Genomic DNA, 144179 nt, shown 5'->3' on the forward strand with positions numbered 1-144179 from the left:
GAGGTTAGGTCGATAGCAATATTGGATAGTGGGGTTGGAATAGACATAGATACCAAACAAATGTGAGAAAAATGGGGAAAACCTACTCTCCCCGCCAAGAATGGTGCCAATGTTAGTGGGTCTCCACGCTGGACGTCTGTAGCATAGCTTTTTGGTACTAACATAATGTCAATACTCAGGGAAGTGACTTGGATGGATCACGCAGACTCTATGAGATTGTCATTCTCACGAAGTGAACCTTAACAAGCAAACACAACAACTCTACAAGCAAACCAACACTCAATGATCAGGGAAATTTGCCTATGTCCTTTTTCACAGCTCTAGGTGATCACAGCATTTTGTCACTCGAACGGACTTGAAATGCAATGAAACTTAAGGAGGAGGTCTAGAACATCTAGGGGCACTATCCTTCCAAGTCTGGTCGCAATCTGACAAGGTACCAAAATCACAATCCATCATGAAAACGGTCCTAAAAATTGCAACAAAACATACCAGAAATGTCCCCCTATGGTCTAGTAACACTCTCCTATGGTCAAAATGACTAAAAATAGTGATTTAAGCACTCAAATCTGCAATTAAGGCACACTAACATGTAGTTGCAAACCACAGCAAAACTGACAATGCTTGCACTAGAATGAAAGAGCAAAGAGAGAGAAACACAATGCAAGTTTTTAAAATGAAATCTCATTACCAAATCGTTAGAAAAACTGATTACAAGTTGGAGCAGCTTCGTAGCTTGATTGTAAGTTTTTAGAGCTCCCTTATTCTTCTAAAGATAAGCCTCCTTTCACATTAAGGTTATCGAACTTTACACCTAGGGCATTCTAAATGGTCAGCGGCTCACATGTACCTTTACAATTGTCATTGACAAAATTACAACTCAGGGAATTGACTGCTACTCTAGAATTAGGATTTACACAGAGTATCACTACACTAGTTCGGCAAAATAATAAACTAGAAATGTGGTGTCCGGCTACGTGTCTGACCAGTTGGGCGCCCGTTCGATCTGTCCTCAAACACATGGTAGCCGTGGTGTCATCAAGAGAGAGACGAGCTAGACTTGAAAAGGTAAAGCTATCACTTGTGGGCTCTAATTGTACAGAGACCCCTAGAGCCCGGGGGATTCACTATGGAAAACTTACCACACCACGTAAGTGCAGGGGAGGGGGTTTTGCTACAAGTTACATAAGCGTATAAGTTGGGGGTAGGCCCCCAATAATTTATCTCCCAAGCTTAAAAATAAGGGAGGGGGTATCATATTTATGGGGGGTGGGGGACCTGACCCTGTTGATTACTTGTAACGATTGTTCACCAATATGCACTAGAGCTCGAATGAATTTAGGGGAATTTTTTTTAAAAGGTCACACATCAAATTTTGCATCAAGTCGGTCATAGAGATAAGGGTTGATTTGGAGAAGTTCAAGGGTCAAAATTGGACAAATAACCAGAGTACAAACTAATCGGGCACATAGTTTGAAAGTCAAACTTAAACACATTGAGGATACATCTAATTATCATCAGAAGTGGTTCCGTAGTATGTTGTTAGTCACTATGCTAATTTGACTAGTTTTAATTAGTTAGATCATGCCAAACCTAATTTTATATGTAAGATAGGGGTATGACAGTTTTCTTCATTGATTGTCATATAAGCGTAGAAAGGGGGGTCATATTCCCTAATATTAGTCATATATAGGGGTTTTTTCAAAGTTGTCTACTCGCACGTGGCGTCCCGTTTTGTATATAGAGTGAATCCCCCGGGCCCTAGAGAAACAACATATGGAGGATCCATCGGACCTACCGAGGGAGTCTCCATTTGCGATGATAAGGTTGGTTGCTTAGACTTCCATGTATCCAAAAATCTCATGAGACCCATTGAAGGTATGTAGATCCCTTTGTTCTTCCTCTCCAGCTCAATAACCCTATGGATGACATCAAAAACTCTTTGTTGTTGATCCTCTATGCTAGTGGAACCCGTAGTGGATTGTAGGACATCTAACCAACCCAAGTGATAGGAGAATGCTCCCAAATGTACAACTTTTTGACATAATTTTATAGCTATTTATTTCAGATTTCATAATAAAATAGTATGTTGTGTGCAAAGTTATATTTAACAAGAGTAATTTTTATAGTCTTTAAGCTAATACATAACACATATCAAAAACTTATATTATGTATACCAATTCTACCCCACAAAAACAATTGTTTACGTACTTGTTCTACATAGATGCATTTATTTTCTCTTGTTTATTATTGGTTAAATTTAAGGTTACTAGACACAGTGTACCCTCTCCTCACAAAGAAGGTGAGAGCTAATTTCTCAACTAATCTAGATGAAGCCAATTTTTAGTCTCAAAGGGGTATTTGAATGTGCACCAATGCTAGATGTAATGCACTAGATATTGCAAAATGTTTCTCAAAAATTACAGTTTATCGGTATCTTGCATAGAAAACTGACCTACTATCAATCCAATGGTTCTACTTTTCTCATAGATCAAGTTGGAGCTACTGAAGTGGAGGAGAGGTAGATCATGGAGTGATGGTTATGAACCACATAAGGAGAATAATCTAGTATGCTAGTATGGATTACATGCTCTAAGAACAATGACAAATATGACTATATTTGGGAAGATTCTTTTTAATATTTTCACCTGACTAAAAATAGATTCCAAATCTTTCTTTGGAAACCCTTGTCGGCGTATCTTCTATCATCCAGTCCCATACTAGACTTGGCATCCATGTTAACCCCAACATTACCAAGGATAATACTTATTTCAATAGTTCCAAGTCTCTCGTCATGATTTTTTTTGCCAACATGGATAGTTTACACAATGCCATGCCTTCATATGCAAGCATGGATATTGGGAAAGAAGCACTTGTTCTAATTTTGTGGACAAAAATCAAAGCTTATAAGTGCTCTAGCCCCTTCCACATTCGTAATTCCTTGCATGCCCATATATTATTAAGGATCACACAAGAAACAATCAACTTCTCAATATGCATTATGTACAAGTGCATACAAGTTGATCTTAACCTTTCATTTGTCTATACATATATAGTGGGAAGATGGTCTTGTAGGAGGATCGAGAAAGGTGGCATGCAGTGCAGTTTTTGGATGGTAGAAAATATAATATTATAATCGTGCATTGCTGTAATTTTTTCTCACCCTCGTGCTCCCTCCCACTCTCTCTCTCTCTCTCTCTCTCTCTCTCTCACACACACACACACACACACACACACACACACACACACACACACACACACAAGTGGTGAAAGAGGGGATTGGAATAAACTATCTACCACATTCGTTCTCCCTCCCACACACACACACACACACACACAGAAGTGGTGAAAGAGGGGATTGGAATAAACTATCTACCACACTATTGGGTAAAATATAGAAACATTATTACATTTTTTTCATCTTTATTCCCACCCACACAACTTTGTAATGCGATCAAAACAATCCAAAACATGCTTCGTTGATGAATCTTAGACTGGATATCTAGTATCCCAAGAGGGGGCATCTCTCTCTCTCTCTCTCTCTCTCTCTCTCTCTCTCTCTCTCTCTCTCATATACTAATTAGATGTAGGCTTCACAGAGGCCCGGATGGATGACAGTAGTGGTGCAATTATTGTAGGCATCAAGATCAAGGGATAGAAACATGTATTAGGGGAAGTGGGGTTCTAGAAGTGCCCACATAGAATACAAAATGTTTTGTGTTCGTTTGGACGAGCATAAAAAGAAAGTTTTTGTTTGACATGATGGCTAATGGATAGCTAGCTGGGAAAAGGTAGCTACAACGTGATTTTGGGGGTCCCCTCCAACACTTCTAGTCCTGGTTGCAGGGCATTAATGCCTTGTTGACATTCGAGCACATTGATGCCTCTGCTAGCAAGACACACTTCAGTGGCATACTGGTACTATTATCACATGGATACTTCCTCGAGTGCGTGATGCGCATTTTGAGAAAGAAAATAGGTGGGAAACAAAAAAATGTCCCACATTCAAAACAGATCTACACATAAAACATAAACACTTTGAAGTGAAGTCCTAAAACATGAATGCAGTGAAACTCTATCTTCCCGTGTTCGAAAATGCAATGTAAAAGCACGTTTCTTGCATTGTTACTTTGAAAGAATGAAACCTTATGTTGCTGATAAAACACCAGATTGAGCTAGCATATTGATTGATATCTAAAAAGAAGCAGAGAAAACGAGATGCAACTCTCTCTCTCTCTCTCTCTCTCTCTCTCTCTCTCTCTCTCTCTCTCTCTCTCTCTCTCTCTCTCTCTCTCTCTCTCTCTCTTTCTTTATTGTGGAGCAAGTAGGGGGTACTCATTGGCAAAAAATGAAAAAATGAAGGAATAAACGGGAGATATGATCGTGGATGAACAACGTGATGGGTACCAGTGGAAACTTCAAGTCATGCAACAAAAATAGTGGTGGCGAGCAATGGTGGCCATTGAGAGCTGCAGTGAGAGACCTGACAAGGGGGAGGGTGCACCTTTCCATGTGTGAGGAGACATGGAGATTTTTTAATTTAGACAGAGTCGCAGTGGCAGTAACTCCACATCATTGCTTGGGTGGTTACAAGAGTTCTCCTGAAAATGATGTTAGTGTGGTGTGTGAGTTCGGGTCTATGCTCCCCTTTTCTGGTGCGACAAGTAAGATTTTGCAACTCTAACAACACAAGTACATTGGTATCGTTTTACAAAGAAGAACATTGATAGAATAAGTCCATGACAAACAGCAAGAAGCTCCAAAACATCAACCTTCTTGGAGACTCGGTAAGAAGGCAAGCCTCCTCTTGGTAGAGAAAACGAGATGCAACTCTCTCTCTCTCTCTCTCTCTCAGCCTCAGCCAGCCGCTCTCTCTCCATGAAGCAACCAAAACTATGGCACGATGCATGCGCATATACTTAGGAGTCTCTCTGGTTTTTTGGTATGCATCAGAGAATTTACATCACGCAGCAGCGAGTGACTAGACATGACCAGCCAAAAAGATAAAAGTAATTTGTGCTTCAAGTCCCACATCATAACTTCATACCAAGCTTTGATGCTCTTTAACAAAAATTTTAAAACCAAAATCCTACTGAGCACCATCACCCATGAGAAGAAACGAAATGATAATAACTCTATGGGTGTTACAAATTAAAGCTAGCTTCTTTTTTACTCTTCTTTTTTTGAGGGGTGGAGTGGGAGGGGGGGTTGGGGGGGTGGTGGCGGGGGGGTTTCTTACAGAATATGTTGAACATAAGGATTTTCGGCAATTTGGAGATCTATGGACATACAGGCTTGCTGCGTGATGTAAATTCTCTGATGCGCATACAGGCTTGATGCAACCTCTGTACCGCGAGTTAAGAGACAAAGGTCACAGCGTAGAGTCGGGAGTTGGGGGCCGTAGGGTAGAGGCAGGCAAGCGCCACGGAGGTTTAGCTTGTGGGTGTGGACTATTGGCCTCTTGATACCTTTGCATTCAAAGCCTTGCCCCAACGATGCATAGCTTCACGCCAGCAACCTCAAACAGTGGCACCATGCACGGGTAGTATATGAGCACACTGTTCGTCCACGCGCGTGCGGACGGTCAGTGAGCTCATGCTATGAAAAACAATTTATATGAGCAGCTATAGGCCAAGCAGGCAAATTAGTTTAACTGCAACAGCAGGCAGTGAAGACATTTCGTCAGCAATGGCCAAGTTCTAAATCAGCGGTAGCAAATTGCTACCGAGCAAGCGTAACCATCTGCACAATGGAAGCACTCATGAAATCTTGGCATAGATTCCCATGGGCCCTCACCTAGGGCCGGTTGGAAGTTCAAGAAAGTCAATTGAGAAGGAAGAAAAAAGACAATTTCCTCTTGGATTTGGCAAGAAAATAGTTCGAATATGATGAAATGTAGTTTATTTTCAAAAAAATAGAAAACTTATGTTACATGCAAAAATAGTCACGCTTGCAAATGAGCACGCCATCCGTCCGTGTGCGACTTATGTTACATGCAAGAATAGCCACGCTGGAAAATGAGCATGCAATCCGTTTGCACGCGCGTAGACAGACTGCGTGCTCATTTTCTAGTGTGGCTATTCTTGCATGTAACATAAGTTTTCTATTTTTTTGAAAATAAACTACATTTTCATCATATTCAAACAATTTTCCTGCCAAATCCAAGATGGATTTTTATCAACGCATGCACAGACAAACTGCGTGCTCACTACCCTAATATTCTTCTAGTGATTGTACAAAATGCTTTATGGTCCTTACTAGAAGAATTGGAGGTGGCACAAAACATTGGATGCATGAGAGACAACATGAAGCTCAAGATCATCCACTAGGTGATTGCTAGGTTTGTGAGTTGGGAATGCCAAGCTTCCTGCAAAAAATAACGTAGTTGAAAATTATATATGTTAAGGTTATCCCTCCAAAAACTATGGCCCCTCCTCCACCACCCATAAATTTTGCTAGGGTGTAAAGAGAGAGAGAGAGGGGGGGGGGGGGGGGGGGGGGGGGGGGGGGGGAGAGACTCACCAAGTGAACCAAAAAAGATTACAAGCACATGATAAATGACAAGCTTTTAGCTTAATAAAAAGGGTGGTTAACAACCCTTTAATTTCTTGCTGCTGTGAGGATGAGATTGTTTCACATGTACGAGAAAAAACATTTTCTTGTTTGATAACATTAATTTCTCACAAGTTGAAAGTGCTCTTTTTTTTTACTCAATTTTCTCTTGGTACCTACCTTCATGTTTGAGGTGAAGAGATCAGTCAAGCAAGGTTCCCCGCTTAACCCGCTACTCTTTGCAATTGGTTCACATCCACTTGTGTCTTCCCTCAAGGATAATGCTACAAAAGGAAAAATTAGTGGACTCTCACTACAAGGGGCAAACAATTGTTGGTGAAATTGTTGCTAACCATTCTGTGCTCTTTATAAAATCCAACTCCTAGATGCTACGAAGAACACGCAAGATCCACCAAATGTTTGCAGCTGCATTAGCCCTTAAATGCAACATAAAAATAATCAAGATTGATTTCACTCATTGATTTGGAATCGTTTGACCTTGCCAAATGGTCGACAAGGATTATTACATTTAAGGTAAAGTGTCTAGAACGTGAATGTAGCACTAGCGGTTGACATCTTAAATAAACAAAGATTTCACTAGGTCTCGAACAAAAGTAAAAATACATAAGAAGGTGAGAGTATATACTTCTTCCCTTCCAAATCAAAGTGGAAATGATTAACTCCTTAATGATTCCATACATTGAAAATGGCCAAATGCAATTGGAAAGATTTTCTAAAGCTCATCAAATGATTCCTACAAAGAAATAACACAAAAGACATGGCTCAATGGTAGTGAATGAAATGAGAATGGATGGTGACACCAAAGGACCTAGGTGGCATTGGGATATTGACACAAACAATATTTTGCAAGATACTAAGGAAGAGCAACAAAGTGGTATCATTATTAGAATGGGAAGAGACATTAGATGCTTCAGGTACTTTGAATTACAAAGAAATCTCCAAGCTGGCACATTTCTAGATGAATATCAAAGAAATTGCTAGACTCGCGCATCTCTATAATGATGACAATTGTTGTTGGAAGGATTTGGACTAGTTGGTGATGCAACATAGTTTGAATCTAAATAGAATACTATTTACTAGTAGATTCTTTGAGGTTTTATAGAATTTATAAAGTAGATAGGTTCACTATGCTCATCAAATTATGGAGGGTGAATCAATTAGAAGAGAAGTGGCCAAAAAGTATAAACGATACTTGGAAAGTGAAATGGACAATCTTAATGAAGATAATCACTTGGAAGGTTTTGTGGGCCTCTACTTGGAATATTATTCTTGCCAACGGGATTGTCACAGTCACTTGCTTTGGGTGCAAAGCAACTTTGGAGAATCCCTTGCGTATGTACAAACTACCCCTCATCATGGGGTCTTGCCACCAAAATTCACAAATATGTAGTGAGTACATGGAAGGTCTCGGGGAGTTCATTATGTAAAAAATTCAAATAGCACGTACGAACAAGAAGTATTTAAAAATTCCCTTACCTGTATATTTCAACTATGATATGTACCCCTATATACGTATGCATTTTTGTAAAAAAGCTAGCCATTATGTATGAAAATTTTTTACTTTGTCAATTAAAAACCCTTTATGTAAGTACGTTTTTATGTAATTATACGTAATTATAAATCGCTTATTTTGTTCGCACATGCTATCTTACATATTTCCTAGTGGGTGCCCCAAGTGGAAGGTATTCAACACCAAGTAGCTATTTTATGTACTCAAATAGCCAAGATACAACTATCTAAAGAATATTTGGAGATCTCAAAATGTTTGTGTCTTTGAGAGAAACTTTATGTTAGTTTAGTTCAATGATATCATGCATCAAAGCATTGAGGTTATATATTTAATAGGGTCTAGTCCGACATTTGTACAAGCCAAAGAATGGAAACATGCACTGAGCTACATTGGCTACTTCGAGGGCTACTCAGGTGGTCCCCTGTAGGGGACAAGTAGATCACTAATCCGGCTTTGGTTGAAGCTACTATATATTGACTAAACAGGGTCTTTTGCTATGAATTGTGCATCACCTTTTTGAAAATAATGGAAAAGACATTGTATGCCACTCTAGCGGCCAATGGTTTTGATTGCCTATTATAGCTTAAAAGAAAAAAAAACAAAACATTGAATATATACACAATGAAATGGAACTCAAAGGACAAGAGGAATATGCTATAGTTTAACATCATTTCATACATATGAAAAAATATGTATATCTTGTAAGACTGTGTACTTAGGATTTTATTTCAAAAATTTTAAGATTTGGTTTGCATCCTCTTTATGTATTGTCCTACCAAATAATTCTCATATATTTTTATACTTTGCACAATGGGGTAATCTGTCCCTCCTAGCCCTCAAACAAGGAATCACAACACACCAATAAACAAGAAATGTCAAACAATGATAGAGTATTCGGAACTTACCTACTGTAATAAAGCTTTAATGGGTTAGTAGCACTCACAAGAATTAATTGATTTGGTTGTTCTTGTTTTCCTCGAGAAAAGAAGAATTTACATATTCATTGTCATTGAGTATCCCCTAAAGGTCTACCACCATAAGTCATTTTCATCTAGTCCAAGGTCCCCTCCAAAACAGAAATAAATTTCTCTAGAACTACATAGATGAAATTTTTTCTCATGCCCTTGCCTTTCAAAGTGGAGACATGTGTAGGAAGACTCATGTTGACACCCATTCCATAATGATTTTAGGTGGTAAATCTTGAAAAAAGCATGCCAATCTAACACCTTATCTATCTGTTCAAATGGCTTTTTGTGGAATTCTTTGGGAACTTCTTACCCCTTGGTTGCAACCTTCACACACTAGATCTCCACTTAAGTTGTTTTGCTTACTTATACAAATAATTTATTACTTTAGAAACCAAAATTTGGCACATTCGAAGGTGAAACTACTTTGTAACCACCTTATGTTACATATTATGGCCAAAAGATAAAACATATTAATCATGATGACTCTAACCTTGGTGATTTTTTTCTCCTTGAAACAAGGAGTGTCTAAAATATGGTTGTGTTAGTAGATGAATAGATGAAGGTCAACATCCATGGTCTCAACATATTCCTCACAATTTTACTCTTTGTAATCAAGGTTACTATCCAATCATGGATTTTTTGGACATTTGTATTCAAAGTCCCACTACCAACTTCAATGCATATGTCTACTAGATCAACACTTGAGCTCAAATCCATGGGGAGTCCACCTCAACATATGTAAGTGTAGCACATGAGTTCACCTTAAGGGGTTTTAATATATCAAATAGTTACAGTCATATTTACAAGATAGATTTAAAAATAGAAATTTGAAAGAAAGTTGTAGGTTTATGAAGAAAGAGGAGTATTTTAATTCGTGATGAATTGTCTATATAGAGGGGTTTATAAATACCTCTTGAATACACATGCTATATGTATTTTTGAAAGGTGGATCACTTGGATCAAATATTTTATGTAGATTTTAAACACATTGATTGGGTTTCCCTCGACTCTAAAATCTATCATATGAAATAAGGGGAGTAGATTGTTTGATTTTAAGAACTCAATAAGTCTCCACAATTTGTAAAAGGAAAAAAGCTTTTATTATTTTATGCTAAAACATTGAGAGGTGGAATGGGTAATTGAAAATTGGAAGCTATGGAAATTGGAATGTTGAACATGAGTAGCTTAAAGTTGATAATAACAAAATAAAAAGTTTCATGACATTAGGAAGTCAAAAGGACTATGTACAACTACAAGATTTTGGAAAATTCTACCCACAACTTGAAAAGACAAAAATTGTTTTAAAAAGCTCTAAATTAGAAGCTCCCAAAAATAAAGCACTCATGGTCTTTTCCTAGGTGGGGAGAGGGCTAGATTTAGTAAGTCCAAAGGGTGAGTGTAAAGGGGATGGTGGAGGACTTGAAGAACTTGTCCCACATGCCCTCCTTTCACTTGAGGTCCTACTCTTTATATATAAAGTAGTGTGTATAGTATATCATAAGACTAAGGGCTGAGGCCTGGGCCTGGGCCTGGGCTCGTGCTCGGGTTTTGGATTCCCGATTCTTCCTTTAAGATAATGTTTTTTTAATTTTTGTTTTGAGTTTTCTTTTTAGCCCCAAATATCTCGAGCATTTTTTTTCAATTTAAAAATAAAAACTTTTTTTTAGGATAATATGGCCGTATGGACGTCGAGCTCCCAAAAGCACACAACAGCTCTTGTGAGCTCTATCTAACCTCTTTTCAACTAACAGAGCTGTCAACCAATACAGTGTGTAACGGTTCAAGCTTAGATGATTACAAAGTAGAGGTGAAGAGCTCGAAAGCTCTAAGAAAGCTAAAGCCAAATGCAAACAATTCGAAACCCAATTGCAATGTAGTGGGTCCTATATATAGCTCTCCTGAGTTACTACAATAACTACCTGTGGTAATTATTGCCAGTCTGATTGCCTCCCGCTGGACGATATTCCAAGCGATAGTTCCTGCCTGCTAGGACTATTTTCACCTTCTAAACTGTCGTTTAGATACAAGTGTGAGGAAAGGGCTTATCAAAACCATCCCCAAACATGTCTACTTCTTTCAACTAAAGATTTGGTTCCCTATACTATGATACGAGTAGCTTACAAAATCATTGCCAAGAACCATGTGGCATTGATAAATTTCCATTCAAAACATTAACAAAAATTCACAAAAAATGATAGAGTGAGTAAGACAAAAATAAGTTATTCTATGTCATCTTGAGAAGAGAGCTTCATAGCCTTGCCTATAAAAATGAGTGGCTAGGAAGTAACATCCTTCTCCTCCAACAATAGCACGTTGTTGTGCCCTGCCACGTACATATTAGGAAATGAAAAAATTTGCCTCACACTTGACACTTCTTGATGTATACAAATAAAAGCAATCATGTACATATTGTGATATATGTTCAAGCGTCTACTGCGGTCATTATCATGTACATACCTATCCGGGGAGTCGTGGCACTGGATGTGATGCATTTGCATGCTTTTCCACTTGATAAGATGCTTAATTTTGTTTTACAATGTATATATTCCAAGTGCTTCATGGTGGCACACTCATCTCGCCTATAAAGACTGATGCGGGGGCATGCTAATAGGCGCCGTTGCACAATTGCATGGAAAGTGACCCAAAATGGTACATTGATGAAAGATGATGTATATCTATTCTTCTTATGCTTATGCGAGTGATCCCACAAATTTAGGGATTTTTCTGACTTCGTTTGGGATTTTTCGCATTAAAAATGGCATTTTTTTGGGTCAAAAATGACCTTTTTGGTCCAAAGTGACAAAATGGCCCAAAAATTGACACATCATCAAGAAATTCCGTGGGTAAGAGAGAGAGGGTGGCTTTTTATTAAAAAGAACAGTAATTTTTCTCTACTGTGCAATAGCTTCCATGGTTGCCCAATCTATGTGTGTTGCAGTCCCGCCTCTTCGCAATCTTGTATCTGAGCTTGTGAGGGAGTGAATTAGGGTTTTCCCTTATCAAAATAGTGTTTGGGATTCACTTTGGAAGCTCATAAATCTCTGCAAAATCAGAAAATGGTCGTCGTGAAGGTGGAAGCTCGAGCATTCCTTTCAATTTCTACGACTATGTAATTGGGGGCGAGGCTACATGATACCATGAAAAAGGTTTGGGTTTAGATTGAAACTTGTGCTTGTATGAGCATTGAGGTTTCATGGCTGAAACTTTAGTATCTTTAAGTGGTCTTTTAAAGTGAAATTGAATGTGATTTGGCGATCCTCTCATCATAATCTCGACTACGAAAACAAGCAGAGTCCAAGCACGATAGGAAAGAGGGTTTGTGACTTTGCTATCACGAACGCTCTTAGTTTTTCTGTCACCCTTAGAAATAGGTTTGGTGATTCTCCACAAACTCTTTTTCGCAAAGTGTTTGTGACTCTCATCACGAACTCTCACAATCAGATGTTTTGCACCTTCCTAGCTAGACCGCACACTTTCCGACATTTCTGGTGAACCCAACGCGAAGCAGCTGGGGTGGGGGTTCAAAAACCTATTTTGAAAGGTTTAATTACAAAAAATTGAAGCTATGAATCAACAAGAGCAACCAAACATGCACTTTGATCAAGGCACAATAAAAATGTTTCCAGCATTCGCCATGTTTATGCAACAACAACAGGCTGCAGAAATAAGGGAGGTGTCAGCAACCAAAGCCCTTCAAGCTATTGTGAACAAAATGGCCCTATTGGAAGGAAAAGATGTCACAGAGTTTCTTCCTGGTTAAGTAAAGGAGATGGAGCTACAACGGGTTCTAGAGGTCGACATGATTAGTAGTTTTTATCTTGTTGTGGTCCCCGAGATTAGATACCATATAAGGGGAATCAGGGAGGAGTATGGAGAAGGTTGGGAGCGATTCAAATTATTCCTAAAGGAGGAATAATTCATGGATGACTTTGAAAGGGTTACAAAAAGGACCTTCTTGGAATGGGTTGCAAAGCCAAAAGAAGGACTTTCCATCACCGAACTGTTGAGAGAGTTTGAGCGGCGCTATGCTCAACTATCAGGAATAGAGAGGGCTATTTTGGATCGTGAAAAGACCTAATTGTTACTTCAAGCTGCAGGTCATGAGCTCCAAGAAAAGCTAGAGCTAATCCTTGAAGACAAGAATACAGAACAGGTTCTAAAGGCTGAGTGGAAAGAGGTTGAAGACGCAGTCTCATTGCTTACTAAGAGGCAGCATCGTAGGGACAAGATGGTGGTGAATGGTACTACCTCTCATCTTAGCACGTCAGAGATTCCACCAAACCCTGCTATTGTGAGTCCAAAAGGTGATAATTCAATGCTTGATGATCTTGTTAAGGGCATGCGAGAAATGAAGTTAAAGCTAACAAGGCTTGAAGAGAAAGGACAACCTGCTGCTGTAGGAAAAAAATCCCAAAGCAAAGAAGGATTTGTGCACAGATGCATATGGTGTGATGGCACAGACCATGGCAGAAGGGATTAGCTTTAGTGATGCCTTAAAAAGAGATCTTGTGTTTTTTAAGGATGCCTTAAAAAGACAGGTATGCCATTAGGAACTAACTTTGAAAAAGGAGGTATGTGGAAGCTAGTGGAGGATATGGCAACTAGTGATGCTATTTCTGCAGTGGAGGCTGCTACCTATGGGGCAAAGATAGAGCTAATTACAAAGAAAGTGTTAAAGCATACTCCAGGTGATTTTGAGCAGGTTGATAGCTTGTGGATAATGCAGTAGCCTTAGCCAAAAAAGGGAAGGTAATTAAATAGGTATTACACGAAGCTGGTGATTGCATACACTATATGATAAGTTGGGATGACCCTGTGGACTCTTTATCAGTGCATGCCTATCTTGCAAAATGCTATAACAATGAAGCAATTGTGGAAGAGAAGCTTAGACGTGAGAATGGAGATGCAAATCCTTCTACTTCAAAGAGGGTTACAAGAGCTGGTGGAAGAAAGGATCCAGGACCTTCTTATGAGGCTCCACCACATGTACCTCCTCCTCTTGAGATTCCTATGAGGAGGCATCTACAGGGAAGAAGAAAGACCAAGGAAAAGCTAAAGCAAAAGGCCCTACATACAAACTACAATCTGACATTGAAGGTGAAACAAACTTAAAGCAGTTATTGGAGGAAAGGATTTTGAATAGCAAAGTTGAGCTTACCTTGGGTGAGGTTCTTGGCATTGCTAAATGCGAGTTTCATGAAGAAATTATAATATCATAAAAAGAAAGAGGCAAACTCTCACTGAGTCTATTCCTCAACAGTATAGGGGTGAATCACTTAAGGCACATGGAATACATGTCAAAGAGATTGATTGTGATGACAGTGTGGTAGGATGCTACTAGTCTTCTCGAAGAGATGCACATGCTACATTTGCAGATGATGATGATGACGATGAAGCCTCCTATAAAAGCCACTACTCCAAAATTCATTAGGCAAGAGCTATGACAGCAACCTTAGTCAAGGTGGGTGATCTTGAGGAGCCATATGTTGCATTGATAGATCATGGCTCTGAGATCAATCTTATGTCCAAGAGTCTTTACATGAAGGTAAGTGGCCGATAGACACAGACCATGGGCGGATGATTAGAGCTGCAAATAAATCATCAGGAGAGTTGTATGGGGCTTGTCCAAATGTGAAAGTGACGATTGGTAATGTGAAGGATGAGAAAAATTTATTTGTGCAAGAGATGTCTACCTATCCTCTTTTCCTTGGGCAGCCATACATCACAGTCGTTTGCATGGAAACAAAGGTCTTGGATGATGGTTCTACTTATGCTAGGGTAAAGAGCAGAGATGGAAAGCGAGCTGTCCAATTTTTGACTGTGTGTGTGAATCACGAGAGGAACCGCAATAGTCTTCATGAGTATCCTCTACCAAAAGCGAACAAAGAGTTGAAAGAGTACAAGAAGACAAGGGGTTTTGGCCATGTACCATTATGAAGCGGGATTGCAATGGTACAAGAAGAAAAAGATTCCGGCCTGAACCAAAGCAAGAAGAATCTTTTTATACAAGTTTCCAGGGATTACAGAGCATGGGTCAATATGTTTTATGAAGCTTGAGGATATGAAAAGAAGTCAGCAACAATATGTATATAGTGTACAAAAATACATGAAAGAAAATGGTTTCATAGAGGATAGTGAATACATTTCAGGCTTCTTTGAACAAGTTTCTCATTTAGAAACTATGCTTGAGCTTGAAGCTATAATGGATTCTATCATCAAGATGGAACCCACATTGTGGAATATGCTCTATGGAAATGTATGATGTGATTGAGGCTTTTGAAGATCGGAAAGATTTCAATGCTAATGAAGGACCGAAAGTGCATGTGGAGACCAAGTACAAAATGGTGGCAAAGAAAGTGAGACCAGTGGCCTTACCTTTACCATCAAATTGCAAGAAAAAGCTAAAGCAAGCTTCTTTGTAGCCGAGTCTCAGGGATCCAAAAAGAACTGGACACAAGTTCACAATGGAATCCCTAAAAGAGATAAAAGTTGGCTGTGAGGAGTTTTTAACAGAAGAAGAGAAGAAGAGTTTTAAAGAAATTCTTTCAAGACATGATAAGGCTTTTGCTTTCTAGCCACATGAGATAGGGTGTGTTGATACTAATTTTGTTGAACCTATGGTGATCTTCACTATCCCTTATGTATCTTGGAATCTACGTCCAATTTCGGTTCTGAAAGTACATTTGCTAAAGTTAATAGAACTACTCAATGAAAATATTATAGCATGGGTATCTTGGAGCCTTCTTGTGCGCCTTATTCAAACAGGTGGTTCATTGTGCCTAAAAAGAATGGAGCTTTGCAGTTTATACAAGATATGCAACCTGTAAACAAGGTTACCATCAGCAATGTGGGTACAGGACCTATAGTGGATGAATTTACAGAGGCGTTTGCAGGAAGGTCAATTTACTCAATGGGAGATCTCTATCTAGGGTACGATCAATTTCAGCTAGATGTTGACAGTAGAAATCTCACGACTATGAAAACACCTTTGGGACTGGTAAGGATGTGTACCTTACCTCAAGGAGCAACAAATTCAATTGCACATATGATGAATGGGATGAACAAGGTTCTACGTGAATTCATACCTCAAATCGCAATGCCATTTCTTCATGATGTGCCCATCAAAGGATGTGAAGACAAAGGTAAAGATGAAGCTATGTATTCAACGGGGTGCCCATCAAAGGATGTGAAGACAAAGGTAAAGATGAAGCTATGTATTCAACGGGGTGTTGTAAGTTTGTTACAGACGATATAGAAGATTGTGAGAAGATTTTGTCAAGGCTGGAAGAATTTAATCTTCCCCTATCAGGGCAAAAATCTGTATTTGGAGTTAATGAAGTGTTGATTGTGGGGCATATGTGTGGTCCTTATAGTATAAAGCCTTGTCCAAAAAAGATGGATGCAATCAAAAACATGGAATAAACATGTACAACTATAACTGAAGTTCGAATATTTCTTGGTGCTTGTGTCTTCTATCTTATTTGGATACCACATTATTCACATGTAGCAGATCCCCTTTATAGGTTATTGAGAAAGAATCAGAAGTTTCAATGGAAAGAAGAGCACACAAAATCCATGAGAAAGCTAAAGAAGCTACTTCTTTCATAGCCAACCTTGAGAAAGGTAGACTATGCATGTGAGAGACCTTTCATTGTGACAGTGGACACGAGTCCTACAAGAATAGGATGGGCAGTAGGGCAAGATGATGATGAAGGAAAAAGGTATGTGGTGATATTTGGAGCCAAGATTCTAAGTTTTTGCTAACGCGATTATGCACAAGTAAAAAGGGAACTATGGGGGGTGGTTACAACATTAAGGTGTGACAAGGAGTACTTGATAGGGGCATCAGTGGTTGTGGAAACTAATTGTTTGCCTCTTCTTGGAACGATCAAAAAATGTTCGACTCCTGATATTGCAATGCTGTGATGGATAGACTACATAAAGTCCTTGAATCCTGAGTTCAAGCATATTGCAAGGAAAGACAATCCAATGGAAGATATGCTATCTAGGGCAAGGTATGAAGATGAACACGACATGATTATTGAGGGAGATGATGTACGCACAAAGTTTTATACTATTCATCATGCAAAGAGTAGTCATGCATGTTTTGTGTCCTCACTTGAGTCCTTTTCAGAGGAAGTGTATGAAGATGAATGGCTCTTGATAGGTTGCTACTTAAGTACTCTGCACAAGCAGGATGATTGGACTGAGCAAGAATTCAAGAGGATAAAAAGAAAAGCATATGGATACTTCTTGAGGGATGGTTACTTATGGAAGCATCCTAAACAAAGAGTTGGAACACCATTGCGGGTAGTATGCGATAAGGTTACTCAACAACAAATCATCAAGGAGTTCCATGAAAGTTATGGACAGGACATCGAGGTGTATGGGCAACATTTGCCAAGGTAAAAGAAAGGTATTGGTGGAAAGGGATGTATAAGGATGTGGCTGAGTTTGTGGAGTCTTGTGTGACATGCCAAATGTATTCAAATGTACGGCATCGTGATGGACTACATCCTACTTATCCATTAGACATGCATTACAAATGGGTTGTGGACTTGGTTACAATGCCTTTGGGACTTTGGCAAATGAGGAATTTGGTGCTTGCAAGAGAAGATTTGTCTAATCAAGTTGAAGGGCGTGCATTGAGGACAAAGAGTACACAAGCTATATGTATATTCTTCTTGAAGATGTGATCTATCTCTATGGGTGTGTGGAAAAGATAACTGTAGATAAAGGAGAATTGGATGTTGATGAAGCAAGGGAATTCTTCTCTAGAATGGGCATCAAACTAGCTTTAACTTGCGCTTATAACCCAGGGGGAAATGGAAAAAGTGAAAGAGGGCATCTCCAATAATCAAAGATTTAGATAAGGCTTGTGAAGGTAAGCTTGGAGAGTGGAAAAGGTTACTTCCATTTGCATTATGGTCTGACCGTACAACACATAGTTCAGTGTCACTGGCTATATGCCTATTGAATTGATGTATGGTCAAAAACCTATGATGCCAATTGAGGATGTAGTTCTTACATGGAATGTATTGCCATGGGAAGATAGAATGACTAGAGAAGACCTTCTTGCATGCGTATACGGCAATTGGAAAGAAGGCCTGAAGACATTGAGCTTGCAAAAGCTCGGCTAAAGAATGCAAGGTTGGAAAACAAAGACAGATTTGACAAGATGCATAGGCTCAGATCAAAAGACATTGAAGAAGGTGATTGAGTGTCGGTGTATGATAGTAGCCTTGAAAATCAGCACTCTACAATAAGGAACCTTGCAAAGATATGGTTTGGTCCTTATGTTGTCAAACATGTGCATGGCAATGCAACTTTCACCTTGCGTGAACTGGATGGGATAGAACTAAACATTCCCATTGCGGGAAAAATAATTAGATTATTCAAAAGAAGAGGGTATGCTGATCCATTTGATGCACAACCAAGTGAAGAGGATGATGAAGCCAACTATATGCAAACTGAGGATGAAAGGGAGAATATGGCGCCTGACCATGAGTTTGAATGCTCTACAAATGTTGTTGTGGCACATACCGGAGGATGTGCAGGTTCAGAGGGGATGGATGTTGTGCCGTGGCACGTACATAGTGTGAAATAAAAACATTCACCCCACTCTTAACACTTCTCGATGTATACAAATAAAAGCAATCATGTACATACTGTGATATATGTTGAAGCGTCTACTGCGGTCATTATCATGTACATACCTATCCAAGGAGTCGTGGCCCTGGATGTGGCGCATTTGCATGATTTTCCACTTGATAAGATGCTTAATTTTGGTTTGAAAATGTACATAGTCCAATTGTTTCATGGTGGCACACTCATCTCGCCTATAAAGAGTGATGCGGGCAAAAAATGCTAAAAATAGCAGCTAATAGGCGTCGTTGCAAAATTGCATGCAAAGTGACCCAAAATGGTATATTGATGAAAAATGATGCTTATCTATGCTTCTTATGCGTATGTGAGTGATCCCACAAATTTAGGGATTTTTTTGACTCCGTTTGGGATTTTTCACATAAAAAATGGCACTTTTTGGGTAAAAAATGAGCTGAAAATGACCTAGTTTTGGTCCATAGTGGCAAAATAGCCCAAAAATTGACACATCCGCTGATATTGTTGTGGGGAAGAGAGAGAGGGCTGCTTTTAACAGGAAAATACCAGCAATTTTTCTCTATTGTGCAATAGCTTCCATGGTTGCCCAATCTATGTGTGGTGCAGTCCCGTCTCTTCGCAATCTTGTATCTGAGCTTGTGAGGGAATGAATTAGGGTTTCCCCTTATCGAAATGGTGTGTGGGCTTCACTTTAGAATCTCATAAATCTCTTCAAAATCATAAAATTGTCGTCATGAAGGTGGAAGCTCGAGCATTCCTTTCAACTGTTTAATGTTACGACTATGTAATTGGGGGCGAGGCTACATGATACCATGAAAGAGGTTTGGGTTTTGATTGAGATTTGTGCTTGTATGAGCATTAAGGTTTCATGGATGAAACTTTAGTGTTTTTTAAATGGTCTTTTAAGTGAGATTGAATGTGATTCGGTGATCCTCTCATCATAATCTCGACTACGGGAACAAGCAGACTACTCCAAGCACGATAGGAAATAGGGTTTGTGACTTTGTTGTCATGAACGCTCTTAGTTTTTTTGTCACCCTTAGAAATAGTTTTGGTGATTCTCCACAAATGCTTTTTCACAAAGTGTTTGTGACTCTCATCACGAACTGTCACAGCGAGAGGTTTTGCACCTTCCCAGCTAGACCACAAACATGTGTACGTGTTACCTTCACATTGGAGAAATGATAGGAGGACTCAAGAGGCAAAAGTTGCACCACTTTTTCCTTACCTTGGGTAGAAAATTTCCCCTTGAGACTATCCTTTTTTTGTTTTTTCTTCCTCAAGACGTAAACAACTATATTTTCTTCTAAGCCTTCGCAAAAACTTCACTAGCCAGAGTACCCCTAAGGCCTCTTGTATGTCTCATATGCAACTACTATAAATTTTATCTTATTATGCTTGTCATAATAATCAATATCTAATTCTCCTAAATGATTTTCTCATGTTAAACTGATCATTTAATATGAGGAAGCGCCACGGGAGAAAAAGCTAGAATATTGGTTAAGCTAGCAGACCGGCCACAGTAGGGATCCAAAGGAGGGAAAATAGGGATCCAAAGGGGGGGCCATCTGCAAAAGATCCATGTGCAACAATGGGCTAAAAAGACCCTAAGGTTCAGCCCATTAAGACTTCCAAAATGCTAAGGTTCCAAAATTCAAAGGTTGTGTCCAAAGGTCAACCATAGGGGAATTGGATGCTTTGTGTGTGTCCCAAAAAGTCTTTGCACATCTCTACATAGGAGGGGGCGCGCCTAGCATGTAGGGGATGAGAGAGAAATCCACACACACACACACACACACAAGCTCCCTTTACACAAAGGGAATGAGGAACACAGGTCAGCTCCCTAGGCCAGATGCCCACAAGGTGTACCCAATTCCTATTGGATGGCCTTGGAGGTGGACCAATGAGAATTAGGCTAGAGTAAATCTAGTTTAATTAATTTAAAAACACTTAATAAAAGAACCAATGAAAATTAAGTCTTCTGGATGACTATTGGACAATCTCCCAAGGGGTCCAATGAGCATTCAACAGCCCAATGGCTTGCCTGATTCCTATTGGCCAGAAGGCAAAGGGGTCCAATGAGAGTTTAGTTGAATTATTAAAATACCTAAAGCTCCCACAAAAGGGGAAAGGGGGACACATGTCAGAAGGCTATCACGTATGCTGCTTATTTGTCATTGGCTAGCCCTAGGGAGATCCAATTAGAGGACAGCAAGAGAAAATAGCAAGAGGGGTCGCCCAAGAGAGAGGGGGGGCTGATTTTTGCAAGGCATTATCACACACACACTCACACACAGTCTAGGTGAGAAGCACGAAGAAGACTATATCTTCCCAAGCTTTAATGGAGAGCTCATCACCTACTCCAAGATTCAGAGATAGAAGCCTACATCGACACACTCTTGGCATGTGTGAGGTCCCCACCCCACCGTTTCCAATGGCGGATCTGATGGTGAACCCGGTGGCCACTAGATCTATTGCGGAAGCAAACATAATGGTTCAGGGTTCGACTAACGGACAATCTCTCATCACAAGGTGAGTCGAGTTCGAGCCTACTAGCAGGGAGATCTAGCTCCACCTCGCAAGGGAAGCGTACTTGAACTATCTAGCGATCCTAAGACCCACCTTCCAAGAGGAGATAAGCCTCGAGTGCCTTTTTCCCCATGTTTCAGAGGCACGTACTCTCGAGAATTCCCCGCTCTAGGGGCAATGAGCATTACTAATATCGAGTAAGCACTATGGGGACAGAGAGTTCCCGACCAATCGGGACCACCCATCTCGTAGGCTTTGGCAACCCGAGCCAAGCCCCCACTTTCCACCCCCACACTCACACTTCCTCGTGTGACCTAATTACTACCACAAAGTTAGTTCAACATAGATATTCCTTGTTTAATTCCGAATCACATGGTTCGTTAAGACAGCCCTTCAACCAGTATTGCAAACAACACCAAGAAAGAATTCTAGTAAAAATTCTACTCAAACTTATTCATAAAAGTTCCAATGTTCTGGAGGTACAACATCCCCCCTCCAGCGAGAGTTCACTCCTCCCGTTATCGCCTAGCTGCCCATACAACTAGGTATGTCCACCGCATAGAAAGCACGTCATGGACACTCCCACCGCATAGAAAGCAAGACGTGGGTTTCCACCGCATAGAAAGAAAGTCGTGGGTATCCACCGCATAGAAAGCAAGTCGTGGATTCAAGAGTCCTTAACGAGGGACTCTGTTCCCCTGTGATTAGTAGGGGGGTCAGGCCTGATTCAACATTGGAAATAAAATGAACATGTCGAGCAAAATTTTCCCTAGCAGACATTCTTTCCTAATTGCAACCAGCATACCCATCAATCATTTCCTTCCTTCTTTAGAACTTAATGTACAATGAATTCAATGCCGAGGTTTCCGTCGGATTTCTCCAACATGTTTGGGGATATTTTCATTCCTAACTAAACGTGTGCAATGTTAAATTAAACAACTTGAATGAAATTATGATCTACCTCTTCCATTTCTTCGTCGATGGCCCGTGAGATGGCCGGTATTTGTTCCTCCATGGGAGCTTTTTCCTTTCCGTTCACCTTGCTCGTTCCTGCCTCGTGGTCGTGGGCTCCACCAAAGCGAGTCCTCTTAACCGGGGCCATTTTAAACTCACTACTTTAAGTAATTAACTTGGGGAAAAGAGCTAATGTCCGTAAGCGTCATAACAAGCCAAATGATAGATTAGCAACATCAAACAATGCCTGCTACATGAGAGGTTTAGATTTTTCCATATAGCAATCATTATGGATGACACATAATCCTATGGGAACCGGCTCTAAAGATAATTACTCGGCTTACATGATTAAGAATAATAGGATTTCACTAATGGAATTACCAGTGAGATGAATTAAGCACGATAAATCTCTTTCCTAGCAATTAGAGGGTGCAGAATCACCGCATGCATAGGTGTGAGAAAAACCACCTCTTAGAGACTTAATGACAGATTAGTCTTACCTTAATTATATCTTAATGCATAACAAAGATGGATCTAAATCAGCTACAATATCAATGCGTGATAGAAAGAGTGATTCTCATCAATCTACACAATTACCAGCTTATCGATTAATTTCTATGCTACCTAGAGAGAGAAAATTCTAATAATTGTGCACTAATCATTAATTAAGAGTGATGAATGGCTGATAATTCAGCTATGGGATGAGGATTACATAATAGAATATGGTTAAGGAGAATTTAGAGAGTGATTATAGAGAATTACGACTAGGAATAAGCATATTAGACGAGAAATTTAGATGGTAATGAAAAGGATTTGCAGAAAGCATTAATTAAACCGTGGTTACCGTGATTAAGGGCTGATAATCCTCTCGATTCTCTGATCTAATCGAGCTTCTTGAGGCGAGAATTCGACAGCACCTCCCTCCTTGCTTCTCCTTCAAAAGGTGTGTGTTCCGGCAGCACCTTCCCAGAGTGTGTGTAGGTGTGTGTGTGTGTGTATGCACTGTGTGTTTGTGAGCATATGTGTGTGTGTGTGTGTGTGTGTGTGTGTGTGTGTGTGTGTGTGTGTGTGTGTGTGTGTGTGTGTGTGTGTGTGTGTGTGTGTGTACAGGCCTTTAAATAGGCTCCTACAGGCTGAAAATCAACCAACCCTGCTATTAGCATCTGGAGGAGCACTCAGTTCACTGCATTGGCAAGTCTAGTTGCCTACTCACCAAGTGTCAGGTTGGCTAGTTTAACTGACTCTAAGACTTAGTTACTGGCTTGGAAACTCTCCCAGGACTCCCACAAAGCAAGAGGGCGTCCCCTAGCTGCTAAAGCTGATCTGGAGTGGGCTGGAACTTGTTCCCACACAGTCCCGGGTCCCCGGTACCTCCCCGGACAATTTTTAGGAAAATTGGTTCTAGGCTAAAACAGGTCATACGAGTCGGATTTTGATGCCGAAAATTGCTATAGCAAGCTCTAAGTAAGGCGTACTGGCCCGAGTACCTGCCATATTTAGCAGCCCTCGGGGTCCGAAAATGCGTTTTTTTGAAATTCGGGGTACGGGTGCAGTTTTTTGAGACGATTAGAACTGGACGGGTCGGGTGACCAAAAACTTACTATTTTGGGAATTTTTTCACAAAAATTATTTTAATTCACATTTCGGAGCTTTAAAACATTCTAAACATCATGGCACTGTCAGAATCTGGAAAACTGCTAAAAATAGTAACTTCTTCCATTATATTCAGTTCATGGTACAAGGGTGCTCTTTTTGATCGGGGTCAGAGACCTTACAACCTCCCCAACGTGAAAAATTGAGATGTCCTCATCTCAAGAATGTGCTTGGGTAATCCTTTATGAGCGTTGGTTCGTCCTCCCAAGTTGCATCTTCTTTAGGGTAATCCTTCCACTTTACCAGATGCTCCGTGATAGTTCTGTTGCGCAACTTCCTTTCCCTTGTTTCAAGTACATAGTCAGGTTGGAGTTCGAGAACTCCTTGTGCTGGCATGACTATCTTATCTGAGTCCAAAAATTGATCAGGGTTAGGAATATAGGGTTTGAGTAAGCTGACGTGGAATACATCATGAACCTTCACGTTTGCAGGTAACTTTAGCTTGTAGGCTTGGTCACTCACAACCTTAACGATCTCGAATGGTCCACAATACCTTGGGCTTAGCTTCTTATATCTGCCTAGAGATAAGTTGCTTTTCTTTGGTCGGAATCGCAGAAAAACCTTATCTCCTTCTTTGAAAGTTCTTTCCGAACGGTTCTTGTCTGCATAGTGCTTCTGTCTATCCTGAGCGGCCTGAATGTCCTAGCGAATAGCTCTAGTCTGTGCTTTCATATCCTCTAACATCTTTCTAGAGGCTTCTACCCTGATGGTTGGATCTGAGAAGTTCAGTGGTGCTAAACAGTCATGTCCATAAAGAGCTTTGAAAGGTGACATTCCAATGCTTCTGTGTTCGGAAGAGTTGTAAGCATACTCCACCAAAGGTAGATATTGTAGCCACTTCTTTGGCTCTTGCGAACAATAGGCTCTGAGAATGTCCTCGATGACTTGATTAACTCTCTCAGTTTTCCCATCTGTTTGTGGATGATACGTTGTACTAAAGGCTAATTGTGACCCAATAGATTGTAAAAGAGAAGTCCAAAATTTTGATGTAAACTTGGCATCTCTATCGCTGACGATACGCTTGGGTAGACCATGTAACCTAAAAATCTCCTTGATGAATACCCGACTAATATCTGAAGCAGTAAAGTTTGTCTTTACGGGTATTAGATGAGCCACTTTTGTAAGCATATCAACAACCACGAAAATAGAGTCATAACCTCCTGTAGAAGGTAATCCTGTAACAAAATCCATACTGATGCATTCCCATTTCATCTGGGGTATGTCAAGAGGTTGAAGTTGCCCTGGTAACTTGATTCTTTCGGCCTTTATCCGCTGACAAGAAAGACATTGCCTCACATAGCGAAGTATGTCTCCTTTCATCCCAGACCAAAAATAACTCCTGCTGACAGCATGAAGAGTCTTAGCATAGCCTGGATGTCCGGATGTAGGGCTATCATGTGCTTCATACAGAATAGTCTTCTTTAGAGCTGGGTCTCTGGGTACACAGAGTCTATGTCTGTAGTAAAGACATCCTCCCATAAGAGATTAATCTTTAGCTTCAGGCATCCTATTTTGCTGGACTAGAGATACTATATGTTGGTACTCTGGATCTACCAAAGATGCTTCTTTGATTCTATCCCAGATAGGATTATTTGGAATAGAGATAGCTCCGAGAAAGGATTTTCGGCTAAGACCATCTGCAACTGCATTTTCCTTCCCCGATCTATACTTTATATCAAGGTCATATTCCTGTAATAGCTCTATCCATCGTCGTTGTCGCATATTGAGAATAGGCTGAGTAAAAATCCACTTTAAGCTCTTATGGTCAGTAACCAGCTGAAACTTGCGCCCAAGAAGATAATGTCTCCATAACTTCAGCGCATGAATAACTGCTAAAAGTTCCAAATCATGAGTAGGATAATTCTCTCATGATCTATCAGATTTCGCGAAGTATACACCACTGGTCTTCCTTCTTGAGTAAGAACTCCACCTAGAGCGAATTTGCTAGCGCCGGTTGCTACTTCAAATTCCTAATAGGATCTGAGACCAAGAACTCTTTTAGCTTAGCAAAGCTAGACTCGTGCTCGGTCTTCCATTCAATCCTCATTCCTTTCTTCAGGAGTTCCGTCAAAGGTGCAGCAATACGAGCATAATCCTTGACAAAAATCCTGTATCATCCCGTTATTCCAACAAATCCTCTTACTTCACTGACAGTGGATGGTTGAGGCCAATCAACGATGTCCTTGACCTTATCTGGGTCCACTGAAATTCCTTCAGCCGATATGACAAATCCAAGATAGTTGACCTTTGGTGAGAAAAAAGTGCACTTGCTCTCTTTAGTGTAAAGTTGGTGTTTTCGGAGAAGATCAAGTACTTTGCGAACATGTTCTTCGTGATCTGCCTCGTTCTTAGAGTAGATCAGAATGTCATCAAAGAAAACCAAGAAAAAATCATCCAGGTAAGGTCTGAAAATATCCTACATAAGTCGATTGAATCTTGCAGGAGCGTTTGTTAGACCAAAAGACATTACTGTGAACTCGTAGTGCCCATACCTAGTATTGAAAGCTGTCTTTGGAATATCTAATTCCTTGATCCTGATTTGGTAATATCCTGACCTTAGATCAATCTTTGTAAATATTTTGGCGCCGTGGAGCCTGTCCAAGAGTTCATCAATCCTTGGAATTGGATACTTGTTCTTGACAGTTACCTGGTTCAGTCCCCGGTAGTCTATGCATAGCCTTAAGGTCCCATCCTTCTTTTTCTGAAAAAGAACTGGAGCATCCCAAGGAGAAGTACTAGGTCGAATGAATCCTTGCTCAATGAGTTGCCTAAGTTGTTCCTTGAGTTCAATGGCCTCTGGAAGTGACATTTTTTAAGTCTTTTTTGAGATAGGTTCACACCCAGGAATAGTCTCAATCTCATGATCTACTCTCTGTGTGGTGGAAGATTCGTAAGGTCTTCGGGGAATACATCATCATACTCCCTCAACCAGTTTGGTCGAAGTGAGGTATCTGATTGGTCCACCTTGTTGAGTTTAACTGCATATATATGCTGACCCTTCCTTAGTCCCTTCAAAAGTCTGTTGGCCTTAACTAGAGTAGCCTTAGGTCTCCCATTTCCCCCCTCGATTAAGGCTTCATTACCCAAGTTATCTGTAAAGGTAAAATTCCCTTGTGCACAATGTATGTGGGCCCTATTTTGCTTTAGCCAGTCCATCCCTAGTATCGCATCAAAGAATCCCAAGGGTAAGGTTCGAAATTGGGCAGAAGTTGGGTGTCCCCCTAAATCAAAGTCGATCTTTCTTGCAGAATGTTGAGATACTACCTCCTTACCGTTTTCTAATTCTACAACTAGCTTGCTTGCTAGATACTTATCTAGCCTTAGATTTCTCATACATCTGGGTGAAAGAAATGAAAGAGTACTACCACAATCTATAAGGAAGTTAACCTATTCACCTCTGAGAGATCCTGGCGTATGAATGAATGCGTATTGCTCGCAACCATTGGGATTGTCAATTGCAGCATGAAGGGTTGCTCTTTCCACTGCTTCATCACCCATAGTTGGTTGTACTACTGTGGCATTCACTCTGGCGGTAGCTCCACGCCCTCGCCCTTTGTTCATCCTTCCTCTTCCTCCTCTTCCATTAGCTTGGCCACGCCCACGGGTATTCAAGGGTATGGCATTGGCGTTGGTTGCCTGAATGTTCCTTGGGCAATTGGATCTGTAATGTCCATGCTCGCCGAAACCATAGCATCGAACATCGGGGAACTCCATGGTTGTGGTGGTAGCCACAATAGGGCGCTGGTTATACGCTTGGTTGGCTGGTTTGTTATCCCAAGAAGTGGTCCTTGCCCTCTTTGCCCAATGATTCCTTCTGTTCTGATTAGCCTTTTGTACTTCGAGAGCTAGAGGTTTGGCCCTTAACAAGGCATCCTGTAGCGTCGTCGTCCTGAGAGCTTCCAGCCGAGTATTCAGGGGATCGACTAGTCCTTGACAGAACCTTGCCACCTGTTGTTCCAAGGTCATCTTAGGAGCATATCTCCGAAGAGTGACAAACTTTGCATAGTATTCTTCGACAGATGAATTCAGCTGCTGAAGTGAAAAGAATTCATTCATCCTCAAGGTTCTATAGGCAGGTGGTAAATAACGTCCCATTATTGCAGCTTTGATGTCTTCTCAGGACTGGGAAGATCCCTTAATATCCATGTCCCTGCAATGTTGCTTCCACCATATCTTGGCATCGCCAGTCAAGCGGAACATCGCAAGCATGGTCTAATTTACGGGTTGGGTTCCTGCAGCTTCAAAGTAGTCGTCCGTGGCTTCCATCAATACTTCTGCATCTCTCTCCACATTTGCCCCCTCGCCCTTAAATAACGGAGGTTGGGCTTGCTTAAGGAGGAGACAGAGATTCAGAGACAAAAAGCACTTTATTGATGAAAATTTATTACAATTGAAACCCCTCAAGGTTTAGGATAACTGATGATCAGCTTATTACATGGCTTTATGGATTGCGTATAAAATACGCTTAGGAGATGGTATTCACATGATGCACTACTTCATTTGTGTAATAGTTCCTATACTCATTCTTGAGTGGATAATAAACTAGGATATCAAGCCGGAGTTCCGCTTTCAGTAATCCAAAGGTTTTGACTCGGTTCGTTGGGATCATGTTGGTGACCTTCTCCAAGAGCCAGTCGTTGATGGTTTGATTGGAGTTGCCTGAAACAGTCTGGTCCAATCGTGTAGGCACCAAGTAGAATATCTCTATTACTCTCAACTCTTCTCCCCAACGTATCTTCTTCAAGTCGGTAGCCAGACATCCTAGCTTCCGAGCGTTGATGTAGTAAACCCCTCCTGGAAATGTCCAATCAAGTTCCCATCCTCTATCAATGCGAGTGGAGTGTGGCGTATAAGCCTTCAACAGTATCTCCATGACATCTCGCCTGAACTGGTAAACTGGGGATTCTTCGAGCTTGCTCATAAATAAGCTCAAACACTTGGAACTTCCAATATTCGAGCACGGGGTCTTCCTGCAACACCAATGCAAGGAATTCGGATCAACTACCTATATACTTTCAGTTCCTTTTAAATGTTCAAACAATACGACTTTATTTCCGAGCCTAACCTAGGCTCTGATACCAGGTGTGAGGTCCCCACCCCGCCGTTTCCAATGGCGGATCTGATGGTGAACCCGGTGGCCACTAGATCTGTTGCGGAAGCAAACAAAATGGTTCACGGTTCGACTAGCGGACGATCTCTCATCACAAAGTGAGTCGAGTTCGAGCCTACTCGCAGGGAGATCTAGCTCCACCTCACAGGGGAAGCGTACTTGAACTATCTAGCGATCCTAAGACCCACCTTCCAAGAGGAGAGAAGCCTCGAGTGCCTTTTTCCCCATGTTTCAGAGGCACGTACTCTCGAGAATTCCCCGCTCTAGAGGAAATTAGCATTACTAATATCGAGTAAGCACTATGGGGACAGAGAGTTCCTGACCAATCAGGACCATACATCTCGTAGGCTTTGGCAACCCGAGCCAAGCCCCCACTTTCCACCCCCACACTCACACTTCCTCGTGTGACCTAATTACTACCACAAAGGTTGTTCAACATAGATATTCCTTGTTTAATTCCGAATCACATGGTTCGTTAAGACAGCCCTTCAACAAGTATTGCAAACAACACCAAGACAGAATTCTAGTAAAAATTCTACTCAAACTTATTCATAAAAGTTCCAATGTTCTGGAGGTACAACATCCCCCCTCCAGCGAGACTTCACTCCTCCCGATGCCGCCTAGCTGCCCATACAACTAGGTATGTCCACCACATAGAAAGCACGTCATGGACACTCCCACCGCATAGAAAGCAAGACGTGGGATCCCACCGCATAGAAAGCAAGTCGTGGGTATCCACCGCATAGAAAGCAAGTCGTGGATTCAAGAGTCCTTAACGAGGGACTCTGCCCCCTGTGATCAGTAGGGGGGTCAGGACTGATTCAACATTGGAAATAAAATGAACATGTCGAGCAAAATTTTCCCTAGCAGACATTCTTTCCTAATTGCAACTAGCATACCCATCAATCATTTCCTTCCTACTTTAGAACTTAATGTACAATGAATTCAATGCCGAGGTTTCCGTCGGATTTCTCCAACATGTTTGGGGATATTTTCATTCCTAACTAAACGTGTGCAATGTTAAATTAAACAACTTGAATGAAATTATGATCTACCTCTTCCATTTCTTCGTCGATGGCCCGTGAGATGGCCGGTATTTGTTCCTCCATGGGAGCTTTTTCCTTTCCGTTCACCTTGCTCGTTCCTGCCTCGTGGTCGTGGGCTCCACCAAAGCGAGTCCTCTTAACTGGGGCCATTTTAAACTCACTACTTTAAGTAATTAACTTGGGAAAAAGAGCTAATGTCCGTAAGCGTCATAACAAGCCAAATGATAGATTAGCAACATCAAACAATGCCTGCTACATGAGAGGTTTAGATTTTTCCATATAGCAATCATTATGGATGACACATAATCCTATGGGAACCGGCTCTAAAGATAATTACTCGGCTTACATGATTAAGAATAATAGGATTTCACTAATGGAATTACCAATGAGATGAATTAAGCACGATAAATCTCTTTCCTAGCAATTAGAGGGTGCAGAATCACCGCATGCATAGGTGTGAGAAAAACCACCTCTTAGAGACTTAATGACAGATTAGTCTTACCTTAATTATATCTTAATGCATAACAAAGATGGATCTAAATCAGCTACAATATCAATGCGTGATAGAAAGAGTGATTCTCATCAATCTACACAATTACCAGCTTATCGATTAATTTCTATGCTACCTAGAGAGAGAAAATTCTAATAATCGTGCACTAATCATTAATTAAGAGTGATGAATGGCTGATAATTCAGCTATGGGATGAGGATTACATAACAGAATATGGTTAAGGAGAATTTAGAGAGTGATTATAGAGAATTACGACTAGGAATAAGCATATTAGACGAGAAATTTAGATGGTAATGAAAAGGATTTGCAGAAAGCATTAATTAAACCGTGGTTACCGTGATTAAGAGCTGATAATCCTCTCGATTCTCTGATCTGATCGAGCTTCTTGAGGCGAGAATTCGACAGCACCTCCCTCCTTGCTTCTCCTTCAAAAGGTGTGTGTTCCGGCAGCACCTTCCCAGAGTGTGTGTAGGTGTGTGTGTGTGTGTATGCACTGTGTGTTTGTGAGCATATGTGTGTGTGTGTGTGTGTGTGTGTACAGGCCTTTAAATAGGCTCCTACAGGCTGAAAATCGACCAGCCCTGCTATTAGCATCTGGAGGAGCACTCAGTTCACTGCATTGGCAAGTCTAGTTGCCTACTCACCAAGTGTCAGGTTGGCTAGTTTAACTGACTCTAAGACTTAGTTACTGGCTTGGAAACTCTCCCAGGACTCCCACAAAGCAAGAGGGCGCCCCCTAGCTGCTAAAGCTGATCTGGAGTGGCCTGGAACCTGTTCCCACACAGTCCTGGGCCCCGAGTACCTCCCCGGACAATTTTTAGCAAAATTGGTTCTAGGCTAAAACGGGTCATACGAGTCGGATTTTGATGCCGAAAATTGCTATAGCAAGCTCTAACTAAGGCGTACTGGCCCGAGTACCTGCCATATTTAGCAGCCCCTTGGGTCCGAAAATGCATTTTTTTGAAATTCGGGATACGGGTGCAGTTTTTCGAGACGATTAGAACTGGACGGGTCGGGTGACCAAAAACTTACTATTTTTGGAATTTTTTTGCAAAAATTATTTTAATTCACATTTCGGAGCTTTAAAACATTCTAAACATCATGGCATTGACAGAATCTGGAAAACTGCTAAAAATAGTAACTTATTCCATTGTATTCAGTTCATGGTACAAGGGTGCTCTTTTTGATCGGGGTCAGAGACCTTACAGCATGTGGATGCAAATCCAACCAAGAGCCAAGCTTCAATGCATGCTCATCTCCTCTACCATGCTAATTACTAATCTAAACTATGTTAATATGAGTGATTATGTGAGGAGATGTACATCTTTCTCGTAAGATACTCCTTCTTCCTCTCAATCTACTCTCATACCCTGCTAGCGCTCACCATCTTCGAAGGTGTGTGAGGTCTTGGGTCGGAGACCCGGGATAATTGATGTTGTGTTTGCTAAGTGTTTTGCTTAGTGCATGAAGCTTTCATCTTCATTGCACTAGCTAGTCTTGAAGGAACACAAAGAATTGTATTGTACAATGTCTCTTTTGATGGGAGAAACCATTGTCGGGGGATATGTGTTCGCTACGTGAGCCGGGCAGGTGCTGGGCCTCTGGCTGTGGGAGGTGTGAAAGAGAGAGAACAAGAACAACAGATGTAACTGAATCTGGAAATCACCGTAATCATCAATTAATTGATTAACGCTTGAGTGCAATTTATTCCTTAGCCAAGGCGGGCTGCTAACAGCACCGTCACTTGGATCATCTGCTAACTAGGAGTTTAAGCTCCCGCTTACAAGATTAGCTGAGCCGTTAAGGACACTGGACTTAACACAATGCTTAATCAATCTTCGAACTAATGTTGGTGATGAAAATTTTCTTATGTCGCTTTATCTGCTTCACTTACCTTGCATATTCTGCAAGTTTCAATTCAGTTCACTGCCTGGATCATGAAGCTTCAATTATTACCAAAGTGCATACCTTCTCCTGCTTTCTTCTCTTGCTTTGGTTCAAGACCCAGCTCGCCATCTCAAGCGTGCTTGCTTACTTCAAGCTACCGTTTGCTTGTAAATCTCTTTGCCTCCTTTGCCTGCTCAAGCCTCGACCTCGATCTACCTTCTCCTCTTTGGCTTGCTCTAACCTCGCTTGGAATCCCCTTCAAAGTACCTTCCTCGCTTGCAATTGCCTTACCAAGCGCCGAGCCTTGGCTTCTTCTTGTTCAAGCTCGAAGGAGAGAGAGAGAGAGATCTCTTTGCCCTTCCTTATTTACCCTCGAGGGAGAGAAATACCCCCTTTTCCCTTCATATGAGAGAGAGCGCTTTGCCTCCTTTGTCTTGCCGGGCATGAGCGAGAACGAGAGAGAGAGTGATCTCCTTGCTAAGCCGAGAGAGAGAAACAGAGAAGGTTTGCCTCCTTTACCTCGCCGAGCATAAGAGCGAGAGAGAGGAAGCTTTGCTCCTTGCTCCGACTCCTCCCGCCTTCCTCATCTCTTGCTCATGCTCGTCATCCCTTGTTGATGCCCTCTTGAAACTCCCTTCTTTTTCCCTTCACTCGTTGATGCCCTCCTATTATAGCTCCCTTTAGTTTTTTGCCCCCACCACGCCAATTTTTGCCTCGGCCCATCAGTCACGGCGCCGTGACTGATGTGGCGCGGGACCCGTCTTAATGACGTGGCAGGCGACGGGGTCGACCATCGCGAAAACTAGCAACACTGTGACCGAATCAGAGCGCACCGTGCATCTGAGGAAAAACCGCTTCATCACGGAGACCATCCGAGGCTCACCCGGCGCGCTGCAACCTTCTTTCTTCTACCTGCGCTCACGTTTTCTGCCTGCGCCATCTCGCCATCTCCTTTTCTTTTCCTTTGTTCAGACATGCCCTTACAAAAAGGGTGGCCAATAGTGGGCGACCAAATCCCCTTTGGTCTCAATTGTTTGAGTGGTCAGCTCCCCTCCTTAGACAGCCAATAGCCTCTTTTGGGCGGCCTAGCAAATTTACAAGGGCACCACATTTGACGTACATGCCGGCCATGGCCTCTATTAGATGATATTTCCGAATCTTAGTTCATCAAGGGCTTTTTGTGCTTTCGTAACGGCACCACATTTGTCACGCATATTATGCTTTCGTAAAGGCGCCATAGTTGGTACACATATCAGGCAAAGCATCACCTAGCTCAACAGATTTCTCCACAGTAGTCGTCAACTAACATTATCATTGTGAGTTTTTGTTGCCCGTTTCAGTGTTGCGGACATTGCCACAGCCATTCAGATGCAAGTATAAGTGATTACTTTTGCACCTGCTCAAAATAGCCAATTTCTGAGCCTTGCCTCTGTTGGGTTTATCCTGTAATCATTACATTCCAAGAGATGACATTCCAAACACAATGCTCCTGGAGCACTTATTGACCTTTTAATTGCACTGTATTCTAGAGTAGCCTATTGAACCCCAAAAACTCCCAGACCGCACTCCAATCGAGCCGACTAAACTGGCACGGAACTGGCCCCCGGTGAATCTTTAACGGCTAATATCTTGGCGATCGGGACTCCGATCACTGATCTGAAAAGACCGACGCTCTCCACAAAGTGAGCACTTCAAGCCCGTGCATTCAATTCCTTTCTGTCACCTCAGCTGCAGTTGCCCAATCCGGTATGGATTTGCAATCGACTTAAACTTCAAAGTGCCATAATATGTGGTCACTGCAAGCATACTCATTTTTGGCATCATTGAGGCATCTATTGGCCCTTATAAGCCGCATATGACATACATTAATCATTAAGCTTGACCTGTTATCAAGCCTTGATCACTGCTCACTTAATGTGTAGGCTTCAAAGAAGCTTAGCTTGCCTTTCTCTACTCTTTTTCTCTACATGGCAGCGGTGCTGCTCGACATTCACCCCCTCTGGACCTGCACAGCCTCCGGTCTGTGCCAATAGCACTTCAATCTGCATCTGCTACAGGTACCTTAATCTCCTTACCATCATCAGACTCACGTAACTAGTAAACTTACGAAAAATGAAATAAGGCTTATACCCTATCATCAATGTCCTAGCTTAATCATTAGGTAGCTGTCCATCAAAAATCTATGAACTGTATCTGCCGTATCTTCAAAGCATTTAATTATGGATAACCTATGTAGTGAACCCCGCCAGACTCAAGTGCTCCAGATAATGATGCACACGGCTTGACCATTAAGCTCTCTTTAAGGAACCCTGTCACGCTCAAGCATGCCTTACTCTGTCTGCACATGGAATGGCCGTCAAGTCCTTTACTTCAAGTTTTGTTAGCAGAACCAACTCAATAGATGTGAAGATACTTCATCAATTATCCAAAGAAGTGAGCTAGAATCCAGCCATGTAATCTTATTGAATGCATAACCAAAAACTCTTCTGACTTAGCATAATCTAGAAAACAAAACCTTGTACCATGCAACCTGCTACATCAAATAGCTGGTACTCTTCAAATTTGTATCTGGCACTTTAGTAGCCCTCGGGATCAAACGGGAAACTTATCATTTGCCCCAGTGTGAGCATTCCCTTAAAAGATTGGCACCATCCTCCAGGATCATAGGGAATATACAAGAATTTCCAATCATTACAGCATAAACATACATTAATCCACAAATCTTCATACAAACCGCCTGGATCATATGGCATATAGGTCAATTTCCCAGGACCATGCATATATCTGTCACCTCTTGGGTCAAAAGCTAGCTCAAAATCCCCTACATCATAGGGTAACATCAGATTCCATATAGCATCGGGTAGCATTAGATACTGCCATATCCCCTGTGCAATTGGCTCATCCAATTGTCGATCATCAATCACAAGTAAAATCATTGGCAGTTCATCTTCACTCTCATTAGTATTGGAATCCCAATCATGCATATCTAAATACATCAAGTCTCTTGTAAAATCCTCTTCATTAGGCTCAAAAGATGCTCTGAAAAAAATTCTCTATCTTGTAGAGGCTCAAAATCAAGTAGTGCATCATCTAACAACTGCATTAGATCATCATTTGCTGCATCTGAACAAGATGGCTCATGCATGAATCTGGATTGATTGGTATCCTTAGCATCTGTGTTTGAGAACTCTTCCAAAGCTTCGTCCAGAAAGCAGATAAGGTCTAGGTCCACCGCTTCAGAAGGTTCCTCCTTCATGCACATCTCAGGTTGCTGCAGTAAACCAAGATTTCCACATGTGACATGCATACTAAATGCATCTGCTGTAAACTGCTCTTTAAGTCTTTCACCCCCTCAGCTAAATATCTTTGCACTTCTGTAGCACAAAGTTCAGCATGCACATTGAAAATTTCATCTACTGCCCTCTCTGTATCATCGGCATAATGAAACCAATCATATTCATCAACAAGAGATTGCACTTCACTATGCACCCCCTCTGAATCAACATCATCAATTTCATGATCATTGTGCCATAGTGTGAGCCCTGTGTCACAAATTCTCGATAGAGAAGAAGTTTGCTCCCTCTCTAAATCATCAGCATCAAATTCAGGATCAGTCTGCCAGATCGGTAGCTCTAGGTCACAAAAGCGTGTCAAAGGAGGAGTTTGCACCCCCTCTGATTCATCATCATCACATTCAGGTTCAGTTGTCCAATTTGATACCTGTGCTTCACTAAAACTTGTCAACAATGAAGGAGTGTGCACCCCCTCTGAATCAAGCACATACTCTTGCTTAGCCAAGTCCTCAAAATCTGATACATCCAAACTTGATAAATCTGGTATACCAAAAACCATGGTCCTGCTGCTCTCAACAGCAGCCCTGCTTTGACCTATGATATCTGTATCATTACCTGTACCAGTATCACCAATCACCTCTATGGTAGAATCTGTACCAGAAAAATTTTGCTCTAATTCTCGTTCAGTAGCAAAAGTATCAGCTGTAATAACTGAATCTTCCCGCATGTCTACCTGAATACGATTGCACTCATTTGCCTGCACATCTTCATGAGCTTTAGCCAATTCATTGTCTTGATCCCCTGATTTCTTTTCTTCATGTACTGCATGCATAGGCTCTTTGCAAAATTCATTCTGTGTATCCCGAACTGCATGTGTAGATTCTTTAAAAATTTCACCGTGCGTATCTTGAAGCTGTAAAGCCTCACCCTCAGAGTCTTCTACTTTATGCACAACATATGCAAAACCCAACTTTGCATACACAGCTTCAACTATGTCTTCATCATTAGCCTGCAAAAAAGTAGCATCCTGCACAATAAACTCATCAATCACAGCTTCTAACTTTGATCGTACTTGTCCTCGAATATCTGCGTAGTCTGGTAGACTTAAACTCTGTTCTTGATAGATTTCATACTCCTCATAACGTGCTTGCACAATACCTTCTTTGAAATACTCCCAGTCGTCGTTGCAAGCTCTGGTAACCTCTTGAATCTGCTCCTTCACATCTGAACTCACTAACTGCTCAAAAGATTTGATCATCAATTCTTCTGGTATCCCTCTTACCTTGGTTTCTAGCTCATAGCACTCTAGGTAGCCCTCTGGATCATATCCATCAAAGAGCCGTCTCTCGTCGTATACTACATCTAGAGCTGCATCCAAAGCTTCATCCATTTGATTTTTCTTCTTTACGATCTCTATTTCAAGCAGAGATCCTTGCACCAATTGAAGCATCTTTGAAAAATCTGGAACTGTTGACTTATCATCAAAACCATTCGCACTTAATTCTGCAATCATCTTCATCATCTACTCTAAAGTCTCCATCTTTACCTCCCACCCCGGCTCGTTTCACGTCGCGTTCACCAAAGATGTCGGGGGATATGTGTTTGCTACGTGAGCCGGGCAGGCGCTGGGCCTCTGGCTGTGGGAGGTGTGAAAGAGAGAGAACAAGAACAACAGATGTAACTGAATCTGGAAATCACCGTAATCATCAATTAATTGATTAACACTTGAGTGCAATTTAATCCTTAGCCAAGGCGGGCTGTTAACAGCATCGTCACTTGGATCATCTGCTAACTAGGAGCTTAAGTTCCCGTTTACAAGATTAACCGGGCCGTTAACGACACCGGACTTAACACAATGCTTAACACTAGAATGGTAACCTAACAAGACATAAAAGTGTCCTTTGAGGGTTTTGGAAAAAAATTCCAAAACCATAGTAGATCCATTCATTTTGAAAAATCCTTTCATGAGCTTATAGTTCAATAACTACTACATATGGAAAAAATGAGAAACTTGTAATTTTTCTCGTCCCTTGGTCACTACAAGCCTCCAAAGTTGATGGACCAGTGCATTTTGCCCAAAACAGCAATTTCTTATGGTTGATTGCATATAAATAAGAGTGGGGGTTTTTGTAGGACATGAGATAAAATGCCCCGTTAACTTCAATGGGTTGGTGATCAAAACATATGGTTGCTTTTACCTCACTAAATTTTTTTTGGGCAAAAAAATAGATACAAAAAAGTTGCATTTTTGCCATTCTACGGACCTATCATCAAAGTTTCTATAGTCACGCTCAATACAAATACTATATACATGTTTTCTTAGTTCCCTTTGGGCCTTTGGATTCAAAAGGAGCCATGGAGCATGTCAAAAGGATAATGGATCTCTTATAATTGGAACCTTGGGGGCAATGATAAAGTGCTAAATACAGCAAACATGAAAAAACTGGGTTTAGCATTATGACCTCTAGAAACCCATAGAAACTACTCAATATCTAGCCAAGTTTTTAGTCTATGATTAGATATGGTTACTACCTACAAAATACACACAATTGGCCTAATAAACTCGCAATATTGAGAAAGTTATACTTGCTACTCTAAAATGTATCGTATTCTTCAACAATCAAAAAACTCAACCATCATCATATACTATGCTATATAGCATATTAGGTCCCCCAAAACTCAAGGAAGATTAGCTTTATGTTATGCATTACACTTACACAATCAAAATTGAATTTGGATATCAAGAAAGCCACCAAAAAAATCATGAAAGTGCTAATTTTGGAAAAAAAAACAGGATTATGCAATTCTTGTAAACTGGTCATAACTTTCAATTTTAACACTTAGCTCTCCTTACAGGCATCAAAACATGTTGAGAACTATGAAGGCCTAACCTCTAGCCATCTAAACCTCACAAACATGAAGTTTAGAGTGGTATAGTTGCCAAAAATTGAAAAAAAAGCCAAGAACAGCACCCGTTTTTTCACATAGTTTAGGTTCAAAAATGTTGTGCAAGAGTAAGGTTAATGGTGAGATCGACACTCCAAAAAAAATGCTAAGTTTTTTTCAGCTCATAAGGCAACTTTGTGGATATATAGCACCTAGAAATTCATTTTCAAACTCTTCAAATAATTCAAGCAAAATGGTCACTTAACATGACACAAAAGTGTCCAAGCACATAAAAGTGTCCTGTTACCATTCTAGTGTTAATCAATCTTTGGACTGATGTTGGTGATGAAAATTTTCTTATGTCGCTTTATCTGCTTCAAATACCTTGCGTATTCTGCATGTTTCAATTCAGTTCATTGCCTGGATCATCAAGCTTCAATTATTACCAAAGTGCATGCCTTCTTCTGCTTTCTTCTGTTGCTTTGGTTCAAGACCCAGCTCGCCATCTCAAGCGTGCTTGCTTACTTCAAGCTACCGTTTGCTTGTAAATCTCCTTGCCTCCTTTGCCTGCTCAAGCCTCGACCTCGATCTACCTTCTCCTCTTTGGCTTTCTCTAACCTCGCTTGGAATCCCCTTCAAAGTACCTTCCTCGCATGCAATTGCCTTGACCAAGCTCCGAGCCTTGGCTTCTTCTTGTTCAAGCTCGAAAGAGAGAGAGAGAGAGAGAGATCTCTTTGCCCTTCCTTATTTACCCTCGAGGGAGAGAAATACCCCCTTTTCCCTTCATATGAGAGAGAGAGAGAGAGCTTTGCCTCCTTTGTCTTGCCGCGCATGAGCGAGAACGAGAGAGAGAGTGTCCTCCTTGCTAAGCCGAGAGAGAGAAAGAGAGAAGGTTTGCCTCCTTTACCTCGCCGAGCATAAGAGCGAGAGCAAGGGAGCTTTGCTCCTTGCTCCGACTCCTCCCGCCTTCCTCATCTCCTGCTCATGCTCGTCATCCCTTGTTGATGCCCTCTTAAAACTCCCTTCTTTTTCCCTTCACTCGTTGATGCCCTCCTATTATAGCTCCCTTTAGTTTTTTGCCCCCACCACGCCAATTTTTGCCTCGGCCCATCAGTCACGGCGCCGTGACTGATGTGGCGCGGGACCCGTCTTAATGACGTGGCAGGCGACGGGGTCGACCATCGCGAAAACCAGCAACATTGGGGCCGAACCAGAGCGCACCGTGCTGCTGAGGAAAAACCGCTCCATCACGGAGCCCATCCGAGCCTCACCCGGCACGCTGCAAGCTTCTTTCTTCTACCTGCGCTCACGTTTTCTGCCTGCGCCATCTCGCCATCTCCTTTTATTTTCCTTTGTTCACACATGCCCTTAAAAAAAGGGTGGCCAATAGTGGGCGACCAAATCCCCTTTGGTCTCAATTGTTTGGGCGGCCAACTCCCCTCCTTAGACGGCCAATAGCCTCTTTTGGGCGGCCTAGCAAATTTACAAGGGCACCACATTTGACGTACATGCCGGCCACGGCCTCTATTAGATGATATTTCGGAATCTTAGTTCATCAAGGGATTTTTGTGCTTTCGTAACGGCACCACATTTGTCACGCATATTATGCTTTCGTAAAGGCGCCACAGTTGGTACACATATCAGGCAAAGCATCACCTAGCTCAACAGATTTCTCCACAATAGCCGTCAACAACTAACATTATCATTGTGAGTTTTTGTTGCCCATTTCAGTGTTGCAGACATTGCCACAGCCATTTAGATGCAAGTATAAGTGATTACTTTTGCATCTGCTCAAAATAGCCAATTTCTGAGCCTTGCCTCTGTTGGGTTTATCCTGTAATCATTACATTCCAAGAGATGACGTTCCAAACACAATGCTCTTGGAGCACTTATTGATATTTTAATTGCACTGTATTCTAGAGTAGCCTGTTGAACCCCAAAAACTCCCAGATGGCACTCCAATCGAGCCGACTAAACTGGCACGGAACCGGCCCTCGGTGAATCTTTAATGGCTAATATCTTGGCGACCGGGACTCCGATCACTGATCTGAAAAGACCGACGCGCTCCACAAACTGAGCACTTTAGGTCCGTGCATTCACTTCCTTTCTATCACCTCAGCTGCAGTTGCCCAATCCGGTACGGATCTGCAATCGACTTAAACTTCAAAGTGCCATAATATGTGGTCACTGCAAGCATACTCATTTTTGGCATCATTGAGGCATCTATTGGCCCTTATAAGCCGCATCTGGCATATATTAATCATTAAGCTTGACCTATTATCAAGCCCTGATCACTCTCACTTAATCTGTAGGCTTCAAAGAAGCTTAGCTTGCCTTTCTCTGCTCTTTTTCTCTACATGGCAGCGGAGCTGCATGACACCATAAAACAAGTAGAGCTTATCACTCTCCTATGGAAGATTGATAGGACTAATGTGCAGACATTCTTGTGGCAGCCTGAGGCTCTCAAGCGCCAAATGGACTAGTCATCCATTATGGAATGATGTTGTAGGGTAACATAGGGATCCTCTACCCGCTAAGAAAAGGACTCATGAATATGCTTTATCTTCTCTACATCATAGTCGAGGACGACTATGATTTCAAGAGAGAGGTAATGTCATAATAATCAATATCTAATTCTCCTAAATGATTTTCTCATGTTAAAATGATCATTTAATATGGGGAAGTGCCAAGGGAGAAAAAGCTAGAATATTGGTTAAGCTAGCAGACCGGCCACAATAGAGATCCAAAGGAGGGAAAATAGGGATCCAAAGGGGGGGTCATCTGCAAAAGATCCATGTGCAACAATGGGCTAAAAAGACCCTAAGGTTCATCCCATTAAGACTTCCAAAATGCTAAGGTTCCAAAATTCAAAGGTTGTGTCCAAAGGTCAACCATAGGGGAATTGGATGCTTTGTGTGTGTCCAAAAAAGTCTTTGCACATCCCTACATAGGAGGGGGCGAGCCTAGCATGTAGGGGATGAGAGAGAAAGCCACACACACACACACACACACACACACACACACACACACACACACACACACAAGCTCCCTTTACACAAAGGGAATGAGGGACACATGTCAGCTCCCTAGGCCAGATGCCCACAAGGTGTACCCAATTCCTATTGGATGGCCTTGGAGGTGGACCAATGAGAATTAGGCTAGAGTAAATGTAGTTTAATTAATTAAAAAAAACTTAATAAAAGAACCAATGAAAATTAAGTCTCCTGGATGACTATTGGACAATCTCCCAAGGGGTCCAATGAGCATTCAACAGCCCAATGGATTGCCTGATTCCTATTGGCCAGGAGGCAAAGGGGTCCAATGAGAGTTTAGTTGAATTATTAAAATACCTAAAGCGCTCACAAAAGGGGAAGGGGGACACATGTCAGAAGGCTATCACTTATGCTTCTTATTTGTCACTGGCTAGCCCTAGGGACGTCCAATGAGAGGACAACAAGAGCAAATAGCAAGAGGGGTTGCCCAAGAGAGAGAGGGGGCTGATTTTTGCAAGGCATTATCACACACACACACACAGTCTAGGTGAGAAGCAAGAAGAAGACTATCTCTTCCCAAGCTTTAATGGAGAGCTCATCACCTACTCCAAGCTTGTGAGATAGAAGCCTACATCGACACACTCTTGGCATGTGGATGCAAATCCAACCAAGAGCCAAGCTTCAATGCATGCTCATCTCCTCTACCATGCTAATTACTAATCTAAGCTATGTTAATATGAGTGATTATGTGAGGAGATGTACATCTTTCTCGTAAGATACTCCTTCTTCCTCTCAATCTACTCTCATACCCTGCTAGCTCTCACCATCTTCGAAGGTGTGTGAGGTCTTGGGTCTGAGACCGGGGATAATTGATGTTGTGTTTGCTAAGTGTTTTGCTTAGTGCATGAAGCTTTCATCTTCATTGCACTAGCTAGTCTTGAAGGAACACAAAGAATTGTATTGTACAATGTCTCTCTTGATGGGAGAAACGATAATACAAAGCCTTTTGGAGGGGGGACCGCCGGCTCCATGCAAATCCGGTCCTCAATTGTTGTCAATAGCTTAATTTCTCTCTCTTTTGAAAGTATTTTTCATGCTAACTAACTAGGTGTTATTATTTTTTTTGCTCTCTCCACCAAAGCACTCTTGTATTTCTCATTAGGAATCTATTCTAATGAAATGCCCACTATGTTCATGCTAATTTCCGCTACACACAAGTTTTTAGGCCATTAAATGTTACAATGCTCATGTTGTGTGCTTACATTTTTACGTGTAGTATCAAACACGTGAATGTTATGCAATCCTTTCTCATCAGGATTGTCGTGTATATATGTTTGCACTATAGCTGCCTCAAGCATCTTAGGTCTTGGGTTTAGACATACTTCTTAAGCTCTAGTGTCAATCCATGGATAAACCCACACACTTGTTGAAAGGTATCTAAACCCTCCAGCTTGAGAATTACATCACAATAGTGTGAGATATACTCCAACAATATCTTATGTTGATGCATAAAGTACTTATCCCATGCAAACCAATTTTTCTTCGCCTCATTTGTGAGTAAAAATTCTTTCTGAACACAATCTCGAAGGCTACCCAAGTCTTTGGCATGATTCTCTTCTCCTTGGGTGGCATCCACCATTTGTAGCCCTTGCCTTCCAATGTCAGACTCGTTTGTAGTGCCTTGACTACATCTAAAGTGCGTGTAAATCGTGAATCCTCCTCATTTCCTTAAGAATATATTTGCAATATCTTTTTTATGTTCCCTTCCCTCTCCCACAAAGATTGGTGGCTTGGAGTAGGGGTTTGGAGTGAGTTTTAGAGCGATCGTTTTTTTTTAACTTCCTTAATTGCTACCATATACATGTGGTAGTGATGTGTGTGAACACACTAGGACCGCTGGGGCAATTTTTTCCCTCTTTAGAAGGTTTTTTTCCCCCCGAGCATTGTATATACGCCCATCACTCTAGGGCTATTTATCTTTCCATTGCACACTAAGTAACACACTCTCTATTGTGTGCCTTGAGCTTCCTTCGTCTTCTCCAAGTTGTGTGCGTTTCTCTACAACCCTAATTCCAACAATTGGTATCAGAGTAGGTCATGTCCTCCCGGGCTTAGTCGCCAGCTGCTCCAGCACATGTCTGCTCAGATTTTTGATTCGGGCTCATTGCAGCCTCCGTTTCGACTACACGCAGTGCTGCACAGGCTATTTCGTCATTTTGTGCAGAATTTCTGTCAGTGCTGTTTTCTGCATAACAGGTGCTTTACAGTCTTCTACAGTTTGTGCTACATAGCACGTGTTTTTGTCGCTCCGTTTCTCCTATTTTTGGATAGTTTTCACATGAGGTGTAGTATTTACCATGGATAACAAAAACAACATAGATGTGTTCAAGATGTTTGTCGTTGAGGATAGGTTGGATGGGGACAATTACCCTATGTGGGCTTCTATGATGCAACACGTTCTTGTGTCAAAGGGCGTCTGGAATATTGTGCAGGGCATTGATGTACGTCCTGGTTCTAAGGATGTAGGCGATATTGAGGATGTTGCAAGGATTGCTGCTATTAGAGTTGTTTTGCCTACGGCAAAACAAGCTGGTTGGGATGTAAAGGATACGCAGGCTCATGCATTGATTGTGTTGTCTGTGAAGTGCACCATTGTTCCTCGCATCCATTCAGCAAAATCTGCAAAATAGGCTTCGGATATTTTGGCTGGTCTTTATGCAAGTCGCAATGAGGCTAAAATTTCTCTGCTGCGTAAAGAGTTGGAATCGAAGATTATGCTTGAGGAAGATGATATGGACACTTTTCTTGCTAGTATCAAGGATATCAATGAGCAACTTATTTCTGCAGGTGAAGTCATTTCAGACAGTTCCCTTGTGCAGACTGTTCTTGATGCCTTACCAGATTCCTACCAGGCTTTTGCTAGTACTTGGAGACTTATGACCCAAGGAAATCTAGAAGTTGTCAAGTTTGATGCATTATGCACATTGTTGTTGCAAGAGCCACTTTCCAAAAAAAACAGGACTAAACAGAATGCAATTGAATAGGCTTTTATTTCTTCTCAAAGAAAGGGTGGTAATAGCAATGCAGTCAGTTCTTATGGTTCTCCTGCGACGAGTGGCAAAACTTCTGTTCCTAATGCTTCTGCTGGCAGCACTTCATCTGGCAATTCTGGTGATAAGGGCAAAAAGAATATGCGTTTCCATTATTTTAAAGCTAATGATCACTTGATCAAGTCGTGTCCTAAGTTGAAGGCCAACGCCTGTTGTCCATGATGCATGCTTGTCAGTTGCTGTAGATTCACATGTGTGGTATTTCGACAGTGGTGCTACAAATCACATTACCTCACATCGTGAATTTTTTACCTCTCTCGAGTCTGTCCCTCATGGGAATTCAGTCACTTGTGCCAATAATTCCTCTTATCCGGTTCAAGGAGTTGGAAAGATTGTGCTTAGTGCTGCAAATGGTAGTTCTTTCACACTTGTTGATGCACTTTATGTACCTGGGATCAAGAAGAATCTCTTGTCTGTATCAGCACTTTCTAGACTTGTACTTGTAGTCAAATTTGTGGATGACAGATTTATAGTTCATGATCTCAGTTTTGGTGATGAAATTGTTGCATCTGGCCTTTTGTGCGGTGGGCTTTATAAGCTCACTTTGTATGACAAGTGTGGATAAAATTTTGCAAATGCTGTTGCAGATTCAAGGGTTATTTCAGATGCAAAACTTTGGCATGCACGTTTTGGTCATCTGAATTTTTCTAGTTTGCTGCGTTTACAGAAATCTGATATGGTTGCTTCTTTGCCACCTCTTGAAGCACCTGTCAAACATGTTTGTGAAGGCTGTATTTTGGGTAAGATGTAGCGTTCTAAGTTTCCAAAGGATGGTTCAATTTGGGCCACATGCAGGTTGCAGCTTGTGCATAGTGATGTTTGTGGGCCCATGCAAACTCTGTCCTTGGGCAATTACCTTTACTTCGTGACTTTCATTGATGATTACTCCAGGCATGCATGGGTATTTTTGCTTAAAGCAAAGCCCAAAGTTTTTATGTGCTTCAAACAATTTTTGGCTATGGCTGAAAATGTATCGAAATGTACTATGGGCACCCTCCGTTCCGATCGAGGGGGGGAGTATATGTCTCATGAATTTAATGCATTTTTAGCTAGTCGTGGGATAAAACACCAATGTACAGCTCCTTATACACCTCAGAAAAATGGTGTTGCTGAGAGGAAAAACATGTCACTTACGAAAATGGCACGATGTACAGTCAAAAGTCAAGCTTTACCGCATTCATTTTGGCTTGAGGTCATCATGTGTGCCACTTATGTACTAAACAGGTGTCCTACGAAATCTTTGCAGTCTATTACTCCATATGCAGCATGGCATTATAGAAAACCTTCTACTGAGCACATGCGTGTTTTTGGCTGTTTGGCATATGCTTTGGTGCCACAAACAAAGCGCGGAAAATTGGATGATAAGGCTTTCAAATGTTGGTTATAGTGCTGAAAGAAAAGGTTACAGGTTATATCATCCGCAAACAAAGTATTCTTGTTTCACGTGATGTAGTGTTTGTGGAAGATTCTATTCAGCCCTTGTTATCATGTACTAGAGACAATAATGTAAGCTCACAGGACATTTATGACACTTTGTTGCCTCTTTTTAGTGGTGGAAATATGAATGTAATGTCCGATGAGGAAAATGTACAGCCTATGGGGGTTTTTGAAAATGTTACAGATCAGCCTATTACTGATGCAGATGTACATGATGTACTTGATGAGGAAAGGGCTGAAAATGAGCATGCTAGAGGTATGCCAAAATGGTTGGTGCACACTTTACGTGACCGTAAATTGGATGCACCTTTGTCTAGTCGTACTCGTTCAGGCTCTCGCCATGCATCTTATGCATCAGATTGTTATTCTCTGGCTGTGTCTAGCTTACATGATGTTGAGCAGCCTCTGTTTTTTGAAGAAGCACAAAATTCAAAAAATTGGATGGCTGCCATGCAATCCGAATATGATGCACTTATAGAAAATGACACATGGACTTTATGTGATGTGCCTCCTAGCAAAAAGGCCATTGGTACAAAGTGGGTTTACAAGTTGAAACGCAAGCCAGATGGTGAGATCGATTGCCATAAGGCTCGACTTGTTGCGGGTTATGCACAACAAAAAGGCATAGATTATGAAGAGACTCTTGGTCCCACTTGTCGTATGACTACTGTGTGTTTCTATGTGTATTGGCAGATCATTTTGGTTGGGATGTACATCAATCAGACATTGTTACTGCTTTCTTGAATGGTGACATATTTGAGGAAGTTTATGTAACACAGCCTCGCGGTTTTGTGACAAAAGGACAAGAGGACAAAGTGTGCAGATGTAAGAAGGCTTTGTATGGGTTGAAGCAATCTCCTTGTGCTTGGTATGAGAAAGTTGACACTCATTTGGTCAAACAAGGCTTTCGTAACAGTCCAACAGAAAGCACATTGTATGTAAAGCGTGAGGATTATGTATTTCTCATTGTGATTCTTTATGTTGATGATTTGCTGATCACTAGACCAAATGAGAGAAATATTGCTGAATTTAAAGCTGATTTGAATGCTACTTTCAAGATGAAAGATTTGGGGTTGTCGCATCATTACTTGGGTATACAATTTAAGCAATGTGATAATGGTATTGCCTTATGTAAAAAAGTTGCATAGAGACATTGCTATGTAAGTTTGGACTTGAGGACTGCAAACCTATTGCCACTCCCATGGAAACAGGTTTGAAGTTGAGTCTACATGATGTTGGCGATCATGCTGATGTCACTCTTTACCAAACTGCTGTTGGCTGCCTCATTTCTGTATGCAACACGAGGCCGGATATTCAGTTTGTAGTCTCACAGGTCAGCAGATTTATGCATAGCCCAGGGTCTAAGCATTGGTAGGCTGTCAAGAGGATTTTCTGCTACCTTAGTGTCACTTTACATCTTGGCTTGTTTTATCCCAAGGGGGGATCATTGTCGCCAGACTTACATGCTTTTTCGGACTCAGATTGGGCTGGTTGTTTTGACATGCGAGTGTGGTTTTTGTTTCATGCTTGGCAGTTCATGTATATCATGGTTGATCAAGAAGCAACCTACTGTGGCCATTTTGAGTTGTGAGGCTGAGTATAGGGCAGTCTTCACAGCTATAGTTGAGTGTGTATGGATCAGATGCCTTATGGCTGATTTGGGTGTTGGACAGGACACTATCAACACTATCTACACTAACAGTCAGAGCGCATTGGCAGTTGCGAGGAACCCAGTTTTTCATGCTTGCACAAAGCACATTGAGGTGCATTACCACTATGTCAGGGAGAGGCTCTCAGCAGGAGAGATCAGCTTGGATTATGTGCCAACACGGGACAACCTTGCAGATCTTTTCACAAAGGCATTGTCTCGTGAGAAGCTTGAAGCTTTCCTCAAAGCTTTGGGCTTACTCCCCTTTGTGGACTGATCATGTCCTCAGGGCATGGCACTTCCCTTTACTCATGTGCCAGCTCTTATTCACCGCATCACTCCAGGGGGGATTTGTTACCATATACATGTGGTAGTGATGTGTGTGAGCACACTAGGACCGCTGGGGCATTTTTTCCCTCTTTAGGAGGTTTTTCCCCCCCGAGCATTGTATATACGCCCATCACTCTAGGGCTATCTATCTTTCCATTGCACACTAAGTAACACACTCTCTATTGTGTGGCTTGAGCTTCCTTCGTCTTCTCCAAGCTATGTGTGTTTCTCTGCAACCCTAATTCCAACATTAATTACCATTTTTTATTAGAAAATCTCACTCCAAATCAATCTCTTAGCCATACGAGCTTTGGAACGAGCTTTTTTGGTTATTTCTTTAATTATTATTTTTAGAAAGAAAAGCCTGCTCCATATTCTTCTCTTCATCTCAATCTACTTGTTTTTAAAACGAAAAGCGTGCTCCATATTCTTCTCTTCATCTAAATCTATCTCTCTCCCTCTCTCTCTACCCCTATGCAATCTCCCTGTATACATCTCTCTCTCTCTCTCTCTCTCTCTCTCTCTCTCTCTCTCTCTCTCTCTCTCTCTCTCTCTCTCTCTCTCTCTCTCTCTCTCTCTCTCTCTCTCTCTCTCTCTCTCTCTCTCTCTCTCTCTCTCTCTCTCTCTCTCTCGGGTCCCTCTCTATCTCTCCCCCCCGGGTCCCTCTCTATCTCCCCCCTTCTCCTCTTTTCTCTCTATCTCAATCCCCCCCCCCCCCCCCCCCCCCTCCCTCTCATCTAGAGAGTAAGTTCGATTACATAATACAATACACAATGCAATTTACGAGAACAAAATCACCGTACATTCATATGCCTACAGGCTACAAGAAGAAGCTACATATCCTCATTACTAGAAGCAACAAGAGGCTATTCAAGCACCTAGAGGCTTTTTTTAAAGCATGTTTGCAGAGTCCACAAGTTTATCAGAGGGTGCGATTGTAACGACCTCTTTCACACTCAGGTGACTTGGAACATCCTTTGCCCACTAAAAAAGATGTAGGCATTCATTCTCTTCTAGATCATAAGTGTTCTTACCCATATTTTTAGCTAGAACTTAGTGATGGATGTGTGATTGTAAGGGTTCTTGGGGAGGAATGTGTGCTTGTGAGAAGAGAGTCCGGTCTTGTCAATGTGTTGGAATTAGGGTTGCAGGGAAACACACACAACTTGGATAAGATGAAGGAAGCTCAAGGTACACAACATAGAATGTATTACTTAGTGTGCGATGGAAATATGGATAACCCTAGAATGATGAACGTATATACAATGCATGGGGGAAAAACCTCCTAGTGAGGGAAAAAATGCCACGACGGTCCTAAGTGTGTATATGGTAACAAGCCACGTCCGGTTCAACATGGTATCAGAGCTCTGGAGTGCATAGACATGAAAGGTAAGTTTACTCGTGATGTCCTTTCTTCCTTAAGCTGATTGAAGAAGATTTGTATTTGTGTTCCTATCTTGCCATGTTAATGTTTCAGATAAAAACATGGCTGGTGTTTTGTATGCGAGTTGTTGCAAACTCATGATAATTTTTATCAAATTCTATTTATGGTTGACGTATGCTTGGTTGTAAAACTTAAATTAATAGCATGTCTTTGCGCAGCGTTAACTAACCATAGAGGCTAGTGGATTTTGACATGGTTTTGTTTGATCAGCATGGAAAATCTACTGCACAAGAAAGCTGTAGTGCATGCAGAGTTATCTGTGAGCATGATGCATAGAGATTTGATAGATAGAAACAAAGAAAGAAGAGCTAGACGTGAATGTGCTGCTTATGTTCAATTGAAAGAGATGTAGATTGGTATCCGTGATCATGATGCGTAGAGGTCCGATAGATAGAAAGAAGAGCTAGAAAGCTTGCATGAATGTGCTACTTATGTTCAATTGAAAGAGTTGTAGATTGGTATCATGATCCTCATGCAAATTATGCATGCTTTTGTATTGTTCTCAGTTTGTCAGAGGGCTGACATCGTGTCCGGTGGCCTGAAGTGCAACTGCTTCTTGATTAGCTGTGTGCGCCTCCATGTATGTGTTGCCGATTCTCACTGCAGCAGAGCCTTGATTAGCTATGTGCACCTCCATGTCTATGGCCATACTGCATGTGCTGTCAATTCTTAGTGCTGCCCTTTGATGGCAATAGCTAGCGGCTCTGCCCAATTTATTGTTTCAACGACGCTGCCTCGCTATTCTGGGATCATAGTTACTTTGTGCAATATTTTAAGTCCGCCATCACTAATAAAAATAAAAAAAGATTGACGTTAATTTATAGTCCATAGACTGGCATCAACACGTCAAACATGCTTCTAGTCCACAGACCAGTATCAACACGTCAAAATTGCTTAGTTGCTTTAATTTGTTGTTGTGGGGGCATCTTGCATCCACTGCAACATCAAACTATCTTTGTCGATCATTCCCACTCCAATCTTGGAGACACGTCCACCACAAAATGTGAAGAGCCCCTGGGCATGTCGGGCATTGCTCCTGCATCCTCTCTACTTTCATGGATTACACAAGATAAGGATTTTAAAAGTAAGTTTTAAGGTTGTTTCCCACACACTAAGATGGAAGTCATCTTGCAGATGCTTCTTACGAGGAGAGATTAGATCTAATACATATTGAGTTCACCAACTTGAGCTCCATGATGTCATGGGTAAGGTTACATGATGCATTTTTATTATCTTCATCCATGGTTCAAGGTGATATTATTTGTTTTGGTTTTAGTTTCTCCATCGATCATGGTCTTGGTCCTTGATACATGCTACTAATCTCGTCATGATTTTTCATAAAATATTTCACGTGGTTTTACAAAGCAGTTATCTGTTGACTCATCATTGTCTTGAGGTTTTGCAGATTTTGCACAAAACTAGCATCTGTAATGCCATGATACGTAAAGCCATGATGGTGATTACTATTTTACAGCTTTTATTTGATTTGAAGAAAACGTCTCTGATGCTATGGTACATAAAACCATGATGATTGGTATTTCAAAGATTTTTTGAGTGTCTCTTATGCCATGGTGAATACCGTGATGCCATGGTACATAAAGCCATGATGATTGGTATTTTAAAGTTTTTATTTGTTGAAAGCGTCTTTGATGCCATGGTATGTAAAGCCATAATGATGAAAACTGTTAGTTGAGATTTTGGGGGGCCCAATATGTTTATTACATGCCGACTTTGTACATATTTGTGCACATGTGATTACATTTGATGTTACATTTGTTACGTAAAGCCATAATGATGACAGCTGTTAGTTGAGATCTTGGGGGGCCAATATGTTTATTACATGCCGGCTTTGTATATATTTCTGCACATGTGATTACATTGATGTTACATTTGTTTCTATGTCATCTACACATATGATTGCATTAGCATTACGTTTGTTTCTATGTCGTCTCTAGAGCAGGGCGCCGCGAACTGTCTCTAAAGATAATGTGATGGGTTTATTTCTAACCTTCACGTCTTGATATGTTTCTTGAGATTGGCTAGGCCCTAGCATGGGCCAATGTGGTGAAAGTATGAGCTAGGAGTGAAAGTGGTTGACCAAGTATAGACACTCCCTCCCACACACTCACACATTCTCTCATGTGCTGAGCAAGAACTTCATCTCCTTCTCCAAGCTTGAGAAGTAGAGATCCTACACCAACACCTCTTGGCTATGGAATGCAAATCCAACTAAGAGTCATGATTCAAAGAAATTCTTATCATCTTCTTCACCTCCATTACTATGCTATGCTATACTCTAAGAGTAACAATATGTAGGAAGACTACTTCTTTCTCGTAAGAATACATCTTCTTCTCTTCCATTCCCTCACTCCCAACTAGCTCTCTCCACCTTTGAAGGTGTTTGAGGTCTTGCAATTGAGGCCGGGGACAACTTAATGCTCATTGCCAGCTTGTTATGGGCATAATATTGGTGCATGAAGTTTACCATCTTCATGGCATCAACAAGGTCTCAAGGAACACAAAGCATGTATTGTACCAAGTCTCTCTTCATGGGAGAATCTATAATACAAAATCCTTTTGGAGGGCGAACGGCTCCAAGTAAATCCCGTCCTGAATTTTTGATGATTTTTATAATTGTCTCTCTCTTTTACAAGTATTGTTCATGCCAAGCTAACTAGGTATATTGGTCATTTTTCTATCTCCAATCAAGTACCCTTCTTATGCTCATTAAGAATTCTCATGAAGAAATGCTCACTACAGTCATCTTAATTCTGCTACACTCAATGCTATTAGCTCAATTTTGTTACATTGGTATCAGAGCTATTGGTTTATCTTTTCCTACCTAAGAAGAGAGGTCCTTAAGTTGTCCATGAAAGGTTGGACCTGTTCTTTTCAAGAGGGTAAGTGGGACAAGGATCTATTATCTCAGTTGGAATGAACACAGTTTGTGGTACACCATTGAGAACTATAGACTTAATCATGGAGTCTTTCAGGGCTTGCCTTTGGCTTAACCATTATTGAGCTACTAGCAAGCTCGATAGGAACCATATCAACTGTGCACCGTTAGACCCTTTCCACTACTCTTTGCAATTATCAATCTCTAAACCATACGTGTGATTCTTCAGAGCTAATTTTCAAAAGTTAAGATGAGTAGCAACTAAGGTTTTGAAGTTTCCAAGGAACAAAGTAGCATTTATATAAGTTTAATATTTAGCATGGCTAACAATAATAAAGAGAGTAAAATGAATATTGACGACTTTAATTTTGCACATGAAGGTGCTACTTATGATGCCCCGTGTTTGTGAACTATCTTGTTACTAGGTTGCAACAAGCTATGGTCAACCCTACTTGTAAGGTGAAGTTAACCAACAACTTTGCACCAAAATTCCCCAAGAAGAGAGAGAGATTAGGAAGCCTCTTGTAGAGACTTCCAAAAAAATACTCTCTTCGGTGAGAGAAGGAATCCTATGAAATAGAAAGAAGTGAATATCCAAGTTTTTTGAAAGATGTGGTTTTGCAAGGATAACAATCTCGATGATCCCCAACTACTCCCAAGAGGAAACAACAGTCATATAGTCCTTCTCTTTTTTATTCTAAGAAGGAAGAGAGGAATCAAAAGAAGAAAAACGGGAGAGAGGTCACCCTCTTCTCCATGTTCGTCATCTTCCTCCTCTTCCAACAAAAGCAACGGCTTATCTCCTAGAGAGTACAAGAGGAGAGGACATCAGAAATCCTATGCTGCTTGAAAAAGGTCCTACAAGATTTTATATTGTGGCAACTCTCTTATAGAGCACCTTTGTATGTATTGTTTGAAGCAAAGCATTAAAGTTTCCTTCAACTTTTTGTTCTCTTTCTATTTGAAAGCGTAGATCTCTGACACCGTGTTGTACTTGATACCCCTTTTTGATAACTCCTCCACAAACTCATGCAAGATTTGTTGTATGTTTGGAAAATCATCTATATTTAGTGGTTGGAACCACAACATGGCCATTCCTTCCAATGTCAATTCAAATCTCTTGTAGTGCGTGTGAAAATGTGCCACCTCTTCAGCTCTCAAAGTTTGAACAGTAAGAGATGTGCATATGGATTCCCTGACCCATTGTACTTAGTTTTGACACATTGGGCCACTTGATGTTCTAATTGTTTGTGGTTCAAATTATCAATCCAACCAATGTGGGGTCTCTTACATAGACATCTCTTGTTCTCTCTTCTTGTCTTGGAGAAAAGCCTTGTGGAATCCTCTCTGATGTGTGCTCTAGCATCAGTTTTGGTTGAAATTAAGTAGAGATAAAGGTATCCATGTGCATATCTCTCTCTAAATCAATTGGATCAACAAATTTTTACTCTAATCCATACTTATCTACCATCAAAACTTGCACTATATGGGCATCTGTAAATGTGAATGCATATGGTTCTTATGGTCGGTCAACTCCCCAGCATTGGGTTCTATGCACTTGTATAATGTATGTGAATCCTCCTTTCTGAGTCTATACAAGCCCTCATGAGTGTAATCCATTAGAACTCTCATATCCTTGTTGATTTTGATGAATATCACGTTGGTTTTCTTGATCAAAGGCTGCCTATTCTGTAGGTCTTTGTCAATTCTCACTCTCAAAGGAGTTGCAACATCTCTTTCAATTTGCATGTCTTTGAGTTGAGTAGAAAACCTTGGTGGTGGATGATTTGTCATGAAAAATGATCTCTCAAAACTCTCAAGATAGTCTTGGACAATCCCACCTTAGCTTAGTGCCACTTATCCCCATTTTGTCCCTGGTCAACTGTCCCTGGTCAGGTCTCTCAAAAGTCAGGCCTTTGGGACTCTTCGATCTCTGGATACTAGTTTTGGGTACCCTAAAATACTGGAATTATGAAACCTTAAAAAAATATATTTAAAAACAAAACCACTTTAAGATTAAAAAAATTTAGCTTTAAAGTGTGTCCTACTACTCACTAGCTTTCTTCCTAGCTATACCTCACTCAATTTGGAGTTGTGTATCAAAAGTTAGAGTAAACTACACTCGAAACAATCTGAGGATTAGGACACAGGAACTTTGACTTGTATCTTGGTTTCCAAAAAGTACTTTTAGCTCAAACTTGAGATTCTAGATGTACTCAAGTATATCTTCAAGCTCATCAAGTCAAATACCCCCACTATGAAGAGGTACATGGATTGCGATCCATGTTTCTCTCTCAAATTTTGACAATAGCTAGACAAGGTCATGAACAAGCTCTGTATTAATTTTCATCAAATTTTGAGGTGGAGGTACATGGATTGTGATCCATGTTCCTCCACATTTGGACTTGATCTCTGGGTAGCTTGTTACACTCTATGTGCACAAACTACCCCTCAAATATTTTTGAATTTAGACTTGTTTTGATAGGTCAAATGAAAAACCCTAGGTTTGCTCTATGGTTTTCAATATGTCTTCTATTTTGATGTCTTTTGATGCTTACTGATTTTTTTTTCCAAAATTGGAATGGGGGATAAGTTTCTGTACTTCAGTCTATAAACATTTCAAGTGAAGCTATCACCATAGGTTCATGGATCGGGTTCCATGTTTGGAGCCCAAATTGACTTTTCTTTGTACCATTATGATCATCATGATTATTGATGCTGTGATATCAGATTTTTGGGTTTGAATCTCTGGATTGGAAATTAGAAAATTTTTTCACTATCTTAGAGTACTTGGATAATTTTGGGCTACTATCTTAAAGTACTCTAGATGTGTGTGTAAACAAAACAATGCCTACACATTTTGCGATGAAAATGGCTATGACATAGCTTCCCATTTCATCATAAAGGTGTTGAAGGAAGATAATGAAACTTGTGAGTATAAAAAGGGGAAAAAGGTGATACAGACAGCTACATCATGGATTGTGATGCAAGAGCACAAACAAAGGAAGAGAAGCAACCACAAGACTATGTCATCATCGACATATCCAAAGATTCAACAATAGTTTCATAAAAGATGTCAACTCCAACAAAAGTACAACCAAAAGAAGATGAATAAGTAGTGTTTTCAAGTTCCACATAAGATGTTCAATAATTTCAAGATCAAGGGAAGAGCAAAAATATAACAAAAGATCGATTGTCTCCTACATTGATCAATTTCAATTTATGTGGCACAATACAAATCAAAATTACATGCTCATATGGGATATATCATAATGAAACAAAGAATCTAATGACTTATGAAACGTTGATAATGATGGGAAAGCCACCAATCAAAGAGCTAGAAGAAACAATGTACACAAGTTCCAAAACACCAATTCCTAGCTTTGGAATGGCAGAATCCATGCTCAAGTTGAGTACTGGGGAGTTCAAGGATGCTTTCTACATAATCAACTCCCATCACATCAAAGAGAGTCTACTCTTGACAAAAATCTAGATGAACATCTGCTTTCAACATCATGCTTCAACAACAACAACATCAAAAGCTCTAGAAGCACCTCAAGTACATGTAAAGAAGTAACAACCAACCATATTAGGTGAAAAAGGTAAAGCTAAAGAAAAAAGTGAAGAAAATCAACCTTGAAAGTCAAATTTACCTTCAACAAGTTTCCATCAAACTTCTTGCATAGTCTCTACATCAAAAGCCACACCATCGACAATGCAAAGGAGGCCGATTCAAAAGCAAAAAGTTTTTCAACTATATTTTCCATCGCAACAAAGACTCCAAAGAAAGAAGCTGTGGAGAATAAAAAAAAATTTAGTATCAAAACAGAACCTCAACAACCAAAGGTCAAAGTATGGGTAGCATCAAATGAGTCAATCACTGCTCAGGGCTCCTTTCAAGGAAACAAGGATGTTTGGGCCAAAAAGCCTAAGGTAATAGATTGGATCTACATACCTCAAGAGAATAGTTTCATAAAGAGAAAGCTAAGCTATCAATGGAATACAAACACCTCAGCTGATAGAAAGAAGAACAACAAAAGGGAAAAGCAAAGACCTTCAAAGAGACAAGCAATACAGCAAGTATGGGTACCAAATTCAAAGTTCTACCAAGCAACTCAACAAAAGCATGAAAAGCGGTGGATGATTCACGTCAAGCTACTTGAAGCACAAGGATTTTATGAAGGTCACACTCAGATATGGTTACTAAAAGTAGTAGCTTAATCGTGAACAACCAAGATAAATCATGTGGCACCAGGCTCCACCCAAAATCAAGCAATCATGGCCAGAAGAAAATGGAAGGAAGTCACCAAAGGTGATACAACCTCTTGATGGATACCTTGTCTTCAACTACAAAAGCAAGTAATTTACAACGGATATATTCAGATATGGATACCAAAGACAAATGTCCATCAATTCATTGTGCACAAGAAGAAAATGAAAAAGTTGACAGTTGCACAAAAACAGAAAACAAGGTGGGTTCCATAATTTCTATTGGAAACTCAATCACAAAGAGCCCACAAACATATACAATTGATTCTCATGGGAGACGAAGTAAAAGCTCCATCAGTCCCTTCTTGTAAAGAGATAGAGAAGGAGAGAGCTTGAGATGTTACTAGAAAACACACACACACACACGATGGAGGCAAAAGACTGTACTTATTCTTCTTCACTAACTCAAGATAAGAGGTCTACAAAACATAAGGGAACATACAACATAAAAGGGAACTAGTACAACGGTTTAGTATGAACCACTAGTGAGTGAGGGGAGTAGATAAATGTGCCATTACTTCGGTAGGTAGACCAGCTGGGTGTAGTACAAAGGAAGTATCATTCACGAAGATATGTGTATCCACCAAGGTGCACTAGTGATGATGGCTCTCGATGGTAGTCATTGAGGAGTTGAGCTTGACACCGCTCAAAAATGCCGTAACTTTGCTGCTCCAAGGGCCTTCGTGAAGATATCTACAACTTGCTCATCCGTCAAAGGTCGATGTTTCTTGCTAAGACCCTCTCTTTGATGAAGTGGTACTGCAACTCAATGTGCTCCATCCTAGCATGAAACACTTGGTTTTGTGTCAATTGTATGCTACTGAGGTTGTCATAGTAGATGACAATCAGCCTCTAAACTTGTACTCCAATGTTATGAAGTAGCACTCCCAGCCATGATACGTCACATGCCGCCACTGCAACACCCCTTTCCTCTACCTTTGTACTTGAAAGAGAAATTTTAGGTTTCTTCTTACTGCTCCATGTGATAGTAGCAGTCCCAAGTGAGAACATGAATCTTCCACTGGTAGACCTGCGATCGTATGTACTACCAGCCCAATCCGCATGTGTGTATCCATAGACCAACAACTCCACATTAGCCCTATAAAAGAGTGCATAATTCAAAGTAGTACTCACATTTTGCAAAGTGCACCTCACTACGGCCACTGGTGTGGTTTCCTAGGAGATTGCATAAACTGAATCACCAATCCAAATGTGTGGCTCATGTCTGGACATGAGATAATCAAGTAGATTAAACTACCCACAATCTTATTGTACAAGGTAGCATTTTCAAGACTTGACCTGCATCATTCCCAACTTCAGATTATGATCTAAGGGCATTGCAATTGGCTCACAATCAACCATACCATACTTTTTCAACATATCCAAAGCATATTGCCTTTGTGAAATCCATACACCTTCTTCTGTACAAATAATTTCAACACCCAAGAAATACCACAAGTCTTTCATGTCAAATGCCTACATAAGTAGAGCCTGCACACCCTCTACTTCAGCCACATTATCACCTCCCACAATCAAATCATCCACATAGATGCATATTACCACAATTCCTGCCTCATTCTTTTGCACAGACAATGAATGATCTACATCAAACATTTCAAAACCCATTGAAATGAGGAATGAAACAATCCTCTCATGCCAAGCTCTAGGTGCTTGCTTCAGCTCATACAATGCTTTCTTCAACCTGCATACAAGGTCACGTAGCCTTATATTTGCATAACCTTGTGGCTAGTCCATATACATAGTTTCCTCCAAGTGTCCATTCAAAAATGCATTCTTTACATCCATTTGTTTCAACACCCATTTTAATGTGGCAACCACTACAATAAATACATGAACGGTAGTCATCTTGGCTATGGGGCTGAATGTCTCCTCATAATCAATCCCATAAGTTTGTGCATAACCTTTGGCCACAAGTCTAGTCTTGTACCTGCTCACATTGCCATCAACATTATGATTTATTTTGTAAACCCACTTACATACAATTGACTTCTTTTCCTTTGGTAATGGAACCAATTTCCATGTTCTATTTACATCAAGTGCAGCCATCTCGTCATCCATAGATTTCCATCATTTTTTAATCCTTGAAAGCATCCTCAAAACATGTGGGTTCTACTTCCTCTATAATCTTTGTCATAAATGCACAATGACAAGCGACAAAATTGTCATAACTCAATCTCTGCACTTGCTCTTTCTGAGCTGCATGTTCCAATATCTCTTCTAGGAGCCCTATTCCTTGCTTGCATTCTTCTTGCACTAGGAGTCTTCATACAGGTATGCCAAACTCCTCATGGAAACTCTACTCAAAACCACTGCTATCACCATTATCATAACCAGCACTCGTCTTTGGAAAATTAAGGGCATCATCAAATTTTTCCTTTCCTTTCTTTGATACATTTGAAGACTTTGCTAGACTCACTCTTTCACATAACCTATGACTTGTGCTAGAAGACCCTTGTAGCCCACTCAAAACTTGTGAATGTACACCTGTATTTTTTGCAGCCACATTCTCTCTTACATCAATCCCCAAATCATCTTTTATATCAGCATACCAACTTGCCATTTCATAAAAGATGACATCCTTGCTCATTCTCACTTCACGCATGATAATATAATTCTAACATGTTTATCCTTTTTACTGAAGACAATAGCCAACGAACACACATTTTCCTGCTTTTGGATCAAGATTATTTCTTAGCTCACTCGGCACATGTACATAAGCGATATATCCATCAAACACATTAAAACTTGATACATCTGGTTTTCCACCACTAAAAATTTCTTTAGGGTCCTATTCATAATGTAGACACGTGTAGGAATAGTCTCATCCCAATAACAATGAGGCATGTTACTCTCATTAATCAACGTCCTAGCAAACTTTGCAATGTGTATGCTCTTCTACTCAACAACACCATTTTGATACAGAGTATACTTGCATGAAAATTGCATCTGAATTCCATGCTTAAAAAAAAAAACCATTGAATTCATTGGAGAAGTATTCTCCCCCTCCATCTGACCTTAGACACTTTACATGTTTCTTAGTCTATTTTTCAACCATAACTTTGAAATTCTAAAAATGTATAAACACCTCACTTATGTGATTCATGAAGTAGAACATACCTTCCTTGTGTCATCAATGAAATTCACATAGTATCTACATACACCCATAGATGCAGTTTTCCAGACCCCATATATCTGTATGCACTAAATCCAATGCATTCTTGCTTACATACTTATCATGAGGAAATGATGCTTTTGTCCGCTTTCCAAATTCACAAGCTTCACATAATTTCTACATTTCAACAACTTTAAATGAAGATAAACATGTAACCATCTCTTTAGTCCATCATTTTCAGCCTCTGGAAATTTACATGACCAATACATTTGTGCCAATTCTTTATATCTGGAACAACAAATGCACCTCGTGAAAATATGGCAGCATTCACTTTAGGGGCACATTTACATCCAAATTAAACATTCTGCCCACTTTCTTTCCTTGCCCAACCAGCCTTCCATTCAACAAAGAGACCATCGAAGTTAAACCTGACATGTAAACCCTACTCAACCATTTGCCAACAGAAACCATGTTCTTTGTAATGTTGGGTACATATAATACATCAGACAGGTACTTCACTTACCATTTGAAATAGACAATGACACATTTATTGTATAAATGATAGGATGTGTAATATCATCCCCATTCTCTACATACCTAGGAATTTGTAAAGTCTACATTTCCTTGAACCATTCATCTCGATTGGTTATGTAATTCAATGCACCAAAATCCACATACCGAACATAATCACTAGATTTTTCCACATTTGCAAACATAGTATTCAGCATCATGTGTTGCACCACAAATAGCCTCTTGGGCTCATCTACATTCTTGCTATTGGTTGCATAATTGTTTTGCTGCCTCTTGTCTAGACAGTTACATTCAAAGTGACCATGTCTTCCACAACCCCAACATACTACATTTTTGTGCTGACCTAAATTATTGTGCTGCACATTTGCATGACCTCTTAGACTTCCTCTGCCTTGAAATTCTCCTCAGCCACCATTTTTGTTCTGACCCTGATTGCTATTCTGCTGTTGCACTTGGTGGTTGTCTCTTCCTTGGCCTCGTCCATGACTTGTCCATGTCCTCTTTATCTTTCTCTGTTGTTGAAAAGGACCTATTCAAAATTGTTTCCACCCTACGTAGAGGAGTCGTCCTCAACTTCCTTCTCTCCCACAAACAATAAGGACATCAAATTTATAAATGAAGAAATTTTTTCTTGAAGATGGATGCAGTTTTAGAGTGTTTGTACTCAGGACTCAAAACTTGCAGACAGACTTTTGCTTTATCATATTCATTGATTGTAACATTGATCGATGCAAGTGACTTACATATGTTCTTTATCTTCACCGAATAGTCATTGATGGACATGATTTTCTTCTGAACAATATTCAGCTGAGACTTCAATTAAAGCTTCCTTGCCTTCATGTTGGTCACATCCAATGACAACAAAGTATCCCAAGACTCCTCATGTACACTAGAAAAAAGCCAATATATGACCTTTTTGAGCTCCTTGATTCTAGTCTTTAAATGTCTTAACTTGCACAACACTTGCACCTTCCTCTGGCAATGGTGGTGCTATCTCATAATCTCCATCAATGTAGTCCCAATAACCTTTGCCCATAAAAATAGGTCATTTTGAACTTCCAAGCATGGAATTTTTTCTTTTTCAACTTCACTAACAACCTGGTTAAGCCCATCATTGTTGGACAACATGTTTCCAACCCTTCACACAGTCTTCAAATGAAGCCTATTAAAATAGTCAGTTACCACTTGTAACCACAATCTACATACATACACCTATTTCCCTATACCAAACAATATATATGTTCATTTCATCCAAACCAAAGCTTTCTGAACCACCTATATACAGATCTACAAAATCTCAAACCTTAGTGGTTTTGCATGTGAACATACTCTAACTCCAAAAAGGGGGGTCAAAACGCGCTCAAAATGGAAATTTTGCTGCACAGGTCTACAAAGAGGTGACAAATGATGTAGGGAATGTGACTAGTAGTGCTTCATTTTTGAAGAGAAAATCCGCAACAAAGCAAGATTTTCAAACTCCTACAGCACACCGAACATTGATCAAGTGGTTGAGAAGGTGATTAGAACAATAAACCAAGGCTAGAGTCAGAGTTTGAATCTATGATAGCCTAAATTGAGAAGATCCAAGACTTATGGAGGGGATCATCCACTCCATGGTGTAACCCTAAGCCTAAACCACAACATATGCTAGAGAAACAACTACCTCTTTTGAATGACGGTAGAGTATCAATCAACTACACTCAACCAGCACGTTGCCACAACCCATGAGAATTCAGTACTCCATGCATGCAAATACGCTTATTTTTATAGCCAATCAAGAGAATGGTTGAGAGACATCCTCACCAGACAAGCAGCAGCTCGATCACTAGCTATGCAAAAAGAAGGTTCAAGCTATGAATGTGGAGGTTACCATTTGGGTAGAAGGTTCTCCAAACAAGGGTCATGGAATAGAAATCTTTGGATTCTGTGGATTGTTGTGGAAGAGACCATCTACTCCAACATTGTGCTAAGAATCAAGACAACAAGGGGAAAGCAACAATGAGTATTGTAGGAGTGATTCCTTCTTTGAGTGGATCCGAGGTAGAACCCACAATTTCTTTTTAGGTTTTATGACTCAAGTGCAAGCTCAAGAAGCTACTGAAAACAAACCGACCAAGGAACCCATATTTTTGTCTCAAGAAAAAATTGATTACTTATCGGTGAGAATTGGCATAAAATTGTGGAAATCCAAACGAGAAAAAATTAAAGCAAAGAGGATGAAAAAAAAATAGCTTGGGAAACTAAATTGAACCAAACAAAAGAACTACTTAGACGCGAGCAAGAGAGAAAGAAAGACGCAAGGGGACCGAAAGAGTCAAAGACTAACTCAACGGTTTGGTCTTGGTTGAGAAGGTGATTGAGGTCTTAGATATGCTGCAAGCTTACAAGATAGACTAAAACCCAATCAGATATAGGAACATAGATTGATTACCTATCCTCATCCAGAAGCCCAACATAGGTGAAAAGTATATGATTCAAGAATTCTATGACCGATATGGAAGAGATCATGTGCTCACGAGTTGTGCTCAAAATCCATACAACAAAGTCAAACCCAAAACAACAAACGAGGAATAAGTATAGGGACCATGAAGGTGGTGGAAAGACTATAGATGAGGCAAAGTCTCATGAGATGCAGCCAATCCTTGAAGTGAACAAGCCATGGACAAAATCCTTATGGGAAACGATCAAAAACCACAAAGATGGTAGTGCTACATTATAGCCAGCACCTATCCCTGAGATCAACATGGAACATGAAATTTTCCAAGAAAATATACAATCTCTATATAGGGATGCTAGGTCTTTAGCATGTGAAGAGAGCAAACCATACTCTCTACAGACTTTGCCATCTTCCATAGGAGAACTTGAAACAAAATCTGAGGCTAGAGTGGTACCTTCTCAGTGAAAAGCCACACCAAAAACAAGAGATTGCATGATTTATTGTCTTCTCCTATAAGGTGCGCAATCACTCTTGTGGAATAGTTGAAAATCAAGCCATATTTATGGTGACAAATGAGAAAAAACCTAGGTAAGATGTGAGTTAAGATACAACCAAAAGAATACCTTATGGTGGAAATTTAGAATAGAAATCATCTTGAGAAACCAAAACCGGACCTAAAAGGGTGGTGATAGTGCTTGTGCTAGTCTCCACAAAATCGTGCTATCTTATAGCCTCCCTTAGCGTACACAATGTCTGGCCGTGCCGGTGGCCTTTCCCGTAGGACCCATGTCCTTACATTACCCCCTCCTTGGAGAATCATTTTTATCCTTGAAAACAAATGTAGGAAAATGTTTCTTAAGTGCGGAGACATTCTCCCAAAAGAATACCTTATGGTGGAAATTTAGAATAGAAATCATCTTGAGAAACCAAAACCGGACCTAAAAGGGTGGTGATAGTGCTTGTGCTAGTCTCCACAAAACCGTGCTATCTTATAGCCTCCCTTAGCGTACACAATGTCTGGCCATGCCGGTGGCCTTTCCCGTAGGACCCATGTCCTTACATTACCCCGTCCTTGGAGAATCATTTTTATCCTTGAAAACAAATGTAGGAAAATGTTTCTTAAGTGCGGAGACATTCTCCCTTCTTCAGGTCTATCTAGCCAATTTACCAACACCTGTCGTCTCACATGATGTCTGGTGTGAAGCTCATGAGAATCCAGAATCTTTTCGGGCTCATGAGGGATGCTTGGTTGTGCGGTAAGGTCAACTAACGTACCTATGTCAATGATATTATCATTTTATCCTAGATGTTTTCATAAACGGCTAGCATGAAAAAGAGGATGAACTCGTGAGTGCTCTGGAAGAGCTAACTTATAGGCCACTTGACCTATACATTTGGGAATGGTAAATGGTCCACAATAGCATGGTGAAAGTTTAGCAACTTTTTCCATCTTTAGGATTTTTAAATGCTTCGGAACCTTGAGGAAAACCTTGTCTCCTTCTTCAAAAGTAGCAAGACGATGATGCTTATCTGCATACTTCTTATATTGATCTTGAGCTAGCTCAACACTCTGTCGAGCGACTCAAAGCATGTCAAAATGGTCTTGGAGAAAATCCTTCACTTGTTGTATCTTCTCCTTAGCCAACCCCACCGTAACAGGTGGTCTAGGTTGAAATCCATACAAAAGCATAAATGGACTAAACGCTGTAGTCACATGCTTTGAACTATTATAAGCAAATTTCAATATAGGTAAAAAGTCTTCCCAATTGGTTTTCTTCTTCCTAACATATGCTCGTAGCATATCTTCTAGCACTTGATTAACTCTTTCAGTTTGACCATTTGTTTTTGGATGATCAGTCGTACTTAGATTAAATTTAGTTTCAAAATTTTGAAACACAGATCTCCAGAAGTGATTATCAAACTTTTGATCTCTATCATTAATGATACTAGCAGGAAGACCTAGAGTCTATATACATGCTCTATATATAAATAGCCGTGCTAATTCTTGTGTCTTAAAGAAAATGAATTGACCCATCTTTGTTAGACGACCTACAATTACCCATATGGAATCATGGCCACCATTTGTAGTAGGTAGTCCTACTACAAAGTCCATAGAGATACTCTCCTACTTACTTTGTGGAATCTCTAAAGGATGTAAAAGGTCGCCTACCTTGAAGTGCTCTGCCTTATTAACTTGGAACTATTGGCAATTTAGTACGTACTCTTGAACATCATGATGTAATCCTGGCCAATAAAATTGTCGTCAAACTAAGGCATATGTCTTATGAATACCTGGATGACCAACACTTGGACTATCATAACACTCAAATAAGATTTGGTGCCTAGTGTCTAAGTTCTTTTGCACACATACTCTACCCTTGTGGAGTAAGTAGCCATCATCAATGGAAAAATTCTTCCATCACTTAAGCTCTTCCTGAGTAGGGGTGGAGATCTGTGTGTTGGAGTTTTTATCTACGCATGCAGAGACATGTTGGTCTAGCTATACAGAGACATGTGAGTGTGAGGGATCCCTTTTTAAAACTATACTCCATATTTTAGCATATGATTGATCTTGTGAACACTTGCCACAAATGACTCCAAAAATATACTCTTTATTTTTGTGAAAGCAAGTGAATTAATCTGAGGCATCTGACTTAGTGCATCTGCTACTACATTATATCGCCCCTTGCAATATCATAGCTTATAATCATAATCTTGAATGATTTTTGCCCATCTAGCTTTACGGACTTTCAAGTCAGTTTGAGAAGTAAACCATTTTATACTCTCATGATAAAAAACTACTTCAAACTTGGCACCATATATTTATAGTGTCGCCACTTTTGTAAAGCCTGAATTATGGCATAGATCTCTCTCTCATAGACATAATACTTCTGTTGAGCTCTATCTAACTTTTTACTTTCAAAGGCTATAGGTCTTCCCTCCTGAAGAAGTACCACACCAATTGCTTTATCACTAGCACCAAACGACTTAAGTGGGTCAATGATTGCTAGGATGGGAGCAATGGTTATAGCTACCTTGAATTGTTCAAAACTGCATTTTTGGGCTTCTTTCCAAGAAAAGGTCTGACCTTTTTCTTTAAGTTGATCCGTCATAGGAACAAAAATTTTGGCATAATCACGGATATATTGTCAATAAAATCCAGCCATGCCTAAGAATATTTGAAGCTCCTCAACATGTTGGGATGTGGCCATCAAAGAATGGAAACGACCTTGTCAGTGTCCATTTTGATGTCAGAATAAGAGATCACATGACCGCGGTAATGTATCTCTATTTTAAAGAAATTGCACTTGCTTTTCTTAGCATATAGAGTGTGAGATTGTAGTTGTTTGAACACTAATCGTAAGTGTTCTATGTGTTCATCTTCAGTCTTACTGTAAATGAGAATGTCATCAAGGAAAACCACAACAAATTTTCCAAGATAGGGATGTAAGATTCTATCCATGAGTGTCATAAATGTAGCTAGAGCATTCATTAAACCAAAAGGAATAACCAAAAATTCAAAATGCCCAAACTGTGTTCTAAAGGTATTTTTAGAGATATCTTGTAAAAGGATACGCACTTGGTGGTATTCTGAACGACGATCTATCTTTGTATAGTATCTTGCCCCATGGAGTTGATCGAACAACTCATCCACTTGAGGCAGAGGATACTTGTTCTTGATGGTTATAGAGGTTAAATAGTGATAATCTATGCACATGCGCATAGTATTATGTTTCTTTTTTACCAATAGAATTGGTGATTCCCAAGGCGAAGTGCTAGGTCGAATGAAACCACGGGCGAGGTAGTCAACCAATTGACTCTCAACCTCCTTGGCCTCACTAGCTGTTTGGTGGAGACAAGCATATACAGGCGTATGCACATCAAACCCTGTAGACACTCTTTTGTTTTGAAGAAAGCCATGTAATTCAGCACAAGATGAGTTGTAACCGTGATGTAGTTAGACAATACCCTCTCTAATTCTCTGAGTCTACACCCTTGTAAGAGGCTGGATGGTCGTGGGAAAACCCCTTAACTTTTAAAGTCAAAACCCTTAGTTTTGAGGGGAGATTTATCATTAGCTTAAACAATAAAAAACGTGCACTCTGGAGTCCTCTTACTACTACAACTTGTAATCTTTTTTTCTCCTGAACTGGTAATCAGAATATGTTTCCGAATAGCACATTGCATTCCTTGTCACTTGCTCTACAATCTACGTGTGATCATTTCCAATTTTGTTGTGGTTTGTGACGCATTTTTTGTGAGCTAAATGCATTGATTTGGAGGTTAAAATGGTTGTTTTTTATGTTTTGACCAAGGATAAGTGTTTCTATGCTTAAGGAAGACTTTTCCAAGTACTTTTGTTTCAATTTTTTGCACATTTTTTGTGATGGATCATGATTTATGTACCTTCCCAGATGGTGGCAGAACTTGGTAGGATTGAGCCCTTGAGTGTTTAGATACCTCTCCTGTAGTTTTATGGCGTTCCGGATTCGTTTGGATACCGAAAAGGTCTGATGACCTAGAGTGGTGAGATTGGACGCATATTGATTGTCTGACTAGGAAGTGGTTGATTTGCTTTTGTCATAAAACGAGTAGCCCTTGAGTTCACTTTGGTGAGATTGACACTCTCATTAAGTCTCTGTGCCCCATCCCGAGTCGCTTCCTTGCATATTGACATTATGTTAGTACAAAAGAGCTATGTTGCAGGCGTCCGTCGTGGCGACCCGCTAGTTTCCGGGGAAACCCATCCTTAGGTGGTGAGTGACTCAGTGTACAAAAAAAAAATCTCCCTTTAAGATTTTGATACTCATTCCACTTACACATAGACAGTGAAGCAGCTAGACGTAGGTTTAGTACTTGGTAGAGACTAGAGTCCAAGACTAGCCAGAGCTATTCCTTAAGAGCAAAGAAAGTTGTGAGTGAAGTACAAGATATTATTTCGTTCTTTGATTTTTCACATGCTTGGAAAGGGTTGTTCCACCACACACTTTGTTGTTATTTTTGTACTGTTAAGTTCAGTTATGTTTGCAGATTCATTTTATTTTATAGGAGTAGGTTAGGAAACAAATTACATCATCATTTGGGGCCAAAAGGATCAAGGGAAAAACTGTCAAAAACCTTATTTTGGTGGTGAAGACCATAACTCTGAAAAGTTGAAGAAGTGATGGTCAGAGCTTCAAAACTGGACCAAACCGATCAAAACTTTCAAGAAGGGAATAAAAACACTTGTTGAAAAAGACTGTGCTAAAAAATTTTAAATTGCCTGTCCAACATGGATCGCGCTCCATGTACCTTTTTGGCAAAATGTGCTAAAACTATTTCCTTTGCTTAGAACAAGTTCTTAGGCATCATAACCTTGAGTTTGGTTAGAAAAAGAGCGCTAAAAGATTAAAAAAATCAAAAGATTGGGGTGAGCAGAGCAAAACCTTGAAAAAAGGGAAAAACAAGAAAAAATTGAACTTTTACTTGTCCAAATTCAAAAAAGGATGAGAATTGGGGTCAACTAGAAGCAGGGAATCAACAGAACCAAATTTCATGTACAGAAGCTTCCCAACATGGATCTCCATCCATGTTTCACGTAGACATCTGATAGTAAGATTTGATCAGTTACTCTTGATTTCTAGTTTAACAACTTTTCTAAAAGGAGCTATAGATAGAAAGTGAAAAAAACTTGGTCAAAATACCAGAAAGGAGTTGTTTGCAAAAAACCACAAAACGGACACAAAATCTTGCTTTTCACTTGGAAAAAACTGATCAAATCCAAAAAGACTTGGGGAATAGCATCACCATACCTTGTGTGATCAGCTCACAAAGTGTTAGTCCAAAATCTTGCCAAACATGGATCGCAATCCATGTACCTTTTTGGAATTTTGAGCTGATAATAGGCAAGCAGGGAAGTGATAACAATTGAAACACTTTCTCCCAAAGGACCCTTATCAAAAAATTTCAAAAAGAGGGAAAAAGGGGACAAAGATCAGATCAAGGGGGAAACCATTAAAGTAAACCCTAAACCTGACTTTTGTCTGTCCTACTTGTTAAGCTTTAAAACATTCAAAAACCATATAGTCAACATCACTAGGCCAAGGACTAGCTGTGGGAAAAATTTTAGTGTATTTTGACACAAAGGAACATGGATCGTGATCCATGTTCCCCACACAATTTAATACCAAACTGGTACCATAGCTAGAGGGAATCACAAAGAGTGTAATGGTCTTTCTAGAGTTAAATTTGGGTGCAAGAAACCATCCCAACAGCTCAGAACTGATAGAAGCTCAGGCAAAGTGACAAAATCAACTTAGCCTCCAATCCAGAGGTTCATTTCTAAAACTTTTGGTACCATAAGACCTCTTATCAAGTTAAATTTGATGATAGAAACAAAAGTTCAATTTGCTTCTCAACATGGATTGCAATCCATGTACCTCTGAGTCAGAACAGAAACAAAAACTTACCATACAAAGAGCTAGTTCATAGCAACCTGGTGCTTCTGTCAAAATTGAAATTGGACCGAAATTGTTGAGGATGTGTAGGGAATTGTGTGCTATTGAAAAGAACCCGGCTAAGTTTTGTCAAATAAAAGCAAGAACTAACAAGAACGGCTGTAGCTATCAATCAAATTCTTGATAGGTTGCAAGTACTAGAAGATACTACCCAGCAAGGAAGATCAAACGGGAGATTCAAACTATTTAATGAGGTAACACGGTTTGGATTTTGTATTACCAATCCTTCATGAATTTGCGATCGGGAAGATTGTACCAGAATAGGAACCCCATCATCTTTGATCAAGGGAGTAATCACTCGATGGAAGAAAGTGTGAATCAAAGACCATTTCCACCTTTGGAACCCATTTTAAAGGAGATTTTCTCTGACACTTCAACTAAGAGATTGTGCAGCCTCATGACTGAAGATTCTAACAAGTCAAACCCTAAGGGAACAGCTTCGATGGGTTCTGGACCTTCTCAGCTTGCATCTGATGTAAAATTATTGTATTTGAAGTTTCAATTTGAAAATGTGCTTAAGGCCAGAATTTATAAGGATGGAATGGACCGCTACTGTGTTAAGTTGGAAAATAAGCCGAGCAAGTTCAAAGACCTTGTAGATGTTGATTATGACAAGGATAGATATTTTGACCGAAGAGGGAGTAATGTACCTGGTCGTTCATAACCCTTTTATTGTGGATAAATGGGGAATGACCGGCACCAAGGACAAGGTAGATAATGATCTGGTCGATGCACTACCCAAAATGGAGAAACAAAACGAGGTACTCAGACGCACCAATGAGATAGAGCGCCTTAACACAGACAACACATATGTGGGGCTTTATAAGTTCAATAATGGAGAACAAACAGTCTATTACAAATGTGACAAGCCTCGCATCAAAGAATTGACAGACCAAAAAAACTTGTATGTTTACATGTACATGGAGGGCAGAAGTATTCAGGTGGTCATAATGGACAAGTATGGCCAAAAGTACTCTCCAATGGATCGTAAGGAGTTAAAGAGATATACATATTTTGGAGGACCACTCCAACAATACTATGTAAATCTAGAGGAAGTAAAAACCATGACTACTCACACCAGACCTCAAACTGTACCCATGAGCCCCTTGAGAACCAGGGTGGAGGATTCTTATGGACATAAATGAGTCCCAAAAACAGAACCTTTAGGATCGACGGTGTCTACGGCTTCCATGAACACACATAGGGACAATATTGTTCTTGACATCACTTACACCACTAGAATCCCTCCAAGTATTACACAAGATCAACTTGATGAACGTATAGCAGATAGGATACCACTGTTAGTACCAAGAGGAGATTATGAACCTAGAGAAGCCACACCAGGCGGACCAGGAGTTGTTAGAATGTGCAGAGGCTAGACGTATGCAACCATCTCAGGTGGCAAAATGCGTACCCAAAAAGTATAATGGATCCGGAGATCTATATGCCTATGTTTCAATCTTCAAACAAGTGTTGAGAGTGGAACAAGTAACAGATTTCCATACTCAATATGAAGGATTTGGGTTGACATTAGAAGGTACTTCTTTGAATTGGTTCCAACCATTAAACAGCTTGGAATTCCCAAGTATTGCGCAACTTCTCCGAGAATTCGCTAAGGAATTCTCAAAAAGAGGGATCAAGCATAACACTGTCTCCCAGATCTATGCATTTAGGCAAAAGAAAAAAGAGAAAGTGAAGAAAGCATCACTTCATTTCAAGCAGTACATAGAAAGATGCCCTGCTCGAGAACTACCTCAGGATGAAAGACTATCAATCCTTTTCATAAAAGGCTTGCGAAATGACACGATCAAAAAGGACTTGCACTTGAAGGCATGTGTAATTTTTGAGCAAGTCACAAAAGAGGCATTGTATCTTGTAGATAACTGCAAGGCATATGGGGAGGTGGCTAAAGACACAGATCAAGGGACGAGTAGCCCCTCTTCAACCACTAGTGAGTCCACGATAAAATTGGGAGGGCAAAACCCAAATGTGCCAGACGTTGATTGAATGATCGAGGAAGTGATCAGGAGGATAAACCATGGAAAACAGGACGAACCCAAACACACGACAACCGCCTACTAAAAAATGCAATACTTGTGGAGGAGATCATCCAACCCAGTGGTGCAATCTTCAAAAAAGGCCACGAGTAAACGCACAACGAATATTGAAATGGTGTGCTACAGAACAAAAATGAACAAACCATGAAAGTCTAAATGTTTTTATAATTGGAACTATATTAGAGAGAGACAATATGGACCACATGGAGGACAACAACTTCCGCCCCCTCCAAGGTACCAAGTAGGGCCAAATAATGCAATCTTGGGACATGAAAAATCTCAAGCTGTGTTAGGACATCAACCTCCCTTACCCCAGGAAAATAGGGCTATGGTAAGGATTTCTCAACCCATAGAGCCACCTTCTGATCAGAGTATTGTCCAAGTAGTCTCATACCGAGAAGATTCAGACAATACTTATGAGAGGGGATTTCATGGGAATGCATATGCTCCAGAGGGACGTAATCCATGGATAATTTTGGAAGAGATGTGCGAGACCTCATACATAGCACATCCAACTAAAAACCATTATTTGGTCGATGAGAATATGCTCGTGTTCATGGAAAATCAGGGCTATAAACCTAGGGGCTACCCTCCTAGAACAACACAATTGATGGAAGTTCCACAAGCTTCTCCACCACCTATACAACCATGCTATGAATGTGGCGGTGATCATTGGGCTAGAGTTTGTCCAAACAAAGGAGAACGGGTGAAACTTTTTGGATTCTGCGCGACGAATGCACGACCGACCACCTCATTCCACACTGTTCAAAAAACCCCAAAAACAAAGGGAAAGCAACCATGAACAAAGTGGGGATTGTGCCAAGCTCAAGTGGATCATAAATAGAACCGAACATTCCGATAAATGCGGTCACTAGAGCTCAAGCACATGAGGCAGCAAGGAACGTCCCAGCCAGCCAAACAGAGATAGAAAACTTGTCTATCCGAATCCCTAGGAAATCCTGGAAGGAAAAACAAAACAAGATGAAAGCCAAAAGAGAAAAGGGAAAAACGGCATTGGAAACCAAATTTCTAAGAACAAAGGAGAAATTTCAAAGGGAAAGAGACCTTAAGGGAAACAACGAGATAAAAAAACCATCGGATCTACCATCAGGAGGGTTTGTCTTGGTAGACAAGGTGTTGGAACCTTTGGGCGCAATTCTAAAAGCTTATGAGGCAAGGCTAAAGCCTAACAAAACCCAAGAGGAGGTGGTTAACGTACCCTCATCCAAGCTATGGGAAAGAGAGGCTAAAGATGTGCAAGGAGCTCATCCAAGCCGCTCAAGCGCTTATAGAACCATCAATTCCTATGGCTCCAAAAACCGAGGTACTAATACGAGAAAAGATTCAACAGTTAGAGGGGCGGGGAATTGAAAAGAACTCTATGATGAGGGAATGTATGATATCATTCTGTTCTAGATAATGGGTGTCAGCCTAACTCCGAAGACAGAGGGGGAAGTCCTTGACAAGGAAGGGGTTTTCGAGTGCTGATGCATAGTGGATGAAATCTTTGTAAGAGACCTTGACCAAATAGATGAAGAAGATTTCCAAGAATCGATTTTGATAAGATGCTAGAGGATTACGCGGATGAAGAGCTGTCTAATAGCTCGAGTCAGAGCATCAAATGGAAGGATCGACGGGTGATGTACTATGATTTCCCAAACCAAAATCGTCGAAGACAACACAAGTATCGAGATAAACGCAAAAACAACCAAAACAAGCACAACGAGGACTCAATACCTCTATTAACTGACAAAATGAAGTACTTAAGATTAGTAGAAGCAACTGACTGCCTCAAGGACAGGATATCAAAGAAATACATAAAACCTGACTCAACCAAAACCAAATTGGAAAAATCAAACACACAAAAACCAAAAAAAGAGATAAACACCAAAAAATCGATTAAGTCTTCCAAAATGGAGCGCAAAGTCAAATACAATGAATTGAAGTGAGCCTTGAAGGAAATTATCTAAGAATCAAATGATGATAAATTCGATGCACCTCCCCACTATAAGAAGTATACCATTCAGGATAGGAAGATCGTGGTGCAAAAACCCAAACGAGATCCCAAGGAACCAGGAATATCATATGATGGGGCTGAAAATGCCAAATGCATCAACTTAGCAGAACCAGGTGAGGAGCCTCAACCGGCATACATTGCCATAGACCTTATTGAAGAGGAAGAGAAACTTCTAGTCGATACGCTCAAACGATATAAAGATGTCTTTGCATGGTCATACAAAGATCTAAAGGGGATAGATCCTGAGATCTGTTAGCACACGATTCCCCTTAAGAGTGATTCCAGACCACGTAGACAACTTCCTTACACGTACAATGAAATTTTTGCCAAGAAAATTAAGGAGGAGATAGACAAATTGAAGGCCGCCGCTGAGTTTATCTACGAGATTGAACACACCGATTGGCTGTCCTCGGTTGTGATGGTACCCAAAAAGAATGGCAAACTGCATGTGTGTGTAAACCTCAAGCAGGTAAATGTAGACACCATCAGGGATAACTATCAACTGCCCATAACAGATCATGTTATTGAGAGGGTAGCAAGGAAAGAGGCCTATAGTTTCTTGGGTGGGTTCTCAAGCTACAACCAATTGACGGATTAAGTGAAAGATCAGCATAAGACAGCTTTTGTGACAGAGTGGGGTGTTTTTGCCTACAAGGTAATGCCTTTCGGCTTGACCAATGCCCGTCTACCTCTTAAAGACTAATGAGCCCTACATTCAAAGAATATCTCAGACAATTTCTGGAGATCTACATGGATGATCTTTGTGTTCATTCTCATCAACGAAGTGATCACATCACTCATCTGGGAAAAGTCTTGAAAAATGTAGAACGTATCGTATTTGCTTAAACCTGAAAAAATACGTCTTCATGGTAACACAAGATAAAATTTTGGGCCACATTGTGTCCAAAAACAAAATTTCAACTGATCAAGAAAAGGTACAAATAATTACTGCACTATCGAGACCAACAAAGATAAAAGAAGTGCAAGCATTTATGGGGCGTTGCGGGTCCACAGGAATTTCATATATATGTATGATGTAATAGCTAAGCCATTGTACGCCCTCATAACTAAGTTTGAATGGATGGAGGAATGTGAGCAAGCTTTCCAAAAAATTGAAGCAGCAATTAATTTTGGCTCCAATTTTGCAAGCCCCTGACTCGAGCAAAAACTTTCATGTCTAGGTGGATGCATCAGCCTATGCCATCGGGTGCACATTAGCCCAACTAGGAGAGAAGAAAATGGATTTTCCCATTTGCTACTTTAGTCGGCAACTAGACAACACAGAGAGAAATTATACCACTACAGAAAGAGAAGGCCTAGGAATGATCTATGATGTCAAGAAATTTAGACACTACCTTCTAGCAAACAAGTTTGTCTTCTTTGTGGATCATCAAGCTACATCTAGTAAACAAACCTTGCAACACTGGAAGAATTTTTTGCTAGTTTATACTGCTACTTGAGTTTGACTTCACAGTGGTCGTAAAAAAGAGGACCACACACCAAAGAGTAGATCATCTTTCATGACTATTTCATTGGGAAGCACCTGAGGGTGTCGATGATGACCTTCCTTATTCATATCGCAAAGTGGCTCCATCAAGCTTGCAACATTAGCAGGAGAGGAGATGCCTAATTGGACGAGTGACTGTCGATTAAAGAAATATCTTCTTCCGCTGACACTAGAAGAACTCGCAACACTCCATGCAGCAGCTCAGCGTAGACGTCAAGCACATGACACTCATGAACAAGCACACCAGGAAGCCAAACTAATAATATTAAAACGCAAAGAACAAGCAAACTTCCAGAGGAAAGCACAACAGGATGTTGCTATTGAGAATGCTCCGATAGCATCCATACAAACGACAGCTACATGATTAGGAGGAATGGATCTACGCATTCATTTACAACTTGTCGACAACACCACCAAAAGAGCCTTAGTGGGCACAGGGGCGAGAGCTAATGTGGTTAACTACTCCACTTTCAAAAAAATCACGCAAGAACCTCTAATGCCCAACACTATGGGGTTCAAAGTACCAAACAAAGGCACTATGGACAGTTTGGGCCACATAAGTTTACCATCACCATTGCTGGAACCGTTTATCCACATCAATTTCATGTGGTCAAAGATCAACATCTTAACAAAGCATTTATTCTAGGAGTGCCGTGGATGCGCACTTATCAAGCCACACCAAACTGGTAGGACAATACCTTACTCCTCGAACACGAGGGCCAATATTTCACCACGCCATTCGTACAAACGGACCAGGTATGGGAACCTCTACCATCGCCACATGCACCAGCTCAGCGATACTCCACCACCATGGTCAAGAAAATATGGGTTAAAAAATCAATCATGGAAAGTAAGCCTAGGCAATTGTGGATACCTAAACAACAAACCAATACGCGTGAGACTACATTGCCTACACAGAAATTAAACCACCACAAATTGCCCACCATTGTTGTCACATGACCTAACCCAATGGACCACTATCTTCGACATCCAAACATTGTCTAGTGGATATGGCAACCAAAACAACCTCGCTTTCAAGATGCCTCTTCTAGCGAATCCAAACCCAAGCAATTTCCATGGCAACCCAAACAAAGCCAAAAAGCAACCCAACCATCAACATCAAAACTTTTATCAGTCACAGTCAAACACAGAGCGCGTCTTCTCCAATTACTATTGTCCAAACCACGCAGCTTCCAGGGAACCTCGCCACCAATACTCACTGAACATATTGTTCAGCACCTCTCTCTTGCATAGCATTTTGTTTCCCCATGCATATCCTCGGATGGTGGTAGGATCAAAACTAAGCAAAGGTTTAATTGCAAAATGGTGAAAATTACAGGATCCAGTTTGTCTTCTCAAAAGATTCAATGTCTGGTGGAATTTTCCAAGGAACGAGGCAAAGCTATGAACTACAGACCTAAATCATGAGAAATCAAAACAATGATAGATCTCAGGCAAAACATGAGTCCAAAAAATGGTTGCTAGAAACAAATATGGTCAAAATGGAAAAAACATGGCCATAAACTGAAAAATGGGGCAAACTAAGGAAAAACATGTCCAGAGTTGAAAATATTTCACCAGTGTACTAGGAAAACCTATGGGAACAAATGTGCACAAGAAGTGTATCAAAATTTTGTTCCACATGGATCGCAATCCATGTACCTTTTTGCCCAATATAAGTAAAAACCATGCCACCTGATTCAGTATGTTCAATAAATCCAATCCATGGAGTTTCAAGCCATTTGAATCCCAAAATCCACTTCATAATGCCAAAAATCTCTAAATCTGCAAATAGTTTCCAAAATTTAGCCCAAGTGTCAAACCATTGATCCAAATCCCAAAAAATTTGGACCAAGGCATAATCTAGATAAACCCTATTAGATGGTATCATCAGATTTCCAAAATGTTGCCCAACATGGATCGCGATCCATGTACCTTCAACCCTAAATCCAGAGAAAATTGCTCAGTAGCATCCCCATATGCCCAAGAATAACTTCCCAAAGTTATGATTTCCAAATGCATCCCAACATGGATCGCGATCCATGTTCCTTTTTGCCAAAATTCATTTGCTGCATTACAATCTTGGCCTATAGTAATCCTAGATGCACTAGTGAAATTTGGTCAAATTTGGAGTACTTTTGACAAAGTTATGCTCATTTTTTCATTCTATGGTCAAGTTTATACTTTTCAACAATTCTGATCAATGGCTAAAACCTATTTTCACATGCTAAAATTGGCAACAGGATGCCTCGAAGGAAAGCACAAAGGGAGTGGAATGAGGCACCCTATGAGATAATTGATATCTCATCAGATGAGAAAGCTCACATCACCGATCATGTACTTGAAGCAATTCCGTCGAACATCTTCATCGAAAGGTTTGAAGCAGCAGACGGAGAAATTGTAAAGGCCACAATCTTTCCACAAGAAATGTGGACTTTGCACCAAGAACCAAAAGTGGAAGTAGGGAGCAGGTGCCTACAGCTAGACAACTTCTTACGACAGCCTCCTTGGGGAACGGACTTCAGATGAGCTCTACGAGCTCATAAGTTCAATTCAGTACAATGGGAAAGCAACTCTGATAGACAAGGATGGGACAGTCGTCAAGGTAAAGATCAGAGTGGAAATTATCAATGAAGCCCTCAACATGCCGCAAGGGACGCACAATCTCTTGCAGAAGATGAAGACAATTGACAATGATAAAGCCTTTTTCAAGCAATAAGGCCACAAGCTGACGTATCAAGACCTGATCTACTCAGAAATTGAACTGCCATTGCGCCTTATATTGCAACATTTCAAGGTGCAAAAGCCGCCTAGATATACCAAACCTTTGTTGCACATGGTTGTGGTAATGGCAATGGGCTTGGCTGAAGGCAGGGTGGTCAGTTGCGACTTTGGCAGCTATCTTCTTGACACTATTGTGGAAGCAAACCTGAAAGGGAGTCAAAGAAGTAAAGCTTACATGAAAACCAGGGACCAATGCTCACACGTATATCCTATCACACAGTGGGGATGATCGAGGATCTACCACCTGCACAAGTGCAGATAGATCTGATCCATAATCTAAAAGAGCTGTAAGACCAGTGGCAGGACCTTCTACAAGTCCAAAACCAAACGTCAAAACAGACAAGGCAAAGAGAAACGTTAAAGGATTCTAACAGCAACAAGAAGATCGATTCAGATGCTCAGAGTAGCCAGGAAGAAGGGTCCCACCCAAGAGACACTCCTTCAGAGTACCAGTCTTCGGAGGAGGAACAAGACAGCCCATACACACCTGGATATACACGATTGCAAAAGAAAGATATGAATGTGGCAGAGGCTATTTCCATTACACATGCCATGAGAACAATGGAAGAAGCTTAGGCATTGAGGGAAAGGCTCTGCCAACAAATGAAAGATCAGAAACAAACCCAAGGAACATAAGCGAATGATGAGAAAGAAGAGGATGAAGCCAAAAATATTCCACTACTACGCAGGCAAACAGAGGCTTTAGAAAGGATCAAGCAACAGAAGAGGCAGGAAGCTGAAGAAAAATGAGGGATTGCCAGTGCCATGCGATAGCGCATTCACAATGAACTCAAGCAAAAGATGGAGCAAAGTCAAAGAGAAGAATCAAAGAAGCCACGTGTCGATGATCTCGAATCATTTGACAAATCTAGTCAAAGCAAAAAAGAGGAAAGTCACTCGCAAGGAGAGGAACAACACGACACACAGGACCAGCAAGGTCAAGACCTTGGTTCTCCCAAGGATGCTGAGCCACTTCTAGAGACTTCAGAAAAAGAGAAAGGAGAAATTGCAAGACTGCCAGCACAAGGAGCGGAGGAAAAGCAGACGGAACATAAAACGGATCAAGAAATGGAGTCTGCACAAACAAAGAAATGGAGTCTGATCAAGAAATGGAGTCTGCACAAACAAAGCCCGCCACAACCTCTGTTGCTCCAAAAGATTCAAAACAGAGAGAAAAGCAAGATGAGGTGGCTAAACAATCCGATCAGGGCCAAAAAGGCCAGCATAGGCCAAGATCGCCACACTCACGCGGCCATGGAGGAAGGAGCAGAGATAGTTAAATAGTTTGACATTGACGCTCACTTAGAGCAGATCAAGCTAGTTTCAATGTCAAGGGAATCTTTACAATATAAGAGAGCTAGAGTTAGAAGATAGAAAGAAGGAAGCATCTAAAACGGCAACAAATCCTTGCAGCTAAAGTAGCAAATAGAAGCACTAAAGAAGGCACAATCGGACTTGCAGAGAGAACAGAAGAATGCAACCTACTATTACAAGGAAGTGCAACAATTTAACGAGGCAAACTCCGTATTGCAGATCGAGTAGCAAAATCTAGAGGAGGAGCTAACCAGAGAAAGAGAAAAAAATGAGAAGCTACAAGGCTTGTATGCGGTGGTTAGCAGATCTTTGACTCAGATCCTGGCCATACAAGAGACCCCCTCCTCCTCAACGACGACTGCAAGATCTACCTTCTTGAGTCAAGAAATCAAAGAGTTGAAAGAAGCCCTAAAACAAGAGAAATATGATAGACAGATCATGATGGCAGGTCATAGGGTCCTACAACAAGCCAAGGATGAGGAAATCATAGAATTAAAAAGGCAATTGGCTGAGGTAAGAGGGGATTTAGCAACTCTGAGAGCAGATCAGCCAAAATATCAGCATGCCCCAGGGGAATTTGAGCAGAGAGGAGGATTCGAACAATCACGTTTGAAGCTCATCAAACACAGATGCCCACTACCAACATTGGAAAAGGAGCATAGGAATCTGAAGATCTAGCCATGATATCCACTTCGGAGTCAACAAGGGATGAAATTCAGCACTGGATCTCAGAAGTGAAGGACCCTTCACACAAAGCCTATATGCAATATGAATTGAAGGTGTTGGAATCTGCTGCCCTCCTCATAATCACTCTAGATGAGGTAGTAAAGAATCACGGGCATGAGATGATCGCACTACCGTTGATGCGGCAAGAAGTTAAATTATAATAGCAAAAGATGCTCCCCGAACTTGAACCAAGTAGCAGAGGGGACTATAGAGAGGTTCCTGTTACGGCCCTTCAGATTCAGGCCATCATAGACAATCAACCCCTCTGGCGAAAAAAATGCTTTGATCAGTGACGAGCCGATGAAACCTATTACAGGTACGCTACCCAGCATCTCAGGACCCCACTTACTATCCCATCAACAGATGGCAGTCCTAGGACAGTTTTTATATTTAGCAAAGCAAAAGACCGGTAGTGTTAAACTACCCAGTAATCACAAAGCCTCTCAATAACAACCCACCATCCGAGCAATACATGATTCAAACTCTAAAAGGGGTAATCAACATGATGAAGGATATCCCAGATCTTTCCTACCAAATGCTTGTAAAGATTATTAAAATGCTCATCACATACATTACAACTTTTTGTGATACCAAAGCAACAGAGCATCCCTGGCAAGTTTTTGTCGAAGGTATGCGGGGCATTTGCTGGAATATGGAGACAAAAATCCCAAGCAGGAATGTCATCATGGGATTGTACGCAAGAGTCATGTTTCTTCCCTCTCATTGCATGCAGACCTTTGAAGAGGCTTTCATGATAGGCTTATTCGAAGTGGACTCTTCCATATTCAATCCAATGACCAAAGATCTGCTAGCCCACCATATCGCCTACCAAAGCATTATGAAGAGAATGGGGTGTAGGAGGGCCTCTTTATTTGCCATGAGCTTATGGAGGTGATTAACATTTTGACGAATAGGTGTATGCCATGTGTGCAAGAATGGTGGGTGTGTAAGAGTGGTCAAAGGATGCAGTTTTTTCCCCAAAAAGGAAGTGGACAATTTTACAATTTTTGGCCTTCCATAACTCCTACATATGATCTCCAATTTGAGCGCAGATCATAGATCTGAAATCTACTCGTCGAGCTCTTTCCATAGATATGCTACATGATATGGTTTTACTTGCTAGATTTTAAATTCCATTTTGGGGGGAAACTTTGAATCCAAATAAACTAGCCATTTTGCCTGTTTGAATTCAAAATAATTCATTTGACTACTTTATTAGTACTAAAGGTTTGACTGCCTTAAACTGCCAAATAAAGAGGCCCTCCTAGATTCCATTAATACTTCAAAAGAGAGAGAAGTTAAGCAATTGACAACAGTTGAGGACCGGAATTGCATGGAGCCAGTCCCCCCTCCAAAAGGCTTTGTATTATGGTTTCTCTCATCAAGAGAGACATTTTACAATACAATTTCTTATGTTCCTTTAATACTAGCTACTGCAATGAAGATGGAACTTCATGCACTACGCAAAACACTTATTAAACAAAACATCAATTCCCTCACGGTCTCAGACCCAAGACCTCACACACCTCCGAAGATGGTGAGAGATAGCAAGGTATGAGAGTAGATTGAGAGGAAGTAGGAGTATTCTTACAAGAAATATGTACATCTCCTCAAATAATCACTCATATCAGCATAGCTTAGCTTAGTAATTAGCATGGTAGAGGAGATGAGCATGTATTGAATCTTGGCTCTTGGTTGGATTTGCATTACAAAGCCAAGAGTTGTTGGTGTAGGCCTTCCTTCTCACAAGCTTGGACTAGGTGATAAGCTTGACATTAAAGCTTGAGAAGGAGAGAGAGTCTTTTTTACTTCACACATGAGCTAGTGTGAGTGTGTAGGTGATAATGCCTTCGAAAAATCATCCCCCCCTCTCTCTTGGTCAACCCCTCTTGCTATTTGCTCTTGCTAGCACCCTATTGGACCTCCCCAGGCTTAGCCAATGGTAATTAAGCAGCATAAGTTATAGCCTTTTGACATGTGTACCCCTTTCCCCTTTTGTGATATCTTTAGGTAATTATTTAATTCAACTAAACTCTCATTGGACCCCTTTGCCTCCTGGACAATAGGAATCAGGCAAGCCATTGGGCTGCTGAATGCTCATTGGTCCCCTTGGGAGGCTGTCCAATAGTCTTCTAGAGAGCTTAATTCTTATTGGTTCCTCTATAAAGTGTTTTTAAATTAATTAAACTAGATTTACTCTAGCCTTATTCTCACAGGTCCACCTCCAAGGACATCCAATAGGAATTGGGTACACCTTGTGGGCATCTGAGCTACGGAGCTGACATTTATCCCTCATTCCCTTTGTGTAAAGGGAGCTTGTGTGTGTGTGTGTGTGTGTGTGTGTGTGTGTGTCTGTGTGTGTGTGTGAGTTTATCTCTCATCCCCGACTTGCAAGGCTCGCCCCCTCCTATGTAGCGATCCACAAAGACTTTTTGTGACACACACTAAGCATCCAATTTCCCTAGTGTTTGGCCTTTGGACACAACCTTTGAATTTTGGAACCTTAGCATTTTTGGAAGTCTTAATGGGTTGAACCTGTCTTTTAATCCCATTGTTGCACATTGCTCTTTTGCAGATGGCCCCCCCTTTGGATCCCTCTTTTCCCTCCTTTGAATCCCTACTGTGGCCAGTCTGCTAGCTTAACTAATATTCTAGCTTTTTCTCCCCTGGCACTTCCCCAAATTAAATGATCAGTTTAACATGAGAAAATCATTTAGGAGAATTAGATATTGATTATTTTGACATTACCTCTCTCTTGAAATCATAGTCGTCCTCGACTATGGGGTAGAGAAGATAAAGAATATTCATTAGTCCTTTTTCCTAGCCGGTAGAGGATCCGTATGTTACCCTACGACATCGTTCCACAATGACGACTAGTCCATTTGGTGCTAGAGAGCTTGAGGCTGCTGCAAGCATGTCTGTACATTAGTCCTATCATCTTCCATAGTAGAGTGACAAGCTCTATTGGTGTTCGGGAGACGTCGTCTTCGTAGACTTGATCTAAGCATGCATACTACTTCATTTTTGTGCGCAATAAGAAAAAGAGAGTCTTATAAGACAAAAATTTTGTTCATTTTTAACATTTGTACATTTGTTTACTCTTGGGAAGCATGGTAAGCATTGACAAGGTTTAGGTTATCCTTTAATTGTAAGCCTTGCATCCATCTAGTATCTTCAAAAGGATAATACTTAAACTTAATAAGATATCGTCGGATAGTCTTACCGCCTCTTAGTACCTTGTCTTCATGTCGGAGAATAGACTCGGGCTGCAGCACCTCTTCTTGGTCTTCGATCTCCGGTGGGTCTTCAATAGTTGGTTCTTGAGGTGGCTCTCCTTTGTAAGGCTTTGGTAGGCTCACATGGAAAGCATTGTGTATGTTTGCTTTCATGGTAGGCCAATAGTTTCAATCCTCTTTAGGGTAGATTGAATCCCTCTATGACCTGCATAAGGAGGAGCATGAGATTCATACATTACTTTCTCACGTAGTGAGCTAGTAACGCATAGTCTATTGCCATAGAGAAGATAATCATCTTGTAAAGTAAATGGTTCCTCTTTCTTCCCTAGATTTTGGGCTGAAATCACATCTCTAAAATCGGGATCAATAGCGTACTCATCTATCATAGAAGATAGATCATTGTGAGTTGCTATAGAAACCGCATTCACTCTCGGCCGTCTTGAGAGTGTATCGGCTACTTGATTATGCTTGCCAGCAATGTGAGCAATATGAAAATGAAATTGCGAAAGAAAATTTGCCCACCTCATTTGATTGTTGGAGAGCTTGGTCTGCGTCATGAAGTACTTAAGATTTTGGTGATCCGTTCACAGAATGAAAGGAGTCCCCAATAAATAGTGCTTCCATGAGTCTAAGGCATGCATAACTACAAGGAGTTCCTTTTCATATATGCCTAGAGCTTGCTCAACAGGGTCGAGCCTTCAACTTTCATAGCCTATGGCGTGTCCTTCTTGAAGCAAAACAACTCCAAGGCAATCACCACAAGCATCACATTGGACCTCAAATGGCTTTGAGAGATCCGGTAACGTAATCATAGGTTTAGAGATAAGCTTTTCGAAAGCATTGTTCTCCTTGGCAGACCATGTGTACCTAACGTTTTTCTTTGTTAGGTCATGTAATGGTCCTGCTATTAGTGAGAACTTTTCTATGAAGCGTCTATAGTATGCACACATACCTATAAAGCTTCTTAATTCATGAATATTCCTTGGTTTAAGCCATCCTTTTATTACCTCTAAATTTGATGGATCCATTTGGATGCCATCTTGAGAGATAATGTGACCTAAATAGTGAGTCTCTTGTAAGAAAAATTCACTTTTCTTTCGATTAACATAAAGTTTATTCTCTATTAGAACTTGAAATATTACCTAGAGGTGTCGCTTATGTTTGTCTAATGAATTAGAGTAGATGATGATATCATCAAATAACACTCTAGTAAAGGTTCGGTGAGCCCTGAATAGCTTCTCCATCAAACGGTTGAATGTGGCTGGTGCATTGGTCAAGCCGAAAGGCATGACAATGTTTTCGTAAAGACCAAAAGTAGTGCAAAATGCGGTCTTTACAATGTCTTGATCAACTATCCTTATTTGGTGACAGCCACTTTTTAGGTTAATCCTACTAAAGTAGGTGGACCCTTGTAGCTTATCAAATAGGTCTTCTACCCGTGGAACAGGAAACCTATTCTTGATAGTGATCCTATTTAGTGCTCTATACTTGACACACATACGATATGTGACGTCTTTCTTTTGCACTAATAGCAGAGGAGAACAAAATGGAGATGAGCTAGGCCTAACCATGTCCTTCTCAACTAACTCATGCACTTGCCACATAATCTCCTCTTGTTGAGCTTGAGAAACTCATAAGGAGGTTTGTTAGGCGGTGAACTTCTTGGAAGAAGTTAAATTGCATGGGTTCATCATTGCCTCGTTTAGGAGGTAGATCACAAGGGATGTCATCAATAAAGACATCTTGAAACCCCTTGAGAAAATTGGATAACTCTAATTCCCTTTGGTTGTGTATATTTTCTTTTGCTAAAACATTAGGTTCATTTTGAGAATCTTTAACAAAAATCATGTACACGGAAATAGAACTCTTTATTGACTTGTTGAAAGCTTGTGTATGTACAATGGGTATAGTGTTACCCATTTCCTTAGCATCTATATACATATCTTTTTTCCTGAACTCAAACGAGATTCTCCTTTCAGGGAATTTAACAATGGCAGCCATGAGATCAAACCATGGTGCCCCTAGGATTACATCCTCATGCTTGAGAGGAGAGATAAAGAAGTTCTCTTTGTCCACATAGCTTTAGACATGGAGCCTCAATTTATCGATTAAGGGAGTGACTGAAGCTTCTTGCCCCTTGAAAGCACCATCTGCGGGTAGGACATCTCCCATCTCGTAGGCTTGTATGCCTAGCTTGGTGGCCAACTCTATATATATAAAATTGTAAGTAGAACCGGGGTCAAAGAGAATAAAAGCATCATGTTCTCTTACCTTTTCACAAGCATGGCATAGAGGAAATCCTTTGTGGTGAGTTTCCTTTTCTTGTATTTCGACCAAGGTAGCTCTAGGAGGATCACGGCGGTTGTTCTTTTCGGGACAAGCGGGGTACGCATGCCCTTGTTTGCCGTACTTGAAACACCAGTTATCCTTGCAATAATGCTCAAGCTGTTCGGGAGAGAGTTTACGTTTGCCTTTGTAAACTCCCTTCTCCTTAGCTTTGTTGGAGTTTCCCTTAGGAGACTTTTGGACATTGTCCTTCCACTTAGGCTCATTAGAACCCTTGTTTTCCGTGGGCTTAGAATTTCATTTAGCCCCCGTTTCAACATTGATTCAAGAGGCCACCGTAGTATGATGTATTACCGCCGATATGGTGCGTGGCCTTTGGGAGTTGACATGCTCCGCCATTTCTTTGGTTAGCCCGCACAAAATTGCTGCTTTTGCCCTCCAAAATCCAACTTTTTGAAGACAATGTATTTGAATTGTAGGTCCCAAAACTTGTCTACATATTTGTGGATGGATTCATAGGGAGAGAGCTTCAAGCTTCACCATTCGGTGAGTACTTTTTCTTTGGCATCGGTGGCCAAAAACTGCTTCATAATGGAAGCTCTTAAATCTTTCCACGTTCGTGGAGCTTCACCGTTGGCCCGTAGGCTAGACCACCATTGCCTGGCGGAATTTTGAAAGTTCATAGCTACATGGTGTAGCTTAGAGGACTCCGTGAAGCCCTCATCTCCAAACGTCGCATCAAATTTTTGGATAAAGGCCAAGAATTTGTCTGTAGCACCAAAAGTGCCATTATAGGTAAGGCAAAAGATGCTTTTCCCTCCCTCTTTGAGTTTCTTGAGCTTGGACGACCTCTTCCACGCGGCATAGGATTTCCTATGGCCTCTTCTTTTTGATGGTTCAAAGGTTGCACCATAACTTTCTTCAGAAGATGAGGAATTTGAGGAAGATGGAGAAGAGGGTGACCTACTTCTCGCCTTTTTCTTGCCTTGATCTTCGTTGTCTTGACCATCACTTTCATAACAGGAAGAGGATGGCGAAGATGGAGAAGAGGGTGTCCTGTTTCTCACCTTCTTCTTCTCTTGCTTTTTGTCATCCCTCTTTAAAGTATGGTGTGGAGAAGTATGCGATGGTCTTCTCCGTTTTGGAGGTGATGGAGAGCGTTTAGCCAGCCATCTTTGTGGAGACATCTCTGTCGAGGTGGCGGCAGAGTCACTTCTTTCTCATTCCTTCAGTGGAGGATCTTGAATTCTCCTTTGAGAAGGAGATGCATTATCAAGGAGAAAATTTCTGAGCCCTTCATAGGGACCCTCTTCTTCCTCCCGAATCGGAGAGAGACCTCTTTTGGAAGTCTCGCAAGGAGGCTTCCTAGGTGTTCTCTTGTCATGGTGGGGAGCTTGGAGAATCCCATGAGCACGAAGTTGCTGTTGCACTTCACTTTGGAGGGATGGATTGCCCAGGGCTTTTGCCCATGGCTTGTTGAAGCCTAGAAACAAGATAGTTAACAAGCATCGGGGCATCATTAGTAGCTTGCATATTAGCAAAATCAAAGTTATCAGCATTAATTTCACTCTCTTTACTATTGTCGGCCATTCTAACAACTATTTGGTGTAAACGTTTGAGGTGTACTTTGGCACTTCAAGCCCTACTTGCTACTCCTCTTTACCCCTTTCGAAAACGCACTGAAGCTACTGTACCCGTGGCTCGAATACCATTAATTGCAAGGAATAGAAGAGACAGTCGTTCAACACCAAAATAGCACCGCTTCTTGTCAAGCTTCTAATAGCTCAATAGTGGTTAAGCTGTAGGCAAGCCCCGTAGGACTCCACTATTAAGACCATAGCTCTCGACGGTGATGCCTTGTTAATTGCACAAAGGCAAGCGCACTGCAAGGCTGAAAAATCCGTATTCTACTTACTCACATGCAATTAATAGTACCAACCATTTATAGCTAGCTTGAGGACCTCCCTTCTTGAGCAAGAAAAGAGAAACCTTGTGCTCTGATACCAATGTAACATTTAATGGCCTAGAAACTTGTGTGTAGCGGAAAATAGCATGAACTTAGTGAGCATTTCATTAGAATAGGTCCCTAATGAAAGCAACAAAAAGCATAACACCTAGTTAGATAGCATGAACAATACATCAAAAGAGAGATAAATTAAGCAATGGACAACAGTTGAGGACTGGATTTACATGGAGCCGGTCCCCCCTCCAAAGGCTTTGTATTATGGTTTCTCCCATCAAGAGAGACATTTTACAATACAATTTCTTGTGTTCCTTCAATACTAGCTAGTGCAATGAAGATGGAAACTTCATGCACTATGCAAAACACTTATTAGACACAACATCAATTCCCTCACGGTCTCAAACCCAAGACCTCACACACCTCCGAAGATGGTGAGAGCTAGCAGAGTATGAGAGTAGATTGAGAGGAAGCAGGAGTATTCTTACGAGAAATATGTACATCTCCTCACATAATCACTCATATCATCATAGCTTAGCTTAGTAATTAGCATGGTAGAGGAGATGAGCATGTACTGAAGCTTGGCTCTTGGTTGGATTTGCATCACAAAGCCAAGAGTTGTTCGTGTAGGACTTCCTTCTCACAAGCTTGGAGTAGGTGATAAGCTTTCCATTAAAGCTTGAGAAGGAGAGAGAGTCTTCTTTACTTCACACATGATCTAGTGTGAGTGTGTAGGTGATAATGCCTTTAAAAAATCAGCCCCCTACCTCTCTTGGTCGACCCCTCTTGCTATTTGCTCTTGCTAGCATCCTATTGGACCTCCAGAGGCTTAGCCAATGGTAGTTAAGCAGCATAAGTGATAGCCTTCTGACATGTGTCAACCCCTCTTTCTAGCATCCTATTGGACGTCCCGAGGCTTAGCCAATGGTAATTAAGCAACATAAGTGATAGCCTTCTGACATGTATCCCCCTTTCCCCTTTTGTGAGAGCTTTACGTAAATATTTAATTCCACAAAACTCTAATTGGACCCCTTTGCCTCCTGGCCAATAGGAATCAAGCAAGCCATTGGGCTGTTGAATGCTCATTGGTCCCCTTGGGAGAGTGTCCAATAGTCTTCTAGAGAGCTTAATTATTATTGGTTCTTTTAGTAAGTGTTTTTAAATTAATTAAACTAGATTTACTCTAGCCTAATTCTCATTGGTCCACCTCCAAGGCCATCCAATAGGAATTGGGTACACCTTGTGGGCATCTGGGCTAGGGAGCTGACATGTGTCCCTCATTCCCTTTGTGTGAAGGGAGCTTGTGTGTGTGTGTGTGTGTGAGTTTTTCTCTCATTCCCTACTTGCAAGGCTCGTCCCCTCCTATGTAGGGATCCACAAAGACTTTTTGTGACACACACTAAGCATCCAATTTCCCTAGTGTTTGGCCTTTGGACACAACCTTTGAATTTTGGAACCTTAGCACTTTGGAGGTCTTAATGGGCTGAACCTTAGGGTCTTTTAATCCCATTGTTTCACATTTCTCTTTTGCAGGTGGCCCCCCCTTTGGATCCCTATTTTCCATCTTTTGGATCCCTAATGTGGCTGGTCTGCTAGCTTAACCAATCTTCTAGCTTTTTCTCCCCTAGCACTTCCTCATATTAAATGATCAGTTTAACATGAGAAAATCATTTAGGAGAATTAGATATTGATTATTATGACATTGCGTTCCTTGTCTCTTGCTCTACAATCTAAGTGTGATCATTTCCAATCCTGTTGTGGTTCGCAACGCATTGTTTGTGAGCTAAATGCATTGATTTGGAGGTTAAAATGGTTGTTTTTTTATGTTTTGACCATGGATAAGTGTTTCTATGGTTAAGGAAGACTTTTCCAAGTACTTCTGTTTCAATTTTTTGCACATTTTTTGTGATGGATTGTGATTTATGTACCTTCCCAGATGGTGCGAGAACTTGGTAGGATTGAGCCCTTAAGTGTTGTGATACCTCTCATTAAGTTTCATGGCGTTCTGGATTTGTTTGGATGCCGAAAAGGCGTGATGACCTAGAGTGGTGAGATTGGACGCATACTGATTGTCTGACTAGGAACTGGTTGATTTGCTTTTGTTGTAGAACGAGTAGCCCTGAGTTCACTTTGATGAGATTGACACTCTCATTAAGTCTTCGTGCCCCATCCTGAGTCACTTCCTTGCATATTGACATTATGTTAGTACAAAAGAGCTATGGTGCAGACCTCCGTTGCGGCAACCCGCTAACACTAGCACTCACACGATAAGGTGCTTTACTCATCGTTTTAGTGCCTGGCAGGACATCTATGCCATGTTGCATATCATGTGTAGGGGGTAAACCCAACGGTAAATCACTCACTCTAATCCGTGAGTAAGTGAGTCAGCTTTTGTCGTGCAAAAGGAGAAAGTAAACTAGAGTTATGCTGGATGGAGAATCTTGTAATTCCTGTAATGTTTGTTTTACAACAGCTACACGTTGGTCAATAGAATTGAGAGCACTTTGCTCTTTAGAATTGTTAGCACTTTGCTTATCATTAGAATTCATTGCACTTTGCATACCATTACTAGAATTCACAGCACTTTGCTCTTGAGAATTCAAAAGACTTGGAGACAAGCAGTAACACAAAAAGACTTCATCTATTAAATCTGCTTCCTATAAAATAGAAAGTTTGGTTGTAAATATAAGAGGTGCAGATGGTATATTTTTCTCACCAAGCAAAATCACATGTTTACCATTGGCCATAAAGGATAAGGATTTGTGTTCATAACTAGTTGCACTGTGTTTCCTAAACCATGTAGCCACTCCCATCCAAAAAGTACATCAGCACGGTCCATGTTCATAACTTGAAAGTCAAGGGTCATCATATGATCTTGAACAATAAGCTCAACCCCTTGATACCATGTCCCATACTTATTTATCATGCCTAAACATCTTCTCTACCACATACTTGTGGGAATAGAGAGTATGTGTAAGCTTCAATTTCTTAACTAGCTTATAGTTCAGGAAGTTATGAATTGCACCATCATCCACTAAAATACGAGCACGTTGTCCATTAAAAGTGCCATGCATGCAAATCAAATCATGGGGGCCAAAGGTGGGCTACCACAGTGAAGGAGGCACACAACACTTGTGCTTTTCTTCCATATGAAGAACCTCTCTCAAACCTCTACATCATAATATTTAGTAGATGAATCTTATGTGAGGCGTTGCACTGTGTGCATGGCCTTTTCTTTGCCTTGCAAAAGAGGACAATCCTTCTTGTTACGTTGGTCCAAAAGACATTTGAAACACTAATTGTGTTTCTTTGCACGCTCAAAATCAATAGTGCTGAGAGACCCACGTGAAGTATCTTGTGCTTGCTTAGGCTTCTTAGCCTCTTGAGGGTGTGGAGAGGTAGATTGTTTCTTATTCCTCTTGGAAGTGTGGGAGATCTACCTCACCATTGGCTCTTAGCCACATTGCTCTTAGCAAAATTGTTCTTAAAGTAGGGAACATTTCCCTTCCTCCTGGTCATCATCATATCTTTGGGCATGACCAATGGCTTCTTCCAAAGTTTTTGGATGTTGGGTCTTGACATGAAGATGATAGTCTTTGTCAAGACCCCTATTAAAACCCCGTATCTTTTGAAATTCATCTAGACCTTCTAGTTTTAATATGATTTCCCGATACTTTGAAAGGTACTGCATGAGAGAGAGGCTAGACATGCAGCATGCATCCCATGCTAACCAATTTTTATCTTCTTCATTGAGTCCAAATACTCTTTGGAGAAAGAAGCTTGAAACGCAGCCCAAAACGGAGGACCAACATCTATTGGAAATGTCATCCACCACTTATAGGCCTTGCCTTTGAGAGATAGACTTGTTTCCAAAGATGTCTTTAATCCGGGGTATGGCTCAACCTAGCTTGAAATGCAACTCAAGACGGAGGACGAACATCTATTTGAAATGTCATCCACGACTTATAGGCCTTGCCTTTAAGAGATATACTTATTTTCAAAGCCACCTTTAATCCAGGGTATGGCTCAACCTATGAATATCACTCCATTTGTGTAAGAACGTATTGACCGCATGCTTGTTGCGATCATTCACGCTCTTCCCCGTGAAATTCAGGAATGGTGATATTCTTAAGCAATGCATTAATACCTTTTGCATCATCTGAAACACTTGTCTCTTGAACTCGTTGAGTCATGTGAACTTGGTTTCCTTGAACCGTGCCACTTGTGGCTCCTTGAGCCATGTGTGAATTCATAAATTTTACAAGTAGCTCAGTAAGATTTGTAACATCTGCATTGAGTGCAAAGAGGTTGCATTCAAGTACGCTTTGGTGATTTTCCAAAGTCTTGAAAGTAGCCATATCTACAACGCCATGATCTCCTAGATCATCATCGTCATGCATATTAGTGTCGGCAGTATCTGTGGTGCCCTGATTTTGATCTACGTGCTCAAAATAAAAAATGTGTTTAGGTGGGATATCCTCATTGGCCATGGTAAACACACACTAATGTAAAGAGATTAAAAAATGTCAACTTGTACCTTGTAAAGCTTGAAGTCTTTGTGTTTTTTATGCTCGTAAATTTGTGTTGCATGCGACCTCGCCTTGCTAGAATTGCAATGCTTTACATCACGTTCGTTGTAAGAATACGTCCGTTGATTCTTCACAAAAACTCGTTGTTTCTGTGAAGGCTTTTCGTTACGTGTGAAGATTTCTCCTTGAAGAAAAAGGATTTTTGGAGGAAAACTTGTCTTCCTCCAAGAAGTGAAAAGGAAGGGTGAAAGTACTTCCTTGAAGTATGAAGCTTTCCTTTTCCTTCTAGCTTTCTTGTCAACACAAGTATGCTATCTTTCCTTGTTATACACAACAAGGCTCAATAGCTTGGATGGTAGAGTGTTGGCCTCTTATCCAGACTTAGTCTAAAATAACTAGTAATCTTGTGAAACGTACCTGACTAATTAGGTCCATAGCTTTCAAGGGCACGTATATTTAGGACTTCTTGACTCTTGGCACAATGAGTCTCCAATTTTCTTCTTTTAATAAGAGGGAGTGGAGAGTTTCTCGACTAATCAAGACCACCCATCCTTAACTGGCAACCTGAGCCAACCCCCACTTTCCACCCTACACTCACACTTTTTAACTTATTTTCTACTTACTATCACATTATTCTACACATACAAACAATGTTTCTTAATTAATTCCAGACACAGATTCTTTTATACAGCCCTTCAAACAATACCAAGACCATTCAAACAAAGCCTAATGAAGACAACCCTATATTTCAACAAAAATAACTTTTCCAGTTTCTTATGAGTTTGCCGCTACCTGCGGACTTCCTCTCTCTAACCAACAGAGACTTTGCAAAGGATTTATTTTCTACCCGTGAATTGTGCAACCTTCCCATCTCGCTAACCGCAAGGCATCTTCTTAATCGCCAGGCATCCCTCTACCGGTGAGGCATCTTGCTAACCGCCAGGCATCCCGCTACCCACGAGGCATCCTGGTAATCGCGAGGCATCTCTTTAACCGTGAGGAACAAAAGAGAGAGGATAACCTCAGCTTAATCTCCGCTAACCGGGGAATCATCTCGCTATCGCCGCAAGGAACAAAAGATATTCTTTCAATAATTCTTCTCTTTAAATGATTCTTCAAACATAATCAACCAATTTTTCATATCAATCAGTAACCACTTATCAAATAATAACAATTTATTAAGCAATAACAATTCAACAAATAGTGACAATTTATCAAACAGTTCTTTCACTAGTCTATAAAAACATATGCTTGTTTCTTGTGATAGAATCATGTTTATTGGACAGTTTAAGGGGTTCCATGTGCTTAGCTTCCCAAATCAACATGAATAGAATGCAAAACTATAAATTTGTCTTACCAAATTAGCGACCTATTCAATTACCTCCCATGTTTGAGGTTGGACGATTTCGCCTTCTTTCGGAGTCGATACCTCTACTTGAGATATGATTGGAGTAGATGATATCTTCTTTTGCACCTTGCATGGAAGTGGAACGACATGAGTATCCTTCGAGCTTTGGGTCACTCACTTCGGGGCCATCGTATCGAGTTAGAAAAAAGGGAAAGAGACAGAGAGAACTCAAGAATCCAAAGGGCAACACGATGATGGTAGAGAAGACTTGGAGATGGTGATGGCTTGAAGGTAAGATCTTGAGGGAGAGAGGTTGAGGGAGAGAAGGTAACTCCGACTTCAAGGCAAGAGAGCTTCTGCTTCTGAGAGTGTGTCCTGAAAGTGAGGGGAGAGGGGTCTTTATATAGGCTCTCAAGGCCAGCTAAGAATAGAGGAAAGCAAAGAGAGCTAAGTCCGCGTACGTTCGCGGCACTATAAAATAATAATTATTATTATTTTTTTAATTCTTATTTTTTTGCGGACATGGATTCCAATGTGCAATTTTGATTCTCCAATTATTAAAGAATCTTGGCTTCTAAGACAAGAAGTCTAAACTTAACTCCCTCCTCTTTCTTTCCTAAAAATACTCCTCCTTTCCTAAAATTGATCTCTCTTTCCTAAAAGGTCATTTTCTATCTTTAGGTACAGTCTTGAGGCTTAAGTTTCCTATCAACCTATTGTTTTTAAGTCAATAATGGTCATAATTAGTAGTTCTAGAGTTAGATTTTCAATTCGATCGTTTCACTTGAATGCATTATGACTTAACAAAATGCAAACCTTAAATATTTGCAAGGTGAATAAAATACTTTTATTGAAAAATGTTGGGTACATTACAATCTCTTCAACTTAGGGATTCAATATGTCCTCATCTCGAGAAAAAGTGAGGATACTCCTACTCTAATTACTATCTCAATCATCATTATATCCAAAAGGGTGGTGTCTTAGTCTACTGCACTTGCTATTGCTGCTCCATTAGTTAATCATGGACAAGAGTTTCGATAATATTCCAACTCTCCACATTCAAAGCATCAAACATCCAAGCGTGGAGGATTTTGCGCATTGGCGGCATAAGCTCTTTGTAGTTGTCTATCGTTGAATCTTTGATTTTGTTCAATTCTTCTTATAATCCCTTGTTCCTTCATTAAAGGTTTGGCTCATAGTAAATCATCTTGTATAGTGGTAGGTTTTAAAGCTTCTAATCGCGAGCTAATTGGTTCTCTTAAACCTTGGCAAAAGCGAGCTACCTGCTGCTTTATGGTCATTGAAGGTGCATAACGTCTAAGACTTACAAGCTTTGAGTAGTACTTGTCCAAGGATAAACTGTATTGTTTCAAGCTAAAGAACTCATTCATCTTTATCGCTTCATGGGACAGGGGGTAAGTATCTTTCCTTCACCGCTTGTTTGATTTTCCACCAACTCTTAGAGTTCTCCAACACTCCTATGTCATGACAATATTGTTTCCACCATAATTTTTCTTCCCCTGAGAGGCGAAACATCCCTAGCATCGCTTGATTTGGTGTAGTCTTTGCAGCAGAGAAGTAATCATCCATAGATTCAATCCATACTTCTGCATCTTTCTCAATATCAACACCCTCTCCTTTAAAAGAAGGTGGTTGCATTTGTTTGAGCAACAACTTATTTTCTTAAAGTTTCGTGTAAATAGGATCATTCTGTGGGTTTTCCAACGTAGAAGTGATTTGAGGATTCCCCTGAGTGTACATCAATGTTTATAATAACTCAAATCAATAGGGTTTTTTCCAAACTTAGACTTATCTAGTCCACTAAAAGCTCAATCAAATGACTTAACCAATAATTACTTATCCGATCCATTAAAACTCAATCATCTGACTTAACCAATCTTGACTTATCCAACCCATCAAAACTCAATCACATGACTTAACCAGTCATGATTATCTTAATCACATAACGTAATCAGTCATGGGTTATCCAATCACATGACTAAACCAGTCATGGCTCATTCAATCCACACAAAAAACTCACTTACATGCCTTAACCAGTCAAACAATTTCTTTGTAGAAAAACAACTCAATCTTCTATTTCATAAAATCATCAAAATTTCATATAGGGGTCTACAATAGATCTCCCCATGAGAAAACATAATAGAGGTTTCAACCGTAACTCTGGTATACTTCAATCGGCATAACGCAATATCTCTATGAGTCGGATAATGGGTATAGAAACCATACATGAGGAAGCTTGAAGTAGCCAATTTAATCTTCTTAACCTAGACTCTGGTACCAACTGTGAGGTCCCCAACCCCGAGAAGATTGGGAAAACCTGATAGATGGCCTTCCTTTACTCTCCTTTTTTGTTGACAACACCCTACTCCGTTTCCACAAAGTAGAGATACGAGCAACAGAAGAGAGGAAGTCCTCTATTCATTGTTTACATGGTTATAAGGGTCGTACGCCACAAGCCAGGTCGATACATCTAAGATTCTAATGAAAGTTGTTTCCTAACATAAAGATGAATCCCATTGACATATTTAGAATCCATAAACAAAGCCTTTTTCCCCACGTTTAAGAGGCACAGCCGCCATCCATAAACCATAAATATGATATGAGACTTAGTCTAAACTAACTAGTAATCTTGTGAAAAGTACCTAACTAATCGGGTCCATAGCTTTCAAGGGCACATATATTTAGGACTTCTTGACTCTTGGCACAATGAGTCTCTAATTTTGCTTCTCCTAATAAAAGGGAGTGGAGAGTTTCTCGACTAATCAAGACCACCCATCCTTGACTGACAACCTGAGCCAGCCCCCACTTTCCACCCCACTCACACTTTTTAACTCATTTTCTACTTACTATCACATTATTTTACACATACAAACAATGTTTTTTAATTAATTCCAGACACAAATTCTTTTATACAGCCCTTCAAACAATATCAAGACAATTCAAACAAGGCCTAATGAAGATAGCCCTATATTTCAACAAAAACAAATTTTCCAATTCCTTCTGAGTTTGCTGCTACCCGCGGACTTCCTCTGTCTAACCAACAAAGCCTTTGCAAAAAATTTATTCGCTAACCACGAATTGCGTAGCCTTCCCATCTCGCTAACCGTGAGGCATCTTGCTAACCGCCACGGATCTCGCTACCCGTGTGACATCTTGCTAACCACCAGGACTCCCGCTACCCACGAGGCATCCTGCTAATCGCGAGGCATCCCTCTAACCGCGAGGAACAAAAGAGAGTGGATAACCTCAGCTTAATCTTTGCTAACCGCGGAATCATCTCGCTACCCGCGAGGAACAAAAGATATTCTTTCAACAATTCTTCTCTTTAAATGATTCTTCAAACATGATCAACCAATTCTTTAATATCAGTAACCACTTATCAAACAATAATAATTTATTAAGCAATAACCATTCAACAAACAATGATAATTTATCAAACAAATCTTTCACTAATCTATGAAAATATATGCTTGTTTCTTGTGATAGAATCACATTTGTTGGATAGTTTAAGGGGTTCCCTATGCTTAGCTTCCCAAGTCAACATGAATAGCAATGCAGAATTATGAATTTGTCTTACCGGATTAGCGACCTATTTGATTGCCTCCCGTGTTTGAGGTTGGACGATTTCGCCTTCTTTTCGAGTCGATACCTCTGCTTGAGTTATGATTGGAGGTGGAACGACATGAGCATCCTTCGAGCTTCGGGTCACTCGCTTCGGGGCCATCGTATCGAGTTAGAGAAAAGGAAAAGAGATAGAGAGAACTCAAGAATTCAAAGGGCAACACGACGATGGTAGAGAAGAATTGGAGATGGTGATGGCTTGAAGATAAGAGCTTGAGGGAGAGAAGGTAAATCCGATGTCAAGGCAAGAGAGCTTCCACTTCTAAGAGTGTGTGTCTGTGTGTCCTAAAAATGAGGGGAAAGGGGTCTTTATATAGGCTCTCAAGGCCAGCTAAGAATAGAGGAAAGCAAAGAGAGCTAAGTCCACGTACGTATGCGACTCTAAAAAACAAATTTTTATTTTTTTATTTTTTTTTGCGGACACGGATTTCGATGCATGAATTTGATTTTCCAATTTTAAAAGAATCTTGGCTTCCAAGACAAGAACTAACTCCCTCCTCTTTTTTTCCTAAAAATACTCCTCCTTTCCCAAAGTTGCTCTCGCTTTCCTAGAAGGTCAACTCCTATCTTTAGGTAAAGTCTTGAGGCTTAAGTTTCCTATCAACCTATTGTTTTCAAGTGAATAATGGTCATAATTAGTCCTTCTAGAGTTTGATTTTCAATCCGATCGTTTTGTTTGAATGCATTATGACTTAACAAAATGCGAACCTTAAATATTTGCAAAGTGAATAAAGTACTTTTATTGGAAAAATGTTGGGTACATTAGAGAGAGAGAGAGAGAGAGAGAGAGAGAGAGAGAGAGATGTGCATGGTTCTTTAAAAAAAAAACTCCAGAACATTTTAGGACGTGACTTGGTTTTGGTTGAATCATTGGTAATTGTATGCACCTAGTGCCATCATCAGTTCATACATAGTCTTCTCTTTCTTTGATCGATAAAAATCCAAGGCTTGGTGAAGAAAAAATAAAAAATTCTAAAATTCTTTTGTAATTGAGCTAAAAGGTTTTGTGCCTGTATGTCATCACATTAGAATTAGAGTGGTCCACTTTATCCGTAAGAACTTGTTTATAGAAAACATAACAAATAATAAAGTTATTGCTTGGGTAATAGTCATGATTATCATAACATGTTCCTCAATGTATATGCAAACTAAAAACTCAAGAAGTTCAGTAATGCATACACCTTGAAGCACACAAATGGTTTGAGTGAGTAGCTCCTATTTAAAATAATAGTAACCCATGTTGCACACATGGATTATATTCCCAACATGGACTAGAGCATTCAATTGATGACCACCACCATACATGAGAATTGCTTGCAAAAGAAAGAAAAATTTTATCATAGGGAGGTAATAAAAACTATAACTACTACATGGGTACCCATATGTGGATAGTGTAGACATACATTTTAACAAAGGTTAATATGTGCTCGATGTGTTCTTAACTTTTATTTGCTCACTTTTTATCCCTTGGTCGCTTTTCATCACTCCTTGAATGGTAGCACTCATTTTAGGGCATATTGTGTCTAAAAATGGCATTTCCATAGATTTTGAGAAGATTCATGCAATTGTTTCTCTTCCAAAACCCACAAAAGTTAGAGAAGTACAAAACTTTATGGCCGCTGTGGCTACTATAGAAGTTTTATCTATATGTATTTGGTCATTGCTAAAGCTCTCTATGGTCTCATCACAAAGTTTGAGTGGACTAAATAGAGCAAAAAAGAATCCCATCAATTGAAGCAGAGATTGATTTTCGTTCCAATTCTAAAGGATTTTGATTGGAATAAGATATTCCATGTCCACATCAATGTATCATCATACATGATAGGATACATCTTAGCACAATCTAGAGAGAACAACATGGATTTTCCCATCTAGTACTCCAGTAGACAACTTAATAGTGCAAAAAGAAATTACACGACCACAGAAAGGTAAGGGTTAGGAATGGTCTATGCCGTGAGAGATTTTAGACGCTACCTTCTTGTAAATAACTTTGTATTCTTTGTGGATCATTGGGAACTATTATACTTGGTGAGAAAACCATGCAATATAGGGTGTATTGTCAATGGTTCATCATATTGCTTGAGATTGACTTCATCATAGTAGTCAAGAAGGGGACTACACATCAGAGGGATGGCCATTCTAGATTGTCTCATGGGGAAGCACCTCATGGAGTTGACAATGACATGTCGCTTGACTCATATCTATTTGGGATCAAGATGGTACCGACGTAGAGAAAACATGTTATACCTTTGCTCATCGTTGGTTCATTGCAGGCTAAAAGGAAGCCATCAGTCATTGAGCAAACACAATTACTTGTGCTAATAGCTGAAAGGCTATACAAGCATGGTAATGATGGAGTATTGAGGCTATGTGTAGAGCCAATAGAAAAGGTTGTGTACTTGAGCCAAGCTCATGAGAAAATGATGGGGATTCACAATGGAAAAATGTTAGCATTTCAACGATTGATGAGACTTGGTGTGTATTAACCTAATATGCAATGAATTATTCTTGACTATATTAGTTCGTGTGATGTTTATTAAATCTAAGGGCCTGTCAAACATTCAGTGCTACTTTGTATCCAGGGGAAGTAATTTCATTGTGGATTACCTGGAAAAAAGTGTCTTAACAGAGGTGATGAGTAGATTCAGACAAAAGTACATTCAAATTGAAGCTGAAAGCTAGGTAATAATTGAAAACTAGCTCAACAAGCACAAAAATGATAACAACTTACAAATTTGTACTAGGGAAAGTGAGTACATAACAATTCTTGAGCAAGCTCATGTTGGACAAGCGGGCGGACATTTTTCTACGGATAAAATTACAAAAGCAATGTACGAATTTGGTGGCCGACCTTATTCATGGATGCCCAACAATATGTGAAACATTGTGATGAATTCCAACATACCAAAGAACCTATGAGGCAAGATGAAATTCCATTACAACCTATGATGGGAACAAGGGCTTTTGCCAACTGGGGGATAGACTTTGTTGGACCTATCACACCTCCTGCATATAGGACGTATGCTCAATATATCATTAGAGCCACAGATTATTGACCAAGCGGGTGGAAGCTAAAGCAATGTAAACAAATGATGCAAGGACAACATCATTGTTCTTGTATGAAAATATATTTACCAGATGTGGGCTACTGATAGAGATAGTGAGTGACAGAGGGACTCACTTCCTAAATGAAATGATTGGATGCTTGTTGAAAGGATTCATGGTGATTCATAGTAAATCAGCACCACATCACCCTCAAGCAAATGGACAAGCAAAGAGACAAAATAAATTCTATAGAGAGTGCTCACCAAAATAGTGGACGAATCAAGAGCAGATTGAGAACAAAAGCTACATTCAGCTCTTTGGGCTTATAAAGTTGCGTACAAAGTGACAATTGGAACAGTAGCTTCCAATATGGTGTTTGGGATTAATGCCATACTAACCATTGAATCACTGATTCCTACGCTATGAGTAGCCAAATACTTAGAATAGATCCGACATGAATTGTTTGATAGGATGGACCATCTAGAAAAGCTAGATGAATTGCATGTTAGAGTTGTTGCTATCATCTAAGCACAAAAACGCCACATGAAGGAGTTCCATGATCAACACATGATCAACAAGGAGTTTCAAAAGAAAGACTTTGTATTAGTCTACACCTTAAAATAGCACTCCCAAAAGTTGCAAAAGCGAGGTAATCTCTCATTTGTAATTAATGATATAACATACAGTGGTTCCATAAAGCTTGCAGCATTAGAGGGAGAGGAGATGCATAACTGAATTAGTGGTTGCATGTTCAAGAAATATTTGTTGAAAAAAATTAATCAAGCAGCAGAATGGAAGAAAATTTCTCAAGCCATTCAAGCACATGCAAAGGAGGAAGCAAAGTTGCAAATTTTAAAGAGCAAAGAACAACAAACAACAGCCCACATTCAGCAACTAGAAACTCCATCTCCTCCTATCAAAGCAATTAAAATAGAACTAGATTGGCTTCGAGGTATGGATATATGCATCAATAAATAGCTGGTAGGTGGATCAAGTGAGCAAGCACTTGTTGATACTGCAGTGTGAGTTAATGCCATGAAGTATTCAACATACCTAAAGCTCTTAGATGAAACAACTCCAATCAGGCTCAAAGCAGCTAACAAGGGGACAATGGTCAACTTAGGACAAGCAAATGTTTCCATAAACATAGACGGCCATACTATCCGCATTAATTCTATATTATAGTGGATACTGAATTGAATGAAAAAATAATCAGAGGTGTCTTGTGGATGTGCACATATAAAGCAGTTCCAGATTGGAAAGAGGAAACCTTAAAGTTCAACCTTAAGGTCAATCCAAAGAACAACCCCATGGAAAAAAAACAAGCAGGTCTAGGTAAAGAAGTCAATCATGGCAAACAAACCAAAGGAGGTATGGTTATCCAAAACACAAACTTCAAATATGCCTTCTAGTTTGATCAAACAACCACTAGCAAAAACTCGCAACCCTCAAAGTAGTTATACTTGGAAAGAAAAAGCGAAAACAACAGACCGACTTAGGATCTAGCCATGCCATCATAGTGCAAAAAGGGGGTGGAACATGGATGGCACTCCATGTATCTAAAGGGCAATTTTGGCAGCATTTAACTGGACAATGGTTGCAAAGGCAAACTATAGCAAGATACATCAATTTTTCAAGGATTTCATGCAAAATTGTTCCAAATTCTAGTATGGGGAAATTTCAAAGTACTAAGTGTGAGGTCATGGGATTTTGCAAAAGCTAAAGGAATGAAAAGTGTGGTATGCTTAAATGGATCACAAAGAAATGCAAAAATGCTTATCAATTGGGCAAATTTTGTCAGCCCACAGCTAGAATGGTCAAACAGACTCCAAGTGATTTCAAAATGGATAGGCAGCTAGTCTTGGACATGAACTGCAACTGCATATCATCAAAGCACCAAAATTAAACTTAATCTAGCCACAAGTATCAATCCAAACTAGCCCCAAAAAACCAATAATGCAAAGTCAAACTAAATTGGGCCATAGAGTGTGAAATTGGGTAACGTTAGGAAAGACAGTTCCAAACTTGAAAAGATTTTACCAGTGTGCTAGGATAGGCTTTAGGGACATACCTGCAAAGTTTAAGACCAAAATGTGACCAAACATGGATCAGAATACATATACCTTTTTCCCTTTTCCAAGTCAGAACCTAACCATCAGCTCCTAAATGCCAAGTAAAGCCTAGCCCTAAAGTTTCCGCCATTTGGACGTCAAAACCCTAGTAAAACTACCAAAATTCTCTACCAAAAAATTTTAAAATTTGGCCTACATTCCAAACCATTGACCCAAATCACATAAGTTTTTGAACCATAGAATCCCCATAACATACTTTATTAGATAGTGCAAGAAAAATTCCAGAAGCTAGTGTTTCAACATGGATCATGATCCATGTACCTCTAACCCAGAATTGACATGTAACTCATTGACCTAGTGACCATAGTTTTCCATAGTAGCACATAACTGGATATCATATCAATTATTGACCTTCCAGATGGTCGAGCTTGACAACAAGAAGCTTGACAAAACCAAAGTTGAGCAACTTGAAAAGATTAAACGACAGAGATGCAAGAAAGTAGATGAAGAGGTTGAGCTAGCTGGATCCTTTAGGCAAAGGATTCACAAAGTTCTAAAGCACAAAACCGCCCAAAGAGAGGAATCCGATTCAAAAAGACAAAAAATGGCTGATTTAGAATCCCTGACAGACTCACCAAGAAGTCAAAGATATGTACATGGGTATTCTCTTAAGGAAAAACCTACAACGGACTAGTAAGAGGAGATGGGATTTGAGACAGAACAACAACAAGTCTCACCAAAATTCCCAAGTCCTCCTCTTGCTACTGAGAATCAAGAAGAAATGAAAGATCAAGAGGAAAAAGAAAGAATCTGAATAAAAGAAAGAGGAAACTCAGACATAACAAAAAGATTTTGAGACCAAGAAACCCAATCAAAGCAAGAAAGAAGAGGAACAAGGACAACTAGAGGAACAACTCAAGAGAGACCAAGAGCAGAAGGATCAAGTACCTAAAACCTCTTAACAACCGACAGATCAAGTGCAAAGAGAGTTGCCACCAATCTCAAGAGCCAAAGCAAAAGTTGTTGTGATGAACTCATTTGAGAGTCTGATCTAGAAGATCACCTAGAGATGATACATGTCCAATTACGATGTCAAAGAGTCGTATCTAATCTGCAAGAATTGGATGCAAGAGATGCAAAGAAAGAAGCAAACATGGCTATCAAAGAGAGATTCAAAGACTACGCCAACAAGAAGAATGCCTATAACGGCTACTCTAGAATGAGAAAAAAGAGATGTGGACAGTATTTTCCATGATGTGGAAAAGCAAATTGAGGAAAACGGCGAGTTGCAAGTGGAGCAACAGGCACTAGAGGAGAATCTGACTAGAGAACAAAAGAAATACTCAAAATTGTGCGAATCATATGATGTTGTCAAGCATACACTGTCAACTCTCCTAGCCATTCAAGAAGTCCTTGCTTCTGCTTCTACCTCTCAAGATCCTATTTCCACATCAAAGGAGATCAAATCACTCAAAGTGGAGCTGGCACAAGAAAATATTCAAAGGCAGATGATGCTAGCTTGCGAGATGGCTACACACAATCAAAAGGAGCAAGAGATCAAAGAGCTCCAAGAACAATTAGCCAAAGCCAGAGTGGAACTAACCAACCAAGCAGAGAGTCATGCTATAGAATTGCAAAGTAAAGATGTGGCAATCAATGTCTTACAGTGAAAAGCAATAGTACCTACCCAGCAAACCACACAATAGGTGGTGAAGTTTGAAATCATAGACTTGCCCCCCTTGGACATACCAAGCGCATCAACAAGGGGATGTCTGCATGTGTTAAGGCGGTTAAGCCGCTAGCGGAAGCTAAATAGCGAGAACTCAACCAACAACAGAATTTGTCAGACGAGGACGGAGCTTGACCCGCAGGCGCATGGAAACAACTAGGTGGGTGTCAAATCACCTACTCGACCTTCTAATGACAATCACTACTAAGGAAATCAAATCTAAGTTCTAAAATACGCAAGTGACTGAAATCCGTACTACGAACGAATGCTATACGAAACAGGATCTAGAATCATTGAATCGATCTCAAACTCAAGGGGAAGTCTATACACTAGGTAAGAACAACACCCTAAAGACTTGAACTGCAAAATCAACCTATAACCACTCCGTGCGGTAAACGCGTATGAAGACAGGCCGAAAAATACAGGTGACCGAAACTTGACCCTGATGGTACTAATGTGTAGCTCTACTCGTTGTGGTTCTATAGATATGCTGCACGCTCTATTCCGACACACGAGTTGGAAGAAAACTCACACCGAAGCTCGTAGGAACTTACCACACATAGAAGCCGATAGCGCGCACTCTTGGTATCTGTGCGTAGCTCTCACCGTTGCTAACACAATGGCGGTGTCGCTTCTCCAATGGCGGCCCCGTAGCTCGCGTAGCAAGGAGATAAGACTCTCTCTCTCTCTCTCTCTCTCTCTCTCTCAGACACAGTCACGGCGCTCAAAAACTCACTTTGATTAATAATTGAATCCCCTTAGGTTACAAAACTTTGGCTTACATACCTCAGCCTTGGAGGTGAGAACATCTCTAATTATTTACATCAACATGTGAAATTACTTCGGGATTACAAGCCGGAAACTCAATTGAGTCCCGTTACTTAATGAATGGCTCAAATCAAAATTAATGTCGGAAAGACATTTATTACAATCAATGGTTACAAAATGATGGGTGTGAGCAAAAATGTGGGTGTGATCCTCTGCTGGCTCAACACTCCCCTCCTCCGCGTTCATGTCGTCCCTGACATGACTTTTAGGCTTGGTCAATAGAGTCCTATCGTCTTGAGCATCTGCAAATGTGATTCGTAGCGTAGGTTGCCGATGGTCAAGGTTGGGCCGAATATTTTGCTTTCGTGAGTGAAAAAGCCGGTGTAGAAAGCTTCTTCGAATGTTTGCATGTGGAAGCTAGGCAAAAACATAATTCTTTGGTATAAGAAATGTAACACCTTTGGTGATGGCTGCAATGAAAGATCATACATCATATCCGTCACTGTGTCGGCCGTCGATAGTAGACTCGAGGTCGTAGCTTTATCTGGCGGGAACACTTCAATGCATGCTAAGAGAGTCCTGCAGATCTTCTTTAGCATCTGACACGAAAGGTCAGGAGAGCCAGTAAAGAGTTTGATGGTGCCCGTTAGGGTTTTCACCATGTAGGCTTTACCTATTCTCTCTCCTGCCTTTGGTCCTGGAATCCTTGGGTAATTAAGCCAATTTGGCTTCTTTTCTGCAATCCTGCCATGCTCTTTCCAGCTTCTGACTCTTGGTACCGGGCAGAAGGTTGCATCCTCCCGAATCTCCTTTGGAGCCTCTACCAAGTAGATGAGGTAGGCTGGGTATTTGTTCAGCCAACCTTTCCTCCATCTAGGTTGAGAATCTACAATCTTCTTTGATTGTTCATCTTTTGTGATGTCGCCTTCGTAAAGAGCGACATACTGCTCCTCCTCTATTCTCTTTTTCGTCTTTATCACTTCAAATTTCATCAGAGGGAAAGGCAGGCTGGGTTGCATCCACTCTTCATGGAGCACTTTTGTGTCTAAACCTTGAAGTCTAATGGAGATGAGGAGTCTCCTTTCCCATTCCATTTCCGCCTTGGCACCTTCCTCTGTTGACTTTTCTATTTGGTCCTGGAGCCTTTGTTCTTCTTCTTCAGAGATTCCTGAAGTTGAGGCCACTTCTTGAACTGGGGCTGGATCTTCAATTGTGATTGCCTCTCCAGTTTCTGGTAGCTCTATGGCTGCTCCCCCTGCTTCTTCTTGTGGTGTCTCTGTTTCTCTTCTTTGTTGCTCTAGCTTGGAGGTCTTGGAGCTGTTTGCGGAGGGCCTCATTTTCTGTCCTTAGTGTTTGGTTTTCTATTGTGAGCCTCTCCTCTGCAGCCAATGATCCCTCCGCCATGTGCAATCTTTGCACTTGCTCTAACCTTAGCTCTCTTTGCAAACTTCTGACCTGATCTTCCAGAGCTGGTACGAGGGCTCCCTCTTGTTCTGTTCCTGCTCTGCTAGCTCTAGGGGTGGTCCTGAGTCTCGTGATTGTCCTTTCTTGAAGTTCGACTCTTTCCCTTAGCTCAATGAGCTCATCCTTGGCTGCCTCCAGCTCATCTTCTATTCGCTCCTTTGCTTCCTATGAACTTGTTACCTCTCTTGAAGCTTCGGCTAGTTGGAGTATCAAGCCGTCTCTCTCGTTTTCTGCGTCGTAGAGTGATGCTTTATGACTTTCAGATTCAGTCATAGCATTCTCTAACTTCTTCTGCAACTCTGCTTCCTTTTGTTTTGCTGTCTCAATTGCTACTTCCTTTGCTCTGGATCTTTCTTTAATCTTGCTGAGCAGTTCATGCACCATGTGCATGTCTTTTTCATCTTCATCTGTCAACTTGACAGCTCTTTCTGCCACCACCTCCAATGGCTTCGGCTCTTCTAGTATGTTCTGTTCGTCCATTTTCTCTTCACTCTCCATTGTACCCTTTGTCTTTTCCTTCGTCCCTTCCCGATCATCTTGTTTTCGTAGGGATATCCCATAAACTGCCTCCAGGGCCTCTTCTTCACTGTATCCGATCGCTACCAGATCCTCATAATCATCTTTCTTTTGCTGAACTGGATCTATCTCCTTTTCCTTGGTCCCGGCCTCCAGCTTTTCCATAACTTCTGTTTCTATTTCTATTGTGGTCTCCTCCGCAATAATTTCCGTCTTCTTCGGGCTTGGTACATCAGTAAAGGAGGGCTGATTGTCCTCAGTCATCTTGTCTTTCCCTTTGTTTGCTTGCCCGTCTTTCTCTCGAAGTTCAGTAGACTCATCTACTTCCTTCTTCTCCTTGTCGTCCTTTTTCAGCTCAGCTTTTAAAAGTTGTACTTCCTCTTCAGTATAAGGCTCGACAGGTTGCTGCTCCAGTATGGCCTCCGACTCCTCATAAGCTCTAATATATTGATCATATTGATCAACATGTGGCCTGGCTGAGCTGGTTCCGACTTTAGTGGGTTCTGGCACCCACATTTCTTCAAAGTCCCCCTTTAGAGCTCTTTCCGCTCTAAACTGCTCCACCAGCCTTTCCATTCTTGCGGCCTTTTGACTTTTGGTTTGCTTGGGATCAGCCTTCTTCTTCGCTTTCTTCTTGAGCGGCTCGTCCACAGCCTCTTCAGGTTCTGAAACTATTTCTAGTTTTCGGCGTGCTCTTGTGGACGCCCTCTTGGATACTTCTTGTTGTTCTTTCTCTTCATCGTCTTCTCTAAGCCACTCATTCTGGGAAGGAACCCGTGGCCCTTGATCCCTCGCTCCAATAGCTTCATAAGCTATTCTTGTTAGGATTTCTCCTCCTCCTATGTACTTTGGCTTCTGGTTGTGCATGGCGATTACTTGCTCGTGGATGTATTGAGCATAATTCACCTCTTTTGGCATGTTGCTCTTCAGTGCCCATGTGATGGTTGTCGCAATGGCATGGGGTGGTGTAGTATACTTCTGCGGTCTTTTACTGCACACATGGAGAAACTGGTTGTATAATCGGCAAAGGGTTGCCGCTCGTTGATCTGCCATATCTCCGTAGGTTGTATTTTGTTTCTTTGATCCATAGACCTCTATGGCCTCCCTTCTTTCTCTGACAGAACTCCCTTTGTTGTGCAGCTTCAATGCATCTACAATGAGCTATGGAGTGATCTGTACTTCAACTGTTTCTCCATCCAGGGCTGTTAACGTGGCTTTCCCATCCTTCTGAATGGATGTTGCCAACTCATACACTCTTCTTGTGTCTACACCTGATGGTCTCGAGGTGAAGAACCTGTGTAAGTCAGCCTTTTCCAGGTATCTGCTGATGTTCTCTGATCTGCTATAATCCACTAATTCTTGTGGGATCATAGGTACATCGACCGATTGCCCTTGAGGATCTCTGAAAGTCCCCTGGTAGATCTTTATTCCCTCTTTTTCTAGTACTGCTTCCTCCACCCAAGTCTTGGTTGGCTTGAGGGTTTCTGTTGGAATATCAAAAGGTTCTGCTTCTGCAAGAGCATCCTTGATGGTTGGTCTTTTTCTCTTAGTTGCCGATGACTTAGCGGAATCCATGGATCCTGTAACTCCAATTACAGAAGTTAGCGTCTTTTTAGTACTGAAAGCCGAAATGAAGCTTTTAACTATTTAAATGACTTGAAAATTGAAACATGAGCTATTCAGGGCCTAAGGATGCAATGTAGGTGAAAAAATATGCAAACTGGGCTCAAAATCATGCTGGAGACATCATACGCGTATGATGTCTTTTGTGTCAGAATGACTTCATATTGGTTGTGCTTGTAGCTGATAGTGTATACATGAGTATTATATGCTTGGATTTGAGTTTGGATCCCATTTGGTCAAGTTTTGTCCAGTTTAGTCCAGTTCAGGCTCTTGGCACAATTTGGAAAGGGAATTGGATTTTATGATCCAAATTGGGTAAAACTTGGTGGATTACTTTCAAATGGCATGTAGAACACTTCTGTTTGGTGGTTGAAGCCCTAAGGTGCCAAAATCACATAGTGAGACATCATACGCGTATGATGTCTTTTAGTGCATTTTTGGACCAATTTTCTCTATAAGCTTGGTTTTGGCTTTAGATAGGCTTATTCAGTGGATTTATCAAGTTTGGATAGAGTTTGGACTAAAAATGACTCTGGAGACATCATACGCGTATGATGTCTTTTTCATCAATTTTTCATGGGATTGGTTCTGTGGACTCTCCATGTGCTAGTGAAGGACTATTTATACTCAAATCTTGGTTTGGACTTGAATATGTTGGATTTGGGACAAAAATAGGCTTTGTATGAAGGATTTTCTCTTAATTGGGCTAATGGGGTGATCCACTTGACCAAATGGTTCCAAACTTCATATGTAGCATGTATTAGATATATATAATGGATGTATGATGACAAATGAGCATTTTTGGCTCTGTAAGTGCAAATAGACATTATACGCGTATGATGTCTTTTGTGTCAAAATGGTGCTTTTTGGTTCCAGATAGCTTGTAGATGTGTTAATCAACAATCCTACAAAGTTTCAATGAGTTTGGAGTTATTTTGACAAAATTAGGACCAAAAATCAATTTTATGGCCTACTTTGCGTCTTTTTGGTTTTCCTTGGGTTTTCTAACTCCAATTCTCATGATACTTGGTTCATAGGATGTGATTAACATGTGGAATGAGGCTATGCACTCAAATGTTGAAATGGATGTGAAAATCATGCTGTGAGACATCATACGCGTATGATGTCTTTTCTTGAAATGTTGGTTTTTTTGTGCAAAGAATGCTTTGTGCTAGTGCCCTAAGCCCTGCTAACTAGTTTTCAACTTAAAAAGTCATCAGTTTAGCTAAAAAGCCCCCTTATAGGCATTTCAGTCTCCGAAGTCGTCTTTTTGCCTTGGAGTTGAATTTCTTCAACTTTTCTTCTCGAGAGTTGCATTTCCAGCTCATTGGATATGTTGTGAAGCCACCTATTTGGTTGAAATTGACTTTGGCTCCCCGTTCTCCATCTTTCTCCATTTGGTTGCCCGAAAGCGTCTTTTTCACCATCGGTAAGTGAATCAGCTTTCTTTTGGGTTTTGCTTGCAAACATAAGTCATCCATGTATATTTGAAGCTGCTTGTGAAGTTTCATGTCATTTGGTCGTCAATTTTAGCCGTTATGCCAAAATGACGCTTTGTGTGTCCGCAGCCGAATCGGTTGTTCCGACCTACTTTTGGTGATCCAAACCCGGAGATACTCCATGGTTGCATTGCCCTCGATGTTCTTAAGCTTCCTGAGAAGTTTTGTGTCGTTCCGACAACTTTTTTCTGTTTGCCTCTTGCAGGCTCTGTTGACCTAGGGTTTTTTCAGTCGTTCTTTCTCGAGCTTTGAGTGTTAGAAACTCATCTCCTATACTAGGGTAACCCACCTCTAAGTTCTTGCAAGGTTTGGTTAGGCGGTTGTGCCCCTACCTAGCGTTCTTCCCCATTCCCCGTCTGCTCTTGTTTCTTGGTTTTGGTGAGTTTTCGCGACAAAAGTTAACGATAAGCATCAAAAGCTTATGGCAACGAGTCTACCTCTCATGTCTGGTGTCCTCTGAGCTCTCGTAGAAGTCGTAGAAGGCGGTAGAAGGTCGGATGCTCCTGTGTGCTCTTTGCTCTCTCCAAGAAGGTAATAGTGGAAATGAGCTTGATAGTGAAGTGAAAAATACTTAACTTCGGGCTTCCCGGATCACTTGTTACCAAATTTGACATGTGCTCCTATCTCGTCGTGAAATGCACTTTAGGATTTGAAATTTCTCAATTTGGACTCCTTTTGACATGTTTCTGAGAAATCTGTCCACTTTGCCAAAATATTGTCATTTCGGGCTTTCCGCAACTTTTTCAGAATTGTACCCAATTTTTACCATGGGTTGCCCTTGTCATTAGGACCATTACCGTCTATTCTTTTCTTTTTTCCGATCTCATTTCACCTGCTTTTTTATTTTTCTTTTACTTTTATTAAGAAAATCATAAAAAATAAAGGAAAATAGCAAATTAAAGCCAAAAAATTCCAAACATACACGATAAATAGCTGGTAACCCTGTGTATATGAATATACACTTCTTTGTGATTTCTGGACTTGGATTACCACTTTTTTCCACTTTTTAGCTCCAAAAACACTCTTATTTAGTGATATTTACACATCTAGAGACCCAAATTCATCATTTGATCTCTTCCTGTTGCAAAACAAGGTATATAAGGGCATAAATATTATCAATATCCGCAATCAAACATAAAAAATTGCAAAATCATGTAAGACACTGCCCTTGTAATATAATTTTTGTTTTTCTTTGTTTTTCCCGCTTGTAGCTGCTTTGTAGCTCCTGTATACCTCCCCCCCTCCTGGTCTGAGTCCTCCCGGACGACTATGAAGTGTCTGTGGGCGAAGCCTTGTAGTTGTTTTGGTCATAAATTCCCAACGTAATTGTAGAGCGACGATACAACATTCTTTCCAATAAAGCTGCTCTTTGTTTGATTGATGGATTGGTGGTCGGGTTTTGGGTTGGTTTTGGCAATTTGGTAGTAGAATCAGTAGATGGATTCTTCGTTACCTTGTTGTCCTTTTTCACAATCCAAATCTGCTTCCGCTTTGCTTGTGCTTGCCACAAACTCTTTGCGACCCAAACCTGCTTTGTTCTGTGTGTTGATTTCCTCGCCTTGAAATACCTAGGAGTTTCCGTGGCTTGTACTGAAGGGAGTTCCTGTTTACAAATCTTTGGGATCCAAATTTGCTTGCTATAGCTTTGTGCCGTCATGAACTTCTTTGGAATCCAGATCTGTTTCACTGTCCTTGATTGTCTGGAATCACTCTGTTGTCTGGTATTGAAGACTCCGTTTTCCACCTTTGTGTTCTTTGGCACAGCCTTTCTTGGTCTCCATACCAACTTTGACTCCGTTTTTTTCCAAGGTTGAGCTGTTATATTATTGCTTGTCTTCCTTATCCACTGTTGAGAATTCCTCGTCGAAGAGTAATCCGGTTGTATAGAAACTTTTGGTTGCCACTGCTTCTTCTTTTTCTCTGGTTGTTGTTTATCTTTGTCTTTGGATTCGTCCTTTGGAGTTGGCTCTTCTCCTTTGGTAAACTTAACTGATTGACTTTCACCTTCGTATTTGATAAGCACTGAATTAGAACTCCAGTCAATCATTGCGTTATATTGCTTCTGCCATGGTTGTCCTAGCAATAATGGATGTTGTGTAGCTTGGTCTTCAACCACGTAAAACATATGAGGATACACATATTGGTTAATCTGTATATGTAAAACTGTGCATCCGACAGTTTTGATTGAATTCTCAGAGTAACTCTTTAACTCTTGCTTGGCAGTTTGTAGTTTAGTGTCATTTGTCAATTGTCTATACAAACTGAGTGACAGTAGGTTAGCTTGAGCTCCTGAATCCAATAGTGCTCTGGCTTTGATTTGGTTGGTTCCCACTTTGCATTCAATGATGGGTTCTTCTTTGTCATTATCCATTCCTGTTATACTGACTGCGTTTATTCGTATTGCTCCTTCATTGCGCTGTTTCTGACGCAGTAGTCTTCTTTTCTCCATTCTTTCCTTCGCCTCGGCTTGCGCCTCCTCCACAATCTTTTTTGTTTTCTGGACACGCAGCTCTTCTTGATGTATTTTGAGAAGCATGTCTTGGGTTAGCGGCAAAAGATACTTTTTCACTCTGCATCCACTAATCCAATTGGGCATTTCTTCTCCGTCTAATGTAGCAAGCTTGACGGCTCCACTTGGTGATAGATCTTTAATCACCAGAGGTCCCATCCCTCGCTTTTTAAGCTTCTTAGCATGCTGTTTCAGAGTGTAAACTAGAACATAGTCCCCAACCTTAAACTCTTTAGTCCGCACATGCTTATCAAAAAATTCCTTTTGTTGCCTTTTTTGAGCGTAGATAGAAGCTACTGCTTTTAGGCGAAGCTCGTCTAGCTTTTCCAGGTCATCTATTCTATCAGAAAGCTCGTGCCCTGTCCACTCTAGGTCCTTAGCCACCCTTAATGTTGAAATCAAGAATTCTATTGGTAAGATAGAATTTAGCCCAAAAACCATGTTATATGGGGTCGTTCCTATTGATGTTTTATATGCTACCCTATATGCCCATAATGTTGAATGCAACTTCTGGTCCCAGTCAGTTCTCGACTCAGATACAATCTTCGTAAGGACCGTGCATATGGTTTTGTTTGTTGCTTCAGCTTGTCCGTTTGCTTGTGGATGATACGGGGCTGATTTCCTATGGATTACCATGAATTCATCTAGAAGGATCTCTATCACTTCATTTATGAAATGTGTGCCTCGATCACTCACAATTTCTATTGGCAATCCATATCGTACAAAGACGTATTCATATAGAAATTGTGCCGTGGTCCTGGCATCTACTTTTTGAGTTGCCTTTGCTTCGACCCACTTTGTTAGATAGTCTGTAGCCACAATGATGTATTGTGCATGAGTCTTATATGCAGGAGGTGAAATGGGTCCGACATAATCAATCCCCCATTTTGCAAAAGCTCTTGCCCCCATCATCGGTCTAAGTGGCATATCATCTCTTTTAAGTGGTACTTTGGTCCGCTGACAGTTATCACACCGTTTAACGTATTCCTCAGCGTCCATATGTAATGTTGGCCACCATATTCCTGCGGCTAAGACAAGTTTTGCTGTCTTATCACCTGAGAAATGGCCTCCACCTACTCCTCCATGAGCTTGCTTCAGGATTATCACATACTCAGACTCTGATGCGCAAATCCTAAGCTGGTTGTCTTTACCTCTCTTATAGAGTTGATCTCCTATTAAAGCGTAATCTCTAGCTTCTGTCTCTACAGATTTCTGACGAGCTTTTGACGTTCCTTCTGGGAAAGTTCTATTTGTGAGATATTCAACAATATACTGACTCCATTCTGGAGCGATCATTATCTGATATAATGTAGAATACTCGGTTGGCGGTTTTGATGAACATACAATACATACAGTGACATATTCATGTACGCTTTCTTTCATTCCTGGCCAATAGACTCCCAATTGTAACAAATTCCTATATGTGTTCCTTCTTGAACAATGAAATGCACATTCCTGAACATGTGCTTCGCGCAGATATATACTATATTCCTCAGGATTGATGCATAGTCGTAAAACATGATCATTTCCCAATTGATACAACCTTCCTGCAACCAATTGAAGATTCTTGGATTGCTGAATAGCAATATGTTTTAGGTTGTATTCTCTTCTATCGAACTCTCCTCCATAGGTTAATAGGTTAACGACATTTTGAGACCACTTAGGTATCATTTCTATGTTGAACAAGTACGCGTCTGGCATGTCGTCATCTACTCCTATAGGGTCTTCTCCATTCGTCAATCGCGAAAGATGATCAGCTCTAAGATGTGTTTTTCCTTTCTTTACTACTACCGTGAAGTCGAATTCCAGTAAGATAATGAACCATCTCACTATTCTCCCAGTATTGCATGGTTTATTCACTAGGTAGAGCAAGGCTTGGTGATCCGTAAAAAACACAAACTTGTTGGCTAGAAGATAATGCCGAAATTTCTTCACAGCATAGATCATTCCTAATCCTTCTCGCTCTGTTGTGGTGTAATTCTTATCTGCATGGTTGAGCTGTCGACTGGCGTAACAGATAGGAAAATCCATGTTTCCTTCTTCTGGCTGAGCCAGAATACATCATATTGCATATGCCGAAGCATCTATATGTACATGAAATATCTTCTCCCAATCTGGTGATTTCAAGACTGGAGCAGTAATGAGTGCCTCTTTCAATTTCTTGAACGATTCCTCACACTCCTCTGTCCATTCAAAGTTCACTATTAGCCTGTAAAGTGGTTGGCCTATTATAGCGTACATGTAAATGAATCGTCTATAATATCCACAATGTCCCATAAAGCTCTGTACTTGTTTCGCATTGGTTGGTCTAGGCATATCCACTATAACTTTTATCTTCTCTAAATCCGTGGATATTCCGTTTTGTGAGACAATATGTCCCAGAATTCTGCCCTGTTGGACCATAAACACACATTTCTCAGGATTGAGACAAATGCGATATGTCCTACATTTCTCAAATACTTTTCTTAGGTGTTCTAGATGCTCATCTCTTAGTAGAGAATGTACACATAAGTCATCCATGTAGATTTCTAGAAACAGCCTTAAGTATGCTTTGAAAGCATGCGTCATCAGCCTCTGGAAGGTTGCGGGAGCATTGGTTAGACCAAAAGGCATAACCCGATAAGCATAAATTCCCCACTCCGTTGCAAAAGCTGTTTTATGTTGATCTTCCAGTGCTATGGCTAGCTGGTTATATCCTGAAAAACCATCAAGAAAGGAGTATGCTGTTTTCCCTGATACACGCTCTAGAACATGATCGGTTATCGGCAGGGGATAATTGTCCCTGATTGTTGCAGCATTCACTTTCTTTAAGTTGACACACACTCGGAGTTTTCCGTTCTTCTTAGGTACTACCACAATCGGAGATACCCAATCGGTGTGTTCAATCTCGTATATGAATTCAGCTTCCATTAGCTTATCTATCTCTTCCTTGATTCGCTTAGCAAAAGTATCATTATATGTGTATGGTCTCTGTCTGCTAGGCTTTGCGTCTTGTTTCAGTGGGATTGAGTGTTGGCATATCGATGGGTCAACTCCCTTTACGTCCTTATAAGACCATGCAAACACATCCCTGTACTCTCTGAGAAGACTCAAAAGTCTCTCTTCCTCGCTTGGAGACAAATCTGTTGCTATGTACACCGGTCTAGGCGTCTCACCTGGAGCTGCTAAATCAACTTTTTTTGCATCCTCCGGTCCGTCATAAGATTCGTTCTCCTTCCTCTCTCGAATAGGTGGGGTTAATATCACCTTCCTATCCTCTATTGTGAATTTCCTATAGTGAGAGGGAACATCCATGTTTTCCTTGATTTTGACGTTTTCGTCCTCTCCACTCTCAATTTCTGTCGTCCAAACTTCCTTCAGAGTTTTCTTGAGCTCTCTGTACTTGTTTCTACGTTCTAAATTGGACTCCGTGTATTCTCTGTTGCGCTTGCTCTTTTCTGATTTTTCTGTTTCAGTTTTTGTTCCATTCTTTTGAACTTGATTTCTTGAGCCTCTTTTGTCTTTTCGTAAGCTCTTTTGATCACTGCCTCTCATTCTTCCAGAAATCTTATCCTTAACACAATCTTCAGCCTTTACTAGCATTAGGAGTTGATTTTTTCCTCTTATTCTATGCATCGGATTGGTTCTAACCCCCTTTGTTTTTCTCTTTGCTCTATAGCGTTTCTGGCGTTGTTTAGTTTGGTTCGGAAAATCATAAAATCGAACATCCATTATAGTTTCTTCGTTTTCGCTTGAATTGTCCGTTGACTCGTTGTCTGCTTCATTTCCCCACTCTGGATGATCGGTAATGTCGTGAAACACCTCCTCTCCATCTTCCTTTTCCAGTGTATCGTTCTTTTCAGTTTCTTTTTCGAGTACAGTTCTCAACATGAAATACGGAACCACGTCGTACCCGTCCTTGTCGCAAAATTGCGTTGTGGGACCATCCGGAATTGCACAAACATCTAGGGTTGCTAGAATGTGTGTCCATTCTAATGGTTCAAACGTGTCCTCTGGAAAGGGTTCTCTTATATAAGTTTCGTCTTCGATAGCCCTCTCTAAAACATCTTCTTCTCTCGTTAGACTTCCACAGCTCGAAGCTCCACACATCCATAACTCCTTGGGTTTACCTAACCAAGCTGGAAATTCGGATCCCGCCAAAGTAGCTGAATCAAACTCCTCTACCGGTGTTCGGTTCACATCTTTGTAGCTATGGTCTTTCAGGTTCACACGTGTAGTGGTTTCCATATTTCTCAAGTATATGTGATCGTAGCCCCAATCTTGGACCATTTTCAACTGTCTCATGAATGGTCTTCCCAATATGATATCATAGTTATTCTCCTTGGCAAAATCGACAATAGCAAAAGTATGTTCGTATTCAATGCCGCAAGAAGTCACTACAACTTTCTCTAATAACCCCATAGGTTTCTCCATGTGTCCATCTGCTAATTGGAGTTTCAACCTAGTCTTCCTTATTGCTGGTTTCCCCCATTTTTTCCAGATTTCTTTTGTAGCAATGGCTACCCCAGCTCCGCTGTCTAGTATTGCCATCGTGTTTACTCCTTGGAATTCAACTGGTAAGGTTGTATTCCCCTCTTCACCTTCGCAATACTCTCCGACCTTGTTTAAGGGTACAGGCTTAGCGTTCTTTTGTGGTTTACTCAGATCTTGTATACCCTCTTCCAGTCTCGATGTTGGGTCTGTTATCCCGAATTTCTCCAAGCATTTTCCTACAGTTGTCCACATATGTGGTCTTAGCCTCAAAAGCTCAGCTAGAGTGATAGTGCATGTCACTGGTGTTGACAAGATCTCTATCAATCCTTGCGAGTCCATGACTTTTTCTGATGAAATTCTTCGTGAGGGAAGTGCTCTAATCTCGGATTTTGCTTCATACTCTCCTAAGTATGAAGGTAAGGTTTTCAGTGAATGAGGTTTGCTCTCCATTGTTCTAACAGAGCCCCCATCTCCCCAGTAAGATTGCAGATCCAAGTCCACTTGAGATCCTGCCTCAAATTCCACTATGGGAGGATTCCTGATGTCCTTTTCCCAATTTGTCTGATTAGCTTGGCAACTTAGCTCGTTTGCAAAGTTTGCCTCTCTCACTTGTTTCCAAAATTCATTGTAATCCTCATCTTTTCCGTAAATCCTCTGTATGACTGGATGAAAGCTCTCTATCTCCTAATCGTTTGTGTTCAATACTATGCGGTCATCCTTTTGTGTATTTTCAGGCTTTTGTGCACTGGGAGTCTTTTCAGCTACCCGTAAAACGATAGTCTCTTGCTGAATTGGGTTTTCCTTTCCACAATTCATTGTTTCTTTTGGTGGTTCCAATAAGGCTTGTGCAGTCTCGATCATTCTCTGGCACATTTCAAGTCTCTGCTTTTCCAATTCTACGTTTGGGTATGTCATCCACCTCTGTTCTTGTGTTTGGTTGTTCTTTAACCTAGCTTCGTAAGCTCTCATCAGTGCGTCCAATGGTTCGTGTACTTTGTCGACTAGCACTGATCCCCCTAAGCTTAAGCTCGTTGTTTCTTTGATACTCTTTTGTTTCGTTCTTTCCGGGCTCATCTCTCGTTTCCCGTTTTGACTCTCAAGTTTTTCTAATCTAGCTTTAGTTTGCTTTAGTTCCTCAGCTAGAATAGCGTCTTCACGTTCTTTTCTCAACTTCATGCGTGCTTTTCTAGCTTTCCATGTGTTTTTCTGACTCCGCGGTCCTTGATTAACCACTTCAGTCGCTAACTTTCCATTCTCAGGTTCTCTAGTGGTTTTCTTAGCTTGAGCTCTAGTAACAACTTGCGTTGGTATCAGAGTTTCATTTTCAAACCCACTGCTGGTAGGAATAGTTTCTAACATATTCAATGTCGTCTTTTGCACTTTGTTTGGATTCTTTGAACAATCCTCAATGAAGTGAGTAACCCCACACTCAGTGCAATAAGCGTTAATTCTAATGATTTCCGTATGTGGACAAACATTCATCAGATGGTCACCTCCACACTTGTAACAGGGTCCTAGTGCTGGTCTTGGTCCCATTTGATTCGTCCTTTGTGGATAGGATGGTCTTTGTCCTGTTAACCCTCCATGAGCTATGAACATCAATGTTCTTGCGTCCAAATTGTATCTCTCTTCATCAGAAGCACTTGTAACTGTTGGTGTTCCAACATTCCCAATCATGCCCCATGGTTCTGGTTGTTTGGGTTCTTCTGGTGGGTAATACACAGTTGGAGACATGTGTGCACCAGATTCTTCATAATAGGCTTGAACAGGCACTAAGGCTTGTTCTTCCTGATTCTCTAAGGTTGGTGCATATCTAATGCCCACTGGTCTTGCTCCTGGTAAAGGTGGTTGTTGTCCCAATACCGGTTGCGGTCTTTCTATCCCCATAGGTCTTGGTACACTTCCCGTTGGGTATCGAGGTACTGGATGTATCTGAGGTGGTGCTAATTGAGCAGGAGGTGCATAATGGCGCTCCCTTACATACCCTTTGTTGTAATAACACTCCTCTGTTGGATGATTTGTCCATTTTTGTTCACTAGCACACCATTTCAGTGTTTTTGGCAATGGTTTTTGGTATGGTGCCATCCTTTTTAGAGCATCTTCTATCATTTGCTCTACATTTGGCATGGTTGTTGTTTGAACATTCTTTTTAGTGGTAGTCTCGCTCGCTACGGAGGAGGAGCTACTGGATGCAAAATCTGTATCCGCTGACACCTCTCCATAAACCGTACAATTATCCATTAAGTACAATGCCTCTCTCGTTACTTGCTCGAAACTTGTACAAGCTTTCAAGTGCAAGTCCTTCTTGAGAGTGTCGTTCCTCAGTCCCTCAATAAAGAGAACAGATAGTCTGTCATCTTGTGGTCGTTCACGTACTGGACATCTCTCAATGTATTGTTTGAAGCGAAGTGAAGCTTCCTTCACTTTTTCGTGTTCTCTCTGTTTAAAAGCATATATTTGTGAGACCGTATTGTGCTTAATCCCTCGTTTTGAGAATTCCTCAGCAAACTCTCTTAGCAAATGGTCAATGTCATGGAATCCCCCTATGTTCATTGGTTGAAACCATGTCAATGCAGTACCTTCTAGAGTAAGACCAAATCCCTCGTATTGTGTATGGAAATCTGTTATCTGCTCAGCTCTTAACACTTGCTTAAAGAGTGACACATGTGCATACGGATCTCCTGAACCACCATACTTCTTTGGCATACACTTGGCTACTTGAGATGGTCTCATACGTCTATGATCTGCTACCAATCTCATTGCTCCTGTGTCTCGGCTAAAGCTTTCTCTAGCATCATGGACTTCATGGGTTACCCTTGTCGGTTCCTCTGCCCTGAATCTACTACTGGGAGGTAAATGTGATGGTTCCGCTTCAAACCTTGGACCTGGAGTGGTATAGGTGGGGATTGGAACTGCACTACCTCGATTCGTCTCCATTGACTCTCTGGAATGTAATGATCCCATTGGTCCGAGCTTCGAGTCCCAAGGTTGACTGAAAGAGTCAGCAACCTGAGTTCTTTGTCCTCCTGTTGTAATTGAGTTTTGCACTCCAGTTGTTGGTGCTGGTCTATGTGAGCTAGAAGTAACATAATACTGATGTAGTGGTCCCCCAAAGTATGTATATCCTTCTAATTCTTTCTTGCCATTGTTGAGTATTGCCTGCCATACTTATCGTAAGCGGCAATTTTCACTTCCGATCCCTCTGTGTAGGTAAAGACATAGAGTCTTTTTTTGTCTGTCAACTCTCCGGTGTAGGGTTCTTCACATCTATAATAGAGATCTTGCTCCCCATTATTATATTTGTATAGCCCCACATAGATGTTATCAGTGTTGATCCTTGTAGTTTCATTCTCTCTTCTTAACCTCGCATTAGGGAAGTTCATTATTGGTGCTTTCTCCTCGAGTTCTTCATCTATTTTGGCTTTGGTGCCCATCAATCCCCACTTGTCCACAATGTTAGGGTTTAGGACTATCAAGTACATGGTACCCTCGTCATCTAGATATCTATCTCCGCTATAGCTCACAGGCACTAAGTCCTTGAACTCACTAGGTCTTTCTTCTATCTTTACACAATAGCGGTCCATTCCATCTTTGTAGATCTTGGCACATTGCTCATTGTCGTACTGGTATTTTATGAACAATAGCTTCATGGTGGCGGAAGGGTTTGATGATCCTGCTGCCATATTTTCTCTGTTGTTCCTGTTCGAGTGTTCGGTGAAAATCTCGTAAGACCTCTCCGAAGAAGTATTAGAAACACTTCCTTCAAAGATCGGCTCTAATGGTTGCACCCAACTTTGGTTTACACTTCCCTCGGTTGATATGACACTTGCTGGTTCCCCTTGTTTTGGTTGATTATTCCGGAGATTCCTGCCCGATCTCAAATTCATCAATTCCCCTAAAGGATTGTAACTTTTCCGTCTCGGCAATTTGTTTTCCCCAAGTTTTTGTGGTCAGAATTGATCCAAACTGACTGATACTTGGTCAATTGTTTAATCTTGTCAGTTGGACAACTTCTGTTTCATCAAGTGAGAATTTTGTTGCAGTTATGCTGAAAAAGACATTATACGCGTATGATGTCTTTTTTCACAGATTTAGACTATTTTGGTTATGCTCACTCTCAGTAGCCCCCTTTATGCTCTGTTCACTCACAAAATTCAGTTTAAACTCTGTTTGAGCAAGTTATGGCTAATTTAGGCTTTTCTTGGCAATTTTCCTCTTTTGACTTGTTTTTTGGGTCAATTGTGATCCAAATGGGATGAAACTTGAAATATAACCTCTAGACAGCTATTACAATGGATCTGTGTTGGCAAAGTATCAAAATATGTCCAAAATTAGGTCAAAGACATCATACGCGTATGATGTCTTTTTCATCAATTTGGGTCCAAACTTGATATTTATGCTTCCTACAGTGCCTGTAACAATGTTGTCAGGTCAGATATCAAAAATAAGCAGTGGATGTGCCAAAAGACATTATACGCGTATGATGTCTTTTGTCCTAGATTTTGACTATTTTTGGTTTTAAGCCTTCTCCAATGTTTATAATTGAGTTTCAAGTGTTTTTGTCAGGTTTGAATGTAAAAACAAGATCTGAATCCAAAATTTCCTGTTCTTTGCGTTTTTTGGACTCCGACTTGTCTTTTCGGGTTTCTTTGAGTGTTAATGCTCTTGTTTTAAGTTGAAATTAGGGTATAACCCCCTTTTTGAACACTCTGGTAAAGTCAAAATTTCTGTTTTGGTCTCTGTTTGGTCATTTAGACATCATACGCGTATGATGTCTAAAGTTGCAGATTTCCAGTTTTTTGGCACAGAATCCTTCCTAAAGCTTTCTCAAGTGCTCAGCAACTCCCAGATACACAGAAAATTTCTCTGACTTTTGTTTATTGCAAGTTTCACTACTAACTCGACGGTTTAGTGATCTAACATGCAATCAACCATATCAAGCAAATACTCCAATGATTACTAGCTCTAGATCAGGATCAAATGAAGTCCTACCTAAGCTATTCCTAATCATAAAATGGGTTTGGTAATTGTGACTTTAAAGATATCCACTGTCACTCACGGACTAGCAAATTCTTCTTCTATCAACAACTACTCAACACCAACAAAACAACAAACAAATCTAAGCTAAACTAAAAATACTGTCAACACGGAAGACCCAGGACTACCCCACTTCCTAGTATCTCTCGAGATCTTCGGAGTCCACCACTCCTAGATCTTTTCTAACTAAAGTATACAAAGTAGTTTATACGACTCACCTCATAGGATTAGTCTAAGGTCACCTACTTAGGGCTCTCGTCCCCGGCAGCGGCTCCAAATGTTAAGGCGGTTACGCTGCTAGCGGAAGCTAAATAGCGAGAACTCAACCAACAACAGAATTTGTCAGACGAGGGCGGAGCTTGACCCGCAGGCGCATGGAAACAACTAGGTGGGTGTCAAATCACCTACTCGACCTTCTAATGACAATCACTACTAAGGAAATCAAATCTAAGTTCTAAAATACGCAAGTGACTGAAATCCGTACTACGAACGAATGCTATACGAAACAGGATCTAGAATCATTGAATCGATCTCAAACTCAAGGGGAAGTCTATACACTAGGTAAGAACAACACCCTAAAGACTTGAACTGCAAAATCAACCTATAACCACTCCGTGCGGTAAACGCGTATGAAGACAGGCCGAAAAATACAGGTGACCAAAACTTGACCCTGATGGTACTAATGTGTAGCTCTACTCGTTGTGGTTCTATAGATATGCTGCACGCTCTATTCCGACACACGAGTTTGAAGAAAACTCACACCGAAGCTCGTAGGAACTTACCACACATAGAAGCCGATAGCGCGCACTCTTGGTATCTGTGCGTAGCTCTCACCGTTGCTAACACAATGGCGGTGTCGCTTCTCCAATGGCGGCCCCGTAGCTCGCGTAGCAAGGAGATAAGACTCTCTCTCTCTCTCTCTCTCTCTCTCTCTCTCTCTCTCTCTCTCTCAGACACAGTCACGGCGCTCAAAAACTCACTTTGATTAATAATTGAATCCCCTTAGGTTACAAAACTTTGGCTTACATACCTCAGCCTTGGAGGTGAGAACATCTCTAATTATTTACATCAACATGTGAAATTACTTCGGGATTACAAGCCGGAAACTCAATTGAGTCCCGTTACTTAATGAATGGCTCAAATCAAAATTAATGTCGGAAAGACATTTATTACAATCAATGGTTACAAAATGATGGGTGTGAGCAAAAATGTGGGTGTGATCCTCTGCTGGCTCAACACTTCCTCTGCTGGCTCAACAGCATGATTTCAAAGAGAAAAAAAAGCAAACAAATGCCCAGGCCGAGCTACAAAAGTGGATTGAAGATATGCCTGTGAAGATATGCCCAACAGCTCACATAAGGAATACATGGGGAATACATGTTATATGAGCTCAAGGTTCTCAAATCAAAGACCTGCTAATAATCAAATGCAACAAAGTCGTCAAAAACTTTGGCCAAGAAATAATTCACCTTCCATTCATGAAGCAAGAGGCACTATTATGGGGAAAAAAATCTTTTACCTTCACTGGAACCAAATGCCAAGGGGGACTATGAAGACGTGGCAGTCACACTACAAATCAAGGATTGTTGTTCTTAGAAAGTCAACCCTTGTAGAGGAATAAATGGTTTGAAAAGAGATCACAAGATGAGACTATGTACAGGAATGCACCGCAACATCTCAAGATTTGTTTGGAGCTATATAGAGAGCCCACACTTATGCTATATATAGCTAGGAGTCCCTAATACATATGTGTACTCAGTGTGTGCTCTCCATACACTTTGGAGATTGCATATGATGGTGTCGTCTCTCTCTCTTTCGTCTACCTGCACTCTCCTCCTCGAGTTCAACATGGTATTAGAGCCAACCGCATGCGTTCTCTATCCAGCTATGGCTATGGAGAGCTCTTCCCTGAGCTTCAAGCACGGAGATAAATTTTACATATTTCTTCTTGATTGTTTTTTTTTAAAATTCTTTTGTAGTGGCTTTGTTCTTGCATTCTTTGTAGACGAGAATAGGTAGATTACAATTTCTTTGTTTTGGGCTCAAAACTTATGAGGGATAAGGAGAAACATAAGCAGGTGGCTGTGTCTGCAAGCGGTTGCAAGAAGAACGTGTGTGTGCACGGAGCATATTGGGGCCCTTCAAAAAGCAGCCCAAAATATGATTAACATGCAAAGAGAGGAGGTTGCTCTGATGCATCTTTTAGGGAGCACTACAATATTGAGAGGAGATTAGAGGGTCTCTATGGGGACCGCTATAGTGCAAGGGCCAAAATCATGAAGGGAGGCTACCACAGGGGGTTGCATGATGAGCGCAAAATTAACTAGACAGTTCCAGGTTCGAAACTTGTGAGCAATCAGGGTGTCTGTGTGTGTGCAAGAGGTTGTAAGAGGGTGTGTAGCCCCGAATGTTGCAGGGTGAATATTTAAGATCTCTGAGTGGCCCTCCAGCGATGACGCTCATCTGCGGCTACTTTTGCCATGCTTTATTTAGCTTCTTACGGCCCTCCGCACGCAAGTCACTTTTGACCATGCTTTATTTAACGCCTTCTCGCTAATTACATTAGTATAAGTACTTTCACTATATATTAGCCTTGAGTCGCCTGTGTATGGGGAGGCGGTTTGCACAAAGAGCGAGGTTTGTCTATGGCAGCGGTGATTGGTGCAGGCCGGCCTAAAAAGATTATCTACCTTCAATGTTTTTTTTCATAGAAAGCTGCGTCAACAATCGTCGTGCTGAGCTTACAGTACAAGTTTTAAACATTTTTACACCTATGAACATTGAGTATAAATATCACTTTTCTCACTCTAGAGTGTGAATAACATTTTTTAGAATTAAAAAAACCGCCATTTGAATGTAAATATTGTGGTCTTTACACATGAAATTTTTCTACATCTCTTTTTTTCAGCGAAAAAATTACATCTACTTTTTTATAGCAATGAAAAAAGAATTTCTAGGTAAAGTTTGTAACTTTATTATGTGTAAATATTTATACGTCAAGCAACTCCATGTGTTTTTTTTGCAATGACTATATTTTATTACCTTCCAGAAGCATTTCAAGGGTAATTTTTTAATACAAATATAAACATCGTAAATTTTTTTAACACGTTCATAACCTTCATATATTTTCATCAAATATTTTCATATGCAAAAGTTTGTCACTCTTATTTGAGCCCCACTTAAATAATTATAAGCAACTATCTTTCACAATAGCTATTTTTCTCACCATCTAATTTTTCTTTATGAGGATCGTGTGTAGCTACAACCTATGAGCATACCAACACCCATATTGGAGGTCAAGAGCATGATTTTTTTCTCCTTCCAATGTGGATATATGTTTAAGGTGGTTGTTGCTGCTTCCACTGTGGTTTCTCCGTGGAATGACGTACTCTCTCTTTATACCAATGCCCGTGCATATGTGCTTCTCAAGCTATGCTCCACCACCATCTTTTAGCTTTGGGAAGGTCTTGACACATGCACAAATCTCTCAACTTCTTGAGGACACCATGTCAAAAGGGCCTCTACCTCAACATGTGGAATAGAGTGTATGTCGACATGATTTAAGTCATCTTCACATTGCTTGATGATGTGGTAGAGAGCTTCAACATGACCTCATGTGGCACCATAGGGTGTGCAACGTTGTTCGGGTGGATGTCCTTCATACGGGTGGGCAATATAGAGAGATAATAATGTTTGGGGCTTTAAAAAAACAAATTCAAGTCTTGCACGATGTCGTGTAGCTCCGCTCCCATGCTAAGAAATATGTCAAGAAGATGCAGATCAAGTTTATTGAATGCCTACTTGATTAATGGTTAGTGATGAGGGCTTGTTAACAAGCCAAGTTTAATGATTAATGTATGCGAGATGCGGCTTAAAAAGTCCCACAAATGCCTAAATGATGTCAAAAATGATTATGATTGAAGTGAGCACAGACGGGAGTTTATGATCTAGAACTGTAGTGCTCCATGTGCTCTATCGGCTTGTCTTTACGGCTCATCGATTGAAGCTACGGTGAAGAAGTTATGGCATATTGAAGTTTGAGTCGATTGCGGATCCGTACCAGATTGGGTAACTGCAGCTGAGGTGACAGAGATGAAATGAATGCACGAGTCTGAAGTGCTCACTTTGTGGAGAGCGTCAGTCTTTGCAGATCAAGGATCGAAGTTACGGTTGCCAAGTTATGGGCCGTTAAAGATTGTGGGGATCGGTTCCGTGCCAGTGTAGTCCGCTTGTTCGAAGTGCCATCTGGGAATTTTTGAGCTTTATTGGGTTTTGATATGCGGGAGCAGCAAGTGCTTTAGGAATATCGTGTCCGAAATGACGTCTTTTGGAATCCAATGATTGTGGGGAACGCCCAACACGGTTGCGATAAGGAGCTGGTCTATTTTCAGCGAGAGTACGAAGGGAGTGCTCTTAGGCGTATGTCACTAAGAAGTTGATATGGGTATTAAATTCACGAAGATACTGTTATTCAAGGCCTGCTAGGGAAAGATGTGGTGCTCGGTGATGCTTTAGTCAGCATGCATGCCTGAATGTGGTGCCCTTACAAAGCCAAAAGGCCGCCCAATGGAGAAGCTTGGCAAAGCCTCGGCCGATAGGTATGCCAAATGTGATGCCCTTCAATGGTGCCCAACGACAACCAAGCCAAAAGGCCGCTCAGTTAAGCCATAAGGATGTCCAAAGCCGGTGCCCGCCCATGACCTCTAGGAGAGGGGCCGCCCATGGGATGGCCAACCAATTAAAGTAAAGTATTTTGCTTAGTGTGGACAAGGAGGGAGAAAAAGAGAGAGAGAGCAACAAGGGCGCTTGAAAATCTTTTTAAGAAGGGGAGAAGTTAAAAAAAGAAAAGAAAGAATCCATGCAAGCTTAGAAGAGAAAGAAAGAGGAAGGAAAAGGAGGCGCCGTGGAGAGGAAGAAGAAGAAAAAGAAAAAGAAAGAAGGAGAAGAAGAAGAAGAAAGAAAAAGAAGAAGGAGACGTGGAGAAGAGAAGGAAAGAAAAAGAAAAAGAAGAAGGAGAAAGAGAAGAAAAGGAGGAGGAAGGGGAGCTCTCACCCGGGTTCGACGGAGTCTCTCACCCTCTTGAGCTCGAACTAGAAGCTTGAGCAAGCCGAGCATGAAGGAAAATTGGGAAGTCTAGAGCACGACGAGGCGAGCAGAACGAAGAAGCAAGCATAAGCTTTGAGCCTAGATAAGTCGAGATTGAGCAAGTATAAAACAAGGGAGTCGAAGTAACGGGATTCGAGTTGAAAGGGGATCGAAGTTCAGGAGTTGAGTCAGTGCATGTAAATAGAGTACGAAGCTGCATATCATTTCTGAAGCCTGAAGATTGAGAAAATGAGTCAAGATAAAGTTTGCAGAAGTTACTTCACCGTCATCAGTTAATGTTTCATTAATCATTCTATTAAGCTCGGTGTCGTTAACGGCCCGGTTAATTCTGTAAAGCGGGAGCTTAAACTCCTAGTTAGCAGATGATCCAAGTGACGGTGCTGTTAACAGCTCGTCTTGGCTAAAGATTAAGTTGTACTCAAACATATTAATCGATTTAATTGATGATTGCGGTGGTTGCCAGAGCTGTCAGTGTCTCTTGTTCTCTCTCTTCACACCTCCCACAGCTAGAGGACCGGCGCCTGCCCGGCTCACGTAGCGGACACATATCCCCCGACATCTTTGGTGAACCCGACGCGAAACGAACCGGGGTGGGAGGTAAAGATGGAGAATTTAGAGCAGATGATGAAGATGATTGTTGCAGAATTAAGTGCGAACGGTTTTGATGATAAGTCACAGTTCTAGATTTTGCAAAGATGCTTCAATTGGTACAAGGATCTCTGCTTGAAATAGAGATCCCAAAGAAGAAAAATCAAATGGATGCAGCTTTAGATGCAGTATACGATGAGAGATGACTCTTTGATGGATACGATCTAGAGAGCTACCTAGAGTGCTATGAGCTGGAGACCAAGGTAAGAGGAATTGATGATCAAATCTTTTGAGCAGTTAGTGAGTTCAGATGTGAAGGAGCAGATTCAAGAGGTTACCAAAGCTTGCAACAACAAAACTGGGAGTATTTCAAAGAAGCTATGGTGCAAGTACGTTATGAGCAGTATGAAATTTATCAAGAACAAGGTTCAAGTCTACCAGACTACGCAGATATTCGAGGACAAGTACGATCAAAGTTAGAAGCTGTGATTGATGAGTTTATTGTACAGGATGCTACCTTCTCATAGGCTAATGATGAAGACATAGTTGAAGCTGTGTATGCAAAGTTGAGTTTTGGAGATGTTGTGCATAAAGTAGAAGTCTTTGAGGGCGAGGCTTTACAGCTTCAAGATACAAAAGGTGAATTTTGCAAAGAACATATGCCTGTAGTATGAGAGGAAAAGAAATCAGGGGATCAAAACAACGAATTGGCTAAAGCTCAGGAAGAAATTGTGCAGGTGAATGAGTGTAGCCATATTCAAGAAGACATGCATCAAGATTTAGTTACATCTGATACTTTTTCTACTGAACCAGAATTAGAGCAAAATTTTTCTGGTGCAGATTCTACCATAGAGGTAATTGAAGATACTGCCACAGGTTTTGCCAAACAGTTGGTTAATGATACAGATATCATAGGTCAAAGCAGGGCTATTGTTGAGAGCAGCAAGACCATGGATTTTGGTATACCAGATTTACCAAATTTGGATGTTCCAGATTTTGAGGACTTGGCTAAGCAAGAGTATGTGCTTGATGTTGATTTAGAGGGGGTGCAGACTCCTTCATTGACAAGTTTTTGTGAAGCACAACTACCAAATTAGAAAACTGATCTTGAACGTGATTATGATGATTCAGACAGGGTGCAGACTCCTTTGACACGCTTTTGTGACCTAGAGCTACCGATCTGGCAGACTGATCCTGATTTTGATGATGGTGATTTAGAGAGGGAGCAAACTTCTTCTCTAACAATAATTTGTGACACAGGACTCACACTATGGAAGAATGATCATGAACTTGATGATGCTGATTCTGAGGGGGTGCATAGTGAAATGCAATCTCTTGATGTTGAATACGATTGGTTTCATTGTGCTGATGATACAGACAGGGCAATAGATGTAATTTTCAATGTGCATGTTGAACTTTGTGCTACAGAAGTGCAAAGATATCTGGATGAGGGTGCAAGACTTGAAGAGCAGTTTACTGCAGATACGGTTAGTATGCATGTCATATGTGGAAATCTTGGTTTACTGCAGCAACCTGAGATGTACAAGATGGAGGAACCTTCTGAAGCAGTGGACCTAGACCTTATGTGCTTACTGGACGAAGCTTTGGAAGGGTTCTCAAACACAGATATTAAGGATATCAATCAATCCAGATTTATGCATGAGCCAGCTTGTTCAGATTCAACAGATGATGAACTTATGCAGTTGTTAGATGATGCACTACTTGATTTTGAGCCTCTACGAGATAGAGAATTGTTTTCAGATGCATCTTTTGAGCCTAATGAAGAGGATTTAACCAGAGACTTGATGTATTCAGATATGCATGATTGGGATTCCAATACTAGTGAGAGTGAAGGTGCACTACCAATGCTTTTACCTGTGATTGATGATCGACAATTGGATGAGCCAGCTGCACAGGGAATATGGCAGTATCTGGTGTTACCTGATGCTTTATGGAATCTGATATTACCCTATGATGTAGAGGATTTTGAGATAGATTTTGACCCAAGAGGTGACAAATATATGCATGGTCTTGGGCAATTGACTTATATGCCATATGATCCATGCGGTTTGTATGAAGATTTGTGGGTTAATTTATGTTTATGCTCTACTGATTGGAAATTCTTGTATTTTCCCTATGATCCTGGAGGATGGTGCAATTTTTTTAAAGGAATACTCACAGTGGGGCAAATCATTGGTTTCTCGTTTGATCCCGGGGGCTACTAAAGTGCCATTTCCAGATTTGAAGAGTACTAGTTATCTGTTGTAGCAGGTTGCATGGTACAAGGTTTTGTTTTCTAGATTACGCTAAGTCAGAAGAGTTTTTGGTTATGCATTCAATAAGATTACATGGCTGGCTTCCAGCTGACATCTTTGGATAATTGATGAAGTATCTTCACATCTTTTGAGTTGGTTCTGATACCAGAACTTGAGGTAAAGGACTTGACGGCCATTCCTTGTGCAGACAGAGTAAGGCATACTTGAGCTTGACAGGGTTACTTAAAGAGACCTTAATGGTCAAGCCGTGTGCATCATTAACTGGAGCACTTGAGTCTCGCGGGATTCACTAAACAAGTTATCCATGATTGAATGCTTTGAAGATACGATAGATACAGTTCATAGATTTTTGATGGAGACAGGTACCTAATGATTAAGCTAGAACATTGATGATAGGGTATAAGCCTTATTTCATTTTTCATATGTTTACCACTTATGTGAGACTGATGATGGAAACGAGCTTAAGGTACCTAAAGTAGATGCAAATTGAAGTGCTGTTGGCACAGACCGGAGGCTGTGTAGGTTCAAAGGGGGTGGATGTTGTGCAGCTCCGCTCCCATGCTAAGAAAGATGCCAGAAAAATGCACATCAAGTTTGTTTGAAGCTTACATGATTAATCACAGTGATTAGGGCCTGGTAACATGCCAAGTTTAATGTTGAATGTATGTCAAATGTGGATGAAAGGGCCAAAATATGCCTTAATTATGCTAAAAATGCTATTCTTGAAGTGGGCACGGATGGGATTTTATGGCCTAGAACTGCAGTGCTTGAAGTGCTCTACCGGCCTATCTTTACGGCTTGTCGATTGGAGCTACGGTGAAGAAGTTATGGCAGTTTGAAGTTCAAGTCGATTGCAGATCCATACCGGATTGGGCAACTGCAGCTGAGGTGACAGAGATGAAATCAATGCACGGGCCTGAAGTGGTCACTTTGTGGATTATGTCGATCTTTCAGATCAGTGATCGGAGTCCCGGTCGTCAAGATATTGGCTGTTAAAGATTCACCGGGGGTCGGTTCCGTACCAATCTGGTCGGCTGGTACTGAGTGTCATCTGGAAAATTTTGAGCTTTTTTCAGGTTTTGGGAACTGGAATCTTGTTCCGTATTTCATCTCTTGCAGTGCACTGTTAACTAGTGCTTCAGTTAAATTGTATTTCATGACTAGTTAATGAAGATACGATTGATGTGCTCAATACCTTGGATGATATATATGCTAAGTGGATTGAGCTCGAGAAGCATTTAAATTTCATGATTAGCAATGCCATGCTAGATTATGCATGCTAAAAGTGGTGCCATTACAAAAGCACTTGATGAGCTCATAGTTCGAAATGTCGTCTCATGGGGCGTATTGATTGTGCGATAAGCCTATCTAGACAGGGCTGCTGCAAAACATGTGCTTGGCAATGCTTTGGTAAATTTATATGCCAAATGTGATGCCCTTACAAAGGTCCATTTAATGGCCACCCGCCCAACCCCAAACCAAATGGCGCCCAATACAATAAAACTCCATGGCCACCCTATTTTAAGGAGGTAAGTGTGAACCAAGAGGGGGGAAAGCTTCATGGCGGGCAAGCAGGCAGTGAGCAACACCGCATGGGAGGAAAAATAGCTCAAAGCCAACTCGGGCCGCATCGTATGAGCATACTCATGAAACGAGATAGCATCCACAGCCCAGGGAGAACAGTTTTGGCGCTAGTCCCGCCTATTTCCATGCTGGCCAAACCCCGACCCTACCACGTCATCGGCATCGTTCCCACAACGACGGCGCCGTCGTTGCATAATGAGTAAAAATAAATAAAATTTAGGGCGACTAAGGAGGGATAGCGAGGAGCGGAGGTAACGAGGGGAAGGCGAGGAGAGCGTGGAAAAAAGGCAGGGAACCAAAGAAATTTGCTCTCACTCTCTTTCGCTCTTGTCGTCGGCTAGCAAACAAGCAAATCTTGCTCTCTCTCGCTCTCATCCTCGGCTAATAAAGGAGGAAGGGAGAAGAGGTAAGCGGAAAAGGAGAACAATGAGGGCAATAAAGCAAGAAGAAAAGGGTTGCACAAGGAAGGGCGAACTCCGGCATGGCAAAGAAGGAGGCTCGGTCTCTCCCTCTCGTAAGCAAGAGACCCTCATGTTCTCTCGCTCTCTCGAACTTGTTCTTGGCAAAGCAAGATTTTGGTGGTGAAGCGAGCAAGGAGGAGTAATGGTGTAGAGCATGGGGAGAGTCACGAGGAGTGTACTCTCTCTCGATCTCCAATCAAAGCAAGCTATTCTCTTTCTCTCTCTTTGCAAATCTTGCAGCTCGGTAAGCAGGTAAAGCTCTTTCTCTCTCTCTCGAGCTTGAACAAGAGCAAAGCAAGGCAAGAAGCAAGAGGAAAGCACAAGGCAGGCAAAGCAAGGGTTAAAGCATCAGATAGCAATTGAAGAGCAGGAGGAAGTTACAACTAGAGAATGGTAATTAAGCCGGTCCAAAGCATAAAGAGCGGGAAGTTGCAGCACAGTTTGTAATAATTGAAGCATGATGATCGACATAGTGAACTTAGATGAGGTTTGCAGAATCTTGAAAGTACAAGAGGCACATAAAGCAACATAAGAAAATTTCCATCATCCACTATTGACCGCTGGGTCAACAACACGACATAACTCAAGTTTCGTACCAAAGTCTTATCTTTTGCGAGTTATGAAATGCTACGGATTATGGCTATAAACGTCATTTGTAATGAGTAGTTATTCTAGTTTCAGAAGCCGGGGTGCAATGGCACTTCCAGATTGTAAATACAAAGCCATTTGACCCTTTCAAGCCCATTTTTGGTTAAACCTAAGGTAGCCTTAGTATATAAGGTACCTAGGTCATTTTGTAAGAGAACTTTTAATCATAATCAAATTTTAGCGCTGCCTTCTACTGTGTGTGAGAGAGAAAGAGAGAGAGTGTGAGCTTCATCCTCTTGCTACGCCCAGCTTGCTCAACGCATTGGAGATCCGACTGCACCATTGTTGTAGGCTCGAGGAGAGCTACGCGACAACGCCAAGCATTCCACGCGAGACGAAGCGCACACGTCGATGCATCTATGAGCTATTTGTGGCCGTAAGTGTATCAAACGATGTCTGTTTCTGTGTGCTAGTAGTCTATAGAATTGTGGCGACGTAAGCTATGCATAGGTACTCATAAATTTCAATTTCGGGCACTATCAAAATCTTGCTCTTTCATCCTACGCGTTTTTCGCAGATGGATTTTGAGTGAGGGTTTTGAGTGTAGAAGCTTAGGGACAGGTGTATCCTAGTGAGGGGATGGTGTTCCTTAAGTTTCGTATGAATCTGGCATGATTTGGTGAGTTACCTTCTGTATGTGTGTATGTGGCTAGGTGGTGTAGTTGAGGGCAGTGAGGTTCTTGATTGTGGTTTAGTTGGCCTTCCAGAGTGTTGTATGTGTAGGATAGTATCAGCCTGACAAGCTTAAGAGATTTCCTCTGTGTGCCTATCGTGTCATCTGTGTCCTCGATTGACATTATGTGTATCTAGGTAGTGTTTGCATGCACTTCATGGGTGTGTGAGTCGCTTCCCGTCCAACATTGGCGCCGCTGCCGGGGACACAAGGACCTAAGTAGGTTTCCTACTAACACTCGTGTGATGGTTGCTTGATTTAGTTTCGGCTAAAGAAAGCGTTTTTCTTAAGTGAATCCGGAAGAGGATATTCCGTGATCAAGTGGATAGCCAGGAAGCGTGTGTCTTGCCGAGGGTCTGCGGACTAGATAGGTTTAGTTAGGATCTCAGGATTAGAGTAGTTGTTGGTGGTCGAGTGATTTGTGAGGTGATAAAAGCGTTTACTAGTCCGTGTGTGGCAGTGAAGCGTTTTTCTACTCATAGATGCAAAAGCCCATATGATTTGTAGGAGTAGCTTTAGGTAAGTGATCCGATTCTGATCTAGAGCTATTCAGCATTGAATTATTTGCTAAAGTGCTTGATTGCATTTGAAATCACGGAAAAGTGTGCTTTTGAGGGTAAAAATGCATTAAACAAGCTTTTGTGGATATTTTTGTATGACTGACTGATGCTGTGCATATAAAAGAGCATTTGCAAGGGTTCTGTGAAGAAAACCTGCAATTCTGTAAACATAGACATCCTACGCGTAGGATGTCTCAAGGGGGTTTTGGAGACCAAATTTGAAAATTCTGACTGCACTAGTGGGTTCAGAGGGTAGGTTTTACCCTAGTAACATATTGACTTGGATGTTTTTCTCTATTTTTGTTGACCAAAACCAAAAGGCGGAGTCAGAAAACGTAAAATTTCAAAAAAGGCTTAAATTGAGTGATTTTTGTATGTTTTTGCAATTGTGAAGCATACTTGCACTTGCTGAGAGCATAAGAAAGCATCAGGGACACTTCAGTCTGAAAAAATCAGCAGTAGACATCCTACGCGTATGATGTCCTACAGGGTGATCTGGGCACTTTTTTTGAAAATCTGAGATTACCAGTGTGTTTAGAAGGTAGGTTTTACCCTATTTTCACCTGGAAAGTGGAAATTTGACCAAATTTTGACGGATCAAAGCCAAAAGACGAGAATTGCCAGACATCCTACCCAAATTGTGTCCAAGGCCTAATTTTGAGACCAAACCATAGGATGACTCCATAAGCATGTTCTAAATGTTGTATTGAGTGCATGTGATAAATTTCATCTCATTTGGGTCAGTGAAAGTGAAGATTGAACATACTTTAGCATTTTTTATTGAAAAAAAGGCAAGAACAGCTAAAATTTGGGACTTTTGAAATCCAAACCAAAATCTAAGCATACCACTGGGTTGCTGACATCAAGGGGAAGCTGTGGGACAAGTCTGGGGTCAAACATGCCAAAAAGACATCTTACGCGTAGGATGTCTTCTGTGTGATTTTGGACTCTAAACAAAATTTTGAGCATACCACAGTGATCAGCACCTTAAGGAGAGTCTGTGGTTCAAATTTGGGGCAGTTCTGAGCAGTTAGACATCCTACGCGTAGGATGTCTAAGGCATGATTTAGAGGCCAAATTCAAACTATGGACATAGCAAGGTGTTGTATAGCCTTAGGCAAGCCTCTTAGTCAAATTTGGAGTTGATTTGACTTAGTAATTCATCAGAACAGACATCAGGCTTTTGGAACAGATTCTTGATCATTTGACCAACCTATAGGTGTCAGAATCAAAAAGTAAAAATAGCTGTGAGTTAAGCACATCAAGGGGAAGCTACAGTGCAAGTTTGAGCTGAAACAGAGCAAAAAGACATCCTACGCGTAGGATGTCTCTAGCTTGATTTAGGACTGCAAACCAACCTATGAGCACACCACTGTGATCAGCACATCAAGGAGAAGCTGGGGTGAAAATTTCAAGTCATTTTGAGCAAAAAGACATCCTACGCGTAGGATGTCTCAAGGCCATTTTTAAATCCAAATGAAAATCTAAGCATACCATTGTGTTGTTGGACTTAAGGGGAGTCTTTGGACCATATTTTGTTAAATTCTGAGCATATAGACATCCTACGCGTAGGATGTCTCTAGGCCAGTTTTAGGGTCCAACTATACTTTTGACCATACAGAAGTGTTCACAGTGTCACAGAGATCCCAAATCTTCTTTTAAAATTGAAATTGGAAACTGCATTTCACGGTTTTGGCCATAACTTTCACAAACGGTATCGGATCGGAAAAGTTTTTATATCAAAACATAGCCTGAGAGCGGCTCTACAGATCTTAGAGAAAAACTTGAACTAGACGAATGTTGACGGCAACTGTTTAGTTCAACTTTGAAAAAAACATCGTTTAAGGCCTCAAAATTCATACGGAAGTCAGGGGTGTCTAAAAGCGACAATTTGCGAGAATTGTGAGACGGAACGGTTGCAGTTTTGGACATAGTTTCGACTTTTCCCTAACTAAAGCACTTGAACACAGTGGACTAAGTCTACTTGAACCAAGCAAAAGCTCTTAAGCCCAGAAATCATGTCTACCCTAGATTCAAACGTAGCTTACACAAGATTGGAGATCCCGACGATAGAGGAATATCCTCCCACAATGGATCTTCCAAACTTGCAATTGATAAAGACCCATCTTGTTGAGAGAGTTTGGATGATTGGTCATGAGAGTGAAGGACTATATAGATACATTGACGACAATGAGGTCAATCTTTATAGGTGCTCAGATCCATACCTAGAAGAGATAACGGATTACAAGCTCTTATATGTCCACATACGGAGTCGACTGTCAATGGAGATCTATAGTTGTCGACAAGTATGGACAAGAATACAGAGTTGTAGAAACCACAAATCCACAGACTGTACTAGAAAGAGGTGGATATTTGGTCAATGAAGGACCACAGATGCCTCCACCAAATACGAGAATTCCTATAGGAATTCCAAGAAGAGAGCCACCAGGATTCCCTTCAAGAGAGATAACGAGAGAAGGATTGGGAGAGTCTCTGGTTAGATTTGTAGACAATCGACGAGTTAGACCAGCCCAAGTCCAGAAATGGGTAAACAGAAAATACTCCGGAGATAAAGATTCGAGAGATCACGTAGCGGCTTTTAGAAGAGTGATTAGAGCAGAGGAAGTTTCAGATTTTGCGACACAGTTTGCGGGATTTGGATTGACTCTAGAAGATGATGCAGCTACATGGTTCGACTCGGTGGAAAAATGGGATTTTGAGACCCTAGATGAGCTGTTTGAGGAGTTTATTGAAGAATTCTCGCCAAAAGGAATTTCTCACAACACGGTCTCGCAAATCCATAGATTCAAACAGAAAGAGCATGAATCAGTACGCAAAGCATCATTACGGCTCAAGAGATATGTTAAGCTCTGTTCGAGAGCGGAATTACCTACGCAAGCACGACTGATGCTGATCTTTATCCAGGGAATGAGAGATGAGGGCCTTCAGAAGGATCTTCATATGATAAGGAGGATGACGCTAAACAAGTTAATCAAAGAGGCTCTTTATCTAGTGGATAACTGTGAGGCATACAAAGAAACGGACTTAAAGAGTCAAGGAGATGACACATCCTCCCAGCACAGTGTTTTACAGATAAGTGAGTCCATTGACAAGCCAACGACACCTATTGATCAAGAAAAGCTTATCGACGACTTGGTCAAGAGGTTGATTCCTCTTGTAAGGTCTGATTTGGGAGAGCCGAAGTGGTGTGAAATTGAGAGAAAATGGATGAACCATACAGGGAAAGAGTGCTATTATAGCATGGAAAATGCTAGGAAGAGGTATGTACAACCTGTTCAAGAAGCACCTATTCCACCTAGATACATTACGGGGAATGTGCCAAGACCAGTAGGAGTTTTGAGGCCACAGCTTGTCTTAGGACAACAACGTCCGTTGCCAGGTGCTAGAATGCAGGTAGACATGAGATACATTCCAATGATGGAAGCAACAAATAAACCAACGCCAATACCAGCTACAATGTGGTATAGAAACCAAAGTGAGTACTACCCTTCGGAGAAACAAAATGTGAGAGAAACACATGGAGTGGTGAGGCCGGTACAACCTCCACCTCCTGGGTTTCAGTCGAAAGAAAGAAGGTATGAAATGGATGGAAGGACATTGTGATTCATTGCAAATAGCGGCTTATCTAGGCCAAATCTTGCTTATAGCCAAGAGGAAATGCTAAAATAATCTCCTCAACCACAGACAGATTGTCACAAAAGTCGTGACAACCACTTGGTCAAACAATGTCCTCATACGGAGATCACTGAAGTAAATGCTTATTGTCTTGAGTGTGGCATCACTCACTTGATCCCCGATTGTCCAAAAAAACCAAACCAAATCAGGAAAATCACGACAAATGTATCAGGGATTGTTCAACTACCTAGTAGCTCAGAAAATGAAAATGTTGTACCAGTGCAAGTGGTTACGAGAGAACAAGTTCAAAAGAAAGCTGATGAGAATCCAGAGAAAAAGAACACGGAAAGTGACACAAGTCCAAAGACAAATGATGGACCAAAGACAGACGTACCTAGTCAGAAAACCAAGAGCAAACAAAATAGTTGGAAAGCTAGAAAGACTAGGATAAAAGCACGCAGGGAATGAGAGAAAAAATCCCTAGCTAAGAAGCTTACCGAAGCTAAGGAGAAGATAAAACAACATGAGGAAAAGGATGCACCTTCTCTTACACAGATGGTTAAACCTCTAGAAGACCCATCCACGGATGAGAAACCGAGAAGTGCTAGTTCAGGAGGATATGTGCTAGTAGAGAAGGTAAGTGAGACATTAGATGCCCTCTTGAAAGCCTATGATGCGAGGCTCAAAAACAACCAAACCCAAGAGCACAGGTGGATGACATATCCCTATGTTGAACTAGAAAAGCAAAGGTTTGAAATGTGGCAGAAAATGATTCAAACAGCCCAAGCTTTACTAGAACCACCAATTGCAAAACCTGACGATGTGATCCGTGTCATGCATACACAAGAAATCCCACCAAACCAGGAACTAAAAGAGCCAGATTCTAGTCATGAGCACAGACCAAACCTCAAAGACCCAACATTAGAACCAAGGATAGTACTGAATACCACGGATAACTCTTCCGAGGGATTTCACCAACCTATACCTGAGGATTGTAAAGAGGTAGATGGTCTTGACGAATTGTGGAAACAAGTCAAAGAGGCCAATGAAGCTGATGACCTAAGAAGACAAGTAGACAAGACTGGTGATGAACGAGGAGTGTTTCTACCACCAATAGAGGAATTTGAGACTAGATCTCAAATGAATCTAGACGTGCAATCGTGTTGGGGCGACAAAGGATCTGTACACTCTATGGATAGTCAACCCCATTCACTAAGAACACTACTGTCCTACATGGGAGAGTACGAGACCAAGTCAGATGTGGTTGCAGTCCCATCACAGAGACTGTCTCCCAACAAGGCCATCGATTCAAAGGGGCTAGTAGATATTCTATCTACCCCAGTCACTTGTACAATAATGTTAGCCGAGTTGCTCACAATAAGACCAAACATGTGGGCTAATGTGGGTAAATTTCTAGAGAAATTTGGTGTAAAAACCCCAATGACTCAAATCGAGGAACGCATCAAAGAGCTTGAAATGCCTCAACTAAATACTAGGCCACTGTCATTAAACAAGGTAGGCGAGTATTACGAGGGAGAAGATGGAAACACCACACTTCCTTTGGAATTCAATGGTGTAAAACCATGGCAATCCTTGACAGTGGAGCTGGTGTGGCCATTGCAACCAAACAGGTTTGGAAAAAATGGGGAAAACCTGCCTTGATATCCACACGAATGACCCTGCTGCTTGTAGGCGGACACAAGAAAAAGCCCATAAGACTGCTAGAAAAAGTACTTGTTACTTCTTGTGGCATTGAATATGAACACACTTTTGATGTTGTTGACTTTGGCAAGAAGAACAACTATGACATCATTCTGGGAAGACCATTCATGCGACAATTGAAAATGGTCCAAGATTGGGGTTATGACCATATATACCTGAGACATATGGAAACCATAACAAAGGTAAACTTGAGGGACCATAGCTATAGGGATGTGACGAGAACACCAGTTGAGGATTTTGATTCCTCCACAGTAGCAGGATTAGAGCTTCCAGCTTGGTTAGGTAAGCCTAAAGAACTGTGGATGTGTGGAGCTTCACAATGTGGTAGCTTGAAACATGAGGAATGTATCCTAGAGCGGGTTATAGAGGATATGGACTATATCCCAAAACCATTTCCTGAAGAAGAGTTAGAGCCTTTTGGATGGGAACACATCTTGGCTACTCTGGACGTGTGCGTCATGGAGGATGCTCCCACAACAAAGTTTTGTGATGAAAATGGCTATGATGTCGTTCCTTATTTTGCAGTGAGTGTAATCCAGGAAAACGAAGAGATCCAGACATCAACAAGCTCTCAAAATAAGGAGCAAACAAAGACATGTGGAGAATCAAAAGATGAAGAGGACGACGAGTTCTATGACTCTGTAGAACACTTCGAGCTTCAAGAAGATCAACGACCCGGGAATCAATGTCATCGCTACATGAATAAAGTGCATCAAAAGTGGATTCCAAAGTCCTCGGTAAAGACACAGCCACCACAAGCATCCTCATACACGACTCCTAATAAGGATGCAAAGACTCGGCTAGGAGGAATATGACTAGAGCAATGAGCTAACAATGCTCTAATCAATGGGCTAGAAAAGTCCTCCAAGAAACTACCACCAACGAGCAAACAGACAGTAACTTTCCTCTACCAGCCAAAAAATCAAGAGAAAGTACAAGAAGTCAACCTTGCTGAGGATAGTAGCGATAGTGATGAATCTTACGACATCCCCTATCATCAACTCAGGCCATCACTATCACCAACCCCTTCAGCAACAACCATGACAGGTCAAAAGAACAGGACAACAAGTCAAAGCCAAAAAGCTCAACAAATCTGGATACCAAAAAGCCAGATCGGCCAAAAAAAGATATGGATCAAGAAGAAAAAGATCTCTAATGACAAATCACAAGATCCAACACCAAAACAAAAACAAGAAAAGCGTGCACGAACGGGTAAGAATATCACAAAGTCACAAGCTTTCACAACTCAGGTTTGGGCTCCAAAGAAGTTGATTCAAGAACAAAAAAGTCAAGAATTCATTTGGATTCCAAAACAACTACAGTATCAACTTTCAAATCCTGAATCACGTCCCCAACCAAGCGTACAAGGGCTGAAGCTAAGACCACTGTCGACTCACACAACAAAAAGGTGGATCCCAAAGAAGTCTCTTCAAACACAAACGAAGCACGGGCAAGTATGGGTTCCCAAACGAGAGCCAGCAACAAAACAGCCAATAATCGCAAAGAAATGGGTCCCAAAGAAGAACAACCGAACTGCTGTCAGCACATCGCCGCTTGAATTCTTACAATTCTTCCTACGATTACAGTACAGTTAGAAGAGAGCAAGTCGCTTCAATCAAGCAACGATACAGGAGCTTCAAAGACCATTACATTTCTTAGAATAGGAAGCCTCGCCAACAAATGCCAATAAGCAAATTGCTTATACCCACATCTTGCACAACATAAATCTTTTCCATGCATTGACTGTGTATGCATAATAGGGCTACATTACAAGGCCTACATAGGCACAACTTTTAATTGCCCAAGCACAACACATACCCTTTGCGATACCCTGTCGTAAAGGATGACTCCAAATAGGAAGGGGGGAGGCACTCTGAATGCGGACCTAACATTATGACTATTAGAGGGCAATGTTTTGTGAGATGCATTGAATTTTTGCGTTTTATTGTGATAAATTTTTTGATGAAATTTAGAGTATATGCCCTCATAGTAGTGTTACAGAGGAGTATGGGGACAAAATCCATATATGAGCCCCTAGGGACATGTGTATAGTGTACATAGCATTTAGATTTCTGTTTGAATGATTTTTCTTTTGTTAAGTTGTTTTAAGATTTTCATTGTTTATTATTAAGAAAAAAAATCCATAATCCACATGAAGAAACGACTGACGAGAGGCCTGAGCACTACAAAGAAATGAAGGTACAGGAAAACGATGAAACTTCACGAAGTATGTCTCAGCAGCCACTACAACAGCCAAAGAACTTGTCACAAAGCAGTGTCAACAGGCAACCGACAAGTCATACAAGTCAGAGTCGAGTAGCTAAGCCACCAAAAGAGTGAGGTGTTAGTCCCAAAGCTTCAAGTAATATTCTCTGTGGTCTAAGCGTCTTAGCTATTCTAGGTACTGCTCAAGCTGGAAGAGTTGAGCATATTTACATTGTGTCGCTCATGCTAGTATAGGTGAGCAAAAGAGTCGAAGTCTAAGTACTTAAGTCTGGTGAAGTGAAGGAGAAGGTCCAAAAGACACTCACGTACTGAGCATAGTGAGATACGAGTGGAGAAACTTCTACATCGAAAACCCTTCTTGGAAAGGTGGAAGCTATTGAGACATCTTTTGATGTCACATGTGCTACATTTATTCCTCGAAACACCCATCATCTCCTTCTTTCACATTGCATGCTTTTGTTGACAAATTTCTCATATGCATATAGAGTGTCCCATAATTGGCACTTGCATCAGGCACTCTTTCCGTGTTTCACCCAAGCACTCACCTTTCATGAACATGTACTTCACGTCAACTGCTCAACTCCAATAAGCGCGTATACCAAAGGCATTTTTTTTCCCACCGGGTTTTTTCCCTTTGGTCATCCAGGTTTTAGACCCTAATCTAAAGACACCTATCACCATCTTCTTGTACATATTCCTTCTACATCAACAATAAGGAAATGCTACTCAAATCAATTGACAAATGAATTGGAGCACCAATTTCAGATCATAGCATACTTCTCCTCAATGGCGAGTCGAAGAATGGCCTACAATGACAAAGCTGCAGACAACACTAACAACATGATTACACAGGAACAAAGAAGTACCCAATGAAGAAGAGCAGACATAAAAGTAATCAGAGGATCTCAAAAGATGAATGGTTACGATGATAGACGTCCACTCTAATGGATCATAGTTCTTGTTGTGGTTGGACAAAGATACAAGCAGTGAAACAGATGAAGCCAAAACAACAGCAAAGTGTTGATCGTTGGGTCAACAACACAACATAACTCCTTACAAAGTTGTCATTGGCTCACAAGATCAGAAAGCCAATCACTCAATTCTACAGATTGTAGAAGTTGTTTCTCAGAATCACAAATACTCCGAATTCACAGATTTGCTGGAGCAAATGATGGATGGAGCTTTCTCTATCCATGATGATAAGAGTCAAGTTAAACGACATTGGGTTCTTTTTGAATGTAGATCTCGCAGTAGACCTATAATGACAGAAACAGGTGCCGGAGCGAGGATGTAAAAGACATAAAGTTCATCATCAATTATGATTTTCCTGAATCATGTGAAGACTATGTACATCGGATTGGACGAACAAGACAAGCTACTGCAAAGGCTATAGTCTATACTTTCTTTCCAACAACAAAACGACAGCAAAGACCACATCTCCATCGACAATAAAGTCATGTCGGGGACGACATGAACGCAGAAGGGGGGAATGTTGACCGTTGGGTCAACAACACGACATAACTCAAGTTTCGTACCAAAGTCTTATCTTTTGCGAGTTATAAAATGCTGCGGATTATGGCTACAAACGTCATTTGTAATGAGTAGTTATTCTAGTTTCAGAAGCCGGGGTGCAATGGCACTTCCAGATTGTAAATACAAATCCATTTGACCCTTTCAACCCCATTTTTGGTTAAACCTAAGGTAGCCTTAGTACATAAGGTACCTAGGTCATTTTGTAAGAGAAATTTTAATCATAATCAAATTTTAGCGCTGCCGTCTACTGTGTGTGGGAGAGAAAGAGAGAGAGAGCGTGAGCTTCATCCTCTCGCTACGTCCGGCTCGCTCAACCCATTGGAGATCCGACTGCACCATTGCTATAGGCTCGAGGAGAGCTACGTGACAACGCCAAGCATTCCACGTGAGACGAAGCGCACACGCCGACGCATCTACGAGCTATTTGTGGTTGTAAGTGTATCAAACAATGTTTGTTTTCTGTGTGCTAGTATTCTATAGAATTGTGGCGACGTAAGCTACGCATAGGTACTCATAAATTTCAATTTCGGGCACTTTCAAAATCCTGCTCTATCATCCTACGCGTTTTCCGCAGATGGCTTTTGAGTGAGGGTTTTGAGTGTAGAAGCTTAGGGACAGGTGTATCCTAGTGAGGGGATGGTGTTCCTTAAGTTTCGTATGAATCTGGCATGATTAGGTGAGTTACCTTCCGTATGTGTGTATGTGGCTAGGTGGTGTAGTTGAGGGCAGTGAGGTTCTTGATTGTGGTTTAGTTGGCCTTCCAGAGTGTTGTATGTGTAGGATAGTATCAGCCTGACAAGCTTAAGAGATTTCCTCTGTGTGCCTATCGTGTCATCTGTGTCCTCGATTGACATTATGTTGATCTAGGTAGTGTTTGCATGCACTTCATGGGTGTGTGAGTCGCTCCCCGTCCAACATCGACATCAGTTCAACGTTGATTTAACATTCTGTTAATTCTGGTGTCATTAACGGCCGAGTTAATCCTCTAAACGGGAGCTTAAGCTCTTAGCTAGCAGATGATCCAAGTGACGGTGCTGTTAACTGCCCGCCTTGGCTAAGCATTAAGTTGTACTCAAGCGTTAATCAATTAATTGATGATTACGGTGATTCCCAGATTCAGTTGCATCTATTGTTCTTGTTCTCTTGACACCTGCCACAGCCAGAGGCTCGACGCCTGCCCGGCTCACGTTTCGACCACATATCCCCCGACAACGATCTATTTTTCATGTCTTGTGTTTTTCAATTCTAAATAATTACCACAAGAAATAATGACATATATATATCTCTTCTTTGTCTACTTTTCATAGCTTCAAATCTTTTCTACTTTTAGGTGACCAGAAATCTCTCTCTCTCTCTTTGTCTCTCCAATTACAAGAGAGAGAGAGAGGAAGAGAGAGGAAGAGGGAATGATATACTATACATGGAATTTTGGTGCTATATCACAATCAAAATTCTCATGTGACACCAAAGCGATAAGTATGGCTACTTAGTTTTATGCTTCAAGAAATGGCTCCCCATTATAGCCATAACACAAGAAATACAAGTCACGAAAAATGTGGGCCACTTTCACCAAAATGAGTATCCACTTGCTATCTGTCTCTCCAATTATGCGAGAGAGAGAGAGAGAGAGAGAGAGAGGAGGAGGAGGAGGAGGGGATGATATACTATACATGGAATTTTGGTTCTATATCACAATCAAAAGTCTCATGTGACACCAAAGCGATAATTATGGCTACTCAATTTTATGCTTCAAGAAATG

This window comes from Adiantum capillus-veneris, chromosome 12 (assembly GCF_014529385.1).
Source record: "Adiantum capillus-veneris isolate H3 chromosome 12, ASM1452938v2, whole genome shotgun sequence".
In the NCBI taxonomy this organism is placed as follows: Eukaryota; Viridiplantae; Streptophyta; class Polypodiopsida; order Polypodiales; family Pteridaceae; genus Adiantum; species Adiantum capillus-veneris.